A 144,179-nucleotide genomic window follows, 5' to 3' on the forward strand; every position below is an offset into this window, starting at 1 on the left:
TCATCAGGCTAATAGGACGATAGTTCCCGGGATCAGTGGTGGCTCCCCTTTGTGGAGTGGGATAACTGTTGCTATGCACCATTCAGTGGGCACAAAGCCTGATGTGAGGCTATGATTGAATATGGTGCTTAGGTGGGGAGCCAGTTCACTCTGAAGTTCATGTAAAATGCAGCCTGCGATGTTGTCCAGTCCCATGGAAGCTGTATTTTTGGCTTTAGAGAGTGCAACTTTTACCTGTGTAGTTGTGATTACAGGGACTCTGCATTCTTCCTGTATAGATATGGGCCCTTTAGAGTGTGAGAGGGTGGTAAAGATAGCACTGAACCTATCTGCCAGAATGTTGGCAATATCAGTTGGTTCTGTAATTTTTTGCCGTTGTGCTGTAACTCAGAGCAGATCTGTGTGTTGCCATTGAGATTCTTGACATAGCTATAGAATGCTTTGTGGTTGTCCTTAGAATCAGTGGCAATTTTATTTTCAGAGCTAGCTTTGGAGGCTCTTATAAGGGATCTCAGCGTCTTACTGAGGCTGAACAGGGAGCTCCACCACTCATGGGATTTTACTCTCTTTTGCAACAGTTTCTTCCTTCTGTTGTACAGTTTGTTTATGTCAGGGGACCACCAGATTGGCTTCCTTTTTTTGGAGGATAGCTTCTTGGTTCTGTTTGGCATAGCACGATCCATGCACTCATGTAAGTGCTTATAGAGTGCATTTGTGTAGGATTCAGCAGTTCTAACTGTATTGTCAATCTGCATGGGTGTCATGAAGTTCGCCACTTCTGTCTTAAGAAGCATGAAGTTGGCTTTGGAGACATTTTTTACCATGGTTTCCTTAATGGGGGTGGGGGCGGGATGTGGATATCTAGGGTGATTAGCTTATGGTTGGATCTGACCAACAAGGAGCTGACTTCGGGTGTGGAACACCGGTCATTTATGTTGGTAATGACTAGGTCTAGGATACTGTTGCCCTTGGTGGGGGTGTGCATAAGTTGATCCAGGGTACTGGAGTTTATGAATTCCAGAAAGCATTGAGTGAAGGAATTGGTACATGAGTAGTTTCCCCAGTTAATGGTAGGGTAGTTGAAATTGCCCATTATCAGGGTGTTTGAACCCTAATATTTTCCAGTATATCAAGAAAAGAAGAGTGGGAATGCTGGGGCATGATGGGGGATCTGTAGCAAGCTACAATTTTGATTGCAGTTTTCCCCAGAGTTAGTTGCACTTGGGTAACCTCGGATGCATTATGCTGAGCAACTAGCCTGGAGGTGTGGATATCCTTAATGAATATGGGCACACCTCCGCCTTTGATGTTCTGGTCCAGATTACGTGGCCGAAAACTGTGGTATGACCTATAGCCTGGTAGTGCAGGGGTTCTCTTTGGAGCCATGAACCAGATCTCAGTCGCTGCACAGGTATTGATGTTCTCCATTTTAAAGAGTGCCTTGAGTGAGTGCATTTTGAGATTTAGACGTCTAGCATTGAGTAGCATTACCCTCAGTTTTTGCTTGCCTGTTCCTGTTACATTTGAAACTTGTCTAAAAAAGGCACTATAGGGGCGGCAAGAGCCTTAGCCAGTATCCAGAATCCCATGGGCGATAGGTGCAGGCCATCTCTGGCAAAGCATCATGGTCTATCGACCATGTCGTCCCAGGCAGACAGATACTGGATCCGCTTAGAATGACACCAGAAGCTTAGCCAATTGTTGAAGTCAATCATTTTGTCCTTGTACTGCGGTATCATTCTGGGCAATGGCAGAATGCTACTCAGGGCTAGGGTCATACCTCCATGGGCTACAAGATCGGAGAGCTCTTCCATGTCTCTTTTCATGTAGTCCAGGGAGGCATGTCTAAGGTCATTCACACCAACAAGGACAATGACAGTCATATTTGTACTTGCTGTGGAGTGACCTGAGTGCATGGGTTATGTGGCAGATCCTGGCACCCGACAGGCAGCTGACAGTAACCTTCTCCTTGTTTAGCCTGGTGAGTGGGACATCAGTGTGCTTGACTATAGATTCACCTATGACTAGTGGGGTGGGTATGTTGTTTTGCCTAATATATATATGTTTGCCCATAATATCTGAATAAGTGAGTGGGATTTTCATGACAGCATCAAGGAAACATTTTCCTTCCTTCTGTGTTTTTTTTTTCTTAAGTTTTGGATTTTTCTTGGTATATTGATTGATTTTCTTAGTATATTTTATTTTTTATTTAATTTCCATTTGTTTACCAGGTTAGTCCGACTGGACACAAGATGACCTTTTTCAGCAGAGGCTGGGGGAGAAAAGCTCCAGGTACATAGTAAACAATTATAAAAAAAAAATAAAAATAAATTATACAAACATAGCTATTTTGTACAAAGAGCATAGAAAATATAAAAGGAGTAAAATCAGAGTTTTACAATTGATGCAGCATACACAGTGGTTAGAATATTGAGAAACAATTAAACAAGATAATATACAACAAATATACAACTGCATGAACATAAATTCAAAAAGAAGTTTCCATCGACAAACAGGGTCATAAACTAGAAAGCATAACTATATTGACATAATTTATATTGCATTTATCTTGTTTTAATGATGGTATGTGTGTATTATTGTACGTGTCATGTGCACAAATATTTGTATTACTCTATGTATTTACAGTATATTGACAAAGTACTGAGTTACATCAGAGGCTTGGGAGGTCATTGTTAAGAACTTGAGAGCTGTTGTAAAGCTTGGCATTGAATACCATAAGTTCAGGTTATGCTATAAGAGAATAACTATGTAAAGATATCCATGTCAGCAGCCAGAATGCAATATAAACTGAATGTTTTACTGTGCACATTAAGAAATGGATAGATTGGCCCAAACTATGGACTGATGTGTGCGCTTTTTTTTTTTTTTATTCCTGGGGAAATGCTATTCAGAAGTGACGAGACATATAAGGGAACAGTTTTAGTGGCACACCATGCTGAGATTTTTTTGATGTCTATTGTCATCAGGGTTGCCAGATTTCCAGGGACAAAAAAAAAAAAAAGGTCTTTAATGCGGAACACAGTTCCACATACATTAAAGAACTGAGCTCGCTCAGTAGCTCTGAACTAAACACGGAGCTTCTCATATTTAATGCATTGCAGTTCCGCATTCAACACAAGTAGCTCCGTGTTTAGCGATTTTTGATTGGCCCGTATGCCAGGTATACGGGACAATCAAAGAAAAACAAAAAAAACAAACAAAGCGGAAGCTGGCCGGGATTTAAACTGGCAGGGCGGAACTCGGGATCAGGCTGCTGATCTTGAGACAGTCCCGCCCAAATAGGGACGTCTGGCAACCCTGATTGTCATGCAAAGTTGACTAAATAGCTGAATCTAATAAAGCTGGAAATGTGAGACTGTAGCCCACTGAAGGAGGGGAGATGGGAGGAGTAACTTGGCCAGGAACTGAAACTTGCAAAACTGCTCCTTGTGAAAAGTCTTTTATCTCAGTAATTTGTTGACACTTTTGCAAGTTTCTTTCAGAGAATGTGTAGTACATCAGTAGGAACAACATTTGTAAAACTCAGCACATACCAGTCAATGACACATGAGCGGCAGACTCTCAAACTTGCCATTTTTTTCAGGTGGTCCATTCTAAGTGAATGGAAGTCTAGTCTGACAACAAATGGTAGGGCTATTTGTTCTCACAGTCTGTACATTGAGAATGATTTAGCTTTCCAAAGGAATCACAATGTCTGCCCCCATGAGGGCAGACAAGAGTAAAAAAAAAATAAAATTAGGAAAGAGCACTTATTTTGCTGCAGGCAGCTTTAGGAAGTGCAGTAAATCATGGCAAGATAAAAAATATATGTTTTTTCATTGTTTGCCTGTAGTGGTCCTTTAAGGGCAAAACAGGTAAATCTTAGAGAAAGGCTATGGGAACCCATCAAATCCTTCAGGTTTAATTTGAAGGATGTCTCTGTTTAACATGCAGGGGAAGTTTGTTCCACAGGTGGAGTAAGCACTGCCTAATACATTTGTATCTCCAGCTCATTTTGTCTGTTGGTGGAGATTTACATCCCAGCTCTGGTATTAGTGGAGTTATTTGACTTGTAAGGATACAGGAGATGGAGGAGGGAGTCCCTAAAAAGTGTAGAATGCAAGGCAAGGATTACAGCACAAAAACATAGAAGAAACAAAGTAAAAACACAACACTTCAAGACTTTCCTGACTGCTCAGGAACTGTAAACCAAAAATCATCGTAGTTAAATAACTCTGGGGACTTTCCAGTTGCTAAACTGGTCTAAAACTGTATATCCCAAATGTAACATTATGCTCAATAACTGATTTAATTAGGACTGAATTATAAGGGATAAAAACTCCCTTTGACCTGGGTGATATGCAGGTTAGATAACAGTTGTGCTAAGTATTTTCTCACTACTGCTGCATGGTGATCAAGAGAGAAGGAATCAACCCAGTTCCAACATCCCTGATTACATCATCATTACAGAGTGCGGCACTGGCTATCCAGCACACTTTGGCAGAGAGTTGTTTACCCAAATGTGACAATGCTACACTTTTTTTTTGCACTTAATTTTAGCCCATTTTGAGTGTAGCACTTGTTTATAAGGGTTAGTATCTGCTGTAATGAATAGCTATCAGAGAAAGATTAGGCAGCAATGCCTAGTTTGCAGTCATCTGCAAACTCAGATAACCAGAGGTCCTGATTCCTAGCCTGCAGATTACAGAAGTAGATGCTTTAAAAGAAGGGTCTCACAGCACTGAGCCCAGAGCTATTCCACTAGTTATCTTCATACCACCTGTCACGTTAACTATGTAGGTTTTACATTTCAGCCAGCTGGGAATCCACTTCACCATGTATAAATCTGCTTTTAAGGCACTTAGCTTGTTTACTATGCCAGCATGGGGTATACTGTTTTCTTCATAGTATTAAATGCTTTGGCTAGGCCAGATCTAAATAAGCTGTGTAGACAGAATGACCACCGTCTTCACCCTGTGACCTTTCAAAGAAGTTAACTAAATTGATTAGGTAGGATTTCCCTTTGAAAAAGGCAAACTGATGCAGGTTTAACCTGATAAGTTTTTTTGATATCACACTTTATGAAGTCAGATATACTATGCTATATGGCTTTGCAAATCAGACTAGTCAGGCTAATGAGTCTTTAGTTTCCGAGTCAGTGAAGGGCTACAATTCTGTATGGGTATCACCCCTGCAGTCTGCCATATTTTGGAGACAAATTCTGTAGCTACGTTCAGGTTAAAAAAATGTTAAGGAGGTGCTCCACAAGGGCATGTTAGGTTCTGTTTATTAGGCATCTAAGTAAATTATTAGGCCTCGTGGAAGTGTTTTGGCAAGCACCTTTGGTATGTGCTCCTTTGTGATACTAGGAGATACAAGGGATTCAAGAATTTATGGAACTAACTGTTTCAGGCTTTACGTTTGCACTAAATTTGTCTGCTAGTGCATCTGCTGTGTCTACGGGGGTCTGAATGGGTTAGACACTATTCTGGACAAGTTCAGAGCACTGCTGGGTGTCATTTCTCAGTTTATTAATGCAACTAAAGAAGGACTTATAATTAGCAATGATTGCAGACGTTCAGGGCTTGTCTTATTTGCACTGATACAGCTTTACTTCTTAATGGATTCTTGAAATATATACAATGCGGAATTTTAGAACTGCTAAATGATTTAACACATTCTTGTCTTATTATACAATTTATTTAAGCTGAACCATCAGGGTGGTTTGTTCTTTAACTTCCTATTATACTTTGCTCAGGTTTGGATGGTGAGAGCTTGGGAATTGTCTTTGTGGGAATAGAACTCTGTATAAATTGCAGTTGTGACGCTGTCAGGTCAGGTGTTATTACAAACTACAAAAACCAGCCAGAGAGACAAAAGACAAACCAGTCATCCAACAAAATGGTGAATGACCAGCAGAAAAAGCAGCAGCAAGTCCAGCATGGATAAAAAAGTTCCTTTAGAAGTCTTATTAACAAACTTGCACACAAACAATAAAAAAGTATTGTTAAATAAAATGAGATATTAGCGCTTTCATCCTGGTACCTTCCAGAACTTCCTCAGATAATTCTAAACAGGCTACACCCAACTTAGGCTTTTAAGTAATCCTACAAGTTAGCACTATTAAACCATAATCGAAGAAGTGGGTTGAACTGATCAAAAACAAACACCGGCTTGCTGGAATACGGCAATAAAGGTTCCACAGATCCTCTGATGTTCACCACCTGATATTTAATCCACAACAACACTGCACACAGGTCTACATATAACGTAATAACATAAAGCCAAAAAACAAAAACAAAAGTTTAGCGCTTTCATCTGCTTATAGTAGACTTCCTCAGAACAACTCTTGTATGCATATCCTCTGTATTTAAACAGTATTTGGCGCCAAAATCTGTTGTAAAATTTTGAAAATTTAAAGGCATATGCTTAATTATATTGCACTTCCTCCATACTCAAATTTATGCTTGTACTAGGGAATTAAAACTTATTATATTCTTCTTATGTTAAAAACTTCTATTATATAGAGTTCTTATATAAAAGCACAAATATATTTATAAAAAACTATATAAAATGTATAAAAATTATTTACAAAATATATGTATACATTATGAAATATCTCTCTACAAATACTTATACAATGTGATAATAAATACTTAATAAATAATTAATAAATAAATGAATAAATAATACATCAATAATACGTTGTATACAATATAAAATCAATACGTTACTGTATGCTATATAAATACAATATATACTGATGTACAAAATTGTGTACTATAGTTCTTGTCCTTTACATTAAATGTTGCCTATTGCCTGAATGATAATATGGCAGAAAACTAGTAGAACTTATTTCCTACATATCTATACATCATGTGGTTTTTGAATCATGTTTTTAAAAAAGGCTTGATGCTAATAAAATCATTTAATCCTGGTTTCTTGTTGCATCCGTAGCATCTGCCACCAACTCTCTTTACATGCTAAATTATTCTTCCAGTCTCCTCCTCTGGGGTTCAAGAATTCCTGATCTATGATAGAGAATAAAAGTGTATCCCCTGTTTCTTGGATGTGTCTATACAGGGCATTCTTCTGATCTTTAGTTTTTATTCTGTAATAGTGTTCATAAATCCGCTTGTTTAACTTTCTTTCTGTCTTCCCTATGTAGAAGGCTGGGCAGGATTTACATAGAGCTATGTATACTACTTGTTTGGTGTGACAACATCCTCCCTTACTCTTGATCTTATTAAAGTTGGCATTTTCTAATCTTATATGTGATGTTGTATAAATAAATTGACATTGAGAACAATTCCCACATTTTCTAGTGTGTGTGTCTATATTCCTATTGTTTTTTTCTTTTCCACCTGTCTTCTCTAATAGTTTCTTAATGTTGGGGGCTGTCCTATATACTATAGTAGGTGTGTTCCCTAACTTTTCTCTAATACCTTCATTCACAGTAAAACTTCAGGTCTACCTAATAGTGGGATAGTGGAATCAGAAATATATCCCACTATTAGGTAGACCTGAAGTTTTACTTCAAAAGGATGTTAATAATGTATACAAGGAAGGTAGAGTTTGTGTGTTGACCTATTCACCTTATGTGAATTATATCAAAGAAATTGTGGAAAGATGTTGGGACATAATTACAGTGAATGAAGGTATTAGAGAAAAGTTAGGGAACACACCTACTATAGTATATAGGACAGCCCCCAACATTAAGAAACTATTAGAGAAGACAGGTGGAAAAGAAAAAAAGAAAAAAACAATAGGAATATAGACACACACACTAGAAAATGTGGGAATTGTTCTCAATGTCAATTTATTTATACAACATCACATATAAGATTAGAAAATGCCAACTTTAATAAGATCAAGAGTAAGGGAGGATGTTGTCACACCAAACAAGTAGTATACATAGCTCTATGTAAATCCTGCCCAGCCTTCTACATAGGGAAGACAGAAAGAAAGTTAAACAAGCGGATTTATGAACACTATTACAGAATAAAAACTAAAGATCAGAAGAATGCCCTGTATAGACACATCCAAGAAACAGGGGATACACATTCCTTTTTATTCTCTATCATAGATCAGGAATTCTTGAACCCCAGAGGAGGAGACTGGAAGAATAATTTAGCATGTAAAGAGAGTTGGTGGCAGATGCTTACGGATGCAACAAGAAAACCAGGATTAAATGATTTTATTAGCATCAAGCCTTTTTTAAAAACATGATTCAAAAACCACATGATGTATAGATATGTAGGAAATAAGTTCTACTAGTTTTCTGCCATATTATCATTCAGGCAATAGGCAACATTTAATGTAAAGGACAAGAACTATAGTACACAATTTTTGTACATCAGTATATATTGTATTTATATAGCATACAGTAACGTATTGATTTTATATTGTATACAATGTATTATTGATGTATTATTTATTCATTTATTTATTAATTATTTATTAAGTATTTATTATCACATTGTATAAGTATTTGTAGAGAGATATTTCATAATGTATACATATATTTTGTAAATAATTTTTATACATTTTATATAGTTTTTTATAAATATATTTGTGCTTTTATATAAGAACTCTATATAATAGAAGTTTTTAACATAAGAAGAATATAATAAGTTTTAATTCCCTAGTACAAGCATAAATTTGAGTATGGAGGAAGTGCAATATAATTAAGCAGATGCCTTTAAATTTTCAAAATTTTACAACAGATTTTGGCGCCAAATACTGTTTAAATACAGAGGATATGCATACAAGAGTTGTTCTGAGGAAGTCTGCTATAAGCAGATGAAAGCGCTAAACTTTTGTTTTTGTTTTTTGGCTTTATGTTATTACGTTATATGTAGACCTGTGTGCAGTGTTGTTGTGGATTAAATATCAGGTGGTGAACATCAGAGGATCTGTGGAACCTTTATTGCCGTATTCCAGCAAGCCGGTGTTTGTTTTTGACTATTAAACCATAAGCACTACTTACTCTTATACTCTCTACGATCACCCTGTCCTCTATTGGTCCGTCTTAAATTCAGTTTCCCTATATTACTCTAGCATGTCCAAAGGTCAGTCAATGGTTTCCTCTCCAGTCCAGCTGGTGAATCTGGGAATTTTGAGGCAATGTTACAACTGTCTCATATACACGGACAACCCTCTCCTCCTCCAAACAGGTTCAAATATATGTGAGAGATACAACTATTTAGCCAAACTGGAGGCTGAGCTCTCATCTCAAAACTGGTGTAACCAGTCAGGAGGAGAAGGTAACCTCACACAACACAATTCCAGTATCACATAGTCCCACCACATCAGTGAATCAAACACAAATACACAAAAACATACTCGCAGGCTCTAAATAAAAATCTAACTAAGCAACAGAGACCTCCAAAGCAGACATCCAAGCAAACGCTACCTCAAAACAAAACACGCACAACACATAGCCCACAAAGTCAGTGTGCCAAGCAGCCACAGCCCTTAAGGCTGAATAACACACCTGATACACTTGTAATAGGTGACTCTACTGTCAGACACACTGATGTCCCGCTCACCAGGCTGAATAAAGAGAAGGTCACGGTGAGCTGCCTGTCGGGTGCTAGGATCCGCCACATAATGCAAGCACTCAGGTCACTCCAAAGCAAATACAAATATGACTCAGTCATTGTACACGCTGGTGTGAATGACCTGAGACGTACCTCCCTCGACTACATGAAAAGACGTAGAGGAACTCTCTGATCATGTAGCCCAGGCTGGTATGACCCTGACCTTGAGCAGCATCTTACCCTCACCTAGAATGATGCCATAGTACAAAGACAAAATGATCGATTTTAACAATTGGCTAAACTTTTGGTGTCATTCAAAGGGGATCCAGTGTCTGTCAGCCTGGGATGACATGCTCGACAAGCCACGTTGCTTCACTAGGGACAGCTTGCACCTGTCACCACTGGGCTTTCGGATATTGGCAAAGGCTCTTGCCACCCCCATAGTGCCTTTTTTAGGCAAGGCTCAAAAGTCAAACCCACCCCCATAGACAGCACAAGGAACAAGAAACTAAAGGTAATGCTGCTAAATGCCAGAAGTCTTAACCTCAAGATGCACGCACTCGAAGCTCTCCTCAGTATGGAGAAAGTACAGTTTTGTACCTACCATAAATGTAGATGTCCGATAGGTACGCATCTGCAGTCCTTACATATGGGTTGTCCTGCCTCAGGCAGCCCTTCGGTCGGCCGGATTCCAAAGTCTGTTCTGTCCTGATCTTCAGTAAGACCTTGGTCATTAACGGAAGAGGTGGAAATGCATATAATGTTAGAGCATTCCAGCTGAAAGAGAGAGCGTCCACTTTCCATGCTTGTGGGTGGTATGTCCTTGTGCAGAATTTCTTCAGTTGATGGTTGTGGTGGGAGGCAAAAAGATCTATGTCCGGCCTTCCCCATGATTGTGTTATTTGAAGAAAGGTGTCTGGGTGCAGCATCCATTCGTGTGGATCCATGATGTTTCTGCTTAGGCTGTCCGCCAGTACATTGTCTTTTCCTGGTACAAACTGGGATTACAGCTCTATATTGAGTTTTAGGGAAAGTTCCCAAAGATTCATTGCCAGCCTGCAAAGAGGGTAAGAATGGGTACCTCCTTGCTTGTTTATGTACCACATAACTGTGGTATTGTCTGTCTTTATTAGCAGGTGGCCTTGATGTAGGAAGTGCTTGAAGGCCTTGATTGAATGTATCACTGCCAGCATTTCCTCTTGGTTTATATGCAGGTGAAATTCTGTTTGTGTCCATTGTCCTTGAATGCATCTGCCCTCCATGTGCGCTCCCCATCCATGGTCTGAGGTGTCCGTTGTAATGGTTTGGCTGACATTTGGTTTGCTGAAAGGCAGACCCATGTTTGACTGGCTTGCTTGAGCCCACCACAGAAATTCCTTTTGAAGGCATGGAATGAGTGGGATCAAAGGTTCTAGGCTGTGACTGTGTTGAGACCATAGACTCCTTGGGTACCATTGTAGTTTCCTCATATGCAGCCTTGCTTGTGGAATCAGAAGAATGCAAGATGCCATGAAACCCAGGGTCTGCAGGATTTTCCTTGCAGTCAGTTGGGTTTGTTTTGTCAGGTTTCTGAAATAATCCGGTAGTTGTTCTTGTTTTTCTTCTGTGAGAAAAGCCATTTGGGTGGTTGTATCTAGTTTTGCACCCAGAAAAATTATTCTTTGGGATGGAACAAGTCTTGATTTCTGAATGTTGACTGTGTATCCCAAAGCCTGAAGTAGGCGGATGGAATAATTCAAGTGTTTTACCGATGTTTGTTGGCTGTCCGCTTGTATAAGGCAGTCATCCAGGTATGGGTATATTTGAATCCCCTGAAGTCTGCAATGTGCAATTACTGATGCCAGGCATTTCGTGAATACTCTGGGCGCAGTAGATAAGCCAAAGGGCAATGCTGAGAATTGATAATGCTCTGAACCTGCAAGAAATCTGAGGTGTCTTCTGCAACTTTGTCTGATAGGGACATGCAGGTATGCCTACTTGAGGTCTAGAGTTACCAGCCAGGACCCCTTGCCCAGCATGGGAAGGAGTTGCTGTAAGGTCAGCATTTTGAATTTTGGCACAATGAGGTAAGTATTTAGTGGACAAGTCCAGAATAGGCCTCCATTGCTTTTCTTTTCTTGGGACAAGAAATAGTCTGGAATAAAATCCTTGGCCTTGTTCTATGAGAGGAACCTTTTCTATTGCTTTCATTTGCAGTAGGTTGGAAATTTGCTTGAAAGCCTCTGTCCTTTGATTCGGTGGCAGATTTGGCATGCCTTGTCTTTTTGGTAATGTATGAAAATGGAATCTGTATCCTTTGTCTATTATTTGCAGTATCCATTTGTCCCTTGTAATAAGGTGCCAATTTTCTGAGAACAAAGATAGCTTTCCGCCCAAAGGTGCTTCCAATTGAGCCCTGTTGGTGGGGCCGCCCAAAGGTGCTTCCAATTGAGCCCTGTTGGCGGGGTCAGAGTCAAGTCATTGAGTTTGTCCTTGTGCAGCAGGTGTAGGTCCTGCACTACCTCTTTGGTTAGGAGGCTGCCACTGACGTCCTCTGTAGGAGCCTCTAGCTTGCCCTCTACCTCTGGCATGCCTATTTTTGCCTCTTTGAAATCTGACTGTGTCTGGAAAGGACCAATTCTTAGAAGGCCAATTTCTGCTGAATCTTGGTGGTTGGACCTGGAGAAAATCTTTGACTGTCTGTACTGACTTAGCCTTTTCCTCAAATTTCTTTAAGACCTCTTGAGCCGTGGAACCAAATAACTTTTGTTTTTCCAGGGGTGCATCCAGAAGCTTTGCTTTAACATGATCTTGCAGTGTTTGTTCCTTCAACCAAGCATGTCTACGTATGACTGCACCTGTCATTGCTGACCTACATGAGGCTTCCAATGCATCATAACCACACTGTAAAAAATGGTTGCTAACCTGCTGGGAGTTATGCACCAGATCCTGAAGTGCCTTGCGATCTAGGGGTTCAGGTGAGGTTAGTTTTTTATACAATTCATCTAACAGATATTCTTGATACTGTATCATATGAAATGCTCTCATAGAAAGAGTGGAAGAAGTGTACACTTTTTTACCCCATCTCTAAGGCCCTGGATTCCCTTTCAGAAGGAAGTGGGTTCTTAGTAGTGGAGGTTGCAACCCCTTTAGGCCCCTGGGAAATAGTTTCTGGGTCAGCTGAGTGGCCCTTGTAAAGGAATAGATGTGTGTCCGGGACCCTGTAGTACCTGTCGGGTTTGACAGGAGCCGGAGGGAGTCTGGGGAAATACTAGACTGAGTACACATCCTCTATGACATTTAAAACAGGAGGAATAGCCAAAGGTCTATGCTGAGGCAAATGCAAAAAAGTCCTTAACCTCTTCCAGGAATCAGAGAATTCCTGGCCTTGCCATTTAAAATGCTCTCTCATGGAGTGAAGGGTCTCCCCAAAGGACAACTCTTCAGGGGGGGAGGCCGAGGGAATAGATTCCTCCTGCATCAGAATCCTCGTAGGCCGGAAAGGCCTCCTCCTGGTAATCTGAAAGGGCAGAGTCATCTGAGGCCTCATCAGAGGACTGGGGATCTGTCTGCTCAACCCTGGGCCTTTTGCCTGGAGGAGGTTGAGAGCCCCTGTCTGGGTGTGGCTGAGAGCCCCTGATTAAGGCGATAAGGTCCTCAGCTAAGCTTAAAATTTGTGAACCTGTAGAGGATCCCTGAGGAATAGCCTTGGGAGGGAGAGATTTTGGCTGTTTAGCAGCTTTAGCACGAGTAAAAGCCTTAATGAACATGGATACAGGAGGCCTGGCTGCCCCACGTGCTGGGGTAGTTTTATCCACAGAAATGGTGTTGGATATCTCCGGAGCACCGGTTTCAGAAGGTAATTCTAAGACCGACCCAGTGGAAGCCTCCGGTATCGAAGGTACCGGCTGTGCGGTGTCGTCGGTCGGAATCGGTAGAGATTCGGTTTCAGCAGAGACCGAGACACTAGCGGTAGGCCTGGGCGTGGAGTAGGCCGGAACCACGGACCGCGTGTGTCAGTCCTTCTCCTTACGTTTTTTGGGTAAATGAGCTGTCAGAATCTCCGACGGCATTTTATAACAGTAAATTTGCCCAAAATATTCCTCTGCAAACTCTGCCCGACGCCTAAGAGTGCATCTATTGAAGGAAGCACAGGCTGTACAGGCCGAGACGTCGTGGTCTGGGCCTAGGCAAGGTAAGCAGTAAGAGTGGAAATCCTTATGAGGTATTTGTTTCCCACATTTTAAACAATTATTAACTTTAACCATTTGATCTGACATCGGCTGAGGCAAGAAAGAGTCCCCAACGGGGTACTTAGCTTTTTTGAAGACTTCGGTAGCTGAAATCACAGGAGCTGGCCGACCGGCACTTGCGAACTGCTTCTGCTTCGGGCACCGCGTGGCAAGAAAGACTGAGGAAGATGGCGTCGGCTGACGTTTTTATACCCCAGGCGCTCTGACGTCCGGGAAAAGGGCGACATCAGCTGACGCCGGACCCAGACTTTGGAATCCGGCCGACCGAAGGGCTGCCTGAGGCAGGACAACCCATATGTAAGGACTGCAGATGCATCCTTGAAGGACATCATTGATATCTGTGCAGTGACAGAAACCTGGTTCAAGGCTCCAGAGAGCACCCCAGGTTATACCTCATATCATGCTTTTCTGCCCCAAAACCCGGACCGAACCACAAAAGGAGGGGGAGTTTCCATATTTATCAAGGATATCCACACCTCCAGGTTAGTGGCATTGCACGAAGTATCGGAGACCATCCATGTGCAACTAACAGTTGGCAAGACTGCTTTTCAGTTTATAGCATCCTACAGACCACCCTATCAAAGTCAGGAATCCCACTCGGCTTTCCTGAAAACATTGGAGAACATAAAGATCTCTCCAAACACCATTATATTGGGCGACTTCAACTACCCAAGCATTGACTGGGAGCACTACTCAAGCCCCAGCATCTTAACCCAAAGGTTCCTGGAAATTATAAACTCAAATGCTATGGAACAACTAGTCACCACTCCCACATGAGGGGGCAACATACTGGACCTGATCATTACCAACATGGGGACTCTATGCTCCACACCAGAAGTATATCCCTCATTGGTAAGATCAGACCATAAATTAATTTCACTGGATGTCCACATCCCGACCCCACCCCCAGCCCAGCCCAGAAAACCACAGTGAAAAACTTCTCAAAAGCGAACTTCTCACTTCTCAAAACCGAAGTGGAATCCTTCAAGGCCCCAGGGCCAGTGGAAACTACGGCCCAAACTGCAGAATCCTATATAAACGCATTCTACGGACATCTCCAGGAATGCATGGATCATGCTATCCCAAACAAAACCAAGACCCAATCATCCAAAGGCAGGCGTCCAGTCTGGTGGACCCCTGCCATAAATAAACTGTACAACAGAAGGAGGAAGCTACTACATGATAGAGCAAAATCCCTAATAGGGAAGGCATCTCTGATCAGTACTAGCAAAAAATTACGATCCCTCATAAAATCCTCCAAGGCCAGCTTCGAGAGAAAAATTGCACAGGATACTAAAGACAATCATAAGGCTTTTTTCAGTTATGTTAGGAACCAGGGATGCAACTCCCAGACTTGTTCCGAGTTGATTCTAAACGACAAAAAATACACTGAACCCACAGACATCGCTAATATCCTGGCAGACAGGTTCAGTGCAAACTTCACCACCCCCTCCCCCCCAAAACAGCAAGTATCTATCCCGGCAGAGGGCTGCCTCTCAAACATCTCTGATGCTCAGGTGAAGGCTGCCCTCTCCAAAGCAAAAAGCACTGCTTCCATGGGACAAGATGGCGTCCCAGGTTGCGTCCTACATGAACTCCAAGAGGAACTAATCCCTCAAATAAAACAGCTATACAATCTCAGCCTCACTACAGGATATATGCCCACAGAATGACGTACAGCAACAGTGGTCCCACTCCACAAAGGTGGAGCCTCTACGGACCCTGAAAACTATTGCCCCATAAGCCTGACTAGCTTAGTCTGCAAGGCTATGGAGAGGATCATCATGGAGCTCATAAACAAAGACATTGGGGACCTACAGACACTAGATCCTATCTAGTTCGGCTTTGTCAAGGGCAGATCCTGCCTTTTGAACCTGGTTGACTTCTTCAAAACAGTCACCAAAGCCATAGATGAAGGGAAGGTAGTCCACACAGCCTATCTGGACCCTGCAAAGGCATCTGACACAATACCCCACTCGGGCATCATAGATAAGCTATCCAGCTTAAATATAAACCCCTCTGTCACAAGATGGGTCGCAAACTGGCTCAAAGACAGAACCCACAGAGTGAGAGTTGCTGGAGCCATGTCAGACTCGAAACTGGTCACAAGTGGCGTCCCACAGGGTTCTGTCCTGGGACCACTCTTGTTCGGTATATACTTTTCCGAGGTACAGGCAAACGTGGGAGGACTATGGCTCACCAAGTTCGCAGACGACTGCAAACTGGGCGCCATAATCAACTCTCCAGCTGACACAAACATCCTTCAAAAAGGTCTCACAGAGACAGATAACAGGTGCCAGTGCCATGGTTTAAAGCTAAATGCCAAAAAATGTATAGTCATACCCTTTGGCAAAAACTATGTGCCCACAAATTACCACATAGGCGGAAACCCATTAAGTACAGAGAAAGTTATTAGGGACCTGGGGACCCAAGTTGATGGCAATCTCTCCTTTGAAAACCACACTGCCAAAGTGGTTAGAAAGACCTTCTACATAGCCCACCTCATCACGAAGGGTTTCACATCTAGATCAAGAGAGATAATCGTGCCCCTTTATTCATCCCTCATCAGGCCCATCATAGAATACAATGCCCCTTTTGGGATGTACCTTACCCGACACCTGCAGCAATTAGAAAGACCCCAAAAGTATCTCACCAAGAGGATCAAGGGTCTCAAACAGATGCCATATGCTGCTTGGTTAAAAAAACTCCAGCTCTACTCAGTTGCATACCGCCTACTTCGAGGCGATCTATGCCTGACATACAAAGCTATGTCAAATCCAGAATTAATGGACATGCTCCACCTCAGTAAATCTAAATCCCTTAGAGCCACATGCTCAAGGTACTTGAACCTCAGCACAGAAATAAATAGAACTTGCTGGAGGGACAGGTTCATAACCCAGAGGCTCCCTTCGCTCTGGAACAGAATTCCAGTTCATGTGAGGCAGAGCACCTCACTGAATCTCTTCAAGAAGAATCTCAATAGGTGGATGGGGGATCGTAGGTTTGTCCCAGGGATTACTCCCGTGTCACTATTAGACAGAGGCACAGTAAACTAAACCTTAAAAAGGGCACAGTATACTCAAATCAAGGGGTGGCGTAAGCCATACAGAATCGGGCTCGGCTTATAATTGCCCCAGGGCAAATAGCCTAGTATGAACCTATGAACCCATAATAACCTCTGATGAAGCCACAGTATTGCCTCTTCTCCAGATTTAAAGGGACAGTGTTCAAAAACATTACATATTAAAACGTTAACTCCTAAAATCTAACAATCATAAAATTAACTTTTAGTTGCTTAAAAAACAAGTATGTAACAATAATTTATAAGTAAAACATTTGCAAATTAAATGGGCATCTATATAAAATGCACTATTACTAAAAAAAGATGAAAATTAGAAAAGCATATTTATAAATTCATTCATTTCCTACCACATCCTAATACGTTAAACAAGGTGTTGCAAGTATTATATGAGGATACACAATAAAAATTAAAAAATAAACATCAAAAAAACAAAAAACTGCACAACACCTCCACTGGGAACTTAACCCAGAACCTTCTGCATACAAGACAGTTGTAATAACCACTGCACTACAGTCACCTTTCAAGGGTTTGCATTCTCAACAGACAAGCTATATTACAGTTATCATTCCTGGGGGTTTCAAAGCATCGAAAAAGAGAGGCCAGTACAATTTCTTTATTTTTAACCATACTTGCCAAGCTCTGTCCCCCGTTTCTCTGTATCCACTTTTTCTAAAATAACAAATCTGAAGGATTGTTCAGGGTAAACTAAGGTGTGCTTTACCAGGGCACTTTCTTTTTAATATCGCATACATGTTCATTTATTCGAGACCTTAAAGCCCGTTCAGCTTTATCTGTATAAAATGAGCTACACTGTTGACATAAAGCTCAATACACCACCTCAGTTGTTCTGCAATTAAACTCTTCATTAAAATAGAATATTTTGTCCAAAACGGAACAGTTTTTCCCCCACACTAATCCACTTACACCAGTCACAGTGTTCACATTTCTTCATACCACACCTTACTGGGTACAGTTTCATCACCCTTCTCTCAAATATACCCTTCAAGTTGCTAATTTTTCTATATACCACAATAGCTTGTTCTCCCAATTTAGATACTATTTCACATCTTCCCTAATAAAATATTCCAATTCTTACTAAGAAACCACTGGACAACTGCACTATCCATACTAAAACTATAATAAATGCAGTTGTATATGTGCAGGGGGTACACACAGGGCCATTCACAAATATCTCCAGAGTTTCTTGCCCCTTAGCCAGGATAGGCACATACCATCCATCCCTTCTCTCTCTCTCTTTTTTTTTTTTTTTAATCACCTCCAATAATAATGCTTCAATCATTTTTTAGGGTACCCCCCAACTCTGTTACGATTCTAGCCGCCCTTACATAATGGCCTTTAACTATTGCTTTTTTTTTGGGTGGCTACTCAAATAGTGCAAAATAGTGTTAGAATAGGTGGGTTTATGATAAATCTTAGCAATATATCTTCTATCTTCACAATTTTTCTCTACGATATCAATATAAGAAGTTTTGTCCTTTTCTACTTGCATAGTAAACCTTAAAAAATAGGTGGTTGTATTGCATTTATGCATTCTCTATAACACTCCAGTCATTGTTTAGTGTCTTTCCAAATTACAAACAAGTCATCAAGGTATTAAATACAAAATCTGATAGAATAACTAATTTGCCCATTAAAAATTAACCTTTTCTCCCATTTGACCATAATGACGTTCGCAAATAATGCCCCTAAATTCGAACCCATAGCCACTCCTTCCAATTGCAAATAAATCTTTCCTTCAAAGTAAATATAATTATTTTCAAAATAATTTCAAGGATTTCCTTGTACAAATTAATTTTACTTTGTTCCACCCCTCTTTTTGCCAAATATTCACAAAACCACTTGATAACCTCAGAATGTGGGTCACAGAGTACAAATATTTCATGTCTACAGTGACAAAATCCTCAAAAAATTCTAGCCGGCTCATCTTTTAAAAATAAATAAATAAATATCCCAGCTTTTTTTTTTTTTTTTTTTTACATACTTGCTTCTCTTTCTCTAACATGTATTTCAGGGTTTGGTCCACGCACTAGTAAGGGACCCCCCTGCCATCTACTATGGGTCTCATAGGTAGATTAGTGGTAGACTTGTGTATTTTAGGTGTCCCACAAATTACTGGGGTAACAGGAGAGGGCATAACCATACAACTAAATTCATCTAGGGTAATCCTGTCCTAAAAAAACATGTAATTTAAGATATGCTCTTAGGAAAGTAAAGGGTCAGTTAATTTACCCTGAACACTCCTTCAAATTTATTTTAGAAAAAATGGATGCTGGAAAACGAGGGGGGGCTTGGCAAATACGATTTTTCAATGCCTTTAAACCCCCCAGGACTTAACTGTAATATAGCTTGTTTGCTGAGAATGAAAGCCCTGGAAATGTGACTATAGTGTAATGGTTATTACAACTGTGCCATATGTAGAAGTTCTGGGTTCATTTCTCAATGGAGTTGATATAGATTTGTTGGCATTTATGCTAGTTTCTAATTTTCAATTTTTTTTTGGTAGCAATGTATTTTATATAGATGTCCGTTTAAATTTTAACTATTTAATTTATTGTTGCATACTTGTTTAAGTAATTAAAAGTTAATTTTATGATTGTTAGATTTTAGGAGCTAAAGTTTTAATATGTAATGTTTTTGAACACTCTCTCTCTATCTGGAGAATTGGAAACATGATGGCTTCAGAGGTTATTTAAGGGCCAAGTTGGGTGTAGTCTGTTTAGATTTATCCGAGAAGTTCTGGAAGGTACCAGGGTGAAAGTGCTAGTATCTCACTTTATTTAATGATACTTAATAATCAGCCTTCTAAAGGAACAGTCTGAGATGGACTTGCTGCTGCTTTTTCTGCTAGTCGTTCACCATTTTGTTGGATTACTTATATATTACAAACTAACATGGATTGTACAATATGGAGTGTGAGGAGGTTTTTCCATTTTAAATCCTTCAGTTTTGAAGGCTCAACTGGAGGGGGTTTAGAAATTTTGAAAGACAACGTTAGAAGTTTATGGCCAGACTTAACCACTTAACCAGAAATGGATAAACCAGACAAATGGTACATGTAGTGGCTATATTAGCTAGTACCAGGTCAATAAAGTCCACAAGTTGGTTTGTTAGATAATAAAGAAATAAATCTCTGTAGCAGTTAAGTCTAAGAATTTCTGGACATATCCAACTTTAGAGAAATAGGTGCTCCAGTTTGAGGGATAGCTGAAATACCATTACAAAGGTATTTTGGTAAGAGGTAGTTCCTCAAATACACACAGGAATCTTACATGACCATCATAGGACACAAAAGGTGTCCTGTAGCAAACTACAAGCCAATATTCTCTCTTGTTTAGGGTAAGTTGAAATTCAATGAGTTCAGCTGTGGGTCTCCGGGAATTTGTCTAGAGGTGATGTGGTCTTTGAAAAATATGGAACCACCACTGCAGTCTTCATTAGGCCTGAATGCATGGTAAGTGCAAAATCAGGAGGGAGTTTATACCTCTCAACTGTCCAGATTTTCACAGAATCTACACATTTTTGCCTCATACATTTGGTCTGATCGTGTGATTTTCAAGCACATCACTGAAAATTAAAGCAACTAAATAATGGGATGCATCGGAATTTTAGAATTCATGTTATCTAGAAAATATATGCTAATGCAAAAGCGGTTTATCTAGCAACCTTCTAAGTTTATATCAGCACTATTTAAAACTTTTCCCGAATTTTGGGTCTTTTTCTCCCCATTACTTTGATTTCTTGCACTTAGAGGTTGGTGCTATCCTTACAATGAAATAAAGTCTCAGTAGTTACATAAATGTGTATGTGTTCAAGTTGCAGCACAGCTTCAAGATCAGCCAATTTGTTGCTAAGACTTCTGGTGCTGGGAAGAGCCACTTTGTTACTGTGTGATATAGTCACAAATGTCTACATTACCTGCCATGTTAGGATATCAATTATCTGGACTCTGCCAAAAAGGCACTATGAAGGCAAGGGTTTTAAACACTATGCGGAAGCCACGGAATAAGGGGGTGTACAGGTCAAGCAAACTGAACTGCCAATCATATCTGCCCTTGCTGATGCATACTGGACCCCCTTAGAATGACAAATTCTAAGCCAATTACTGAAGTCAATCATCTTTTCTTTGAACATAGGTATATAAAAAATAATGGAGGGAACAAAAGGAAAAAAATTCAGGAAGAAGTTTTCACTTTATATTGGCTCCCTTTAAAAGTTAACAGAAAGGCAGATCTTGCATCGAAATATGCATTTTCTGAACAAATATGAAACAAATATCTGGCAACAGTCAAGAGGGAGTCTTGCTTTACCAATATTCATTAAGTAATGCTATTCATAATTATTCATAAGAAACTCCAATTACTTCAAACAGGAGACTTGTCAATCAAGACTGATGCATTCATAGTGCAACGGATTTGCAAAACACCGTATCAGAAATACCCATAACTCTACACACTGAAGGTAAACAGTGTTCTACACTTACTCCTTGAATAATATATATGTTCATAGGAGATTAACAAGCTAACTGCCCAGGAGTTCTTTTTAAGCCTAGCCATGTTTTTCTAAAGTATCTGACACGCTTTGATACTCCAAGGTATTTTTTTAGCGTTGGATACAGGCTTGGACAAAGGGTGGTCAAGCATTTACTGGCTGCCATTGTCCAAAAGAGAAGATGCCAGAACAGGGGTACATTTCTGAGTCCCCATCCCCAAATCCAAGTTATGTCTAAATTTGGTAAGGAAAGAGCTGTACTTCACATGGATGGGAAGCATGTTCCAGAGGAGGGATACGTCTCTGAGACATATACATATACCTCAAATATGTCCTATTTATGTTGCAGGCAAGATTTAAGTCACTAGGCTGAGTATTTATGATACAGTTAGTTTTGTGGATATGCAGTAGGTTCATCAGAGTGAGATATGCTTTCTAGGCCAGGCACAGATTGCCTCACAGCAATCTGTAGGAGAACAAGTGCAGTGGCAAGGCTTTGAGGCATCTATGCAAGACATGTTGCTTATGTCGTGCATTCTTTTTTTGAGGAACCTTTGCGGATGCTACATTAGCTAAAAATGCCTGATCAGATACATACCGAAGGGTGCATAGTACTTAATGACTGGTCACAAGAAGGCAAGTAAAGAAGAACAATGACATCCTTGGACATAGATGCCATAACCTTGCATACAAGTTGTGCAACACAGAATGCGTTTCTCACCACTGTAGATACATGATGGTCAAAGGCCAGGTCGCTTTCTACACATATTCCCAAATACACGACAACAGATTCTACTCTTAGGGGTGTATTATCAAAGTAGTAATGTCAGTTTACTATCGTACAGTCGACTCTCAAATAATAGACCCACCTGAAATGTTGACTAAAAGTTGAACACAGAAAGTCGAGAAGGTCGGAATATCACAAACACACTTTCTGTTGTGAATTCGACCTCTCTCGACATCCATGATGTGCAGTCTGACACTGCACATCATGTGATGTGATGATTTTGCAGGGGGGCAAGCCCCCCTGCAACCCCCACACCCCCTGCACATAATATATTCCAACTCCAATATCACACTACACTGGGGAAAAGGGTAAATGTCCTGATCCTCACTGTACCGTGATCTCTAGTGACAAGATCGACTTCATCTGTGAGAATGCACTGTGCATTCACTGAACTGGGACTCACATAACTGAAGGTTCGGCAACACGGGTCAGCCAATAATAATTCGACAACCTATGGTCCGAACCTTCCTTTGAAATTTTAAATGTAAACCAGTAATTTCCAGGGCTGTTTGTCTTTTCAAAGGATGTTATTATACATTTCTCTGCACTGAGCTGTAGACCATGAATCAGACACAAGTTATTCGTCAGGATCAAGCAGCCTTTTACGTTTTTTGTGTCTTTATGAGATTCGATGACTGTGCCTAGTTTGCAGCTACAAGCCCTTGACATTGGTTTTGACTTCAGAAAAGTAAGTGCCAAAAAGGACAGGCTGCAGCACCAAGCCTGAGGAGCTCCGCTAGTGAACAGCCTCTTTGTGGACGTAGCGTCCTCTAGCCTAATTTCTTGGGTTATGCGAGTCAGCTACCTATCCATTGCAAGTTTCCCTACAATGTCTAGTGAAGTATTGTGTTGAGTGCCTTGGCCAGGTCAAGGTGAGCAGTGAGCACCATTCTGCCCTTGTGTATGACTTTAGTGACCTTAAAGAATTCCACCAGATTGAGTAAGCATGACATGCTAGCTGATCAAGGGTGTTTTCACAAGTGAAGCAATCTCAGGGCCTGCATGCTTGAGGTCATACAGGACTCCCAGTTTATAGTGGGGTAGTTAAAGTCACCCATGAATATGGTAGTGTGTTGAAAGAGGACGGTCTCCAGTTACAATTGTTATGAGCTTCTTGGGTTTAAGAGGGGGATCTGTAGCTTGCCAAGATATAGTGCGGGACTGTTGAACATGGAGAATCTCAAGCACATCATACTGTCTGACCAGTTTTTTTTAATTTCTCCAAGTCTTTTGGGTTTCTATTACCATGACAGGAATGGACCCCATTCCTAAGTCATTTGGGTTTCTATTACCATGACAGGAATGGACCCCATTCCTAAGTCATTTGGGTTTCTATTACCATGACAGGAATGGACCCCATTCCTAAGTCATTTGGGTTTCTATTACCATGACAGGAATGGACCCCATTCCTAAGTCATTTGGTTTCTATTACCATGACAGGAATGGACCCCATTCCTAAGTCATTTGGGTTTCTATTACCATGACAGGAATGGACCCCATTCCTAAGTTATTTGGGTTTCTATTACCATGACAGGAATGGACCCCATTCCTAAGTCAAAGGACAATTAAACTTCATGAAATTAGTATTTTTTCAATCCTTGATGTCAGCCAGAAGTGCTCTTTGCAGCACCCGCAGTGTGCCCAGTAAGGAGTCCTTCTGTAATTCATACAGAGTTACATGTATTGGTAACATATCTAAATACGACTGTACGTGCTTTTTTATAAGACCCGTTCCTCCTACTACTGCTGAACTGTCTGTGTATCTTTTTTCCACATTGCTCTCATTTTTGCCTGCAAATCCTGATATTTTACAACTGTCTCTCCCTGTACGCAAGACAATGTAGTCAGTGGGTGCAGCGATTTCAATAATCAATGCTACTTTTGTCTTTTCATGGAAGATTATATCTGGTTTTCTCGCCACTATCTTTTGAAATGTTGGTAATGGGTGATCCCATATGATGTAGACTTCATCATTTTCTATGACGCTTTGTGGCTCACAATCCCCAGTGCAACAGTCTTGCCACATTATGCCTTTCTGTATACAGTCCTGCCATTAGTATGTCACAACCAGCAACGATGTTCAATGGACTTAGTGGACTACGCACACAGTTTACAATCTTGGGCCGCCAGTATTAACTTTTTTTTTTTTTTTAATTCACCTCTCCTTAACCATTCCTGCATTCGATCCTAATCAACATGAGGTCCTTCCAGAAGTTTTCTATACTTGCAAATATATTTATGCATTTTCCACATTTCTTGCTTTCTCATCTGATCCTTCACCTTGTATTCTTTATTTTGTTTTTTGGCACATTCAGTTGCTGCCCGATTTATCTACTTCTAGTTTGATTTCCATTCCTGCTTGATGCCGATATACTTTGGGTAGACTAAGCAGAGACATCATCTAGATGTATTCTCCTCATGTTTCAAAACTTTCACTATGTTTGGGTATTGTGAGGTCAGCAGAGGTGTGCACAGTCTGATGATTGCAGATCTATACATGCAATCAATTTCAAGGAGGCCCATCCCTCCTTCAGAATGGGGAATATATAATCTTGCTATGCACGGATTTTTATAAATCATTTGGTAAGCATGAAGCAGCCTTCTTGTTTTCCTATCTAATCTATACAACACATTTTGGGGTCAGTCACTCCAAACCTGTAAGTTATGACAAGAGCAAATTGGTTTATAGCTTGAATTTTGTTCCTAGATGTCAATACTGTTTTCAGGATTAATTTAAGTCTTCTAAAATATTCCTAAGTCTTATTCACATTTGTTCATGTTTTATTGCTGATCCTTCATCAATTCCCAAGTATTTATACACTCCCTCTTGCTCAAGTTCTTTTACATCACATTCTTGTCCCAAACTGATGTTTTCATGGTGCTGCAGTTTCCTGCTTTAAAGGTTGCATCTGAAGTAGTTAACTTCTTTTTATCTGCAACCTGTGGGTATCCGAGCCGACAACTTTTGTTTCTACCATCTGCTCCAAACTCCGAGCTCCTCCCCTTACCCATAATGCCCTACATCTCCTATCTTCCCTCAGATTTGCCGTGCCAGTAGTGTGCATCGTGGTCTCCTTTGCTTTGAGCTCAGGGACAGTAAGTGTTATTTTTTTCTGGTATCTAGGTGTGTTTGAGTAAAATTTTTCCCTTCCTCCCCTTGTGTAGTATCTCGCTTGGTCGTCGGTGTTTAAAAAAAAAAAAAAGAAAGAAAAGTTTGCTATAGAGTAGTAGTTAGGCCTCCCCTTCCTGTGTGTATGTGGTTTTGCAGAGGCAGTTTGTACCTTTCAGTGCAGGACTATGGCTGACCAGTCGAAGCCTGTCTTTAAAAAATGTACAGAGTGTGGCCATAATCCCTCCCCGGCAATGGTCTCACTCTGTGTGTAATTTTCTTAGGAGTGGCACATCTGTCCACTCAATGTGCTGTCTGTTCAGGTTTTAACCCTAGGGCCCTTAGGGATCGTAAGGCCAGGCTAGTTGCCAAAGGCCTTCTCCCTGCTGCCATGCTGGAATCTGCCTAGGCCTTGGTCTCTAGTGTACCACCTCCCACCCAGACAGGGACTCAACCTCCCTCTTTGTCTGGTGATGGGTCTTTCAAGGACAAATCTTCAGTCAGCATGGCTGACAAAGAAAAAGAAAAAAAAAAGGATAAAGAAAGGTGCAGAGAGGAAAGGGAGAAAAACAAGGACAGGCATCGTAAGAGATCCACAGAAAGGGAGCTCTTTCTCAGCCCCCCATCTAAGACCATGAGGCCTGTTTCTCCACAGCTCCAGTCTCCTCATTTCTCACTGGAGCCGTTGGAACATTCGGACCTGAGGCCTTCCTCCCCACTGTGCAGACCAGCCAGATCCGAGTCGGAGGCCTCTTCGAGGTTGACTCGGAGCCTATCGGACATGGATATGGACAGGATGATGCGGAGATTTATTCAGACCCAAATTTAGATGAGAGTCTTGCCAGGCCCCTCTCCTTCTAGAGGGGGGACCTCCATGCCTCTTTTCCACCCCATCTCTCCTTCCCCGATCCGTGCTTTGGGGCTCCTGGATCCGAGGTTTTTCGGAGCTGGTAGTTTGGCGCCGACAGCTCCTCCAACCTCGACTCAGACTGTTACGTTGAGTTCCTCGGATCATACTTGTTTGGATAGAGTGACTCTCGGAGCTGCGGCCAGGGAGTCAGACCTGGAGCAATGGATTCTTAGGCTCTGACCTTTTTGGATCCGATCCATTCCCTCAGACCTCAGGCTAACTTGACTTCTGCTCCGGTCCCACTTTGGATCCGGGTAGGGCTTCTCTCTTTGCCTTCGAAGTGGTGGAGAGGGTTCTCTCCCAGGGATTGAGACCCCAGCCCATCCCCTCGGATACTACTCAGGCCCCACTGGATTTGGCAATGACTCCCTTTCATCCTTTCTCAGGGACAGCCCATGCCAGAGGATCCCCAGGTTAATTTCCCTGAGGAAACCCCTTCGGCTCACGGATCCACTTATGAAAGTCCCACTGAAGAGGGTCACCGTAAGCGCAAATGCAAAAAGAGGCACTTGGACTCCCCCCAGTCCTTCACTATGGACACAGACTTAGATGAAGGAGAAGGTTCCCCCAGGTCAGCTCCCGAAGACGTCTCCTTCGGAGAAATTATGGAGATCCTCCGCCAGAGGGGAGGTTGGTCAGCCCCAAAACCTTCTGGGGATGATTCAGTGTTCCTGGAGGCCTTTGGCACAGGCCCATCTACTTCCTGGGTGTCCCCACCAGTGGACCCCTTGGTGGACCTCATCACCACGAGGGCATTGAAGGAGCCTGACACAGTAGAGCCCATCCCCAAATGCCCTGACAAGGGTTTATCTCCCCCTTCTGATGACAGACAACCCTGGTCGAAAGGAGCTCCAGTTGATGCTATGTTGGTTGCAGCAGCCACAAAGAAGGAACTAGCTCAGGAGAGTTCCTCATTCCACCCTCCAGACAAGGAGTCTAGGTCTGTGGATAGGTTTGGGAAGTGTGTCTACTCCTCAGCGACCTTTTCTATCCATGCGCTGAATTATTTGGCACATGTGATTAAGCTTCATTGAGACCTTGCTTCGGAATTTGCTGAGTCGCCCCCAGTTGTTCTCGTTGAAAATGCCTACTCTGAAATCAGTCTTAAACACGTCAATGCGGCTCCTCTCCCATGCCATGGAAGGAGCAGCTAGGGTGGCTGGGACAGGCATTGCCATGAGGCGTCATGCCTGGCTCAGGTTGTGTCAGTTCACGAACCCTTTCAAGGCATTGTTTTATCAACACTCCCTTCGACGGCTCTTTCCTTTTTGGGAAGACAGAACGTGACACAATTGTCCAGAGCAAAAAAGACGGGAAGACTTTTGTCTGCCGTCAGAGTCCGCTTCTCTAACCCTCAGCTGTCCTTCTCTAGGAATAAGAGGGCAGAAGAAGATGTGGTCCCGAAAATCTCAGTTTTCCCGGGATTCTCAGGGCAACTATTCTCCCAGAGGCAGAGGGGGACAGGATCGATGCCGACCCAGAGGTAGAGGGAATCCCATGAATTTTGGGTCCAGGGAACCCTTTTCTGATAGACCCGGTCAGCAGCCCTGAGGGGTTGCCTGACTGTCCTACTCTGGAGGCAGTCAGGGGATGATTGTCCTTACACCCAGTGGCATGGGAGTCCATTACGACAGATCACTGGGTTTTACAGATAATATCCAGAGGTTACACTATCCCATTTGTTGCCCCTGCAAATATTACAAAACACCTCCCGGATGTTCCACAGGGAGGCCGCCACAGCTATAGAGGTTTCAAAGCTGCTTCTCAAACGAGCCATCGAACAGGTCCCCCTGATCAGTCTGGATTAGGCGTCTACTCAAGGTTCTTTTTGGTGCCAAAAAAGATGGGGGACCTCAGGCCCATTCTAGACATGTCAACATTAAACCTGTCGGTAGCCAAACAGAAATTCCGGATGGTCACCCTGCAGTCCATTCTACCTTATATCCGAGAGTGCGACTGGATGTGCTCATTAGACCTCCAGGATGCTTACTTTCACATCAAAATACAAAGAAGCTCCAGGAGGTTTCTGCACTTCTGGTTGGGAGCCAGTCATTTTCAGTTCAGAGCCCTACCCTTTGGTCTCACCACAGCCCCCAGGGTGTTCACCAAGGTAATGGCAGTTGTAGCAGCTCACCTGAGGCTTCAGGGTATTCAGGTGTTTTCATACCTGGATGACTGGCTCTTCGCTGCTCCCAACAAGCATCAATTGCATCTGGCCTGAGATTATTTTATTAGGTTGGTAGATCTACTGGGAATTACAGTCAATGTTCACAAATCCCATTTGTAACCAGTACAAGTCCTAGACTTCATTGGGGCATGGCTAGACACTTTGCAGATGAAGGTATTCTTAACTTCAGACATGATCCTACACCTCAGATGCCACATAGCTCAGATAGCAAACTCCAAGTCTTCAAAGGCGAGCGAGGTTCTCCAGGCTCTGGGCTCCATGGCTGCTGCCATATTGATTCTCCCTAGTGCGTGCCTTCACATGCGGGTTCTTCAATGGACTCTGGCTGTTCAATGGTCTTGGCTAGACCTGCCCATGGAATTACCGATAAAGATCAGTCACATCTGCAAGACATCTCTTCTTTGGTGGTTAAGTTCACCAGAGATATCAAAAGGATGCCCCTTCCTGTCATCTCCAGTCCATGCCACAGTGACCACGGATGCCGCCCAACTCGGGTGAGGGGGACACTGTTCGGGAAGGACAGTCCAAGGCACGTGGTCCCAGTCAGAGACCAAGTTGCACATAAATGTTCTAGAGATTAGGGCATTACTTTTAGTGTTGGAAGCCTTTTACACAGTCCAACCTCATGGATTGATTGCAATTCAGTCAGACAACATGTCGGTTGTCTGGTATATCAACAAGCAGGGGGGAACCAGTTCATACCCTCTATGTCGCAAGGCCATGAGAGTGTGGGAATGGGCAATCTCCACCGGTCGGTTTCTGATAGCAACGCACATTCCGGGGTGCTCCAACATTTTAGTGGACAGATTGAGTCGGGCCAGTTCTGATGCCTTACGAGTGGTCTCTGAAACAGTCAGTAGCGGAGGAGATCTTCCTTGCATGGGGTCAGCCTTGCTGCGATCTCTTCGCATCTCCTTCTAACGCGAAGTGGAGGGAGTTCTTTGCTCTGATTCCCTCACCAGGGGAAATCCCCAGAGATGCTCTAGTCCATGCTTGGCCCCCCGGGCTTCTGTATGCTTATCCACCATTTCCACTCATTTCAAAGTTTCTTCAGAAAGCTTGCCGACTGCGGTGCAAAGTTATCCTCATTGTCCGGTTCTGGCCTCGTCAGGTTTGGTTCCCATTCCTACGGTCTCCTTCTGGATCCCTGCCTGGATCTAATCTCCCATCCGTCGGGGGCACGTCTGCCCAATCTGGGCAGCCTCAAGCTGACAGCTTGGTTGCTCCAGTTCCATTAATTGCCAGGACTCCCGGTCTTTCATCCCCAGTAAAATCCATTCTGGTGGCTACTCTTAAAGACTCCAGTAGGACACTTTATAGCAGTAAATGGAAGCACTTTTCCATTTGGACTTCACAGAGAAAAATAGATCCCTTTACAGCCTCTGTTCCAGCGGTGTTGGACTTCCTGTCTGGTATCTTTCAGCAAGGAGCTAGTTCCTCCACAGTGAAAGTACAATTGGCAGCCATTTCTAGTTTTCACGTTGGCGAAGACAGCATGGCTTTAGCCTCCTCTAGGCTGTGTAAGGCTTTTCTTAAAGGTACTTTTCTGTTACGGCCGCCTGTCAAGGATTCAGTGCCTCCTTGGGACCTTACTTTTGTTTTACAGGCATTGTGGCTCCTCCGTTCGAACCTGCAGCTTCGGTGGATTTGAAATTTTTGTTCTGGAAGACTGCTTTCCTAGTCGCCATTACATCTGCCAGGAGGGTTTCTGAGCTTCAAGCTCTGTCTGCCGTGCCTCCGTATTTGGTCTTCTATAAGGATAGGGTCTCTGGTATTGTTAAGACTCACTTTACCAGGTCCATGGTGACTTCTGCTGCTTTTTGGTCTAGGGTGCTTTTGGATGATATTTGTGCAGCAGCGACCTGGGCCAATTCACATACCTTCATTTCCCATTACAAATTAGATCTGATTTTGAGGGGTAGAGCATCCTTTGGTTCTGCGGTGCTCAGGAATATCCTTCCATAAGGGCCTCCCAGAATCAGAGTAGCTGGGGACTTTGTCCCGTAGGTTGCAGATAAAATGATGTTAACTACTTCAGATACAGAAGTTATGTACTCACCATAACATTCCATCTGAGTAGTTATACTTCATTTTTCCTGCAACATTCCCTCCCTCCACCCCCCGGACCTTGCCTTGTCTTTTCAGGATTGGTTTATTGGGTTGAGTTGCTTATGTTTTCATTTGCAGCAAACTTGATCTGAGGGAAGATAGGAGATGTAGGGCATTGTGGGTAAGGGGAGGTGCTTGGAGCAGATTCTAGAAAAAAAATTTCTGGCTCGGATCTGATACGGATCCGTATACCCACAGGTTGCAGAAAAATGAAGTACAACTACTCAGATGGAACGTTATGGTGAGTACATAACTTCTATTTTTGCACACTTAAAGACCAAATGACATTCTTATATCATCTGAAAAAGTTTGGACAACTTGCAGTTGTACTTTAAACTCCTCATCTGATGAGCTATACAGTTTTAAATCATCGGCAAAGAGAAGATGAGAAGTCTTTATAGGAGCCTAATTACAGCCATGGCCTAATCTGTTAAGTAGCTAGATTAATGGGTTAAGGCAGAGATAAAAATAGCAGAGGTGACAAGGAGTCACCCTGGAATATCCCCTTTTGGAAGACCTGGAATAATAAATTTGCCCTTTATCATGGTTTAATTGCAAAGTGGTCTGCCAGTGTTTCATGGTCACTAACATAGTTGATCAGTGTAGGATGTATCTTGTACATTTTTAAGCACTCTTATCCATGAATGTGGGATACTATCAAATGCTTTTTTGTAGTCAATCCATGCCATACTTAAATTCTTCCCCTTTTTACAGTTTTCCACTATGACTTTATTTAACAACAAATGATCCTTTGTTCCATATGACTTTTTTTGCCCTTTTGTTCTATTGCCATGATTGAGTTTTCTTCTATATGACAAACTGTCAGCATCAATTCCAGTGTACAGTTTATACATCGGAAGGCAAGTTATTGGTCTATAATTTTTAGGGTAGTTTGTAGTTCACCTAAGTAGGAGCATTGTTTTTCCTGTTGTTAGCCAGGTTGGTGTCTGTTCAGCGTTCACACATAAAAATAGTTCATGCGAAGATGTTAATACTTTTAACCAGAAGTTAGGTACTGCATCTAGGCCTTGTGTTTTCCAATTAAAGGCTTTTCTTAACTTTGTTTCAATCTCTGTGTTACTTCATCCCATTTCATATCCTGCACCTTTAAACTTCTTATACTTTTACTTCTATCCATTTAGCCTCTTTATGTTCCACGGGATCTTCATAAATACTTCTCCAGAATGCATCAATTTCTTCTTTTTTGGGTGGTCTTTCAATTCTTTTTACCTTGTTTCCCAATTCTCCAGAAAACTTTTTGGGGTCATCAATAAATTACTTATTTTGTACTTTTCATTTATATTTATCTGTGTATCTTCTAAGTTTTTCTGCCTGTGCTGATATTTTTAGTTTATTATTTGCGATAGTGCAAGACCGATCCTGATCCGTTATAATATTATGCATTGCTTTTATGACAACTATTTGAGTATTTTTCTTGATCTATTCCCTCTTCTATACTCCTCTAACAGTGACACTTCTTGTCATAACTGCTTTATAGTTTTCTATATTCAGTACTTCCATGATGGCATTAATTGCTTTATAGTTCTCTATTCGATACTTCCATGATGGTATTCGATTTCTCCCGTTACTTTCCCTGACTACCATGTGTTCTTGTGGTAAACATTATCAGTTATTCATTTAGCTGCACAGTAATGTATCCTGTTTACTTCTGATATGTTGCATGGATCTCTATGGATAAAACAAATGAACACAGTAATTAGGACTATCAAACTTCTGACTTTTGGGTTTTATTGACCTTCTGCAGTCTATTTCTTTCATTGATCTTAACATGTCTATCTTTATTAAATCAAGCAGCTCATTTTCTTCTAAACTAAGGACACATTTTTTGTTTTTCATTTCCTGAAGGCATTCTACAGAAAGTTCTATAGCATCTTCCTGTGGCAAATTTTCAATTTCATCCCGAGTCATCCGTTGGTCTGTCATATGGGAAAACACTGGCCTATCATTCGACATTGACTGAGTCAGAGTTTCCACAGTTTCCTGTTCCTTCCCTTGCTGTCCAGCTTCAAGTGAACATTTATACTTGTTTCCTGTGGAAGGCTACAAATTATCTTCATATGGCACCTGACCAACTGCTTCCCATTCCACTGGCTTTCCCTTAATTTGGAAGTCCATTGGTCTTATCCTGTTGTGGTACTTTCTGAATTAGATTTTCTATACCACGTCCTTCACTTTGCAGGTACTCTAGAACCTCAGCTTGTATTTCTTTAACTTCTTCGTTACTAATCTCCTTTTCTACTTTTCCTCGGTCTTCTTAGTTTTCCATGTCCAGATTCCTTTGCCTGTATTTCTCTTTAAATATCTTTGGTGCTGCTCTTTTTGCACTGATTAGTTTTGCTTTCTCCTTTGCATAGATATTACACCATATTAAACCTCTTTCTTTCCCATGTCCATATTTGTTCTTCAGATGTCTCCTGATCTTCCTGTTTCTCCTTACTTTGGGGACCCATTCCCTCATGCTGTGACGTAACCTGTGTTAGGCCTTCTACACCAAATCCTTCACGTCGCAGGCACTTCAGGACTTCAACTTCTACTTTACTAATCTTTTCTACAGTCCCTCTTTGGGATTCTTTTTTATTTTGAAACATTCCATATCTGGATGCCTTTGCCTGTATTTTTCTTCAAATATCTTTGGGACTCCCTTCTTTAAATTGATTAATTTTGCTTTCATCTTTGCATAAATACTGCATCATATCAAATCTGTTTTTTCTTTCCCAAGTCCATATTTCTTTTTTATACCTTTTAAAAATCTCTAGGTTTTGTTTATATTTTTGCACTTCCTCAAATGCTTCTTTTTCCAAACAGATCAAAGTTTCTTGGTCTATAACGAACATGGATTTTTATTTGAGGCTTCTGACAGTTTTTCTTCTGGAAGTATTTTTCTTTGCTCTAATTTCTCTCAGTTGTTTTGTATATCTTGTGCCTGGAACGTCTGGACTTTTTGCATAGCAACAATACACAATTTCTTTCTTATCCTCAATAGTCCACTCTATCATCCTTAAGGCTCTTCTTTGGCCTATCAGTTTTTTGCAATGTTTTGTTGACTGCTACTTCCTTCTACAACAGGGGACCATCCTCCCCCTGGGCCAGGCCTGGCCCCATTATAGGAATGTATCCATACTTTGAGGATTCTACACTGTCATTTTTTCCAGTCCGGGCACCAGTGCGCCTACCAGGATTAGGCACTTTTATTCCGAGTCTTGTGCATCAAGCTATCTTTTTTAATTTTTGACCTAGTTCTGTCTGTGAAGTATGCTATATAAATACATATATATCAGTCTCATCTTGTTGAGATTTTGTGACAAACAGAGTCCACCTTGTGAAGGTACTCACCAAGACTTGAATAATTCAGTTTCAGCAATACTTTCCTTTGCTTGCTGACTTACCTCTCCATTCAGACCCTAATCATCTCTCCATTTGGACCCCTGACCAACCTTGAGGTGTGTTGGATGTAAACTGAGACTTCTCTACCCTTTACCCATTCCTGTGCAGCAGATGTTCTAAATGTGTGGAAAGTATTATAGCACTCCATGGCTTTAAACAATGTCTCAGTAACTGCACATATGTCTATACTCCCCAGGGTAAGGACAGCTTGGCTGGAGTGGAGTTTTCTGTATAGACTTCTGGCACTGAGCAGTAACATCTTTAGATTATCCTTAGTAGGTTTAGCTATGTTGGAAGGTTTATTAGGCTAGCAGTGGCTAAAAAAGGCACTATGAAGGTGGACAATGTTTCAGCCAATATTTGAAAACAGAGGGGCAGGGCAGACCATCACTGGCAAAGCAGAATAGCCTTTAAACCATATCCTCCCAGGCAAGGACATCAAAACCCAAGCCAATTACTGAAGCCATTTTTCTTTTGTACATACTTTAGCATCATCCTTAGACAAGGTAGATTGCTGTCTGGTGCTATGCTCATACCAGCCTGGCACACAAGTCAACCATTATGTCTCTCTTCATATAGTCCAAGGAGGTACTTTCCAAGCTGTTTATATCCACATGGGCTATGACAGAGTCTTACTAGTACCTGTTGTTGAACAACCTCAGTGCTTAAGTGATTTGGCAGCTCTTGGCCCCCGACATGCAAATAACTGATTCTCTCCTTACTCAGCCTGGTGAGTGGGGCAATCTGAGTTTCACAATGAAATCTCCTATGATCAAACTACTGGGTTGTGTGGTGGTATGCCATTTAGCTTAATGGTTAAGGTTTTTGCCTCCTATGCACAAGATGCAAGAATTGATCCTGACCTCCAACCAATGCCTCTATGGAGTTTGCATGTCTCCCTGTGTCTTGGTGGGCTTTCTCCCACCTCCCAAAAAATGTAGTGTTTCCACCACAAACTCACCCAAGAATGGAGTTGTAGGCAGCAGTACAGACTCTAGACAGTGCCCTAAAAGGGAAGAGTTGTATAGGCCAACTGCTTGTGACATTAACTGTGGTGTGCAGTACCCTCATGATAGGAGAACATAGATCAGACTGCACACTGTGCCAGGTCTAAACTCGATGGTGTAAAAATTGGCTTTAGGTGATTCAGTCGTGTTGGCTAAGGTCACCAAATGGGCATGGGCATTTGCTGGTAAATGGGTTGAGGACCCAGCCTACTCTGACCTACGCCAGGGATCCATTCTAATGGTGGGAGGTGTGTATGTGCCCTTACTGGCCAGTGTATGCCAATCATAAAGCCCAACAGCCCTTGATCAATACGCTATTGATGACCAGTGTCCAGTTGCCCAGCTTGGTTTACCTGGGATAGTTCTGTTTCATAAAAGCTGGACATAAAACAATCAACCTGCCAAACTTGAACTAAGAATTGCTACACTCATTGTAAGCTCACCAACAGGTTGCAGCCTGGAAAGAGGGTGACATGCTGGTAAGGACACGGCTGGACATGTTACTTATTCAGGACACAAGATGAATGGGCAATGCAGCAAAGCCACTTACCTCAAGTCCCAGAGTCTACTACTCATGAGGACAGACTAGAAATGGTGTGGAATTGCGGTAAGGGAGAGGTTTCAGAATACAGTGAGGGATATCATCAGAATTTGTGACAGACTCATGGCAATCAGACTTCACTGTAAGGATAGCACTGTATTCATAATCTCAGCATATGCCCCACAGCAGGGTTGTGATACTGAGGAAAACAGTATTCAGACAGTGGTTACAGGCCCTACACGATAAAGCAGGACAATATGAAATGGTGTTGATACTGGCCAATCTAAATGCACATATTGGGACAGACAGAACAGAACAGGATACGAGGATTGCCTGGGTCTACATTTCTGGGACCACAGGAATAAAGGAGAGTCATTCCAGACTTCTGTCTGATAAATGGCTTGAAGGTGGCCAACACATGGTTCAGCAAGAGAGAGAGAGAGTCATAAGATTACATACAAGATGCAAATCATATAGAAGGAAAGGGTATTTATTTATTTATTTATTTATTTATTTGCAGTTGGTTTACCAGGATAGTCCATTGGGCCTAAAATAACCCGTTTTCAATGGAATCCTGGGGAGAAAAGCTCCAAAAACAGACATACAGAATAGGTACACACAATTTAAAAAAACCCTTAAAGAAAGCCAGAGGACAGGAATAAACAATAGATAGCTTAGATACTTATACAAATGTAAAATAGGATACAGTCATTGATTTTGCATTTGAGGTACATTCATATAATGCAGTGTAATAAAAATAGGTAAAATAAATGTGAGATGTGTAATGACTTTTGAGAGGTAGAGTTGTTTTGTTATAAGTGTATTTAGTTATGAAGGGAATGATAAGTTATGTAGGCTTTGTTGAACAGCTTAAGAATGGATGAAGGATGAAGAGTTCCATATTTTTATGATGGATGAGAACAGGAACATTCCCATTGGGACTTGAGATGTGTGTGTAGAGATTTTTTGAATGTATAAAGATTAGAGGTGGTACGAATGGATGGTGGGAGTGAGTTCCAAAGACGGGCTAGGTTAGAGGATAGAAGGTTTTTGCCTGGGGGACGTGTTGGTTTATGTACTTCTAGTAGGTTTTGGTTGTTAGACCTTAAGACTCTGTCTGGTAGATGTAACTTAAAAGCAGAAGACAGGGAGGGACAAAGAGAGGGGTTATTTATGAGCTTATGGGCTAGGGTGAGCTGAATGTTGTTAAGCTGATGTGGAAGTTCAAGCCAGTTTAGTTTTTGGAGAGAGGAACAGTGGTGGGTTGACGACCTGTGGCTGCTAGCGAACTTGGCGATCTTATTGTAGCAAGAGGAAAGTTGTTTCTTTAGAGAGGACTGAAGATTTGTTAGAAGAGGTGAGCCATAGAGCAGGGAGGGAATAAGAAAGGAAGAGGAGAGAGCGATTTTAGAGGTCTTTGTGAGGTAATGATTTTGATGGTAGAGCATACCCAGCTTTTGGTGGGTTTTTTTAATATTTAGTTGAAGATGGGAGTTGAAATTAAGCTGGTTATCAATTTGGACACCAAGTAACTTAGTTTCGGACACTAGTTCTAGGATTGAGTTGTTTTGACTTGTAATCAAGAAATTGTTTGTATTGAAGGGAGTAGTTTTAGAGGGGGTAAATACCATGAGTTTGGTTTTGGAGGCGTTTAGAGCTAGGTGGTTTGTTTTCATCCAATGCTCAGTAATTGAGAAAGCTTCTTGTGTGAGCTTTAGAAGCTTAGGGATAGATGAGGCAGAGCAAATAATGGTAGAATCGTCAGCATATTGGATAATGTCAGAGAATGGGATAGATTTATGAAAATCATTTATAAATATGTTAAAGAGAAGAGGACCAAGTATGGAGCCTTGGGGAACTCCGGTGGGGGTATTGAGAAAACAGGAAGTGGCTTTTTTCCATTTTACAGCTTGGTGTCTGTTTGATAGGTAGCTGGAGAACCAGTTAATAGAGGAGGGAGAAAGGTTAAGGTTGGAAAGTTTAGTTAGGAGCAGACTGTGTGAGATAGTATCAAAGGCCTTAGAGAGGTCAAGTAGTAGGGTGGAGACAATTTTCCCGGAATCACGTGCTTTATTTACGATTTCAAGATAGGAGAGGAGGGCTGTCATGGTGCTATGGTTTGGCCTAAAGCCATGTTGTGTAGATGTAAGAAGGTTATTTTCTAAAAGATATGGTAGTAGTTGAAGTTGGACACATTTTTCTAGTAGCTTAGAAATGGGGGACAGGATAGCAATTGGGCGGAAGTTATTAACACTGCAGTTTTTTCCACCTTTATGGAGGGGGATGATGAAGGCTTGTTTCCAGAGTTGGGGCACTGTACATTCCAGGATTGAGCGGTTGATGAGAATGCTTATGGGATAGACAATTCCATCAGCAGCTATGCTTAGGAAGTATGAGGGGATGTTATCAGGTGCATTAGTGCCGGGCTTCAATTTTCGAAGGAGTTTCTTTAATGTAGAAATGGGTATAGGTCTTAATGAGAAGGGAAAGTATTTGATACTGGTAAGGATGATGAGGAAGTTAGAGTAGGTGAAGAGTTAGGGGATATAGAGTGAGTAGCTGGGAATGGGGAAGTAAGAGAAGTGCATGGTGGTTTTTTTGCAGGAGAGGGTGAGGGGGTATTGGATGGTAAGGTGGAAGTAGAAAAAGAGGAAGTTAGTTTGCTAATAGAGTCAATGAAGAAGGAGTTAAATTGAGTAGCCGAGTCTAAGTCTGGGGCATTTGGGTCAGGAGTGGGGGTGTGTGGTTTGCTAGGGTTAAGGAGGGTAGAGATTCCTTTCCAGAATCTCTGTGGATTTGTTTTATTACTGTTTTGAAGGGTAAAGAAATAATTTTGTCTGTCAGAGATAATAAGCTTGTTTACTTTGTTTCGCAGTGTTCTATATTCAATGTGGGATCTGGGGGTCTTAATTTTCTGGTAAAGTGCCCAGGCTTTATCTCTGAGGTGCATGGTTGCTAATGTATTTTTGGTAATCCAGGGGGCAGAATTATTTTTTATTCGCTTTGTCCTTAAGGGGGCTTGGGAATCTAGTATCTTTAAGAATGTAGAGTTAAAGTGGGAGACTGCATCTTCTAAGGATAGTGTCTTTAGATTGTTCCAATTAATTGCTTTTAGAGAATCTGAAAAGGTTGTTGGGTTGAAATTTTTGTGGTTGCGGGTAGTAATATAAGTGTGGGGGTATTGAGAGATGCAGGGGAGTCGATAAGTGAAGATGGGCATATGATCATTTAGAGCGTCGGGAAGAATACCGCTGTCAGAGTGATAGTGTGGGTGTGAGACAAGGATCCAGTCTAATATACTGCCACAGGAAAGGTTTTTAGATGGACGAGTTACTTTGTTGAATAGCTGGGAGAAGTTATATAGGTTAATGTTAAGGGGGTTGGTTGGAGATTGAATGGAGGTCCAGTTGATATTTACATCACCTAAAATTATGGTTTCATTACTAATGTTGTTGGAGAGCCAGGAGAGGATATCTTCTAATGTAGAGATATTGTCACCAGGGGGGATATAGAGAGATACAAGACATATGTGTTTATGCTTGTTGACTTGTAGGAGGGTGAGGAGTATTTCAGCATTGTTGAAGTGTGGAATAGGTTTGTCGTAGGGAGTAATTAACAAGGATGTTGAAAATAAGAGAGCTACGCCACCGCCTTTTTTATGGGACCTGTCTTTTCTAATGATAGAGTAGTTAGGTGGAATTATTTCGGAGTCTTTATAGAGGGTTTTAGCCATGTTTCTGAGATAGATAGGATGTCAGGTTTATTATATGTGAGCCAGGCATGGAGGGTTGCTATCTTGTTGACTATGCTTTGGGAGTTTAATGAAGTAAGTAATAGAGGCTTGTGTATGGTGGTAGGGGTAAAGGGGCCTGGGTTGGGATGAATATCGCCTGATAAGAGACAGGTAGCTAGGTGAAGGATATGGTTGGAGAGGTAATTAAGTAGTTTAGTAAAAGGGTTGGGTACTGTTGTGATGGTGAAGGGGTTTCTGGTAGTAGTGGGGATGGAGAGTTTGGGAGAAGTGAGTATTTTGTAGGAGAAGAATAAGTGTTGCTTTATAGGAAATAGATGGGGAGAGATAGGTGAGTGTGAGTGTGAGAGGGGGGAAATTTGATGGCCGGTTATGTGATAGAGACGTGAATGGTGGCAGGTTCTAGGTTGGGTGAGGTAGTGAAGATAGGAAAGATTTAGAAGTAATAGTAGTAAAATAGAGATAGATGAAGGTTTTAAAAGCATGGTGATTAAGGTTACTTAGTTAGTAGTAAGCTAAATTAATTAAGTATGTTTTAAAGGTAATTATGGGAGGATGTGGTGCTATAGGCGTAGATTGTAGTGGGGAGTGTAGAGTTAAGAAGGAGGTGGTAGAAATGGTAGAAGTTGGTGAAGGGGAAAGATAGGGTCAGTTATCAGAGTTAAAGTGTAGACCTGGAGTCTGATGGTGTAGTTAATTAGAGGGTGTGGTAACAAGGAGGTGAATAGAAGATACTGGGTGTGTCTAGGGTATTGGTGATGGATTGGTGTAGGGAGGAAGTGGGTGTGGTAAAAAGAGGAAATATAGTTAGGGGTGCTGGGGGCAGGTGGAAATTGGGGGCAGGGTAGGGGAGCGGAGTGAGCCCGTAGGGCGAACGGAGCGGGGAACACCAGGAGAAGGATGAGAGCCAATCAGTGGAGCTTAGATTGCAGGAAAATAAGCTGGAACAAAGTAAGGTTCTGTACTGGAGTAGAATCAGGGACTGCAAAGATATCCGCAGTGAAACAGTCGGCCCACAGCGTAAACCACTGGTTGCTGCAATCATTTGCAAGCAGTGGTCAGATAAAGCTCTAAGGTCAACTGACACTAGGCTAAAGACTTGGAAGTTGACTGGAGAGAAAGCACAAAAATTCACAGAATTACTCAGGGCTCTAACACCTCTGGAACAGGAGGAAATATTAAGAGTTGAAGAATGGTAGTGCCTTAAACAGCATGTGCTAGGACTATAGAAAGGATATGTGTCAGAGACAGATATAGAAGCTAGGTATACAAGGAAGGCTTGTAGTGGATTGCAAAAGTTCAGGAAGTCATCAAAAGAAAGGAGGAGTGCAAGAAAAAGTGGGAGATAGAAAGACAGACCAGGCTAGGAATAAATACTGGTTGGTTAACAAAGAGGCTAAAGAAAGGAGCTGCAATAGCAAAGAACAAGGCATCAGATGCACTCTACCAGCTTCTGAAAAATGACTCAGTAAATTAAAAAAGTAATGTTCTTACCATAAGGTTCCATCTGTGTTGTCTACCTTCATTCCTCATTAACCTGTGGGTCTTGGTTCTGGCCCTTTTAACAGACTCTGCCACTTCACAAGCTTGAGATTCAAAGCTTGAGCTCCACCTCCCTACCCATAATGCCCCCTTCCCCCTGAATGCCTCAGACTGAGTTTGCTGTAAGTACATTACCCAGTCTTCTACAAATAAGGTATCAAAGGTAAAGACAGGAAACAGCAGCAGATGAAAAAACACTAACAATGGCTCCATGGACATATCCATCAGGTCATTCGAAAAATAGGACGGGGGAAGGTGAATGAAGATAGACAACACAGATGGAATGTTATGGTTAGAACAAATCCTTTATGTTGTCATCTTCATTCATTCATTAAACCTGTGGGACAAAGTCCCCAGCTACAAGAACCCCAGGGTGGCCCTTATGGAAGGATATTCCAGAGCACAGAAGAGCCAAAAGAAGACCTTCTCCTGGAAATGATGTCCAGTTTATAATGAGTAATGAATGTATGAGGGTTAGACCATGTAGCCACTGCACAAATGTCATTAATAGAGACTGTTGACCAAAAGGCATGAGAGGTTGCCACAGACCTTGTACAGTGAGCTTTAATCTGGCCAGCTAAAACAAAGAAGATACAGTCTTTTAACCATCTAGTCAAGGAGGTCTTGGCAATTGCTTTATCTTTAGTGTCTGAAAAGGATATGAACAATTGCTCAGCTTTTCAGAAATTTTTAGCTCTAAGTAAAAACGTACTTGTCTATGCATGTCAAGTAAATGAAGATTGCACTTCCCTTTATTCTGGAAATCTGGAAACAGACAGGAAGGTTAATAGAGTGGTTGATACTGGCTTCTGTAGCAACTTTAGGCACAACTCTACTGTGGCTGCTGGTTCAAAAGGAGAGTGAACCAGGGCCTGTAACATGACAGTCAAATTCCAAGGGGGAGTAGGATCATTAATGGGAGGATGAAGTAAAAAGGTACCCCTAAGGAAAGCTTTACAAAGTTTTGATAAATCCAATGAAGAACAGTCCTCCCCCTAAGTGAAAATTGAAAACAGCAGTCAACTGAACCTTAACTGTGGAAAAACTAGCCAAGAAATCTAACACTGAAGGGATGGGGGATGTAAAGGCATCTGTTTCTGTTGGGCCCATAAGGAAAACCTTTTCCACTTACTCTTATAAATTTTGCTAGTGGAGGGTTTGTGGGCAGAAATCAAGATCTTCTGGAAAGGGGAGGAAAGCCTGTGATGTCTGGCCATCATCGGAATTAGAGAAACCATGTGGTTAGTTTCAGGCCTTATAGGTCCAGGTGAGGGTGCCCCAAGCGGTGAGATAAAATATCTGGAGCTGGATCCAGAGTCACCGGAGGGTAGATCATTGAGACCAAAGGAAGGTGAACCAGACTCATCAAGGCCAAAAGGGGCAATGAGGATGATTTTCCTCTTACATGGATGCCTTCTGCAAAAACATGGGAATTAGGGGTAACGGAGGAAATGCATAAAGTAAACCGGGAGGCCAAGCATGGACTAGAATATCCCTTGGAGACTGTCCCTGAGGAGGGATTAAGGCAAAGTACCTGTTGCATTTGTTGTTGAGATGGGAGGGAAAAGAGGTCACAGCAGGGTTGACCCCATTTCTGAAAGATCATGCTTGGTTCAGAGACCACTCCTGAGGCATCAGTAGGACTCATCTGAGCTTGTCCACTAGAATGTTGGACTCTCCTGGAATGTATGCTGCAACTAGAAAGTGGTTGCCAGAGATTGCCCATTGCCACACACACACAGCTTCTTGACAGAGGGGGTTAGACCTGTTTCTTCCCTGTTTGCTGATGAACCAGACTACTGACTTGTCATCCATCTGTATTGCAATAGTCCCTAGAGTGAGAAAGCTGTGTAGCTCTCAACTCCAAAAGAACTGCTCTCATCATTCGGACATTGATATGCAAACTGATCTCCAAGGGCACCCCCCTGCCTTAAACCATCCAACCCAGACAATGCCTCCCCATCCCATCTGGGAGGAGTCTGTGGTCACCGTGACATTTGGGGAAGGAAGAATGAAGGGTCGTCCTTGAGTAACATCTGCACAGTGAACCCACCACAACTGGGATTCTTTGCATACTCAGGAAAGTCTGATGGTAAGACTTAGAGGATTCATGCTCAAGGACCACTGTACTGCTATCATCAATTGTAAGATTCTCATGTGAAGATGTGCTGTGGGCAAAAGTGTTATTGTGGCCACCTTCAAGCTGAGATCTGAGAATCAAGCTCACTGGGGGGTTTGGTATGGCTAGAATTTGTTTGACATGTAGATTTGATACTCGATCCACTGTCAGATAGGCTCAAGAAATGGTGGTGTCAAGTTGTGCTCCTATGACTTGTACCACATGAACCAGATCCATCTGGTATTTCTCTAAATTGAGGGTTAATATCAAGGTGAGGGGCCAGGTATAATAGTTAACCCCTGGCCTGAATAAGGCGATGCCTGGTTGGAGTGGTCGAGAGACAGTCATCCGATATGGAAATACCTGCAGCCTGAGATGAGCTGCAACCACTGCAATTTGAACACCCTGGGGGCTGTGGTGAGACCAAATGAGAGTGATCTGAAATGAAAATGACTGGCTCCCAGCTTGAAACTAAGAAACCTTCTGGAGCACCTGTCCATCTTGATGTGGTAGTATGCCTCCATCAGGTCTGTTAAGCACATCCAGTCATCCATCCTCAGAAGAGGTAGGATGGACTGAACCATCATCATCCTGAACTTCATATTTTTTTTCCCAATTTGTTCAAGAGTGTCAGGTCCAGAATGGGCCTTAGGTCACCCGTCTTTTTGGGAACCAAAAAGAACCTTGAACCAAAAAGAACCTTGAGTAAACACCTGATCCAAGTTGATCGGAAGGACCTCCTGGAGGACTCTTTTACAGCAATTTTGCCAGTTCTGCAGCTGCACCCTCCCTCTGATTGGGTGTCATATCGGGGAGGACAGATTTTTGTCTTGGTGTCCCTAAAAAGGGAATGGAGTATCCTCAGGATACAATCCTTAGCGACCATCGATCATTTGTAATGGCTTCCCAGGCTTCAGGGTGCAAGGAAACGCACCCCCTGACTGTCTCCAGAGGACGCAGTCAGGCAACCATTCAGGAGTGCTGAAAGGGTCTGCCTGACAAGGACTCTCAGCACCCTTGGTTCTGCAGACCTCCTCATGCACATGGGTGGCATCTACCATTTTGGTTATTTCCCCTTCTGCCTCTGGGGGAAAATTCTCCATGAGAATCCTGGAAAGGACCCTGAGATTTTTTGAACCACATCTTTTTACTCCCATGCTAGTTCCTGGAGAAGGATCTTTGTGGGTTAGCTAGAGATGAGGAGATACTCCAACTGGGAATTCCTAGACTTGGAGAAAGCATATGACAAGGTCCCAAGAAAGCTGATCTGGGCAGTACTCTGGTGGTTTGAAGTACCAGAAACATTGGTAGAATTAGTTAGTGCAGACTATGTACAAGGACCCAATGACTCGAGTACGAACAGTGTTCGGCCTCGCAGAGAGGTTCCCAGTGGGAGTGGGTGTGCATCAGGGTTCAGCTCTGAGCCCACTGCTGTTCATACTGGTGATGGACTACATTAGCAAACAGGATGGAGGGGACAGACCAACAAAGCTGCTGTATGCAGACGATGTGGCAGTACAGGCAGACTGAGCTAGAACTTCAGCAAATGATAGGAGTATGGATGCAAATCTGAAGGCACATGGGATGAAACTAAGCACAGATAAGACGGTGGTAATGGCAGCAAATTGGGAAAATCTGAAGAAGCTGAGAACAGAGATGGAAGGGAAGATAGTGGAACAGGAAAACAGCTTCAAGTATCTGGGAGGGGTAGTCGAGGAGAAGGGTAGTCTGAATGAAGAGGTCAAAGTTAGAATCAGAGAGGCTGCTGCCAAATGGCATAGAGTATCAGGTGTAGTCTATGACAGAAGAATGCCAAAGAAGCTGAAAAATAAGGTGTACAAGATAGTGGTGCAACCAGTACTACCGTATGGTACAGAAACCTGGGCAGTAAAGGCAGAACAGTTGAAGAAGCTAGAGGTGATGGAAATGAAGTGTCTGAGAAAGGTGGTTGGATGCACACTGTGGGGCAGTGGGACAGAAAGAAATGAGGACATAAGAGCAGAAGCCAAAGTAGCTCTAATTGCAGGAAAGATCAAAGAGAACAGACTACGGTGGTTTGGGCACGTGTAGAAAAGCAGAAGACAATCTGTTGAGAAAGACTTGGGACAGACAAGAAGGTAAAAGGAGGCGATGATGTCCAGCAAAGAGGTGGATAGATTGTGTGAAAAAAGATCTGCGACAGTCAGGCAGGAGTGTTGAAGAAGGCAGGAGTGTGGCACTGAAATCGAGAGAGTTGGCAACAGTTAACCTCGACCCCATGTAGAAAAATGGGAAAAAGGGGGCTGATGATCTTTGTGGGTTAGAAAAATGGATCAGATGGCAGACAGGGTTTTCCCATCTTTCTCACTGCGGGAAAGTGCATCTTGAACAGTGGGCCCAAACAAGGTTGATTCAGCAAAAGGCATACTGATGAAGGACGGCTTGAAAGGTTTCACAAAAGTCACAACTGCATCCAGGCAGGATGCCTTATGGCAATGCAGGAATGGGCTGCCCTTGAGGTACCCTCTGCTGCATGGGATAACCCCCCGGATGCATTGGATAGGGACTGGAGTGCAGCCCTTCTGGAGGAGAAGGGCTTCTACTCCTTTGCAGACATGAACCCCAGGGGAGGAGTTTCTTGACCAAGACTGAGGTGTAAACTCTTGCCAAATCTGTCCAAAGCCCTAGACTCCCTGTTAGGGGGATGGACAGAGGAGCTCTCTTGGGCCAGCTCCTTTTTCGTGGCTGCCTCAACCATGGCATCAACCAGAATACCCTTTATCCAAGAAGATTTGTCCTAGGGAGCACTCAAGATTTTTTCTGCATGTTTGGGGATGGGATGTACCATGGCCAGTTCCTTCCATACCCTAGAAAACACCATCTCAATGAGTGGGTCTGCCGGGGCACATGCCCAGGATGTAGACGGGCTGGACCCAAAAGCTTCCAACAGAACAGATTCCTCCAGAGAAGGATTTTGGGAAGACCATACACCTCTTTGGTGGTGGATTTCTAGGATGTCTCCAAAGGAAACATCATTTGGTGGAGATCTTGGGGACCCCCCCCTTCCTTGAAATCAGCATCAGTGGTAATGGATTCCTCTGGGAAATTGAAGTGCCTCTTCTTGCACAGTCTCTTCTGAAGAACCTCCTTGGTGGGATGCTCAGAGGAGGTGTTGGAAGATATGTAGTGTTCCACAGATGAGAGTCTGGAGGCTTCCTGGGGCCAGCTGTCCACATGGTAGGCAAGAGGCCTTGGTGACAGATCCAGTTGTCTCCACTAAAAGTTCCTCAGGGGTGAGAACAAAGCATCTCCCAGAGTGTGATGGGGTCCTCTCCATCACTTTGAAGGCAAAAGGACTCCAGATGACAGACAGTAGTGTCCGCGGTACTGAGGCCACCACAGCAGCCAACCCTCAGGAACCCCAAGCCTCCCGCTCTGAAGGGGGAGTGGGAGCAAAGCTGCCAAATGCTGACACTCCAAGGGGAAGCGACAATGCTGAAAACTTTGGAATTGAAGTCATCCCCCAGGAACAGACATTGAGGCAACAGCTCTAAGACTCACTTGGAACTGACACTGATCGCATCAGGGAGGTATCTGGAAGTGAAGATGTGATGACTATCGGCTCCAACACATTGGTGTCTCAGGACCAATGGAACTGATGATTCTCAAACCACAAGTCAAATCAGGGAAGGAACTAAGGGGTGGAATGAGGACTGAAAGATAGATCCAGAGGGAGATGGAGCAAACAATATCCTCTTCTGAATCTTCATCATCTGAATAAGAGCTTTGAGAAATTGCCTCATCAACCTATCAACATCCTTATCCGCAAGGCTCACAGAAGACCTGATGGAGGAAGAAGTGGAAGTAGGTCTGGATGTCCTTTTAGGGTAGGTGTCCCGGAGTGGAGATCTCTGAATCAAGATGCTCGGCTCCAAGGTGGGAACCAAGGTCCATGGTGGAGTGGCAACAGACTGAACAGAGGACGATGGATCCAAACTCTTTGGTTCCCAGGATTTAGGTGCCTTTTTAGCAGGCTCCAATACTGAGAAAGGCAACTGGTCAGGAAACCAGCTTGGGTTCCCAGGCCTTTTTTTGCTTCCTGGAGGGGGTTTGAGCCCCTGATGGAGGAACTGAAGGGGATGGAGGAGGATTAACCCCTTAAGAATCAGTTTGTTGCAGCAATCCACAAAAGCGTGCGGGTGAAAACCTGTGCAAATGCAACAGCCACTATTCAAATGGGTAGGCCTCTTAGATAATAGATGCATTCTCTGTGGGATAACAAGGGATCTTATGCCCACAGAAAGTACACTTCTTAAATCCTGGGGGCTTGTCAGCCCTGTCCGATTTAAAACTGGACATCATGAAAGATTTTTTTTTTTTTTTTTTTTTTTAAAGGAAAAGATAGAAAGGGAAGAAAAGAGTGAAAGGGCTATGGTGAATCGAAACCTGACTACAACTATGAGGCAGATTAGAGAAAGAAGGCTAGAACTTGAGAAAAAAAAGAACACTTACTGCGAAATTCATAATAAAAGAGGAGCTGAACAGCACCAACAAACTCACTGCTTGGACAATGAGCAGCAAATGAGATATGAGGCATTCTGGGGGAAGGGGCATTATGGGCAGGGGAGGAGCTTGGGCTTCAAATCTCAAGCTTTTTGAAGTGACCGAGTCAGTTCAAGGGTCAGAACGGAGACCCATAGATTAATGAACGAATGAAGATAACAGAGGAACTATCAGGCTGCAAGGCAATGACAGAAAAATAAAGATAACTATAGTCAGACAAACATCATAAGGGATGTTAGCAACAACCTGTTCACCAGTCCACAGGGCATCAAAGGCAGATGGATGGAGTGCTTCCAACAGTTTCTAAATGAAGAAAACCACAGCTACTTCCCCAGATATAGCCTATGATGAAACAGGAGCCTACCCTAGAAATAAATAAGGGCAGCACCAAGGAAAATGAAGTCAGGGAAAGCAGCAGGCTCAGATGAAGTCATGACAGATATGGTAAAGATGTTGGGTGAGATATGGGAGAAATGGCTGCTGAGGGCACTCATAGCAGTATGGAGAGAAAGGCAAATTCCAGATGATTGTATGTACTAGCGCCAGTGTACAGGAACAAAGGGGACATCCACAACTGTGGAAAATACAGAAGTATCAAACTCCTATCAAGCTGCATGGAAGTCCTGGATAGGGTGACTGAAATACACACAGCAGTAGAAAGTAAGATGAGAGATGAGCAGTTCAGATTCAGATCGGGAAGCAGCACAACTGACCAGATGTCTGCAGTCAGAAAGACAGTTGAGAAGAAGTTGGAGATGAGGAAAGTGTCCAACTGGGCATTCCTAGACTTGGAAAAGGCATATGACAAGGTCCAAAGAAAGCTGATATAGGCAGTCCTACTGTGGTGGTTTGATGCCCCAGAAACATTGGTAGAATTAGTTCAGGCTACATAAAAGGACCCAAGGAATCAAATATGAACCGTGTTTGGTCTCGGAGGGGTTCCCACTAGGATTTGGTGTACGTCAGGGTACAGCTCTGAACCCACTACTGTTCGTACTGTCGATGGACTAGATTAGCGAACAGGTTCAAGGGGACATGTCAACAAAGATGATGTATGTAGACAACATGGCATTACATGCTGACTGTGAGCAAGAACTTCAGCAAAGGATAGGGGAATGGAATACAAAACTGAAAGCACATGGGATGAAACTGACTAAAGATAAGACAGTTGTAATGGCAGCAAACGGGGGAGATCAGAAGCAGCTGAGAAATGAGACAGAAGGAAAAGCAGTAGAACAGGTTAACAGCTTCAAGTATTTCGGAGGGATGGTTGGAGGAAAGGAAGTCTGAATCAGGAAGTCAACGCCAGAATCAGAGGAGCTGCAGCCAACTGGCACAGAGTGTCAGGGTAGTGTATGACAAAAGAATGCCAAAACAAAGTGCCCACAAATTACCACATAGGTGGTAATCCATTAAGTACGAAGTAGTAATTTGGGACCTGGAGACCCAAGTTGATAGCAATCTCTCATTTGACAACCACGTGGCCAAAGTGGTTAGAAAAACCTTTTATATAGCCCACCTCATCATGAAGGGATTCACATCTAGATCAAGGGAGGTCATTGTGCCTCTTTACTCATCCCTCATCAGGCCCATAATTGAATACAATGCCCCATTTGGGATGTACCTTACCCGACACCTGCAGCAACTAGAAAGACCCCAAAAGTACCTCACCAAGAGGATCAAGGGGCTCAAACAGATGCCATATGCTGCTCGGTTAAAGAAACTCCAGCTCTACTCAGTTGCATACCGCCTACTTAGAGGCGATCTGTGCCTGATGTATAAAGCCATGTCCAACCCGGAATTAATGGACATGCTTCACCTCAGAAAATCCAAATCCCTTTGAGCCACGCGCTCGAGGGACTTGAACCTCAGCACAGAAATAAATAGGACTTGCTGGAGGGACAGATTCATAACCCAGAGGCTCCCTTCACTCTGGAATAGAATCCCAGTCCAAGTTAGGCAGAGTCCCTCACTGACTCTCTTCAAGAGGAATCTTGACGAGTGGATGGGAGATCGTAGGTTTACCCCGGGTATCACTTCTGTGTCACTGTTAGACAGAGGCACAGTAAACTAACCTCGAAAAAGAGCATAGCAAAATTAATTTAAAATGGGTGGCGAAAGCCAAACACATTCTGGCTAGGCTTATAAATGCCCTAGGGCAGATAGCCTAGTATGAACCTATGAACCTATAATCATTAGTAATGTCCCAAGATGCCCCCATACTTGTCTAAACAGGGTGTGTCTAACTGGCAAAGTGCACTGAAATCAGCAAATTCTGTATCTCAAATGTTAAAAGACAATTCAAATAATGAAAACATACTTCCTTAGCATTTAAAAGGAATGATGAAAAGATTCAAATCCAGTTAACAATATTCAGTTATGACGATAAATTCAGCTTTTTTTCTGCAAATAATAGGCTTCTGAAGTCCAAACAGTAATCCCAAACAGAAAAGGAGTGATAGCAGCCCTGATGTTCTGAGCAATGGTTAGAGTTGTTTCCAAAACAAACAAACATAATTTGTTCTTTCAAACCAAGCTAGTAGAGTACATAAGAATGCTCTATTATAAGATGTAGTACAGCTTCTGATACGAAGCAGTGAAACGGCTCTGTTCTGCTAGAAAAAACAGTTATAAATTCTGCACATACAATGAAACATTCATCTCCTAACAATTTATTAAAATATAAAGCTTCTAACAGTAACTACTTTTTCACAATGGTGCAAATATTCTGCTTTTTTTTTCCTTAGACTGCTGTCATACACAGCCTAAAGGAGTTGTGTACACTTTCAGCATTAGCATGTTTTGTATATTGCATATAGCAGACCTGGTAGCAGCAACCACATAATACTCCTGTCACGTGCTGACTGAAGGATTTGAGAATGCTTATCATCACATTTATATTTCAGCTTCCAATCGGAAGAATGTAAAACATACCAACGTAAAATAGTTCTCACATTCTGACCTATACACCTTAACTGCTGTTTCAAACCCATGCAAATTACAAAACTGTAATACAGGGAATTATGAACAGGCCTTTGATCATAACCAGTTTATTGTGTTGGGAGACCTAAATGTGAAGAAATTCACCTATGTTGAATACGTCAAGATTCTGCTGTCACAGGGCTGGTACAGTTTCACCCTATTCACATTAAATTCTTGCTGCTCTTAGGCTTGAAATTTTGATCCCCAAACTTTTAACAGGAACCTGCTTCAGATTACTGGATACTTCTATCACCCAGCTTTAACACTTTTTACAGGTCTCAAAAACAATGAAACTTAATATCATGAGAACTCCCAAACGTTTTAACATTTTTGGCTACTGCAATCTTTTGATTCTTAGATTTTTTTTTTTTGTATCTCTCACATGGCTTTTGTATAGTGTAACTCCAACTGGGATTTAAATATTCCTGCCCTTGTTGTTGCCTGCCGCCCTTTTTAAAGCTGCATTGCCTACTCCCCAGGCATATCTAGATCAACCTAGCTAATTTATCCTGCGTATATTTGTACCTAGTACCTGATGCTGTCTACTATCATTGTCTCTTAGTATGGATTTACAGAATTGTATTTAACTGTTTTACATTTGCCAGTCTGCTTCTAAGACAAGAGAACTAACATACCTGCTGTCCTAATGTGCTGTCTAGTTTCCTGTATTTAGATTGATTAATATTTGCTACAATGATATCCATGTTATTTATTTACTGTTTTTATGCCATTTACTGAATATATATGCTAATTTCTGTCCCTCATTTTTCACTTTTCCTTACCCTGCCTCTCTTCTTTTTCCCCAAAGTTCTAAACATCTAGCTCTACTGACTCCTGCCCTAAGCTACTGCTATCTGGTGTCTAACGAACCTGGCCTATCCTACAGTCAAACACAGGCTACACCGCCTGCTTCTCATCATACTATTCAACTGGGAATAGAAAGTACATCTGGGGTTGCAGTATTTTTGATTTTGTTTGGCTCCTATTAGGACTCCCTACAAGGGATTAAGGTTGCCTATGCTCTAGCCTCCAACAGCCAGCTACCTCTAATTTTTTGCCCCCCCCCCCATATTTTTTTCAGCATTCTCTCCTTATTCACTGCCTCTACTCTCCTTAACTTGTACACTCAGCCTCCTCTTTGCCCTGCCTCAGTCACAACCTGCTGTCCATATCTCTCTACCTGCACTACATAGTAGGACACCCCTCTCTACTAGTGACCTCCTTGCAGCTACTCTTGGCTCTAAACCTAGCCCTTCTCTGGCTGTAAAGTTCCTACGTGCCCTCATCCACTGCTGTGTACTCTTCTCCTTACCTTATTGTTTATTTCTGTTCCCCCCTCTACTCCATACTCTTATCTTATCCTTTTTCCTCCCTTTCACTTCCATACCTACCTCACTCCTGCTTCCTTACTCTACATGCTTTACACTGACTCTATATTAACTTCTGCTATTTTAACTAGTGTTTCTGATTTTGGTCTTACCCTTTCCTGCTAGACTCTCACCTTTCCTTTGCTACTTTCCTGCTATTTCTGATTGTCTCCTTTCTCTTCCGACCTTCTGTGGTGTCTACCTGCTCCGTTCCTCTAAGTGGCTCACTCCGCTCCCCTCCCTACCCCCAATTCCCACCCACCCCCAGGGGTCCTAGTCTTATAGCTCCACAACCACACCCCTATCCCTCCTAGCCTATCCCTCTCCTTCCTGCCAATTTGTTCAAAGACTTAACACACCCCTTCCCCTCCCCCCTTCTCTCTCTTTCCCTATTACCTTAATCCTTATATTACCTTTCCCCTTTTCTTATACTTCTCTCCTTACCCCTCCTCTTTCTTCTCCAGTCATAAAATTCTTTATTCCCTATAGTATCCAATTCTTATTTCACCTACACTTTTTAAATAGATATACTACCCCCTCTCTTACTTACCACACTCATTCTCTCTCATTTGTACTTTCCTCTTTCCACCTCACTTCTCAAATCACTAAACAATGAATCCCTACCTACCAACTTTACCTATTCTCTCAATCTTACTCTTAACCACCCTTCTCTCAACATACCACCTCACCTTCTTTGAATTCCCACTTAACAACTATCATAACTCCTCACAAAAACACACATCTACTATATTTACTTTCACATCATACTCTAATGTTAACTCCACCCCTAGCTATCATCTATCTAAATTCCACAGGCTACATCACCTTACCTACCTCCCACAATCAGACAAAAAAACAAAACCTCTAACTTTTCTAAAGAGCAACTATTTAACTAAACTAGTTAATCCTACCCTACAAGATGGTGATATCCACCCCAACCCTGGCCCTATCTCCCCTCCTCCCCAAAACTGCTCACCTAACCTAAAAAATAACTTCCTCATAGGTCACCTCAACATTCAAAGCATAAATAAGAAAACACCCTTCATCCATGCCCTCTTAGATATCCACTCCTTTGACATTCTTTGCCTCTCTGAAACCTGGCTAAACCCAGGCACAAAAGACTCAGAGATTATACCCCTAGGTTATAATATAGTAAGACAAGACCGCTTAAAACGTAAGGGTGGTGGAGTAGCAATATTTTTCAAAAATCACCTTAACATCTCTACTCAACCAGCATGTCCCAACCAAGATAGCAAAATAGAAGCCATCATTATTAAACTCCAACTTAATGCCAAAAAAGCCCTTTACATTATATGCTTGTATCTTCCTCCAGGTAATAACATTCCAATATTAGAAGATTTTCTTAGCTGGGTTTCTACCACCTACCCCCAAGAAACCATAATTCTAGGCGACGTTAACATAGATTGGAACACTATTAATACTGACAATCCCTCCTCTCATATTAACCTACATGGTTTCACCCAAACTATTACCTCAACTACAAGAGTCAATAAACCCAGTAAGAGAGAGAGTATACTAGACTGGATACTTACAAATAAAGTCAACAAACAGTATAAAGTAGGTACTATGCCAGACAATATCAGTGACCACTCCCTAACCTTCATTACCAGAGAAAAGTCAGAATGTGTTAACATCCCAAATGCAAGGCTAATTCGTTCTACCAAGCATTTTAACATAGACCTTTTTCAAGCTGAACTGAGAGCATGCAATTGGAATTGTTTAAAATCACTTCCCCTGGAGGAGGCCATCTTATTCTTTAATACTACCTTCTTATCCATACTTGATACACATGCTCCTGAATGTTCTATCAGAGTAAAGACCAAAACAGCCCCATGGCTTACCAACGATACTAAAAAACTCATTCATAATAGAAACAAAGCATGGACAAAATGGAGATGCCATAGACAAAACCCTGATTTAGTTCATTTCCGCCAGCTTAGAAATCTGGCTAAGAAATCAATAATCTCTGATAAGAAAAAATTCTACTGTGAACTTCAGGAAACTCATCTTAACAATTCTAAACAATTCTGGTCATCAGTAAATAGACTTCTTTCCCCAGGAATTGCTAAAACTCCTTCCCCACTTAATGCTGACCCAGAAACCCCTCTCCAGACAGCTAATGCATTCAACTCTTTTTTCTCTGAAACTATACAATCCCTAGCCAAACAAATGAACACCAACAACTCTTGTATTCCAACTAATATAGCTAACCCCTCCTACAACTTCTCTCTGAAACCTATATCTACTTCTTTCATCTTCAGACTCATTCAGAAACTAAACTCTGAAACCTATATCTACTTCTTTCATCTTCAGACTCATTCAGAAACTAAAACCGTGCACCCCTTCTGCAGACAAGCTCCCTTCTCTTTTCCTTCAGAAAGCTGCCAAAGAAATTGCATACCCTATATCCCTACTTATAAACAGAACTATCCAAGAGGGAACCATCCCTGACATCTGGAAAATCTCCTATATTATCCCACTACATAAAGGTGGTAACTCCCTTGACCTTTCCAACTTCAGACCAATAGCCCTTCTCTCACCCCTAGAAAAATCATGGAAAAATGTATTCATCAGCAACTTGTTCACTATCTCTCTCATCACAACATAATAGCAAACTGTCAGCATGGCTTTAGACCTCACCACAGTACCACCACTGCCCTTCTCTCCTTTGTAGATACTATCAACAAAAATCGAAACAACAATACTCTCTCTTCCGCTCTCTTCATTGATCTCTCTAAAGCTTTCGACATGGTCAACCACTCTCTATTAATAAATATTCTTGAATCCCTCTCTTGTGATAAATTCGCCATAAATTGGTTTAGATCTTATCTTAATAACAGACAACAAGCAGTAATATGGGATAACCATATCTCATCACTCTTGCCCATTTCCATTGGAGTTCCCCAGGGCTCCATTCTCGGTCCACTTCTGTTCTCCCTCTTTATTAACGATCTTCAAACTGCAATCCCACAAGCAACCTGTATACAATACGCAGACGATTCTACCCTTATCTGCTCAGCACCATCCTCTACAGAACTGATCTCACTGACCCAAAATACCTTTAATACTGTAGAAACTTGGTTTTCAAGATGGTTTCTCCTACTAAATGCCAAAAAAACAAAACTCCTCCTCTTCTCCCCCACCACTCGGTCCCCCACTTTAAACTTTACCATTTCCTCTAATAATGGTACTATCATCTCTCCTGATCCTACTACAAAACTTTTAGGAATAACCATTGACAACAATCTCTCCTTCGATCAGCACATTAACAACACCATCATATTAGTTAACAGAAAAATAGGATCCTTATATCGCATCAAACCCTTCCTAACCCCTGCAACCAGAACCAAGATTGCAAAATCTCATCTTTTATCAACTCTCCTATATGCTTCTCCTATATATACAAACCTTAGGAAAATTAATCTTAACAAACTTGCAACTTGCTATAACAACATAGCTCGCTTTGCCACTAGTAACCCCTTTAGGACCCATCATTGTAGAAACCTAAAACAACTAGGATGGCTTGAATTTCAAAACTTCCTTATAATTCCTCAACTCACTATTGCCCACAACATATTATACCTACCAGACAACACCCCAATACTCTCTCCACTTCTAATCCCTTACAACAATCTTAACTCACTTCGCTCCTCAAGTAAACTCATGACAAGATCTATAAGGGCAAACAATACAGCAGGTGATTCTCTATTCACTAACACAATAGGTAGAAGTTGGAATCTCTTACCTAGTGACATAACTCTGACTACATCCCTGCCACTTTTCAAACAGAAAATTAAACTATACTTCCAAAATCATTGGCTTTGTTCTTGCAATACACCTGACTAACCATCCTCTCTCACTCTGTTTCTCCTCCACTCTTTTCATCTCTATCCTATTTTCAGTTGTGTTCCTTTTACTTTTTGAGATTTAAGTATGTACATTTTTGTACAATCGTTGATATTTAATGAACTGCATATTGTAAACTTGTTTTCTCTTTGAAATTATCTTTCATTCTTTTTGTTTTTGTAATTTCTGATTTAGCTTTATCTTAGAGTAGTCAATTTTTTATGTAATGTACTTAGTATATAGTGGAGCTTTTATCCTCGGGCCTCTGCTGAAAATGGACATTGTATCCAGCCAGACTAGCCCGGTCAACAAATGTAAAATAAAATAAAATAAAATAAAAATGTTCCATTATGCAGTTTCTGAATGAACACAGAATCTTAACTAGACATGAAAATTAAGGTGTATTTAATTTTTTTATGTTAGAAATACTGGTATGATGCATTTGTTTCTTAGGCTGCTGAAGTGCTTGGAACCTCAAATCTTCCTCTTGAATTTTACTACATAAATTATTTTCATTTTTTTACAGATCTGGTGCTTTTTTAAATTTACAAGGGTTAACAGAGATGATTTTCCATAAAAAAATATAAAATAGTACATTTTGGTTAATGAATGCTGGGAACCAACACAAAGCCAGTGTGGCAGCAATAACAAATGAACAGATGGAAGACAGGGAGTTTTATTGGGGAAGTACAGGCTGACCATTAAGGAGTGGTCTGTGTAGCTAAAAACAGACTGAAGAGTGCACAAATTGAGAGGCATGAACAAACAGTGAATGCATAATGAAGAAAAGCTTCTGTACATTAATACTAACAAGCAGCCTACAGATGTAAACAATACATGCTATACTACCACATTAAAAACAGAATGCAGCAGACGTTATCAGGAAGTGCATTCTTGTTGCACAACACAATTGTTTCAGACCCAACAAAAATGCTGAAAAAAAAAAAAAATGAAAAAGTTAAACATACTTTGCCTCAGCCCTTTATTTTTTCAAGGATAGCCCAGGGTAACCCAGAAAGACAGCAGCTTTTAATAAAATTTTGTGAATATGTTACACAACAGACAGAAGCATTCTCTGAAAGTGCGTTAAAAATATAGCAAATGCCTGCATAAATTAAACAGGGCACACACTGCTTGTAGAGTTCAGACATTGTGAAAACAGAATGAATTACACAAGCAGTGAAAGAAGTACAGAAATGCTATCCAAACAGATTGGTGGTTACTAAATGAAATAGATCAGACATTAAGCAATAGGATAAAGACAATAACACCGCATGCAAGACTAGGGCACTTAACATTAATTCATTTAATGAGGCAAATTTCACTGATGTACTACAGACATTAGAGCAAGTGTGCACATTTGGAGGCAACAAGCATGGGTATGAACTACGGGTGTCATTACAGATTTTTTTTTTATTCGCTGACTTACCTTTAGTTTAAAAGCAACGGTGATTCACTTTCAAAAAAAATTTTCTTCCATTGGATACATGCACATTGAAGAGTAATCTGCCTAAAAGACGGACATAAACAAACAGAACTAATACGATAACTGCATTTCTCCAATCACTCAGCAACAATGTTTTTAGCTTCAGAATAATGCAGACTGCATATGCACGGTGTCATACAATTCCAATGTTATACAGTATTATAAAATCCTTCATTATAGTAACACAGGTAAACAGTGACCACCCAGCACAGCCCCACACTGTGAAAAGTAACATGAAAATGTTCCATGACATTACAGTGCTATGAGGTTTACTAAAAATTGTTCCAACATAGTACCATGTAATGAGGTTCAATGAAATTGTCTCACAGTGTATACTGTAAGGTGCTACAAAATGTATGACAGCACCTGTTGTAAGCTACTCTAAAATGTCTCATTCCAACTCCAAACTGTGAAGTAAAGATAAAAGTCTCATTACAGTACCTCAATGTACAACTCCATGAGACGTGCTAAGCTCAAAAGCTTATCCCATCACACTACCGCACTATGAGGTACCATAAATGTCCCTCACAGAACCATGCTTTGAGGTACCATAAATGTCTCCTCACAGAACCATGCTTTGAGGTACAATGTTGCATCAAACTATCATGATGCAAGGTTTCATGAAATGTCATGTCAGTAACAATGCTGTAAGATGAAATGTGTTACCAGAAAACCTCATTGTGGGATGTCATGAAATGCCCTACCACATTACCATAATCTGAGGAAAGTACAGTTGTGGCTACAACTTACCATAATTGTATATAAATGTATATAAAAGTAAATCAATGCTGCATTACTGATTTTTGGTGTCTTCCTGTCATGCAGAAGCTTGGGGCCAGCCTGAATACCAGAGTCTTTTTCCCTGTGGGCATACATCTAGATGTCAGGATGTAAAATAGGCGTCTGCCAGCACCATCTTCAAAGTCTTTCTTGTCATGAGTACAGAGTCCAATGGTCCTAAGGAATAGCATGACCTTACCAGATGTCCTGAGCATTGCTCAAGGACCCTGACCTTTTAAAGAGAAGGAGGACTGGCAGTGGATGATTAGAAGTGCCACCTACCAACCCAAGGAAAGGGATTAAGGAAGAAGACAGGGGGAGGAAAGTGGGAAACAGTACTGCAACACTGATCTACTTGAAGATCTATAATCATGTTAAGTGGAGACACAACTTCACTATGTCCATTGGAGTCAATGTTGCAGTACTGACTCTTGGGAAAACTCCAACAGTTTTCAAGAGAGTAGTTGGACAAATGCCTTAGCAGGGGACAAGAGGTTCTGCAAAATGATCAAGGCAAACCTAGCACTAGCTCTCAAAACCGAGCCAAGGTGGTAATGTTTAGTGTAGGTACGGACAGCTACAGGGGGCAGCCTCTAGAATGGCACTGCTTTTAGAAAAGCAGTTGTGGTAGAATTATGCCCAGTGAAACAAGCTCTGACTTTACAAGGATGTTGATTGCCATGGTGGGTAGAACAAAATGTATTCAACTAGCAATCCTTTTGAGATAAAACTTATTTTGTCATAATTTTACCTTCTTTACTCTCATCAAATGCTACTAACAGTCGATCTGGTCTGTTAGAGAAATTAGTCCTGTGTAACTCAACTGCCGGTGCACATGTAAGGAATGCAAAACATGAACTCCTTTGTTTTGTAGATTTGGAAATAAAACAGGGAGATGAATGGCTTAATTTAATTATATTTTTGAAACCTCCTTAGGCAAAAATGAGGGAATGGTTTTAAAGGTGACCATATCCCTGTGAAAGATATGGAATGATTCCTTGCATACAAGGGTTTGGAAATCAGAGACATGCCTGGCAGAAGTGATGGCCAGAATAAGAATGTAATGCAAAAATCAACTTCCAAGGAGAACGGGCTCCCTACTAGATGATTTGAGTCAAGTCATACCCTTGAGAAATTGTTTTAAGCGTGGATGAGAGTAAACAGGAGGGAACTTGGGAGGAAGGCTGAAATGGACGATGCATGAACCTTGATAACATGAGCCTTGTTTGAATACACAGGTGAGTTACTATGCTAGATAATGAAGACTCAATACCTTTGGACTCGCACCAGAGAACAAACTTTTTCCATTTAGTTAAATAGGACTTTCTAGTGTTTGGTTTTCTGGCCTCTTACAGAATGGCAAAAAAACATCCTACAAGTAAGTTAGAGGATGGAGTCAAAATATAATCCTGCTTCTGGCAGAATGGTATAAGCCTCTGGCTAGTGCAGTTTCCTCCATCATAAGATAATGGTGATAGGGAGATCATGGTTTTAGAGGCTAGAAATTGTGTGCCTAAGTGTCCTTTAGGGACCACTGCAACTTCCTTTACCAGGCGGATCATGACAATGCATGAAGTCTCTAATAAGTTTCACTTCACTAATACAATAAACCAACTCAAAAATGGACAACTTGTTTCCTTCATCTTTCTAGATATGTCCAAGGCATTTAACAATTTCTCTACCAAATACTGCTCAATGAGCTCATGTCCTTAAAACCGAACCCAAACAGCCCTCTTGTGGTTTCACAACTACCTACCTATCAGACCATCAACAAGCTGCTAAGTGGCCACATGCTCTCTCTACCCTATTACCAGTCACAGCTGATGTGCCACAAGGTTAAATTCTAGGTACACCTCTCTTTACTATCTTTACTAACTCACCCTCACTCTCAAGTCCAAGAAATAACCCAAAATTCCCTCACAGCCATTGAATCCTCTCACTCCAGCTATCAACGTATTCTCAACCCAAACAAAACAAAAATAATCCTCTTCTCCAATAACAAATCTGACAAAAGTCCTCATTTTCTCATCTACTCATCCACAAAAAACAAAACTGAACCAGTCTTGCATACCAACCTACTTGGAGTCACCACTGATAACAGCTTGAGATTTGATAAACATTTAGCACTTGTGACTAAAAATGCCCACATAAAACTAGGCTTACTCTACAGAGCCAAGACATTCCTAACACCAAGACACACCTGCTATCCACCCTACTTTATGCCCCCACAATCTTCATAAATCTGAAAAAAAAAAACAGAACTAAGATAGAGGCCTGCTACAAGAAAAATTGCCAGATTCTCTACAAACTCTCCATACAGATCCCACCACTGTGCTGCTCTCCACCGACTGAAATGTCTAGACCTAATCAATCTGTTCTCTCTCAAACTGCCCATGCCATCATAAACCAACCCAAGTGCCCAGCACTCCAAAATCTTGTACAACCATACCCTAAGATCTTCTAATAAATTCCAATTAAAAGTCACTAAATCAAACAATAGTTGCAGAGACTCGCTTTACTCTAGCCATATATCCAGGATATGGAACACTCTTCCTAAACGCATCCTAAATACCACAAAAACCCATCCAAGTTTAGACATCTTCTTGAAAAACTGGCTCAGCTCATGCACAATTCTATGCTGACTGTACCAGCTACTGTTTTCACTCTTAGTGCAGGCTTTATAGAATCAAGCCCTAATGTAAGTGTACATCATTCGGAGTGAACAGACAACACAGACATAAATCTCACCTTCTTCCTCCTAATTTTAGTTTTTCTACTGATTCTTGCAGCTTTAAATACTGACGGGCATTCATATATAGGTTAGCACAAAGTGTAGATTACACGTACACTTAGTGTAATCTTTCTGAGTGACTAGAAAGCGCAAAAAGTGTGAAAAATGTTCTTGAATACATATCATGTACACTTAATATAGGCTTTATTGAATCTGGCCTTATTATACCTTTTTCTCCTTAATTCCCTCCACCCCCTCTACAGCGTTCCTTTTATTCATGGCACTCTATGCTAATGCATAATTATTTTTTCTGGATACAACAAAAAAGTTGCTTACTTTACTATTATGCGCATTTGTCAGAATTATTTCTGCCATAGGTCATTATTCTTCAATAGTACAATAGGTATAGGTATGATCTGATAGAATCAGAAACAGTCACAAAATGGTACCAGTAGGAGGTGCCAAAATAACCATGAAGCAAATGTGTAGCAGCCACAAATGGTTTTAATACATAAACGTCAACAAACTCCACAGCGTTTTCATCCACTGACTTCATCAGATGTAACAACAAACCCACAAATTGAGGCAGTTTTTATACCCTCCCCCTGACATTTAATTGAATAATTTATTAACATATCTAATTAATTCCATTCAACATCCACCATAAAAATATCAAATATTGGCTGAATAACATACCAAAATACTTATACACAAATAGACAAATATATAAACAGTACATTTTTAAAAAAACAAATGAGAGACTTCATGTTAAATGAATCAAAATCCATGTTAATAAGTGACCCTTTAAAAAATTACTTATAATAATCTAAAAAGTAAATGCTTACTAAAAAAAATTTAAAATATGTATTTAAAAATATGCATTTAAAAAAGTGTGAAAGCAACTGCAATTTATATGCTTAAACAATAATAATGTGCAAGGACAATAATAAAAATGTATTACATCACAGAATAAAAACTAGTAATCCACTTGGACATGTTTACAATTTAGCAGCTCTCATTCTCAAAATAGGGGTTTCTTGGTTTAAGGTACCTGACCTGTTTGGTTTTTTTGATGATCCGATAGAATATTACTCTATTATATTGATATTTTTCAGTTTCTTTGTAATCAATGCTCCCTTGCAATTGTTACTTCTTTACTTGTACTTGGAGCTTTTCTCCCCAGGCCTCTGCTGAAAATGGGACTTCCAGTCTGGTTGCACCTTCCCGGTAAACAAATGTCAAATAAAAATAAAATAAAACAGAATAAAAGTCATGTAACCTACAGCTCTGAGAAATTATCTTGCTGAAATGGCTTATCTGGCTTGAAGGTCTGTGACTTGATAAAGGACATTGTCCTAAGGAAGGAAAGAAGGCTTTCTGCAGGACAGAATCCCTGACTGCCACCAGGAAAGTAATGTGCTTGGTTAGAGTTATGGCTTGGAGATTGAGGGTTAGACCCACCATCTGAAAAACAGTTCATGAGAAATTGCGTGGCTGTCTGAAGTTCTAGGAGAGACTGATTGACAGCTGTCCATTTAAAGGTGTATATGAACTAGAGTCCTGCAGAAAGCAACGACAGGTGCTAGAAATCTTGTGAAAACACAGAGCAGTAGATAAGCCAAATGGGAGAGAGTAAAATTTGTAATGCAATTTCCCCTGCCTGAAAATTTAGGTACTGCTTTTATTCCTAGGCTACTGGAATGTGAAGATAGGCATCATTCATCAGTCACCATCCAAGTTCCTTAACAGATCTAGGGAAGTAGCTTTTTCAAGGTTAGCATCTTGAATTTTTGAATATAAAGAAATCAATTTAACCTTGAAAGCTCCAGAATAGGCCTCAAAGTCCCTTTTTCTGGTGACTACGAAAGTCTTCAGTAGAACCCTGTACACACTTCTTTTCAGTGGGACCCTTTGGATGCAACTATCAGCAGGACCTTTAAAACAGAAGGCTACACTTTTTCCTGGTCCTTTGGCAGATGTGGGATCCCTATGTAGGGAGATTTCCCCCATTATTAAATGGCATAGCCTTCCTTTATTATGTTTAATACCCATTTGTCCTGGGTATTAAATCCTAATGATGCTAAAAAGCTCATAGTCTTCATGCTTGGTGTTGGGATTGGGCTGGGTTAGGATGGGATTTAGGGAAGGGGAAAGTAGGTGCTAGAGATAGGTAACATTGCTATTGCTTCTGGGGTGGGGCAGGATCCATGAATCCCTCAGGTCTTGTGTGTTGCTTGGCTTGCCACTTTCTTTGCAGTCATGGTCTTTTCCCCTTAGGCTGTCTGGTCTTCTCATATTTAGGTGGAAAGGGTCAAGATTTGAATGGGTTGTTCCTACTGCATATCTTGCAGTGGAAGACATGTAAAATTATTTGACACATTCAACCTATTTCCCTTTCTTACCCAGTTTATCAAAGACTTGCTATGCAGTGGGTCCAAAAAGGGACTCCTTATCCAAAGTGGCATCAAGCGGCTTAGCTTTTACCTGGTCAGAGAGGCTGGGTTTTCTGCCATGTTCACAAGTGATAAACCACATAGCAGCCATTCTGCATTATGCATCAAGAGCATAATAGCCACATGTGAGTGTCTGCACACCTAGAGGGGGGCATTACACAATTCCTAGATGTCCATCTGAAGGCTCTTGACCTGGATCCCCTCTGTCGTTGCTTTAATCTGTTTCGATAATGACTCAAGGTATCTGAGCATGTGTAACTGGTAAACGAGAGCCCTTATGACCAGGATGGCCAAAGTCCAAGTCTTCATAGGTTCATTCTTACTACATAGGTCCAAGTAGCCAGCTATCTCTGTCATTTGGTAAGAGGCTCCTAGATGCACACCCATGAGCTCCCTTAGTGGCTTCTGGTGACACCATTGCTAGATCTGTAACTCTGTTTTATTCCAGCACCCTATAGAAGCAGTCTGTCTTTCTAGGAGCTAGGGAAGGGAGTCAAGGTGCAAAGACATGTCCTCAAACGGTTCCCTATCAGAAGCCTGAAACACTATAAGCTTGAAAATCAAAATCCTGAAACCAAAAGCCTGAAAATTCAAAATCCCGAAAACCCAAAATCCTGAAAACACAAAATGGACATACTGACGTCATTGTGGCTTTGCTGTTGTTAGCCCTGTGGTGTTAGGTCATGCGTTGGGTTCAGGTAAGTGTGCGGTTGGTTTTATGTTAGGGTTAGGGGCGGTTTAAGTGAGTTAGGGTTAGGGCGCAGGTTAGGCATGTATGCAACAGTGACAAATATTGGGGTTAGGGGTGGTTTAAGTGAGTTAGGGTTAGGGCGCGGGTCAGGTGAGTGTGCGATAGTGACGGACCTTAGGGTTAGGGTTAGGGTCAGGGTCAGTTGGTAGGTATTAGTGTCTTTATAGTGACATATTAGCATTATTTGTGTTTTCAGGATTTTGAGTTTCAGGATTTTGGGTTTTCGGGATTTTGAATTTTCAGGCTTTTGGTTTCAGGATTTTGATTTTCAAGCTTATAGTGTTTCAGGCTTCTGTTAGGGAACCCCTCAAACACATCATCCAAGACTATGTGACTGGAACAACTGCCAAAGGTCTTGGAGTAAGAAGATTCCAAAGCCCTCTATGACGAGTATGAGCCCTAAGAGAATTACCTGGACTTCCAAATCTCCTTCAACCTGTTAAGGGTGTCACCAAAAGATAAATCCTTGGCAAGTGAAACTCAGAATAAGGTGCCATCTGAATCAGAATATTTTGAAGTCTGAGGGTGAAGATGTTCCACATAAGCCAATTCTACCTCATCCTCAATTCTGAAGAATTTGAGTCTCCCCAGGTGTGGGGGTCCTTTTTCCAAGGAAAATTCCTGCTACTATATCCATTTGCAGAGAAGGCTACCTGGTATTCATGAAATTCATGAAGTCCTGGGCCAGCCTGACCAAGACCTGTGAAAAGACCAGGGGAAAAAGAGGTAGTGAGATGTGACAGCTGTGGCTGGGCCACATCTGAAGGCCTCCTGGGTTTGGATGCCTCTGGCACTGGGAAAGTGAGGGCCTCAGGTCACGGGCATGCCGCTTCAACCTCTGTCTTGTTTCTGGGGATCTTCCCCCTTACAATAAACAGAAGTTATGTAGTTACTATAATGCTAGAGCCCTGTTGACCTCTTCTGTCCATCTCAACTTGTTGGTATACTAGCTCCAATTGGATCCAACAGTGCCAACTTTTAAACTCTGATCCAGGACTTGGGCTCCTTCCCTCTACCTATAATTCTCTATTCTTCAGGTCAAATTTGCTTACATATATCACAGATATATCTCTACTCCCAAAGAAAAAAGGAAAAGAGACCAGAGGAAAAAACATGGCACAGTAGAAACTGTAGTTACGAGAAGGCTACGGACAGGTTCAGTACAGCCAAACAAGTAATAATTTGTTAAGGGGGGGGCAGAGTGAGGGGAAGGCTGAAATGGACAGAAAAAAAGCAGACAATTTTATGCAAGTACATAACTTTCTTAACCAATGTCTTTTCTGTCCACCTCAACTTGTGGGACAGAGTCCTCAGCTACCATGAACCCCTGGTGAGTCTCATGGAAGTATATTTTGGTGGATGGTAAAGCCAAAGGAAGCACATGATCTAAACTGTAGGTCTAGCCTGTTACAGGAAACAAAGGTATGAAGAGTAGACTAAGTAACCACAGCACAAATATCTATTGGTACTTTGGAAAAGAAGGCTGCAAATGATGTCTGCTGTAGTACAGTGGGATATATGTTTATGAGGTAGTGACAGTCCCTTTGCTTTGTATGCAAAGTAAAACACCATCTCCCAATTTGGTCCTGGAAAAAGAGACAAAGAGCTGATCAATTTTCCTAAAAGTTTTTGTACCCTGCAAGTAAAACCTCAACTGGTGATGGAAGTCCAGTAAACATAATGTGCATTTGTTTGAAAAACTTGGGAGAAATACTGGCAAGTTAATGGTCTACTTCAGGGCAGCTTCTGAAGCCACTTTAGGAAGAAAATTAGGGTTGGTTCGAAAAGAACCCTATCATTATGGAAAATCATACAAGGTTGCTTACACGATAAAGTTTGCAGTTAAGTCTTCCAGGACAAAATTTCTGAGTTCCACTGAAGCTACTGGCTCAAAAAGGGGGTCTAGTCAGGAACTGGATCAAAAAGTAATGCCCCAAGGAGGGAGAGTCTCGCAATGGAGGTCAAAGAAAATTTACTCATAAAAAGGCCTTGGACAATTTAAGCAAAGCAACAAGGTCTCGTTTCTCCCCACAAGAAAGTTGCTGCCTAACCTGTATCTTGATGGTAGAAAAACTTGCTCCTGCAAAAACCCAAAATGGAGGTTAAAGGGTCTGAAAAAGGATCTAGAGCTTTGGTGGAAGTCCAGATTGTGAACCTTTTCCATTTACTTCTCTAGACTTTTCTAGCGGCTGGTTTCTGTGAAGACAGAATATGAAGTACAGAGGAGGAAAACCTGGTATTTCTTGACATCAATGGAACTCAAAAAAAAAAAAAAAAAAAAACAAGCGATAACATTCAGGGCTTTAATGTCCAGATGAGGCTGGATAGGTGAGAAAGAGGAGGTTCTAGAACCCAGTGAGGGGATTTCAGAGGACAAAGGAAGGGGACCCATATCAAATGATGCCAAAACAGGGGGAGATGAGAATCACTCTTGACTTGCACCAAATCAAATTTTATGGGGGAAGGTAGTAAGGCATATAGGCAACCTGGGGACAAAGTGTGGGCCACAGCATCCCTTGATGACTCTCCTTAAGGTATCAGAGCAAAGTAGCTGCTGGATTTGGTGTTGAGAGGGGGTCATGAAAAGATCACAGCAAGACTGGCTCTGGCTGATGAAAACCTCAGTAGCCACCAAATGATTGAGACATCACATGTGAGGCAGGAGAATGGACCTGTTTAGACTGCCCATTAATACACTGATCTCCCGGGGATATGCATTGCCTCTAGAAAGCCATCACCTACTGCCACACACTCAATGCTTATCAACATAAGGGATATGACTGGGTTCCCTCTTGCTTGATGTACAAGACTACTGACATGTCTGGATAAAGATCACATCTCTGGGAAGGGAGTCCTGAAAGGCCTGCAAGAGTAACAGGTCTGCCCTCATCTGTAGGCCTCTGAAGATGTCAACTTGCCCTCAAAATGCCTCTACCTCAGTAAGGAACCATCCATAGTTACCATAAAGGGGTGGGGGGTAAATGAAGTGACAACATAAAACAGCCAGCCAGAGGGGAAGACAACCACCAGTGAATATGAAGTCTGCATATTCTCATTAGACTGACCAGAAAATGCATCAGTTGATACAGCATGGATTATTGGACCTAGAAAGACAACTGCAACAACCTCATGTTGAATCTCAAATGAGGCACCAATTATTGAAACAGTCATCAACCCCAGTAAATGAAGAATCTGTCTTTCAGGGGACTGAGTCAGATATAACTTTGGAAGTCTGTTGAAGTAGGGAAAAGGACTCTGGAATCCAGAAGTTTGGCAATTGGCAATTTGAAAAGAAGTATCCCAATGGCACCATATGAATTCTATTACCTGCAGAGGGATAAACTAGAACCTTTCCATGTCGATAGGGATTCCTAGTTAGGGACACAGCTGGAGCAAGGAGGCAAGGAGTCCCTGGTCTGAACAAGTAGATCCTTCATGGAAGTGGTTAACACCCAGTCATTTACGGAGGGGAACAGTCAGAATCCCTGTCTCCTTAGAAATGTTGCAATCATTGGCATACACTTGAACACCTTGGGTGTTGTAGTGAGACCAAAGGGCAGGGCCCTGAACTGAAAGTGACTGGATTCCAACAGAAAGTGGAGGAACCTCCTGGACTGCCTCAATATCTTGGTGTGATAGGAGGCAATTTGCAGGGTCCACCAAGTGCATCCAGTCATTGTTTTTCTCTTGAGAAACAGACTGAACAGTGACCATCCGGAATTTAATTTGTTTTACAGATCAACTTAGATGACAGTGATCCATAATGGGCCTGATACTCCCATTTTTCTTTGGAAACAAAATGAGCTTTTAATAGACTCCGGATCCCAGCTGGTTTGGTGGAATCTCCTGGATGACTCACTTTTCTAGCAGTTTTGAAACTGCTTTGATTGCTGCTTACCTCTAACTGGGTGAAATGTTGGGAAGTTTTCTTTGTTTGTTTAGGGGTTTGGTAACAAAAGGAATAAAACGGCCTTTAGTTATGAATTCCTGCACCCAAGAATTTTGCGTGATGGCAGACCAGGCTTGTGGATACAGACATAAGAGCCCCCCAGCTGCCTCCAGAGAGTTACAGTGAGAGACAGCTGCTCAGGAATGCAGGAAGGAATTGTTGGTAAAGGGACATTAAACCTCCTGATGCTGCAGATCACCTCTGCCACAGGAGTGATGGCCATTAGAGTGGTTTCCTCCAGTGCCCTGGGGGTGTCAGTCTCCTGAAGTGCCTTGAGCAAAGCCCTGGGACTTCCAGAACCACAACCTCTTTCCACCCTTTTGGTTCAAAGAGAAAGTCATTAGGGGAGTGGAAAAATGGATGTCCATGGCAGTGTTTTGCTCTCTTGTTCAATTCTGGTGAGCATTTCTTTGTCAAGGCCAAACAGGTTAGACCCACTGGAAGGGGCATTCAAAAAGGATGCCTTGAAGCCCTCCAAAAATATTACAGTGGCACATCCAGGAGTGTCAGTGTAAAGCAATGCTGGTGCTTGCTGCTCTGGAAGTGTCATCAGCTGCATTCAATAGTAGGTGCATGGACACATTGGATATACAGTGTTGGGTAGTCAGCTGTGAATCCACAGTCTTTAGGATGTCTGCAGGCAAAGGTATCTGGGGAAGACAGAGCTCCTTGGTCAAGTCTTTCTGGAATCTTGTTAGGTGCGCTAAATTTAAGCACATGTAAAGCAAACGCAGCTGAAGTCTAAGTCCATTTTTCAAATTGTCCAAAGGTCTCGACTGCTTGTTAAGGAGATGGACAGTCAAACTTGCATCTGATAGCTAGTTATCTTTGTGGTTGCCATAACCACAATGGCATCTATGGTGGGACTCTTACTCCAGTGAAACCTGTTTTTATGGGTAACCTGAATCTTATTGGGCTTGCACGATATCATCTCCACCATGCTTGGTTCCTTCCATGCTGGCTGCGAGACCAAATCAGTGAGCTCAAGGAAGTAGAAGAGCCAGCCCCAAAAACCTCAAGGAATACAGACTCCTCCTCGAAGGGAACACTGGTGGACCAACACCCATGTATCTTTGGTTCTAGGACATTTCTAAAGGAGATTTCTTCCAAAAGAGGTATCTTGGGGCTTCCTCAGAGTCAGTACCTTCAGTGAGACACTCCTGAGGAAGTGTAGATGACTCTTACCGCTTCCTATGTTCCTCTATATTGGGAGGCTGCGGAGAATGCACAGAAGTGGAAGGGGAACTTGCAGCCTCCCAATATAGAGGAACATAGGAACTGGGAGGCTGCAGGGAATGCGCAGAAGTGGAAGGAGAACTTGCTTGGTAAGTGTTCCTGAGACTTTAGGAAGTTGACTGTCCCTGTCGAACAGGATGATGTGAAGCAGCAGATAGAGGGGATCAGGATGGGCTGAAGTGCAAATGAGAGACCTCTTTTTAGATCTTGAGAGAACCCTTTCAAAGGCCTTGAACAACAAAGTTGAAACATGCCCCAAGGAAGGCCCTCTGGTATCTGAAAGTCCCAAACGAAGGACATCACAAGATCTGATCCAAGTAGACTCCAAAGCAGCGACTGGAGCCAAGCTGTCCAGAGCTGAAGCATCCACAGGGAGGGACAGTTCTAACAGCCGTGGAGTTAACCCTAACCCTCAGACTCCATTTTCTCGGCACCAAGACCCCTTGAGATCAGACAGTCAGATTTGAGTGGGTAAGAGACACTATCTGAGTTGAACCAAACTATGCAACTGCAAATACTTTGATCCCTAACCACCAGATCCAAAGATCAGACCTGAGAATGAGAAAAAAGGGGCGGGGTCATCAGGGCTGAGCCCAATACCTCCAGAGCAGGAGGTGTCTGGAAGAGCCCCATCTAGATTTGGGTCCCCTCAAACTTCCATTGCATCTTGTCGACATCTGCTTTAGGCAGGCTCCTCAAAGGCTGAATGAACCTTAAGTAAGATGCTACCCAAAAGGGGCCTGGAGGATTGATGCAATGATATCAGTTGGAAGACCACAGACCAGATGCAATGGGTTGGTTGGCTCTAGAGAGAACCTTGGAATCAGAGTTGGGGATTGGATCCATATAGGTTCCAAATAATGACTGGATCCAATAACTTTGGAACCTTATCAGTTGGATGCGAAAGCCCTGAAGCCCAAGGAGATATTTTCCTAGCCCTTTCCTTATCTTTTTCCTTTTGTCTTTATCCTTTTGTCTTCATTTTTCTTCTAGATTACTTAGGCTTGTCCTCATATTTCTTACTTAAAACTCTACTTTCTTAGAAGGGGAGCCAAAAGCCAAAGTAGAGGGGATGATTCTTCCCTTGTGTCAAGGAGAAGACCCTCTAACACCAATTAATTGCACCTACTTGAAAGGGCTTTTACCCCAGAAGAGGCATAAGAAAAATTCACATCAAGATGAGCCACCCATAGACAATAAACAGACAGAATGGAGATCCTGTGTGGGCTGGGATCTTGTCTTCCCAAGTGGTGCACTTTTTAAATCCCCAAAACCTGCTCATTTATGGTGTGATACACAAGACTAAGATCATAAGACTATACCCAAAAACAACCCACTGGAGAGCAGGAATGCAAGGATTACCAGTAACAACAAAAACACACACAAAAACCTTAATTGTTGCTAACAATTTCACACACACAAACACACACACAAACACACACACACACAAGCACACACACACACACACACACACACACACACACACACACACACACACACACACACACACACACACACACAAACACACAAGCACACAAACACACACTCACAAACACACACAGCAGCGAACATGATCTTGGGTACTGTAAGAGAGAGGAGAATTATGGGTAGAGGGGTGCAAGAGTCTAAAACTTGCCAATGTCAGATCAGATATACCCAAGAGTTGAGGAGGATGGATATGGCATCGGATCCAAAGGTATACAACCCTCATCCTCTGTCACTAAAATGTGGCAAGGCTAGTGTCAGACTGTGAAATAAGGGCCTTCGGAGGAGTTGCACCTGAGGACTCTGACCAAAAAGGCATCAGACTAGGGGCTACAACGGCACCTCACCTGGATACACCCCATCATTCTTGATCAAAAGCCTGGACAAAGAAATACCCTCAGAATCCCAAACATTCTTCTTCAGATACTTATCACTTCGCTTTTCTGGAATGAGAGCCAAGAAACTGACGGATGCTGAGGCATGTGACAGACCTGCCTTTTACTCCTTACTAGACTCCAAATTCAACTGAAGGGACTTGGCCCCTATGCTTAATTGTCTTAGAATAGAACCCTGCACAATACTGACAGAAAAACTGGGTTGATGGCCTAGACAAAATAGCCAACCCAAATAAAAAATTTTGTGGAGTATCTGCTTCCTGCAAGAAAGACATTTATTTTCTTGACCATTAACAAGAAAAAAAGGTCCCCAACAGGGTGCTTAACTGAAGGCATCTGGAACTCTGGTGACTGAAGCTAAATGACTGACTACACAAAATAAACATTGTTGAGCATTGGACTACACTGCTAGAAAAATGGCAACTGGCTGATGCCCATTTTATACCCTGACGTCTGGACATCTGTCAGCTGGAGAAATGGTGAAAAAGCTGTGGTAGGATGGCCATGGACTTCTGCATGGAGGAATACCTAAGAATCAGTACTGCAAAGTTGACTACAATGAACATCTAAATTGTCCCATCACAGTACTGTATTGTGAGGTACCATGAAATGTCCACTTACAGTAATACATTGAAAGCTTCCAAGAAATGTCTAATTTATAGTATCATGCTAAGAGAGTTCAAAGAAATTATCAGCAACATTCTATAAGATTCCAGTATATCAGCCAAAGTACCAAGCTATGACATGCCATTAAATGATCCACAGAATAATGTTCAGAGATTCTGAGAAACGTCCAACCATGTCATTGTGTTGTGAGATACCATGAAATGTTGCATCAATGGACTGTTGTAACAAAAGGTGAAAATATTTCAGTTTAGAAGTGACTAAACCCCAAACCTCATAGGACACTACAACACATCTGTGAATATGGCTCAATCTCTTTGCCCCCTTCCAGGTTTCATAAGTTGAAATTAAAAACAGCCAACATGCACTGTTTCTTCCTTCTTGTATAAAAATAGAATTTATCAAACTATTAACAGTTCTTCAGTTGGCAGATCTAAGAGACTCTCTAAGATACCCTCTCTGTGGGAGGAACAGACACCTTACTGAAGTTTCCAGTAGTTTATTCAGTTAAGTAGGTAGATGGATAAGTGTTCTTGTTGTAATATTAAACAGTTCTTCATATATTTCCCATTGGAATAAAATATCAGTGCACCTATTCAGAAAAAAAACACTGCTATACACATTTCACAAAAATAACCAGAGCTTTATATTGAAACTTTTCAGAGAAAATACTCCCCTTCTTGCTGCATCTGAGTCTAAAACAGAAATTAGGGTCCAAAAGTTAAAGATGTTTCTGATGTTTCGCCATAGTGGAAATTTGCTCTCAGAAAGGGACAGATTATAGCTAATAAATTATTTTTTTAAACAGCTCATAGGAAGTTACTAGGCTATTGGCCCTGAGGCCCTTATAAGCCTAGCCAAGAGTTTAGCCCATGTTTAGACCAATCAGCACCCGATGCCCCTGTCCAGCAGGGAAAACCAGTCAATATATCTTTGCCAAAGGGTTTTATTTTGGTCATAAACTGCAAGGTAGCAGTCCATGTGGACACTGTATGGTTTGTAAAATGGTTCTCAAAACCAAGAGTTTTATTTTAAACAGATAAAATACATGAAATGTATTATTTCATTACTTGTGATACAGAATGGATTATGCATCTTGCTACATATACTTGTTCTGCTTTTTATGTTGGAAAGATACTATGCCACTTTAAGATGCCTATTTTTGAACATTTATGTGATATTAAATATAATGCGTCAAAATGCTCTATATAAACATTTGTTACAGTATTCAGGAGCTTTGTTTGAATGTATTGTGACTGACAAGATTTGTAATTCCTAATAAATTTGTATGACATGACTATGACTATTTTTCAAATCATGAAAAGTTTTGGATTACTAAATTGGGAGTTTTATTTAAGCCAGGATCAAATAAAGGTTTTCATTAAATGAGAAACTTTTTGAAATGCATTGTATAGCTTTTACTACATGAGGACTTGTGAGCATCAGTACATGCCAAATGTGTACGTCTAGTATCCACCTATCCCATGGGACCATTGTTAGAACAGGCTTGACATAAATATAGGATTAGAAATGCAGCCATATTAAAGCATTATATGTTTTACATGCAGTTTAAGTTAAGTGCAGTTTCAACAGAAAGGAATGCTTATGCGTCAGTGAAGGATACAAATGAACTCAGAGAACCTTCAGGCCAAAGTACTGATAGGAATGAAACATGCTAACAGAACACGCATAACATTTGGTACTAACAGATCTTTAAATGATACAAGGACTGGAAACCATTTATCCTTGACATATGGGTTCAGTTCCGATATTGGAGCATACTTGGCCATTACTACAGCTTGCGCTAACCAAAATCTCTCGAGCTTCACCTCTATCCATAATCCCTCTCTCCCAATTACCTCAGATCAAATTTGCAGATTAGACATAAAGTGATAGACAAAGCCTCAATGAAAGCCATATCTGCTAAGCCTTAAAGATTACCATAAGAGCCAAGTACATTATCCATTCCACCAAAAAGAGTCTTCAAAGTCCAGGGGTTGGAGGGAGGGAGGGGAGTCCAGGATAAATGAAGATGGACAACACAGATGGAATGCTATGGTAAGTACATAAATTCTGTATCTTTTGTTGTCAATTTTCATTTTATCCTTGACATATGGGGAAGAGTCCTCAGCTATCTTAGACCTTGGTAGGACTCATGGAGGGATATTCCTGAGCACTACTGAACTGAAAGATGCTCTTTCCATAGAGACCCAATTCAATTTGTAATGAGTAAAAAAGGTATGGGAAGAAGCCCAAGTAGCTGCTGCACATACGTCATCCACTGAAGCGCTAGGTTAGAATGCTGCTGAAGTGCTAACAAATCTTGTAGAATGTGCCTTCACAGGTTTAGGCAAAGCAATTTTCTTTTTGTCATACATAAAGGAAATGCAATCCTTGAGCCATACGGCTAAGATCAACTTGCAGACTTGAAAAGGAGACAGTTGGTCAGATTTTCTGATGGCCTTAGTCCTATGAAGATAAAATCATAATGGTCATTCACCTCTGTTTGAAAAGTTTGAAAACAATACAAGCAAATGAATAATCTGATTGATGTTAGACTGACACTACTTTAGGTAGAAAGGTTGGATTTGTTCATAAGAAAACAATATCTTTGTGAAAAATCAGATAAGGTGGTTTACATAAGGCTTGAATTTCTGAAATTCTTCTAACAGAGGTTACTGCCATCAAAAATAACATTTTCCATGGCAAGTACTTTAGATCACAGTCTGCAGATGGTTCAAAAGGGAGAATGTACAATGGTTTGCAACCCTAGGTTTAGGTCCCAAAGTGGAGAAGGGTCTTTTGAAAGGCGGTTTCAGAAAAAGTGTCCATGCCCCTTTTAAAAATTACGTACAAATTCTGAGAAGCCAAGGAATGTTCTTCCAAACCATCATGGAAATTTGAAATTGCTGCTAGTTGTATTCTTATGGTACAAGAGGAAGCCCCTGCATTGAATGGAGAGGCTAAGAAACCTAAAATATTATCAGTAGAAGTGGAAAATGTGTTGATATCCCTTTCAAGAGCCTAGTAATTCTTTTCCATTTAGTAGTATACAGTTTCTGGGTGGAAGGCTTATGAGAAGCTATGAGAATTTGGCATACTGGGGAAGAAAGTTAAGATGCCTGGCAACTAGTGGAACTGGAGAAACCATGTTGTCAGCTTGAGGTTCAGAATGTCTGAATTAACTAATCTGTCTGGAGCTAGGTCCAGATTCTAAGATCATTGAATTAGACAAGACCAAAGAAAGGGGAATCAGATCTGTCAAGGCCAAAATGGAGCAATAAGGATTACTTTGCTCTACAAACAGAGTGCTTTCTGTACAAATTTTAGAATTAGAGGTATCGGGGGAAAGGCATATAGGAGTCCAGAGGGCCAAGTGTGGATAAGAGCATCTCTTGGTGACTTCTCCAGAGAGGGAAATCAGGGCAAAGTAGTTACTGCACTTGTGACCTATTTGCCTCTCCCCTAAACAAGGCTGGCCCCACTGATGGAAATTTTTTCCATCACTTTTGGATTCGGACCACTCATGCTCAGACTCATTTGACCGCTACTCTTTTATATGCTTCGCCTGTATTTATTAACCTCAGGAAAACTAAGCTGGTAAAACTAGAAGCCTGCTAAAATAAAATAGCTAGATATGCAACAAACTCTGCAATGAGATCACACCATTGCTCTGCTCTAAGGAAACTAAACTGGTTAGAACTTCCTCATCTCCTACACTTGTCTCAGCTTAACATGGCTTACAAAATCTTCTACCTTTCTGCAAAAACTCCATCATTCCATGACTTGCTAGAGCCCTATTCCTGTGGCAGAATGTTGCGGTCAAACAATAAGCCCCTCATACAAATTTCAACAGCACACAATTGTGCTGGAGAGTCCACCTACTCTAATTATATTGCTAATATTTGGAATTCTCTACCTAGTAATATCCATTAACTAAATTTAAACAAACACTAAAAACCCACCTTACCACTAAATGGCTCTGTTCTTGCTCTGCCCCAGACTAAAAAAACCCTTCAGACTCTTTACTTTACTTAACAGCAGTTTTATTTACATTTTTTTGTTCTATGTGGAGCTTTTGTCCCCGGGCCTCTGCTGAAAATGGACATTTCATCCAGTCAGACTTTCCCGGTAATCAAATGTAAAAATAAAATAAAAATAAAAATAAATGATGCTGGAGAATACATCTGCTCAGTTTATCTGCTATCACACTGGAACTCCACAGAATGTGCATTGCTATCAGAAAGTGGTTGGAAGAGATTGTACACTGCCACACTGAGTGCTTCTCGACAAAGGAGGTAAGATTTGGTTCCTCCCTGTTTGTTGATGTACCAAACTACTGACATTGTCCGTTTGAACTGCAATTGTTCACAAAGGAAGAGATGCTTGAAAGGCTTGCAATGATAAAAGCACCACTCTTAGTTCCAAAACAATGATGTGCAAGTTGGCCTCTAAGGGGGGACCAAGTGCCTTGGACAGTCTTGCCCAGAAAATGCCCCCCACTCCACCTCGGAGGCATCCGTGGTCACTAAGGCCTTGGATTCTGGGAGGACGAAGAGGCAGCCCAGGAGAATTTTTTTGGAGTGAACCCACCAAGTAGATCCTTCCTGCAATGACTAGTGATCCGAATCTGGTCCGACATGGGTTGGTATAGCATAGACCATTGAGATGCCAGTAGCCACTGTAGAATTTTCATTTGATTCCTAGCTAGGAGAACTAGTTACTGTCACTGCCATAGAACCTAGAACTTATAAAATTAGTCATGCAGGTATCTTCTTGCTGTGGATTATTTTCTGAACCTGAGTTATGATTTTTTGAAGTCTTACTGGAGGAAGGGATGCTATGGTTGTTGCATTTGGTACTGCCCCTATAAACTCTAAATTCTGGGTTGGAACTGGTTGAGATTTTTTGTGATTTACAGTTACTCCTAGGTACGCACAGGTCTTGAGAATGTAATCCCTTGCCTCTATCAACTGATGCCTTGTCAAAACGGTAATAAGCCAGTCATCCAAGTAAGGAAGCACTCTGAATCCTTGCAGTCTCAAGTGAGCTGCTACTGCCCCATACATTTGGTGAATACCCTGGGGGCTGTGGTGAGACCAAAGGACAGCTCCCTGAACTAGTAATGACTGGCTCCCAGCCAGAAACGGAAGAACTTTCTGGACTGCTTGTCCATTTTTCTGGAGTAATACGCATCCTGAAGCTCTGTCGAGCACATCCAGTTATCTATTTAAAAAAATGGAAGAATGGACTGTACTGTGACCATCTGGGATTCTGTTTGTCAAACTGATTGGTTCAACACACTGGGACTTCTTGGATGACCCTTTTGTCTAGCAGTTTTTGAATTTCAAAAACTGCTGGTTACCTCTGACTGTGTGGAACATCAGGGATTTGTTTGCATATGGGAAAGATGGGAAAAAGGTATGGTATAAACTCTGGATATGATCTGTTGCACCCAAGAATCTGTTATATTCAGCCAGGCATTTTGGTGAAAGGATAAGCATCCCCTGACTGCCTCCAGAGGAAGACAATTGGGCCTCCTTTCAGGAACGCTGAAAGGGTTTACCTGGGAAGGAGTCCCTGAAGCCCTGGTTCTGCGGATCACCTCTGCCTCGTGGACAGCAGCTTCCATTGCAGTCCCCCCCCCCCCCCCTGCTCCTGGCAGAACTGGTAACATGTGCGTCTTTGAAAGGCATTTTGGATATTTTGAAACATCTTTGGGGTGTGGAAAAATGTATACCCACAGCAGAAAGGACCTTACCATCCTTCTTACACCTGGATAATAATGTCTCTTTAACTTTTGGGCCAGAGATAATCTGTCAAAAGGTACACCGATTAAAAAAGACTTAAATGGTTTCACAAAGTCACATAGGAGCATCCAGGTGAGTTTCCTTATGGCTACACCTGAACCCGTCACTCTGGTGGTCCCTTTGACTGCATGCAAAATGAGCCTCATGGACGAGTTTGACACAGACTCCAGGGTGGCCAACTGGGAAGCAACCTTCTCTTGGACTCCCTCAGTAACAGGTCCTGCCAGGGTATCCGATAACTCCTTGATCAGATCCCTTTTGAAGTCTGCTAAAATATGCCAGGAAATCTGAAGACCTTAAGGTGGAGGTCAATGAAGCATAAACTCGCTTCCCAAATGTATCCATCACCTGTGACACTGTTGGGTAGATGGATAGATGAACTCTCCCCTCAGTGAGTTCCTTTTTTGTGGCTTCAGGTGTAAAATTTGCCTGTGCTCTTGGGGATGGGTTCAATGGTGTCCAGAGCCTTCCATGCTTGTTGAAAAATCAACTGAATGAATTTCAGTGGGCAGAGTCACCCAAGAAGTAGACAGGTGAGTACCGAAAGCCTGCAATTAAACAGATTCCTCCAAGGAAGGGTTTTGGGACTTCCAGTCAACCCTCTGTTTCAAACTTTCTAGGACATCTCCAAAGGAGACATCAGGAAGTGACCTAGGGGACCCTTCCCCTTTATCAGAATCAGTGTCTTCTGTGATAGATTCATGTACAGAATCCAAGTGGTTCCTCTTGCATTTCTTCTGAGGAACCTCCTTAGGGGGATAGTCTGGAGAGGTATCAGAAGATGACAGAATCTGTGTCTGAGATTCCTGTGGTTTTGGCAATGGCTGCCCTAATGGAAAGACAGGTTGAATAGCTGGGTGTGAGAAAGGTATCTGCTCCAAGGAGGAAGGGCCTGACTGAGTCACTGTAAGAGACAAGGTCCTGTCCCCATTGCCTTGAAGGCTGGCCCCCCTGAAGAAGGAAGGAAACCTAGAAGAGAGAGATTGCATCGGAACCGTGGTCACTACCCGCTCAGAAGAAACAGCCCCCTGAGACAGAATCTGGAGCCAAACTGAACTGTGCTAATGCTCCAAGGTGCAGGGACAGCTCCCAAAAAGTTGGATTGAAATCCTGCTCCTCTGAGCCAGGGTGGGGAAGATATGGCCCCAGGAGGTCTCCAGTGCCGAAGTAACCAAAGAACTCAGGGCAATACCTGGTTCGGAAGACAGAGAGATTTCCAGAATTGATACAATTAATGCTGGATGACTCGGGGCTGTAAACTGTGAAGCCTCGGAGGTGGTCAAAGGAGAAGTGGTTAAAGGGATGAATAACAGTTCAGCTCTTGAGCCCATAGGGGCCAAAGCCAAAGGGGGCTCTGTAAAACCTCACCCACAAAATGTTATTCACCAGTCTCTCCACATCATTTTATTCACCAGTCTCTCCATACTTTAAGGCTTTACAAACGCATTCTATGGACACCTACAGGAATGCATGGATCGTGCTATCCCAAATAAAACCAAGACTCACTCCTCCAAAGGCAGGAGACCTGTCTGGTGGACCCCAGCCATAAATAAGCTATACAACAGAAGGAGGAAGCTACTACATGATAGAGCAAAATCCCAAAAAGGGAAGGCATCTCTGATCAGTACTAGCAAGAAACTACGATCCCTCATAAAATCATCTAAGGCCAACTTCGAAAGAAAAATTGCACAAGACGCTAAAGATAATCACAAGGCCTTCTTTAGTTATGTCAGGAACCTGGGTGGCAACTCCCAGGTATGCTCTGAGTTAGTACAAAATGACAAAACATACATTGAACCCACAGACATTGCCAACATCCTGACAGACAGGTTCAGTGCAAATACCCCCCCCTTCCCCCCCAAAAGAGCAAATGTCTATCCCAACAGAGTGTAGCCTCCCTGACATCACAGATGCACAGGTGAGAGCTGCCCTCTCCAAAGCAAAAAACACAGCATCAATGGGACCAGACGGTGTCCCAGGCTGCGTCTTACACAAGCTCCAAGAAGAACTGAACCCTCACATAAAGTCACTGTTCAATCTCAGCCTTACTACAGGATATGTACCCAAGGAATGGCGTACAGCAACAGTGGTCCCACTCCACAAAGGTGGTGCCACAACGGACCCCGGAAACTATTGCCCTATAAGCCTGACTAGCCTGGTCTGCAAAACTATAGAGTGTATCATCATGGAACTCATAAACAAAGACATTGAGAACCTCCAAACACTGGTTCCTACCCAATTCGGCTTTTTTAAGGGCAGATCTTGCCTCTTGAACCTGGTCGACTTCTTTGTAACAGTCACCAAGGCCACAGATGAAGGGAAGGTAGTCCACACAGCCTACCTGGACCTCGAAAAGCCTTCGACACAATACCCCACTCGGGCATCATAAATAAGCTCACCAGCTTAAATATCAACCCCTATGTCACAAGATGGGTTGCAAACTGGCTCAGGTATAGAACCCACATGGTCAGAATTGCAGGTGCTATGTCAGACTCTAAACCAGTTACATGTGGCATCCCACAAGGCTCAGTCCTGGGACCTCTCTTGTTCGGTATATATTTCTCTGAGGTACAGGCTAACACGGGAGGACAATGGCTGATCAAGTTCGCAGATGACTGCAAACTGGGTGCCATAATCAACTAGCCATGGCCTAAAGCTAAATGCCAAAAAGTGCATAGTCATCCCCTTTGGGAAAAACAAAGTGCCCACAAATTACCACATAGGTGGTAATCCATTAAGTACGGAAGAAGTAATTAGAAATTTGGGGACCCAAGTAGATACCAATCTCTCCTTTGACAATCACGTTGCCAAAGTGGTTACAAAGACCTTCTATATAGCCCACCTTATCACAAAAGGGTTCACATCCAGATCAAGAGAGGTCATTGTGCCCCTCTACTCATCACTCATCAGGCCCATAATTGAATACAATGCCCCATTTGGGATGTACCTTACCAGACACCTGCAGCAACTGGAAAGACCCCAAAAGTACCTCACCAAGAGGATCAAGGGACTCAAACAGATGCCCTATGCAGTTAGGCTAAAGAAACTCCAGCTCTACTCAGTTGCTTACTGCCTACTCAGAGGCAATCTGTGCCTGACGTATAAAGCCATGTCCAACCCAGAATTAATGGACATGCTCCAACTCAGAAAATCCAAATCCCTCAGAGCTACATGCTCCAGGGACTTAAACCTCAGCACAGAAATAAATAGGACATGCTGGAGGGACAGATTCATATCTCAGAGGCTTCCCTCACTCTGGAACAAAATCCCAATCCATGTTAGGCAGAGCCCCTCAATGACCCTCTTCAAGAGAAATCTTGACAAGTGGATGGGAGATCGTAGGTTTGCCCCTGGGATCTCTTCTGTGTCCCTACTAGACAGAGGCACAATAAACTAACCTTAAAAGGGCTATCTTCTGTGACCTACTATACAGAGGCACAGTCAACTAATCTAAAAGGGTGGCGAAAGCCAAACACACTCTGGCTAGGCTTATAAATGCCCTATGGCAGATAGCCTAGTATCAACCTATGAACCTATGGAATGGACTGATGACAGGGAGGGTGATTTTGGTCTTTGAATAAAAACTTTGGGTACCTCACCCACAAAGGGTTCGATAGATGGGTAGTAAGTTGCTCTGGGTAAAATTTCATGTTGCCTATATCCAATGTAGTCGGAATCGATAAAAAAACTGAAAGGCAAATTTTCTTGTGCCAAAGCCTTCTGCAGCAAGGGTTTTGACCACCAAATGGTGGATTGGTGCCAGTAAGTTTCCTAGTATTGAAGTCTTACAGCCACAGTCCATCAGTTCCGAGGAACATTTAGGAGCAGTGGATTTATTGCTTCTTAGATGTCAGTACTGATGAAGACGTTGGTACCAACAAACTCCTCTTTTTGCCTTTCTCCAAACAATACTATAAATATATGAAAGGGAAGAAATATCTGTTTTACTTTTGTCTACAGCAGATATGGCCTCTACAAAGGTGTAAGGGATTAAGACTTTCAAAATCAATTTGTTTCTCCTTTCAACAAGTGCTCTATGTCCAAAACCATTGCAAATACTGCAGTCCTCCTGTAAAATGTACAGTACCCAAATAATAGACACATAACAGATGTAAATTGGAAAGAGGTATCTTATGGCCACACTTCTAGCATTTTTTGAAGCCAGAAGGGGCCTTAGTTTTCCATTCATAAAACAAAAGGGCGGGAAAGCACACACACTGCACTCATGTGAAAGGGGGATAGAAAAGTATACTCAAGACAAACTAGAAAAGAAATCAGATTTTTTTTTAAACTGGAAAGGGGAGAAAGGAGAGATGGAAAGAAATATCAACAATGATAGTTAAAGAGTACACCAAAGTGTACAGAAGAGGGCTAACAATGATAGCAGAGAATACACCAAAGTGTATGGAAAGGGGACAGTGATCACTAGTTAAAGGGTAGTGGGAATGACCACAGAAAAAAATAAACTTGAAGAAAACTATCCAAGAAAGGCAAACTAAGAGCTCTGGTGAACGCATCTGTCTCGAAAAGTGGCAAACGAGATCTGGGGTAATTGGGAGATAAGGACTATGGGTAGATGTGAAGCTCAAGAGCTTTTGGTCAGTGAGAGCTGTAGTAACGGCAGAGTCAGATTCGATATCAGAAATGAACCCATATATCAAGGATAAAATGAAAACTGACATCAGATTAAATCACTATCAACAAATCTACAATGTGTACAGACTTTTACTCTAAAAGTTGCAAGATGGTTTGACACAAACCTATTTCACACTTGTTCAGCACAGCTCTGGATAATTAAAAGATAAATACATTCATTCCAGTTCTTACAACTATTCTCTAAGCCATAGTGGACTTTCAGAAAGTTTTTTCTCATAGGCAGTCACAGACCATCTTAAGGGCTACTCTGGCTTGTCAAGGGACTCAACAACCTGTATGACTTCTTTGGCACTGGAGGGAGCAAAACTCTGCGATATAAACTAGGCCTCCTTTTCTTTTCAGGTTGGCAAGTTTATTAATAGAAGGGTCAGAAGTGGCTGGGGAGGAGGAGGATCACACAAGCCCTCCACAGACAGTTTGCTTCAGGACATTGTCATGTATAAAATATACAATTTGGGGTCTTTTCTCCTCAGGCCTCCAATGAAAAGGGGGTTCTGTGCCCAGCCAGACCTTCCCAGTCAACAAATTCAATCAATAGATAATCAACCAACCAGGTCATAAGCAGAATGACCAAACAGCATATCCCACAAGCAACTGCCATCCAGAATTATGTTTCTGAACTCTTCTTAAAGTAGTACAGTCCCAGTTATTCCCTCTTACACAAGCAGACACCTAAACCTGTGACATAGCCAAGGTGTCAGCAGAGTCAAGATTATATCAGGACATATAGCATCCCACTGTGAAAGCTGTGGTCAGGGACTCACATATATACTCCTTGAGCCCAAACTCTAGGACACCTTCTATCTTCTCCAGCACATTCCTAGCCAGGTTCACTTGAAAATGATACAGGCAAAAAAGAACAGCTGAGCAACCTAATTCAAGATGGCAGAAAACTAAAACCTTTCCTCAGACCTGTCTAGAAGGTCTGCTCTGACTTCTTATCTGGTAGCAAAGTGGTAAAATGAAGTGGTCTCTGGGGTTCTATGCTGCGAAGAAAGCATCATAATGAAATTAGCAATGGGTTGCCTGCTGAGGTGCTCTGTCTACTTCCTAAAAGGTGCCAGCTTTTGGGGATGAAGTCTAGAGTATCTGGGTGTCACTGGGCATCCCTACTGACAAACTCCAGGGACAGCATGCTCCACAGCTCCTCAGGCTTCTTTTCCAAAAACTTCACTTTGTGATTTTGGGAATAGGACAAAGCGATAAGAGGCAAGACTGTACTGCACCTCATCAGCTTGATGGCATCTCCAAAGAAGAAAGGTCAACCAAACAGGAAGGGGACTCTTACCTGTCCATTTCAAAGACAATGGCTTTGAGATGGATACTGCTGGTGAGGGGGAAAAACAAACAAAAAAAAGACTCCCTACTATCTCTGGGTAGGATTTCATGCAAGGGCAAATATAAGATTGAGCTGCGCCAGGTGTCAAGGGAATCAGGAACCAATACTGGCTCAAGTACTACACAAAAACAGCATGGTGTAAGGAAAGGTCTGCCCCAGCACTATAACAGGCTTTATACCTACATCCCAAACAGTGTAATCCCATATGCACATCTCAAGTAACCAAAAAAAAACAAAAAGCTGCTTGGCATCCAGCCCTAAAGCTGCAAGTCCTAGTATGGGATGAACAGGTAGCTTTCCCCTGCTAGGCCTTGCTGACCTTTACTATTTCCCTGAGTAAACTTGTCAGCCATGTGCTTCTGCAAATCATCTGGAGATAAGACGATGCAAAATCCTTGGAATGCATCTCCCAAGCCAAAGAACTCAGTCTGCACCTTCTACTACTTGGTGTCCATGAACAGGCTCAGTTACCAGTTTAGGCCTCAAATCCTCACTAGCTGAGGGTTAAAATTCACCACCTGAAGGGCTGGATACAAAACTTAACTCAAGGAGATTCAAGCCTACATCTATCATGTCTTTATGTTGATGCTCCAACATATGCCTAGGTTTATGAGGAGGCCATCTTTCTGCTCTCTTTGTGAAAGGGTGTGTGTAATTCTTAGAGGATTTACTTGGATGTACATTAGGCCTGCACAACCACTGCAAACTGAGCAAGCTACTCTTTTTACGTTTAGGACTGAAAAGCTAGGTTGAGTTTATGCACTCAGGATAATTCTCAGCACTGCTATTTTTTGAGAAATTGCAGGCAATAACAGTGCCGGTCTTGAATGTTAACTTGAAGGATACATGATGTGGTGCTTAGGCATGCAGATGCAGGATTTTACAAATGACAGCAAATACCACAAACTGAACTGTGTGAGCAGCCAAAAAAGAAAGTGACATGTTTAGGGGCTAAACACATGCAGGTAATCAACACATTATGCTGTGGAGTGCACTAGTTGGGACCATGATGCATCTGAGTGAGGGATCTTGCTGAAAAAAGATACCAGACTCCAAATTGTGAAGTAGTACCCACCTGAGGGCTTGTCAAAAAGGACTTTAATGATGAAATATAGACAAACTCAGTGAAAGGAAACCTGGGAATTTGAAGAAATTGTAATTACCTTCATGAAAAATAGGATATCATGCTGGAAAAAAAAATGAATTACAAAAGTCTGAATATCATTAAAGCATAGAAAAGTACAGTTGTGTACACTTACCATAAATGTAGATGTTAGAGTGTATTCACTTTTGCAGTCATTACATTTGGGTAATCTGCTGGCAGGTTGCCCTCAGTCGGCCTGAATAACAAAGTCTTGGGTCCTGCATCGGTTGCTGTCTCCTCGTCCATGATATCAGATCGTCAGGGGTATAAAACATGCAGCCGACACCATTTTATTCAGTTTTTCTTGCCCCAGATGTCAGGTGCCCCCCAAATGGGGAGCATAAATATATCTATATATGTAAATATAAATAAACAGAATTATATGTAAATGCACTTTTAGCAACATATACTTTACCTTCATCTAAAAGCAAGTATACCACAAAGGCTTTAGAATATAGTGAAGGAAAGAAAAGGTATAGAAAAAGGGGGATAGCAGGTGGGTAACCCAGACTGCAACAGTGAATACACTCGAACATCTACATTTATGGAAAGTGTACACAACTGTACTATGTTCTTCGTGTTTCACTGTTGCAGTCATTACATTTGGGTAAGGCCAGTCTGGATCATTTTTGTTTTTTCCTGTCTGACTTTTAGTAAGACCTTGGAGAGAAGAGGCAGAGGGGGAAAGGCATAGACTGATAGATTTTTCCAACTGAAGGATAGGGCATCCATTTTCCATGCTCTCCTGTGATAGGTTCTTGTGCAGAATTTGTCGAGCTGATAATTCTGGGGAGAGGCAAACAGATCTATGTCTGGGATCCCCCATTTCTGTGTTAACATGAAAATTTTTGGATCCAGTTTCCATTCGTGTGGGTCCATAAGATTTCTGCTTAGGTCGTCTGCCAGAGTATTCTGTTTTCCTGGAAGGAATTGAGCTTGAAGATGTATTTGTAAGTCAAAGCTGTGTTCCACAATGCCATGGCTAGTCTGCAAAGGGGGTAGGAATGTGTACCCCCCTGCTTGTTTATGTACCACATAACCGTAGTGTTGTCAGTCTTTATCAGTAGCTGTCCTGGGTGAAGTAAGTCCTTGAAGGCTGTCAGAGCATTCTGAACAGCTAGCATCTTCTTCCGGTTGACATGCAGATGCATTTGATTTGGGCTCCATTTGCCCTGAATGCATCTCCCCACCAGGTGGGCCCCCCCAAGCATAGTCTGATGCGTCTGTAGTTAGGGTTTGGGTGGCAGGGGGTAGAGAGAATAATAGCCCCTTGTTTTGGTGACATGTCTTTGCCCACCAAAGAAACTCCTGTTGTAGGCAAGGAATGAGAGGAATAACTGTTTCCAGACTGTGACAATGTTGTCTCCATAAACCTTTTAAGTAGCATTGTAATTTCCTCATATGCAGTCTCGCATATGGAATTAGTAGAATGCAGGATACCATGAACCCCAAAGCCGGCAGAAGTTGTCTTGCAGATAACTGGGTTTTTGTTGTCATTTGTTTGAAGTATGTTGTCAGTTGCCTTTGTTTGTCTGGCGTGAGGTGAGCCATCTGGGAAGTTGTATTCAAGCTTGCACCCAGGAATGTAATTATTTGAGAGGGTACCAGTTGGGATTTCTTTTCGTTTATTGTGTACCCTAGGCATGTTAGAAGTCTTTTTACAAATGCCAGATGTTGAAGAAGAGTGTCCTTGTCCTCTGCTTGAATGAGACAGTCGTCCAGATAAGGATAAATTTGTATGCTTCCTTGTCTGCAGAATGCAATTACTGGTGCCAGGCACTTTGTAAAGACTCTGGGCACAGTAGATAAGCCAAAGGGCAGTGCAGAGAATTGGTAATGCAAAAAACCTGCCTTGAAGCTGAGGTATCTTCTGCATGATTCCCTTATTGGGATATGCAGGTATGCTTCTTAAGTCTAGAGTCACTAACCAAGCATTCCTGTCCAGCATAGGCAGTAGCTGTTGTAAAGTCAGCAATTTGAATTTTGGAATGTCCAGGAACATGTTCAAAATCGATAAGTCCAGTATTGGATGCCAGGTATTGTCTTTTCTGGGTACCAGGAAAAGTCTTGAATAAAAACCTTGTCCTTTTTATTTTTCTGGCACTGGTTGAATAGCCCCCATATCCATGAGGGACATAACTTGTTTCTGAGCCTCTGCCCACTGATTTTGTGGCAGATCTGGGCAACTGTTTGGAATTGGCAAAGCATGGAAATGAAATATGTACCCCTGGGATACTATGTTTAATACCCACTTGTCCTGGATAATTAACTGCCAATTTTGAGCAGGAAGTGCTAGTTTTCCCTCCAAGGGGGCTGCCAAAAGATAAGTGCTTGGTGCAGGTAGAGGGATGTCATTGAGACTGCTTACTGTAGGGTTGTGCTTTGTTTCCTCCAGATTTGGAGGTGGAGGCACCCCATTGCTTTGATCTGTAAGAACCCTGTGATTGTTATCTGGAGCCTTTTGAGTGCCTGGATTTGCCTTGAGTGGCTCTGTTGGACACAGGAAAGGACCAATTTTTAGTAGGCCAGTGTCTACTGAACCTGGGTGGCTGCACTTATAAGAAATATTTTACAGTTTGCATAGATTTAGCTTTGTCTTCCATTTTCTTTAAAACTTCTTCTGCCTTATTACCAAACAGAGTATCATGCTGCAAGGGGGGCATCCAACAATTTAGCTTTAACATGATCAGGTAGATTTTGCTTCTTGAGCCAGGCATGTCTTCTAATCACAGATCCAGTAACTACGGCCTTGCAAGAGGCCTCCAAAGATCAAAACCACATTGCAAAGTATGCTTTCCAATCTGTTCTGCTGAATGTAATAATTCCTGTAATTCTTTATTTTCCATACAATCAGAAATCAACATCATTTTCTGTCTCAGTAAGCCCATAACATGCTGTTGATATTTAAGCATATGAAACTGGTAGTTTAAGGCCCTAATTGCCAAGGTTGCAGACGTATAAACCTTCTTTCCCCATCTATCCAGCGCCCTGGAATCTCTATCAGAGTGGGTAGGATTTTTGGCTGTAGAGGCCCTTGCACCCTTGGGACCCTGTGAAATAGTTTCAGGATCAGCAGCAGGATTTTTGAATAGAAATTTGTGGGAGTCAGGAACCCTGTAATGTCTGTCTGACTTACTAGGAGCCGGAGGTAGGGAATCAGGAGACATGCTAGATTCCGAAAACACAATGTCTAATACAGGAGGTATTGCCAAAGGCCTATGCTGAGGAAAAAGAAGGAAATCCCCAAGTCTCTTTTTTGATTCAGAGAAGTCCTGACTCTCCCAGTAAAAATGTTCCCTTAAAGTATGCAAAGTTTCTCCAAATAGTAATCCTCAGGAGGAGATGCAGACGGGATGGATTCTTCTGCATCAGAATCCTCATAGGGTGTAATAGAGAATTCCCGATCAGAAGAAATGGAAACCTGATCTGAAGATTCATAACCAGCGCCTTGCCTAGGCCTCTTAGCAGGGGGGGAGGGTTGGGAACCCCTGATCAAGGTAATTAAGTCCTCAGCCATTTTGATAATCTGTTTTTTAGGCATAGGTGCCTGAACACGTGGCTCATGCGTCAGATTTTAGACATAGAAGATGTTTTCGATCTTGTTTTTGAGGCGGACGTCAGTTTAATGTAAAAATGTTGAGGCCTGAAAACACCCTCAAAAGCCAGTGCTTGCTCAGTGGCTCCGGACCCATTCAAGGGACAGACATGCACGGGTTCAATACTCCGAGAAGCTCGCAGCATACCGGACTCTGAATGGATCTCGGTAGAGGCCTTCAACTCAAAACTAGCAGGTATCAGGGGCTGCGTAAGCGCCTCACTGAGTACCGGCGAACAGGCGACTGGCTTAGGAGAAGCTTCGTTGTCAGTTTTGGACCTCGACGGTCTGTCTTGTCTTTTTCTTTGCATTTTTTGTGAACTCCAGTAGTCGGATTGCTAACTGACGACATTTCAGGATAATTAATCTTGATCCAAAATATTTAGAAGCAAAAATATACAGACGCTTAATTGTGCATTGGTTAAGACAGCAAGGCACGTTATGGTCTGGGCCTAGGCAAGGAATACAGTACAAATGAAAATCCTTACGAGGTATTTGCTTTCCATAAGTAATGCAATTATTAACTTTTACTGACATCGGTAAGGAGCAAGAAAATGTTTCCCCAATGGGGTACTTAGCTTTAGATTGAAGACTTCGGTTCTGAAACTTGAATTCGAAAATTTCAGGAGTTGGCCGACCGGCACTTGTGAACCGCTTCTGCTTCGGGCACCGTGTGGCAAGAAAGACTGAATAAAATGGGGTCGGCTGCATGTTTTATACCCCCTGACGACCTGACGTCATGGACGAGGAGACAGCAACTGATGCAGGACCCAAGACTTTGTTATTCAGGACGACTGAGGGCAACCTGCCAGCAGATTACCCAAATGTAATGACTGCAACAGTGAAACACGAAGAACATTGTGTTCTTTGGTCAGTTTTGCATTACATAAAACTAACAAAAAATTTAACGGAGACTATAAGCATATATATATATATATATATATATATATATATATATATATATATGTATATATATATATATCAGTGTACTGCAACCACAAAGAAATAATGTCCTGATTACTGAACAGTAATACTTAACTTTAATATTCTGTAGGTAAGGCAGTTATCAAACATAACTGTATGTTTGGTAAGAGGGCACTAGTGGTGCAACAGATAAAAAAAAGAGCATCATGGTTTTATCATCATTTTTACAACTCCAGAAGTAGACTCTTACAGTCTCATAAAAGCAAAGTCCTTAATTTCAGTAAAATAAAGTATTCCTGCACAAACCTTGCATAATCAAACAGAAGAGTACCTTGATGGGCAAAACTCTGGACATCCAAACTACTAAAGCATTTACTGGGGGCCCCAATAATACACAGGGGGCAGTAAAATTGATAAGACTGACACGAACTCCATGATATACACTTGGACTGGGCCTGAAAGCAAGGATCCAGTCGTATAGGTGAAGGACATTCTATACAACTAAAACCAAAGCCCTGCGAAATATCTAGCAATTTGTAGCTGTTGGATTTATCAGTCCAAATTTAATTGGCAAAAAAAAAAAAAAAAAATCAATGAATTCTAACCTCATAAGATAATGATTCAATTAAAGAATGTGATTTGTCAAGGAACAAAGGGCAACTGGGCAACTATTGTTCTGCCTGCCAAACCCATGCTGATGTATGAAAAGTATGTCATACTTTAGATTGTCTTTGTACCAGTGTTTCAAGAACTCTCTTGTAGGGCTGGGCAAATGGAGGACATGATGATTTACAGTTAATGGGGAAGATGCAGTGAGTGATGAAAACACTAAATGAAAGCTCTAAAAGATGTGTACTGTACAGTTTCATAAACCATGGGTAAAGTGACTAATAATGGGGCAGGGTGTATAAACTGGACTTTGCTCAAGAAGCCTTGTCAGTTTTTCATAGTGTGATTTAGTGTAGGAGGACATCTGCCTCAAAAAAAGAGTTGAACAAAGCATTGAAATGTCTCAGTACACATTTGATTAATTGTTTATTACATTTTGAAAAATGGATAGGTAGCATGGTCATCACATCCTTTTGAACTACGACCTGGATCCATTAGGGCAACAGCTGATGGAATACTTAAGATTCAATCACAGACATAGCATGTTTACAATAGAGCTGAAAAATCAGTTTAGAACAAAGCGTTATGATCTGGTCTTCAAGAGTAACTATACTGTGTTTGAGACAAGGGTGCCAAAAAAATTAACCTTGAGAGTGAAGCTTGATAGGTGAATTTGGCATCCATGTCACAAGCACATAATAGTAGGTCAAGACTGGATATTCAGTCAATCTTTGTAGTGCACATGTCACAAGCACATAATAGTAGGTCAAGACTGGATATTCAGTCAATCTTTGTAGTGCACATGCCACAAGCACATAATAGTAGGTCAAGACCGGATATTCAGTCAATCTTTGTAGTGCACATGTCACAAGCACATAATAGTAGGTCAAGACTGGATATTCAGTCAATCTTTGTAGTGCACATGTTACAAGCACATAATAGTAGTTCAAGACTGGATATTCAGTCAATCTTTGTAGTGCACATGTCACAAGCACATAATAGTAGGTCAAGACTGGATATACAGTCAATCTTTGTAGTGCACATGTCACAAGCACATAATAGTAGGTCAAGACTGGATATTCAGTCAATCTTTGTAGTGCACATGTCACAAGCACATAATAGTAGGTCAAGACTGGATATTCAGTCAATCTTTGTAGTGCACATGTCACAAGCACATAATAGTAGGTCAAGACTGGATATTCAGTCAATCTTTGTAGTGCACATGCCTTCATCTGCTTCATGTACTACAAATTACAGAAGACAAAAAGAAAAAGAGCAAAGTGTTTTATCAACGTTCAAAACCGTAAAGTCAAACAGACAGCAGCACATGCCTTACATCAGGGAATGAAAGAAAAATCGGGGACAGACTACTGGCATAAGCAGTAGGCAGAAATTAAACTTCTTTAAATTCTGCCACTGTCATTTGCCAGACAGTCCTGGCAGGTCTTAGTGCCTACCGCGAGAGCTGATCTTAAGCACCCCTTAAGTGATGTTAGGATCAGATCTTGCACTACAGAGGAGCTTAACTTGTTTGTCTTCCCTGACATTGCAGTGTATTCACTGTGCTTCATGTATTACAAGTACATTTGAACTTTAAGAGTAAGAACACAATGGGATAGTATTACACAAGGGAGTATTTACAGGGAATGTAACAGCACTATGATATACAATATATACATTGTGTTTTAGTAGGAACTTGATTCAGGATTGATTGCAAATATCACCAAATATCACTTCTATGGAGTATTTATCAGTATTTTTAATACCTTTACGAACAACACACATTACAAAATCACATCCAGAACATAGACAGTTACATGAGAGAAATAAAGCATTGAAAGAATTTTCCTTTCATGCATTATACAGATTTTTTAACAATTATTCAGTTTAATATTACACAGATCCTGCCTTCCCTGAAATTTTTATCTTCCTCTTTAACATTACTTTGCATGTATTGTTCCCACAGATTCCGTTTACTATGTAGTTTGCTCCTTCTATTTTTATATTCTACCTCCGATTCGTTTTATCTCCTTTATAATATCCAACAAGTATGTTACAGTTGGTTAAGATTTAAATTTCTGTTTTCTGGTAATTGCTTTTTTTGGCAGGATTAAACTTAATAAGGCCCTAGTTACAATAATTTGCTTCGCCAACATTTCTGACAAAGTACCATGTGGGGAATTTTTAGGATCAACCAGCTCATTGCATTACCAAGACACATGTTCCCAAGTTCCCCCTCTCTTTTTCATCTGTCAGTTTCTTACCATGGTACTGAATGATAAACCACAATACAGATGGAAGAATGGGACAAGACACCAAGCTGCAGCTAAAAGCAGTTTAATCCAAAAATCTGTTACTTACAAAAATCATCAGCTTAAACATCCTGTACACCAGGAGACTTTCTTTTCCTGTTACAGTTGGAGGTCTGCTTGGCCAAGGCAATCTTTAATCAACCAGTTAAATCAAATCAGGATCAAGTGAGCAACTTAAATCCTGGTGAATAAATCAGTTGATCAAACTATCAATCTGAATCCTGACACACAAAACGAACTCTGGCTCTTATCAAACTTGAGTATGGACACAAAGAAGGAAGAAGGGAAGGTCATCAGCAAACCAAGCAACCGCCCTGGATTATATATACAACGGTACTTTCTAGAAACTTACAACTGTTGAACTGACAACTTTGGAAATTTGTAATATTGATTAAAAACAGCATTTACTTTCCTGGGTGTCTGCAACATTTAAAAAGAACAGATTTTTTTCTGATTTCTTTTTATACATCATTAGCTTTCCCAATGTCAGACATTTTTTAAATAGGTCCCTGTGAAGCAAGGCAACTTTTCATTCTTAAGCATGATATCTTGATACAAGCCATTGAGTTTAAAAAGTCACAGCATTAGTCATATATTTTACAACTTGAACACAAAACTCTGATCAATCAATTCAGAATTATTAAAGGCATGTTTACTGCTAATTTTAAGGAAGTCTCACCACTGCTGGGACGAAAAGTGGTTTGTTTTACTGTGTTTATTGTTTTATCATATTTTGCAGTATTTCATTTCAATAAAGGACGTATTTATTCAACCTTGGAGTTATCTCACATCCTTCTGGAGGCATACTGGTTGGAATTGTTTTATTTTTTCCTGGTTTGTGTTATGGAAAGATTTTCAACAACTGCACTATGTCCTTCCATTTCACTGTTGCAGTATACTTAACTAATGCAAAGTATAAAAGCTATGAAGAAGGCCAAAAAGAGGAAGGCAAAAAAAAACCCTCCACAAACCCACGTGTGATAGCCCTGGCAAAACCTGCCCTGGCCCTGGAAATGACATCCAACTTATAATGTTTAAGTAAAGGTGTGGACAGAGGATCAAGTAGCAGCTTCAAGTATGGAATTGGTATACAAACCTTGAAAAAATCTCCAGAAGAGGCTTCAGCACTAGTAGAATGAGGTCTGACAAAAGAAGAAAGCTGTTTGCCAAGAAAAGAACACAATTAAGTGGGTTTAGAAATACAGGATGAGATGGTTTGCTTTGAAACAGCTAAACACAAAGTCTTGGAGTGATAAAAAAATGCTGCCCAGACTTGTGGGCAGCCTTTGTCTTATCCAAATAGAACCTGCGCTGTCTATGTAGGTCCAACATGTGAAGAACCTTCTCACTAGCAGATTGTACAGAAGGAAAGAGGAGGGAAGCTGAATAGACTGTTTAAGGGATAGCTCATTGAGCACCATTGCATAACAGGATTGGTACGCAGACACATGCTGTTTCTATGAAAAATTTAAAAAGGAACAGCCATGACAGCCTGGAGTTCAAACACTCTCTTGGCAGAGTGAGGGGCAAGCAAACAGTCTTCCAAGTACAATCTGCAAGGAAGTAGAAGCAGCAGCTTCAAAGGGGGTCGGATTCTGTTTCCAAATGCAAAATTAAAGGTCCCAAGAAGGTATATACTTTCTTGGAGGCCTGATACGAAGGACACCTTTAAACGATTGTTTGACTTCAAAATTAGAAATTGAACAATGATTCAATGGCAGACAGGCAGAATTTGCCAACAGATGCGCTTTAACTGAATATAACAATCAAAATGGCACTCCTGCGCAAAAGGCAAATGCACGGCTCAAAAATGCAATATAAAGTCCCAGTAAAGAAAGAGCCAGCATACTGTGTACAGAATCACTTTAATTAAAACAAAATCATCAGACCGGTTTCGGCCGGAATAATGTCACAGCCTTCCTCAGTGCAATAAGAAAAAAATGAAATTTAGTTAAACAATAAATACATTCATCTCAAGGCTGATTGGTCCATCTTAGAATTGTTCATTCAAACCAGGAGGGAACAACCCACCTAGTTTCACAATCCACTTTTTCTCTTTATTATTTAAGATGGAATGCCATCCAATTTTGTTAGATTTATTGCCCTTTACAATATCAATAATCAAAAATGAAAACCTAGCAGTAGGATGTATCAAATGGTGTTTATAAAGTGCATTGGAAGGTTTTTTTTATTTTTAATATTGCTAATGTGTTCTGAAATTCTTATTCTGAATGGGCGGGAAGTCTTACCAATGTAGAAAGAACCACAGGTACATGTAAGCTTGATATACTAACCAATCAGTACTACAATTGGCAAAAAAATTAATTTCATAGACTGAAGAACTGTTATGACTTGAGAACTGTTTGGATTTTACCACCTTGTCACAGTGGATACAATGTCCACATGGATGACAGCCAACTAATGGATCCCCCATAATGGTAGTTTGTATGTATTGGGAAGGTTGATAGATGGACCCATGTTTGTAATGACTGCCTTCTGCGCAGGAGTGCCATTTTGATTGTTACACTTTGTTCCTGTTCCTGCTGTGGGCCTGTGTACTTGGTACTGATTGCACGTTATCCGGGCAATCTCATTTTTTGTTTTACTAATACATCTTCTTTGTGGCATTTGGTCGTTTCTTTAGTGGAATCCCAGTAAAGAATATTTACTGCTAGGTTTTCATTTTTGATTATTGATATTGTAAAGGGCAATAAATCTAACAAAATTGGATAGCACTCCATCTTAAATAATAAAGAGAAAAAGTGGATTGTGAAACTAGGTGGGTTGTTCCCTCCTGGTTTGAATGAACAATTCTAAGATGGACCAATCAGCCTTGAGATGAATGTATTTATTGTTTAACTAAATTTCATTTTTTTCTTATTGCACTGAGGAAGGCTGTGACATTATTCCGGCCGAAACCGGTCTGATGATTTTGTTTTAATTAAAGTGATTTTGTACACAGTATGCTGGCTCTTTCTTTACTGGGACTTTAACTGAATATGCCAAGACAGCATGGAGCAATTCACACAAATAAGACATAATCAAAGGGACCACCAAACAGAAAATATCTTTCATTTGGCCATATATGATTTTCTGCTATTGGTTTTTCTGGCCTCCTGCAGCATCTGAAGGATGCCCTCAGAAAAAAGTTACCTGAAGGACATCCAAATGCTATTACCCACAGTGTCAGTTGAAGAGTGGACAAGTCGGGATGGATGAGAAAACCCTTGTCTTGTGTTAGAAGATCCATCTGATGGGATAACTTGTACAGATTACCCCTAGCCAGATGAATAAGGAGGGGGGACCAAAGTTATCTGGGCCAAAATGGAGTCACCAACAAAAATTTTGGTGAGTCCTTTCTGATCTTGGGCAGGACTCTGGGAGGCAGATGAAGGGGAGAAAAGGCATAGAGAACATTCATTTCCAAGAAAAATATATGGTATCCACCTTCCAAGTCAGAGGACTTGAAACTGTGAAACAAGTGAGGAAGGTGCCTATTTAGAGTGGAGGCAAACAGATCTACTTGAGGAATACCCCAGAAATAGACTATGTCCAGAAATGCATCTCTGTGAAGCACCCATTCATGAGGCTAAGTTCTGGACCTGCTCAGGGAGTCTGCCACAAGACTGTGCTTTGAAGGAAAGTAAACCACCTGAAAGGTCAACTGATAGCAGATAGCTAGGTCCTAGGCCTGAAGAGCTAGTCTGCAAAGATAAGACCTTGGGCCTCCCTGCTTGTTGATACACCACATAACTGTGGTGTTGTCTGTGAAGATTTTCAGGGGCCCTGGGCAAAAAGTGTGTGAAAGGTCTGCAGAGCAAGAATCGGAGCCCTCATGTCCTTTACGTTGATGTGGTCTAACCTCTGGTGTGGAGATCCTGAACCTTGAGACTGCAACAAGAGGCTCCCCACCAAAGAACTGAGGCATCTGTAAACAGCTCTTGGGAGGAAGCTGGAGCACAAAGACAGCCCCTGATTTACATAAGCTTGCTGAATCCACCAATAAAGCTTGAGTTTCATAGACAGCCCCTGATTTACATAAACTTGCTGAATCCACCAAATAAAGCTTGAGTTTCATACAAGGAAGGAGAGGAACAAGGAACTCCAGGGGTGACCGTGCTGAGGTCACACCAGTTCCAGATACCACTACAATGTTCACTATATGGAGCTTGGCAAATGGAAGCATGGAAATAGTGGATACCATATATCCCAGAATCCTGAGGACTTCTCTAGCAGGAAGAAAAGACTGGAAGAAGGTTGCCAGAGAAAGACTCTTGGGAGCAGGAAGGGGGCCAACATAGGAATGGTCTGAATTCTGCCGCTGAGAAAAATGTGGTCTTGGGATAGTGTGAACAGACTTTTTGAGACTGTCAAATCCGGACTGTTTAAGAACACCAGTGAAGTGTACATCCAGCAAGAGGCTGCTTGTAGCAGTAGCAGGAGAATATCAGGAAGTCCTGAAGCCTGCAAAAGGATATGAAAGGAGCCAGGCATTTGGTGAATACCCTTGGGACTGTAGAAAGACCAAAGGGCAAAACACAGAATTGAAAATAAGAGTAAGAAACAGAGAAACAAATTTCCTGAATAAAGGCTAAAGGGGGGAATATGAAGATAAGCACCCTTGAAGGTCTAGAGAGACCAAAAAGGCCTGAGGGAGAAAGATAAACAGAATATGGAGAGAGAGTGCATCAAGAAAGGAGGACCCTTCCAGAATAGGTCTGCAGGTCCTTTCCTTCTGGGGATCCAAAACCATCCTGGAATAAAAACCTATTCCTTTTTGGGCATTTAGAACTGGCTGAATGATGCCCTGGTCCAAAAGAGTCTGCAGCACTTCTGGAAAATGAGCAATTTGGTCTGGAGGAGGTCAAGGAATACCAAAAAAGAAAGGAAGGCACTTCCAAACCATAAAATACTCCTGATAAATGATAAACAGAAGCAAAAAATCTGAGGTAATATGTTACCAATTTTGGAGATGCAGAGAAAGTCTGAGAGACAAGGGAACCTGGCCAAGAGGAAGGTACAGCAAAATGTCAGAAACATATTTGTCCTGAAAGGAAGGTTTCAAAGGCCTAGGAGTGTGAGTAGGTTTGTCAGAAAGAACACACCTTGGCTCCTTTCTACCTTTGGATAGATGATGAGGTTGCCTGTGGGCAAAGGCAGATTTAACTCCTCAAACTTGGGAATAGGGGAGACAAATGTATTTGAGGTCCTGCATAACCTTATCCTTAAGGGTCTTGGAACAGGGCAGCCACAGCAGAACCAAGAAGATTCTGGTTAACCAAAGGTGCAGCCAGGAATTTGGCTTTGATGTCACCAGGCAAAGCCTGAAGGTGAAGTCAAGAATACCTCATGACAAACAAAAAGTCAGTAAACCTAGAGGAAGCATCATCAGCATCATATCTGCACTTGATTCAGTGATAAGCAACCTGCGATGTAGGCTCCAGAAAGGAAAGTGCTGAAGTCCTCCCTTCAGACTCAGGAAAGTCAGACAGCACTTTACCCACTTAAGAGTCGATACATATCTAGTCATGTGGGTTTGATAATTAATGGCCCTAAATGCCAGAGTGGCAGCAGTGTACACCTTGTCCAGCCTCTCCATGGTCCTACTACTCTTATCTGATGGAAGGAGTTTAGAAGAAGGCAACAGCTTTGAAGGCTTTTCTGTACAAACAGCGACAATTAGAGGTTCAGCAGAAGGACATTTGTAAAAGAAACTTGAAAGCCTCAGGCACCTTATAGAACTGCTTAGGTTTCTTAGGGGCAAGAGGCTAAGAATCCAGAGCCAAGGAATCAGCAGAAAGGTGTCTACAAAGCTGCTAAAACAGAAGGAGCTACAGAAGGCTTGGGTGACTCCATCTCTTTTGAATGATACCTGGGAGCCATCCCACTTAAAATAGTCATGTGAGCGATAGTATCCCCAAAGGACAATTCCTCAAAAATGAAAATCAGGTCTCAAGGAATCTTTCTCAGACATCTATTCCAGAGAAGGGATTAAAAAGAATAAATCAGGGATTCCTCCCCAGAATCCAAATCCCCATCAGAAGAATCAGGCTCCCTACCCCAGGTGGAGTCAACACTCCTTGAGGGGCTTCAAAGCAATCAAGGCATTAAACAAGCCTTGAGCAAACTCCTGCCATTCTCTGAGGATCTTCAGCAATAAGAGAAATATGCTTAGCTTTTTATCTTTTCTTAAAAGAGATGTCGGCCCTAACAAACCTCGGAGGTTCTCAGCCCTACCTTGACTCAATAATGGTACTAGGAACCTCTTTCTGGACTAAGATTTGAGGAATCCCTCTAGGCCCTTGGGAGATTACCAGCTGTGATTTCCCATCAACATCCAGTATGGACATTTACATAGCCTCAGAGGGCATGCGAGAAGCTGGTTCCATGCTGGCCTCCAATAGGGTGGCACAAGAAGGATCCAATGCTGGCATTGGGCAGTTTTCAGGGATGTCATCTGCCTCTACAGAGATGTCTGGTGACAGCTGGAAATCAGCAAGATTAGGCCAAGAGCACAGCGAAGCATGTTCAGACTGACGTTCAACAATGGCATTCAGACTGATGGCAAAGAAATTCTGGGTAATATAGAGTCCATAAGTCATCTTAAGCCATACATCCTGTGCAGGAATCCTACATGTGATATACAGTGACAAAAATGTTTAAAAGGCTTTGGCATGCTGACCAGACTTTGAGCTACCCTTGGCAGTATTCTTAACTTATTGGAAGGACACAATACTACAGCATAAACAATTTCACTGAAAGCTGAATTCTATATCATTTTTAGTTGTTCTAAAATCCTAGAGAAATGTATTCAACAACTCCTTGATCACCATACTACTAACAATCTACTATCCTACACCTAGCACGGTTTTAGACCTAAACATAGTACTAACACAGCCTTAATATGCTTTACCGATACTACTCATCACCTTAAAAACTATGGAGAACTAGTCTCAGCAGTTTTCTTGGACATGTCAAAAGCATTTGACACTGTTCCCCACCAACTCCTACTTAAACTTTCCACTTATCTCAGTTCATCATCCCTAACATGGTTTCACAGCTACCTATCAAACCGTCAACATGCTACCAAATGGGAGAACAATCTCTCTCCACTACTGCCAGTATCCACTGGAGTCCCCACGAGGATCCATACGTGGCCCCCTCCTCTATCATATTTACTAGCAACCTAAATTCAGCAACCCAACTTGCTACAATCATATAATACCCAGACAATACATTCTTATCTTCTCTGCCCCCCCCCCCCGCCAAGAACTTCAAGATAAGACTCAAAAATCATTTCAGGAAATTGAAACTTACTTAACTAACCACCAACTCATTCTAAACCCAAATAAGACTAAGTTAATGACTTTCACAAACAAAACCTCCAAGCCCTGCTCTCCACCTCTCTTTATTCAATCCACCAATTGAACCAAAATTGAGCCTACTAATCACACTAAACCCCTAGGTGTAACAATAGACTAAAATTTGATATACATACTTCCCCAACAATCAAAAAAGTCCATGCCAAACTCAGATCTCTCTACAGGGCCAAACCTTACCTAACACACCAAGTCAGACTAGCCCACAGCTAGATCTCAACTTTTATCTACCCTTCCCTACTGCGCACACATTTTCACCAACTTACGCAAGACTGACCTTAATAACTTAGAATCCTGCTATAACAAAATAGCAAAGTTTGCCAGCAATCATCCCCATAAAGCTCATCATTGTTTCTGTTCTTCAACTTAACTGGCTAGAACTTCCCAACCAGTTAACATTAAACCAGCTTACCTTCACCCACAAAATCATTAACTGCCCTGTACTTTAACCCCTGGTCCAACCACATGTCAACAGCAGGTCCCTTAGGTCTTCCGATAAGCTACTGTTAAAAATAACCCAGTCTCTTGACCATCATGGTGGCTCCCTCTATTCAAATAAAATAGCCAAGATCTGGAATGCTCTCCCTCAATGCATACAAAATATTGCCAGCTATTCTTCTTTTAAAGCAGAAACAAAACATCTCAAAAACAACTGGCTCTGCCCCTGTAGTTCTCCCAGATAATTTCTCTCTCCTAGTACTTCACAACTCTCTTCATCACCTTTAAACAGCTCAACCTATTTCTCCAATAAACTGAAACATCTGGTATAATCCCTAACAGGTTTTTAAGTATTTCAATGATCAAACATCTCTATTAACCTATGATCTATGTGGCTATGCAAATTTCATTGTTAGTCAATTTTGTTTACATATGTTTCTTTGATTGGTTTGGTCTCGGATAGTTTTAAAATACTCAGTTATCACTATATATGTATGCGATATGCTCTATGTTTTGCTATCAAAATAATTTACTTAGTAAGATTTAAATTATATATTAATAGTCATATGTTAAAGTAACCAATTGTATTCTGTTTATGGAGCTGTTCTCGCTGGGTCTCCGCTGAAAACGGGCTACTGGCCCAGTCGGATGCTACCCGGTTAACAAATGTAAATAAATTAATAAATTATTCCTTTTTTTAAAGCACAAGAATTTTAATTCCTTAGAGGGCATCCTTCAGTCTGTTTCTGAACAATCTGATAGTTTTCTTGTCATGTTTCTGTACTCACAAAGTTGGTGGGCTACAATATGGACTTTGGTAAAGTAATGTATTTTCTATGCTATGACTTTTTGCTACTGTTGAATAGATGGGGCAAGCTGATCATAATCAGTGGTAGCCAGCAACTTCAAAGCAAAGGAAGGAGGCTGCAGGATACAATTGATATGGTAAAGCTCTACCACTGCAGGACAATGACCAAAAAAAAAAGATGGAGTCCATCACTTTCATCAACAGACTGCCGCAGTTCCAGCTTATTCAATCCCATTTAGCTCCAGCTTATTCAATCCCATTTACCAATGAACTGACAAGACAAATGCAGGCAAATTTGCCTCTATAGCCCTCTAAATGCAGCAAACTTGGATTCTCTTTTAGTATTGTTTTGTAGTTTGCCTAAAGCACTAGTTTAAACACATTCAGTAAAATATACAGGGACTAACCAGTTTAAAATTATGCCACAGCAACTGGTCAAGACAAGTTAAAAAGACTTGGGTACCAAACAGTGAATCAGAGCTTACAAATAACACAGCAACTACTAATTACTAGTTTCTATCTAGCAAGCAAACACAAGGATAGGTAAGGGGAGAGAACATTAAATTAATACAGTGTGTTCCCATAAAGGCTTATATTTAGTGTCGGCTATATCCACATAGGGGATGGATACACAAATTTATGGGTATGAAATAAAACTGTGGTTATTGTTAGTGTGTTAGATTCACAGGCATTACAGAAAGTGCACTGCTCACCTTTCAAGGAGTAGATGCGTAGTGCTTGGGCATAGGCTTAGTTATAAAACATTAAGAAGTACCATCAATTGGCTTAAAATGTCGTCACTTGTTTGCGTACATTTACATTTTATGAGTTGGAGCAGGGCAAGATCTAACTTCTGAGTATGTACCATATTACTGTGATATTCGAGTAAAACAAAGCCACTACACTGCAAACAATGGACCTCAACTCTGTTTAAGTTTTTAACAAACACTGAACTTTATCAGATATAGGTAGAACCATTTAATAAATCGCTAATAAACCACAAGTCACCTTGACAAATAACTACTTGCAATATAGTTCAGTAAACGGGTCTGTATCAGCAAATCGAAATGGCATAAAGCCAAACACAGTTTCACTGACACGTGTCCAACTCCCAGTTAACCGAATGGCCAGATCATGGATTTTTTTTCATAGTGGAAAAAAACTCTTAACTGTCACTGTGAATTTGCCCTTTTCCCCACTGTAGTGCGGTCTCGGAGTTAGTATGTTTAGTTTGGGGGGGTGTGTCATGTGTAGTTGGCCTACCAATTTTTTTCCTTAGGGAAAAAAACATTGATGATCTGGCCATTCGGTTAACTGGGAGTTCAACACATGTGTGAAAGAAATGGTGTTCGGCTTTATGCCATTTCGATTTGCTGACAGACCCCAGTAAACACTTTCAGAAGAAGCTGATTACCGCAAACTCAACAAAAATAAATAAAAGCTATTTCTTCTTTGCAAAATTCGGCTACTTTTCAATCTATGTATCATGCTCAAAATGTGTCAACAGTGGTGTCGCAGGGGGGTGGCAAATGGGGGCACATGCCCCCCATGAAATTGTGCCCCCCCGAGTGCCCTGCTGGATTTATGCCTTGCAACTTGTTGGCTGCATTACATGAGTGGGAAAGGAAATGTCTGGGTATGCTGGTGATACCATAAAAAGTTAACATTTCCTTTCCTGCCCACAGTTCATGTAGGAAAAATTAAGTTTTACATTTTTGTTTTGCCGGCAGCCTGGCACTGAAGCAGTTGCTTTTGCAGTCTTTTTTTTTTTTTTTTAAATATAAAAAATATAAAAATAATATTCAATCTCCCAGCTGGACCTTGCTAACAATTGCTGGTTTGCTGTGTAGTTTCAACTGGGTTTAGTGTTGTAATGCATCACACTGATACGTTGAATTGCAGTGGGGGTGCAACCACCACAGCAGTCTCAGTTCAGTTGAGACGATGGTTAAATAAGTGACCGCTGTGACAGGTTTGGACTTATGAGATGTACTGAAAACCTAGTGTACGCGTTCTTATTCCAGTAACACTCTGCAAACGGTTAGATACAGGACTTTCTTGCTGCTCTGCTGTAGTGAGTGTAATGCATTATGGCTGCTGTTAGTCTAGTCTGGCACCAATGACCAAGTCAAGCCAAGTCTGATTGGTACTGGCAAAATCATTTATGTAGGAGTGCCTTTTGCAAGGCATAATAAATTAAATTTCAAAGATGACAGAGCGACTCAGTTACTATACTAGAAGACCTACTTCTCAACTTCTTTGTTAATGAATTCTGGACAAAACCAGAAGTAGAGTACAAAAGACAAAAGTCAGGGACAAATTTTTAAATGCCGTTCTTATAAATTTAGAAAAGTCACTAGAATACAGGTTTTATACTAGTATGCATTTTCTGAGGGATGTGAAGTCTGAAACTTAAATGCTTATCAATATTTACTGACTGAAATCCTCAGTGACTTGCCAGAAAACCACACATTTTAAGACACTAAAAAACTGGGGGCAAAAATGTGCACAGTTGGCAAAATTCTTCACAGTTGAAGGGTATGACTAGCAATGATGCCAACTATTACATGTACTACTGGACATACTTATTTTAGTGCCTACAAACTGTTTTGTCTGTTGACATCCTTTTGTTATGCTATTACTTCTATCACAAATCTCTAACACAGTGGCACTTTAAAGATACTGCATAGTTACTCTGAAGTTAAGCTCTATGGTAGGTTAATATGGCAGCTGTGAGCCACACTACGTATCCACTTGTCTGCATCAAATCAAAAATCAGTGCATCTGTCTGAAGTAAATGTTATATAGGTGCACAGCTCACACCTGTACTACTTTGTGCTTGTTTGTAGTCCTACCGAGTTCTTGCGTGCTGGTTTAAGTTTTCTGTAGTTATAATCTATGCTTTGTCATACTGATTATTAAAAATTTGGTAGGGTGACCTATACATTGCCATGACACTTTCTGAGGGTACCACACCATGTCTAGTAATGATACAGCAGAATCTGTTTAAGCATAAATTGTGTTTAGCATTTACTTAACTCAGTGTCCATTTCAGATGGTCCTAGACAAATGCACACAGGAGAAGAGAGATGTAGAGTCATAACTTTATTCAACAATCAATGTAAAAATAACTAAGGACAATGTTTAAGAGGAGGGTCAACCAATGCTGTCTGGGCCATCGAGTCCTTTTTGATCTTGTGCAGGACCCTGGAAAGCAGTGGAAGGTGAGGAAAGGAATGGAGGAACATCTCCTTCCACGAAAAGGACAGTGTCCACTTTCATGTCCACTTTCCAAGCCTGAGGACTTGAAGCTCTGGAAAAGAATGTGAAAGTTGCATGTTCAGAGGGGAGGCAAACAGTATTATACCCAGAAACATGCCTCTGTGAAGCATCCATTCATGACGTTGTGTTCTAGGCCTGCTCAGGAAGTCTGCTACAAGACTGTGCCCTGAAGTAATGTAAACTGCCTGAAGAGTCAACTGAAGGCAGATAGCCAGGTCCCTAGCCTAAAGGGATAGTCTGCAAAGATAGGACCTTGTGATCACCCATATCTCTTGATATACCAACATAACTGTGGTGTTGTCTGTGAAAATTCTCAAAGGGTCTGGGCAAAACAGTGTGTGGATGGCCTGCAGACCAAGAATTAGAGCCCTCATTTCCTTTATGTTGAAGTGGTCCGACCTCTGATTAGGGGCCAAAGACCCTGGACTTTGAAAATGCAACAGGAGGCTCCACACCTCAGATCTGAAGTTGGAAGTAAGAGGCACAGCCGAAGAGGACTCGGGCCTATGTTTGCTAACCTTCCTCTTCAAAGACGGCTCAGCCGAAGGACCCCCAGAACCCTCTTTAGCCAGACATTTAATATGCTGATTGTCTAGAGATTTAAAGCTGAAAGTCAGCTGCGCAAAGTTTTAGGAACAAAGGCCTGTCAAATAGAACAGTTGAGGTGGTCATGATTAGGGCCTAGGCAAAAAAGGCAAAGGTCGTGGCCATCTTTATGTGGAATCTGCCTTCCATACCTACACCTGCCCTTCCTGGACAACATGAACGAATTACAAGAGACAGTAGCAAAGAAACAAATCCCAATGGGGGATTTATCTGAAAGCTGGCAGCAACAAACAGAATCAGGAAGCAGACAGACATACGAGTCAAGCATTCCGAATGGCAGCAGAAAAGTTCAGAGGATTGTATGTGCGGACATCCTTTTATGGCTGATGTCTGAGTATACGTGCGACATCTCACGTACTTGCAGTAGCTTAAAGCTGTTGTATACTGGCTGGACATCGGGTCATTGGGCAGAGAACTTCCTGGATGTAAAGAATGCTGTAACATTGAATAGGACATCTAAAGTACCTGTGGACAGTTCTCAGGAGGAAGCAGGGCCCTGAAAGAGTAACCCAGGATTTAGGGAAACCTGCTGGCTTCATCAATGAAGGTAGGGTTTGAGACAAGAAGAGGAACAGGAAACAGGATGGCAATGTAAAAGCCATATTTTTTCAGGAACCACTGCAGTTTTTACACACAGAACTTGGCAAAAGGAAACATGGGAATGGTAGACGCCATGAATCCTAGGACCCTGAGAAACTCCCTGGCAGGGAGAAGAGAGATTAGGGACTGAAAGAAGGCTGTCAGAGAAAGAACCTTGGGAGCAGAAACAGAAGTCAGCATGAGAACTGTCTGGATCCTGCAAGCCAGAAAAATGCAGCCCTGTTAGTGGGGACAGGATTGATTTTTTTGAGACTTATATTAAACCCCAAACTGTGCAAGAGAAGACTGGTGAAGTGTAGATCCTGTAGGCATCTGCTTGGAGATGGAGCTTAAAAAAAGAGTTTATCTGAATAAGGAAAATTCTGAATGCCTAAAGCCTGAAAAAGGCTACGACAGGAGCCAGACATTTGGTGAATACCCTTGGGGCTGTGAAAAGACCAAAGGGCAAAGCAAAAAACTGAAAAGGAGAGGATGAAACAGAAAAATGTAAAAACTTCCTGAAGAGAGAATGAATTGGAATATGGTGACAGTTGTCCTTTAGGTACAGAAAGACCAAGAAACTGAGGGAGCAAGACAGGAAACAGTCGGATGGACAGCATTCTGAATGAAGGAACCTTGAGGAAGGTGTTTAGAATAGGTCTCTAGAGCCCTTTTTTCCTGGGAACCAAAAACATCCTGGAATACAACCCTCTTCCCCTTTGGTCTGGAACTGGCTGAATGGTGCCCTGGGTCCAGAAGATCCTGCAACACCTCCAGGAAATGAGAAAGCTTGGAGGGTTTGTTAGAGAGGTTAGGTATCTTAGGGGCTGGGGGCTGGGAATCGGGAGCCAGTCAGCTGAAAACCTATCTAGAATAGCAGTTAAAACAGGAGAAACTGCAGAAAGCTTAGGAGACTCCATCTACAAAAGTTCATAATACTACTACTGAATATCAGAAACCTAGGAAAAATCTTACTTGAAATATTCCATTATGCAAACTATAGTATCCCCAAAAGGACAATTCCACAAAAAGAGGAATCAAGACTCAGTGTCCTCCTCGGAGCCACAGTCTAAAGGAGAAAGGATTTGAGAGAAATAAGTCAAGGATTTCTCCCCAGGATCCAAATCTTCAGAGGAATCAGGTTCCCTACCCCCTCTTAATAGAAGTAGTAGACAAAGGGAGGGGTAGGAACAGATACTCCTTGAGGGGGCTTCAAGGCCATCAGGGCTTTAAACAATCCCAGAGTAACATCTTGCAATGGATCTTGGGATCCTTAGCAATATAAGGAATGGGTTTAAGTCTTCTGCTTTTTCTTGCCAAGAATGTCTGCTTTAACGAACCTGAGAGGATCGGAACCCTGCCTCGATTCAATAAGGGTACAGGGAACCTCTTCCCTGACTAAGATTTGGGGAATCCCCCTAGGCCCCTTGGAAATACCCAGCCATGGGGCCCTCAACATTAGGTATGGACATCTACAAAGCCTCAGGAGATATTAGAGAAGCCAATTCCATGCCAGCCTCTGATAGGGATATGGCAGAAGAAATTACACCAGCAATGGGCATTCTTCAGGGCTTTCATCCATCATGAGAGATATGTCCAGTGAAGGCTGGAATGCTGCAGGATCAGCCTGAGACTTCCAAGTCCTTTCCTTGGATGATGGCTATATCTCTGGGCAGATGGACATAGCCATTGCATCCTGACTTAACAACTTAAGGCACTAATTATCAAGGTAAATAGAAGAGGGAAGACAGACTGCTACCAAGTATCTTTGGAATAAAAGCCTGGCAAATAAAGCACTGGGTAAGGTTCTGGGAAGCACCTAAGCAGAACAAATTACTGGCCCTGATGGTCTTCATGGGGAATCTTCCTCCCACACTGACATTTTCTCTTCTAGGATGAACTTTCAACAAGAAAAAATTAAAAAGAAGGTGGTACCCCAATGGGACACTCGTCTGAAACTGGCTCTATAAATCAGCATGGCGAAGATTGTTCAGACTGACGTTCAACAATAGTGTTTGGACTGCTGGCAAAGTAGTTCTAGATAAGCAGCGTACCCATGTCAGCTTTATGCCCTGCATCCTGTGTGAGGAGATTACGTGTGACATATGACACTAAGGTTTTAGAAACTTTGGTAGACTGGCTGGAGTTTGGTCTATTCTTGGCAGGAGATCCCATCAGTTACGACTTCTGATACAGTGATATGAAAGACATCTACAATATATTTTTGAAGTTAAAGTAAGCCACATTCTATTTGGACTCTGATAAGTTTAATTTTTGAGACTAGTAGATATACCAAGTTGGTTCACTTTTAACTACTGTTATGCAATTTTTTTCTTGCTTCAGTATTTTGTTTTTGCTGGTACAGCTCTTTAAGGGTTGATAAGTGCAACTGTTGCCTTGTGTATGAAAAATGTGTAACCATTTGAAATGAAGGGACCCACAACAGCAAGTGCAAAATAAGGAGACAGAATGGCGGAAAAATAGACTTGCATATACTAAGTTCAAGATGGCCATTTCCCAAAATATTCCCTTTTCTCTGAGGCCTGATAATCTCAAAGTTGGTATATATTAGTTTAGGGTTGTGGGGGACTTGCCCCTCCTTATACATGGCCTCTTTGTCCATCTGAACTGTCTTAGAAGTGAGATGTACTGTACGTCTTGGTGTGAAATTAGGAGGCTGGGTGTGTTAATCTGCTTCAGCATACTACTGTGCTGTATTTCAGGTATATAAAAAAAATCAGCTGTGATGAAGTGGCGACGGCCTTCCCTAAAAGGCAGAGTGCAGCATGATGTATGGGGGCTTCATGTCAACCTCACTTGGTGTCTGGCACCCAGCTGTTTGTGTAGAATGTTAGAAGTTTAGCTTTTGTCTGAATCAGGAACCTCTTGATTTAAGAGGGGGTGATTTGAAGAACAGATTAGAGTCTAAAGAAACTATCTGGCAATTTAGACTGCAGGACAGATACAAGAGGTATGTATTATATCACTGAATGATCATATAATTGGAACTGCCATTCATTAAACCCCCTCATGTGTGTGTGTGTATCCCCAGTAATTACATATATCAACTCCGAAATTGCACTAGTGGGAAAAGGCCAAATTTCCTAATCCCTACCATATTGCGATCACAGTCAGTATGGTTCAACGAATGGCATTTTCGATGCAATGTCATACAAAATGCTGCTGATTAATGTGATCATTCAATGTAATGACAGGGACCCAGATACAAGTCCAGGTTTAATGGATTTACTGAAACTATAAATATTAAGTGTAGCAAAACTGATTATACATACATGAAGGTTTTTATGTGTTATTTATATAATTTTAATAACTGCTACTGTGTTATTTTTACAGTAATGATGTAATAATAGTCATGTTATATATAGTGTGGTTTATAAAGATGTTTATTCTGATGAAGTAAATATTAAAAGACTAGAGCACTAAATCTGCATTACTTTTCCATATGATCCAGTCTGCTTGGGGTTTGGTTTATTTTAGTGTATATAATTAAAACGGTTTACAGTAAAAAAAAAAAAAACGTATCATGCAAATGTTATGAGTGGTTGAAATGGTTCATTTAGTATCCTTCACTTACTAGAAGGCAAATTGGAAAAGCATGGAGGACACCAAATGTGGAGAGAGATGTTTAGACTGAGAATAACAACAACCAGGAGGTAGAGCAAAAACAGAGGCGAGTATACAGGAAATGAGAGTTAGGAAATGGAGATCCAGTCTCTTTCTTCCTGTCCTCTGCATCTTGCTCTGTCACACCAACCACCTGCATGTCCTTTCTCACCATATCCGTAAACCTTATCTTAGGCCTTCCTCTTTTCCTCTTACCTGGTAGCTCCATCCTTAGCATCTTTCTCCCAACATACCCAGCATCCCTCTTCAGCACATGTCCAAACCAATGCAATCTCGTCTCTCTGGCTTTGTCTCCAAACTGTCAAACCTGAGCTGACCTTCTAATATACTCATTTGTAAACCCGTCCATCCTTATCATACCCAATGCAACATCTTTAAGTCTGCCACCTCCAGTTCAGACAACTATCTTTTCGGCAGTGCCACAGTCTCCAACGCATATAAAAAAGCTGGTCTCACTACCATCTTGTAGACCTTCCTTTTCACTCTTACTTGTAACAGTCTGTCACAAATTACTCCTGACACTCTTCTTCACCCACTCCACCCTGCTTACACTCGCTTTTTGACTAATGGGTAATTGTTCTGATGAAGTCCATTTACCAGAGGACAAAAGCACTTAACCTCTATTGTTTTAGGAGTTTTTTTAAGTAAGTAATGAATTTATGTTTTGAGCAGCACTTGACTCTGAGGTCTTTTCTCACCAGTGTGACTGTTCTTGGTTTCCGGATTGATTTTGTTGTTCATGTTGCATTCTGTATAATATGATCATGCGATGGCCTGGTAGTGAAGCGACCCATGCTTTCACTGCAGCTCCCAGTTCCAGTCCTACTATGACTAATGGTGACCAGCTGGTAGCAGTAGTGAGGGACACATGTGACAAGCTCATGTATGGCAGATCATTGTGCAGGTAATGAGGCAGTGTCCAGTCCAGAACTATGGACTGGGATATTCAAGTCAGAGTTTCCTTTCTTGGAAGGAATACAGAGTATAAAGGATTCTTCTAGTGGTATCTGTTGGCTATGCTGTGTGGTACATGGTCTACTGTCACTGCTCATCTGACATTCCTTCTCATCTTTCAATATTTTTTTTTCATTTCAGAACAAGTAATTACATTATTATTTCTAAAAGTCATGCTTGAATGTTCACGGATTGATGTCGTAAGGCATCATATAACTACTACTAATATTAATTATTTTGTACAATAAATTCTAGTCAGGTGATGTACCTAACTATGCACATACCAACTGTCATGAAGTAGTACAATTAGTAAAAAGTAGTAAGTCAGTATTTAACAAGTTCATACTTTGCAAATTAAAGAAAATGTATACAATTTTTTAAATCATGCAATGGTTTCTCAGTTTGAACTATGTTGTCTGTTGATGTACTGCACATCAGATTATTTTGTCAAATAGAATAATTTGTGACCTCAGAGACATATCATCCTTTGTGCACTGGTGAGGTTGAAGTAGCAGCAGTGTTTGTTTACATGGCACGATACTCATTTTAACCTATAATTTTCTTATTAGGCATTTCCCTCAAAACATGCATATTACTACTTATCTGCCAGTTGTAGCAATGTCAATGTATACAGCATTAATGGAGTTAATCTTTATTTTATGACCTACAGCTTTCTTTTTATAGCAGTACTACTACAGGAAAAAAATGCATATAGTTACAAAAGTGTCCCAAGTCCCCCCCCCCTTTTAAATAACTTACTCCCCTTCGAGTTAAACTTGTTTTTGAATGTCAAACTGTAAGAAACAGAAATGTTACGCCTGAGGGCCAATTGTGTCACACATGTCTCCTAAAGGTAGGCTAGGTGATGTTGCAAGTGATTTTGAAGACAGGCTGTCATGAAAGCTGGATGGAGAGTTAGTCAGATGTTGTAACTACTTGATGCAGGTGATCCTGCAGACATTGATCTGGCAGTGTTGTGGGACCAAGACCTCAAATAGAATGTTCTGCCAGGTAGAGAGGAATGGTGATGTGACCTGTACGAACTATGTTGTGGTCTGCATAAAATCAGCTGCGCTTGCCCCTGACTACAGTACTTTCTTGAGAAGGATGTGTACTCATGTGATCAGTCCCCACGCATCAGGACAATACAACTGTCCCCTTCCCCTTCCAACAAAGACTTCTACTCAAGTCTGGTCTACTCAAGTCTGGTAAGGCCCAACTTGTATACGAATGCAGGCCACTACAGATACTTGATGTGCCACCATACTACTCATGACTATGAGTTTGGAATTATCCCGTTTCTCTGCGATTTATAGTAAGTGCTGGAAATCCTCATGTATGTCCTGAAGGATTCTGACTCTCTCTCTCTCTATGGCAGTGCTTTCAGTCCAAAGAATGTCCTGGCACATTTGCTACTAGCAGCTAATGGTTCCAGGTTTCCTGTGAGAGTAGTGACACATTTCTGTGCCTGGATCCCCTTTGTAAAGGTGTCACTGTGGACAGTGTTACCTCAGAATGTCTGCCATCATCCTAAATGTGTTTGCCTGGGTGTGGAAATGCTGGTGTAGAAATGTGTGTTTTTTCCCAGTGCATGACAAAGTCTGGCACATGCTATCACTTCGCAGAGTTACTAACATGTTGGGGTGTGAGATCCTACTATTAAACTTGCAAACTGCATGCCACTTTCCTCAGGCTGTCTTACAAATATAACTATGTTACCATCATTAAACAGCCATTCTGCTGCTGATATCATCCAAATTAGCTGGTATAGTGGAACTCTTTTCTGCTGCTGATCCTTTAAAAATGACTGAGAAATGACACTAATAAATTAATAGCATAAGCTATGAGTGCCTACTAAGGAGGCGTGGGGGAGACTTATGCACACTGCCTTCACTGTCATTCTGTGTAGATGTGGACGGTTCATCTGTTAATATTAACAGTCATGTGTTTAATGCAAGCAGTTCATGCCAGCATTCGCTCCTGTACATAAATATATGTTGCTGTTCTTAAACCAACCTTCCTGAGTAGATGTGTGTTGCTAGACATGTTGGTAATAGCCATTGTCCCCCCACCTCTAATTACTCCAGTGCCATCATCTTGTGTCATAGTCATCCCCATGAACTGACAGGAGGGATTTCTCATTTGGTGTTAAAGGGATAATTGAAGGAGGCAATCCCCACCCAGTACTGGTATGGGCAATTGCATTCTGCCTCACCTTCTTCTAGCACATCTACCATATCATTTGCCCTCTTCTTGCACTGTGTTAATGGGACGTTTCTATCACCAACTGCATTAATGTTCCTTGCAACTTGATTCTAGGCTTTTGCCCTCCAAGCTTGTTTGGGACCACTTTAACAAACAGACATACAATATTGTCCTAAAGGCTCCATGACTATGCAGTATTTCATGGCTGAAGTTGTCCTTTCTCTGCCTTGATTCCTTCTGAATCATTACTGCACATAAATATGCCACAGTCATGCACAAACTTTTGGGTGTAATCATGAAACACAGCAATGAAAGCATACCGGTCATCCTCCTAAAAAACGTAGGTGATAAACTCCTTAATTATATAAACATGCAGATACCAGTCCAGACAAGAATAGTTGTGCTATAGTAATGTCTTCAGTATGTTCTACAACCCTACTCTAACATTCATATTCTTCAATTTAACAAAGACTTACTCCAAGTAACCAAATTATCCAATACTGCAGGTAACTCTAACTTTGTTGCAAAGAACCAGAATACCCTTCCACAACATATTAGATACATAAGCAATCTTAATCAATTCAAAACATCGTTCAAAAGACACTTATATGAATCTTGGCTTTGTACATGAAATGCCCCCGGTTAAACGCTACCTTAAGAATCACTTGTACAATTTGACTGTATGTACTAACTCTATTAGCCTCTCTCTTTTAACACTACTCCCATATTAGTAATCGCATTCTTAACTGGAAGTCTAATCATTAAATACTAATAACTATGCATTTCGTATGTCATGCTTTTCCACAAATCCAAGTTGAACCATATATTTTTTCAAGTGTTTAATACCTTGTTCTACTTGACTAATGTGCACAATTGTTACATTTTTGTATTTCTGTTTACACTCATTTTGTCAATTGTGTCTATTATACTACAATTTTTTTGTGACAATTTATGTAAGCTTGTACCAGAACTTTTCTCCCTGGGCCTCCGCTGAGAATGGGCACCATCCCAGTCGGACAATCCCAGTAAACAAATGTAAAATAAATAAATAAATCAAACTAATTGCTTTATTGTTGCCTAACTCAAGTAACCATAAGTTAATATGACTGTGTTAAACTTTTTTTTTCATGTAAATTCAGGATCATTTATGCATTTTGTATGCAAATTATGCCTTTTTACTTTCATCTCTATTAACTGCAGTAATACGCAAATGTGTACGGCCACTTATGCATGTAAGAAGCACTTGGCTACTCATGAATACAGTCTCGGATTCATCTGAATGTGCTGTGGACAGTGTCGGCGTTCGGATCAGTCCTCATCACGCCGCAGGAACATGCCAATAGCTTCAGTTATGCTCAAAACTGGACATGTTTAGAAAAAGGAAAATGGACTCAAGCATACAAGTTTGCACAACCATGAAGTATAATCCCTGACCATCCAACATCTGGCACGACTTACCACCATAATGCACTAAACATTCACGAAAAGTTGTCACACGTACACAAAGTAACATTTATTTCTGCAAAAAGACCCTTCTCCCAAAAAATAACATTAACACTGCTGCCATACTGCATGAGGCATGTACAAATGACATTCAGGTGTAATATTCCAAAAATGTAGCCAAGGCAATGCACAGCAGTGGTACCAAATGTAAACAATATAAAAATGATAACTGCATAACAACTTTTATGCACTATAGAAATTAAATGTGAATGTATCCTATATCTTCATCCCAAGTACACATAACTACTTCTTATACCATTCTTCCCAGGTATACTTAAGCAGTTCCCATATCAGTGCTCCCATTTATTTTTTATTTTACATTTGTTAACCGGGAAAGTCCGACTGGATACAGGTCCATTTTCAGCAGAGGCCCGGGGAGAAAAGCTTCAAGTGTACATAACTAGTGTAATTGCAGTGAAATTACAGTGAATTATCACAAAAATTGAAATTTGTTTAACAATATATACAGACTGGTACATGTTTTACTCTCATCCACACAGGATGGGTTGGAAGTTAGTATTTGAGAAAGAGACAGTGATTTTATCTTAAGAGGGAAATTTAAACATAAGATGGTTAACATACATGTGTATGTATGCAAAAGCAGTTCCTGTACATTAGGTTTTACTTAAAGATTTATAAAAATAAAATTGCTTTAAATTAAGAAATTGAATGATGTGTAATATGTGAATTTATTTCTCTTAATTATGTATTCCTTTGTCCTTTTATTTTTCTCTCTCACATTTATGTTGATTTTGTATCCGTTTAAAAAAAATGATCAGGAGCAGCCAGCTGCACATCTCCCCGATTAGGGATCACTTACCCTCTTGCCTATCCAGGAATATCCTCACAGGGTTGGGGCAGTGGCACAGGTCCTGTAGACACCTTGCCATGTAGCAGCCTGGCAAGCCTCACTAAACAAGTGCTTCATGACTTGATTGAAGATTTGGTGGAGTAGTTCATTGACAGACAGTTTTAACCAGTCGAGGCATCTCTTCAGTGGGATGAAAACTCACTGCCCAGTTGGCACTGAACACCATTCCAGCACAGGCCCCTGCCCCTCAACATCGAGGTTTTCACCATCTGGCACTGGATATGTTTGAGGCTTTGTAAACTGGGGACTCTTGCTGGGCACCACTCTATTATACCTTTTATTATCCTCTCTCTTACACCTTCTTCCCTACTTCCAACCCACAATACCGTTCTATAAAAAAATCTTTAAAAGCATAAGGGGGATCTGTCTCCTGCCAAATACATAATGCCTCTTCTCTACCACCTCCTCCAGCACAACCTTCTTGATGTGCTCCTGATTCAACCCCCTCTTTGTAATGTCTCCACTTTTCAAACTTTCTTCTCTCTCTCTTTCTCTGTTCTTTAAAGCAAACAGATGTCCACATAAGGATACCTGTATACAAATAATAAAAGCTGTCAGTCTGCTGCCATCTGCAATGTCCAAATACAAAGTCATACGAAGCCTATGATCATCATGTAGTCCTTTGTATGTACTTAACACTTAAAAAATTTGTGCTTTTCCATAAGTAGGTGCAACACCTTCATTTTTCCTTAGAGTGAATAACCTGCTCTTAGCTTTTCTGCATATGTGTTTAGCAGTGCTCTTTGCAGATAACTTCTATGGACTATGAATACCACTCAGAATTGCTTAGGGCTCTAAGATGTGACTTCATATTTCTGAGTTTATTTAAATAGACGAAGGAAAGGTAGAAAATTGTTCTTCAGCCACAATCTGGGCAAAATGCACAAATAGCAATACATAAAGGTAAATAAACCAAGTGAACAACTTAACACAAAATATATAACTACATCACATTGAAATATTCATCTGACAAATTAAGAGCTAACATAAGCACAAATAGCAAACAGATACCGAAGGTAAAAAAAAATCTGAGAATTTGACAATGTGTTTCCAAACAAACTGCTAAACTAAACAGCAGCAAATCACACTGCATCCTTGCACTTGTTACAGTGAGTTATCAGTTTGATCTGCAAGATGTTAAAACAATTCATTCTTATTTATGATTTATGATTTTTGCAGAAAGTTAATTCTTAACTAAGATTTAAATATCATGTTTAAAGGCGTGAAATGGAATACGGTACCCACATTTTGTTTCTGCCTTTTGGGGTCAGTCACTGATGTGCAGTGGCTGTTTGGCTCTTATTTTCACATAAAATAATTTTATGTGAAAATAAAACTTTTGAAAAGGTTCTGCACCTCACTTCATGTTTATGCCCTTAAAGGCTAATATCTATGAAGGGAATAAAATGTCGATGCTTTCTGGGGTGCAGAACACTTCCCATCTTGCTTTTTCAACATAACAGTAAGTCAACAGTGACGTTCGGAACAGTAGCAAAAAATTAAAGGCACACAAGGATCTCTCTTGACAAGAGGAATATTTAATGAATAATTGCATTATTCAATAAATATTACCTTTGTTGGGGAATAAAAGCAAAGCCAGAATTTTTTTGTTCTCCATATCACTGTCAGCTTACTTTCAACTACAACTGGCCACAGAATCATGCTGCTAGGTGTGATGTCACAGACTGATTGCATGAGAGTTGCACACATCATGTACTCAAAAAAGCCTCTTATATTTTATTAACTTTTGTGTTTGCTTTTAAAAAAGAAAAACAAATTTGCAGACAAGTGCTTCCCGGCTAGCTCAATCCCTACTGGATTGATTGGGTAACTCATAGTTTTGAACTTATCAACATCTAAAGATGAAAGAACTTTGTACGCAAGCGTTGGGTCATGGTCAGGATGAGCATTCTAATAATTAGAGCACTTAGGTTTTTTGTGAAATTAAAAAAATGTGCCGTCTAGAATCTGGATGACAAGTCATGCTAATAGTGTTCACTAAGATTCAAGAGTGGAATAAAACAACATTTTGATGGAAGACAGTGTTTACTATTTGGATTACAGGAGGAACATGCAAAGATTAGCAGCATCAGAACAGGTTTGCCAAAAGGATTTCTTTACTCTGAGATAAGTAATCTGCTTATTCTGTAAGATGGCTTTAACTGGGATGATACCCTGCTAACGATCAACTCAGCTTAATGAATAAAATGAGAGACAACTTCAAATTCAAATTTGAAATGCAATTTAAACTTATTAATCTGCCTAAACACTACACACAATGCATTAGTGTACAAACATTGAAATACGAAAGGCATCAATGTATAAGACAGAGACAGTAACCATTTTTAATGTCAGGATCCACTACAGCAAGTCCCACAATGCTGAGACTGAACAGCAAAAAGATGGGAATTACATATACTAAGTCCAAGATGTCATTTCTTGAAATGCTCCCTTTTCTTAGGGGTATGGCAATGATCTAGCTGATATATACAAGTTTGTGGGGTGTGGGCTGCTTCCCCTCATATGGCAAGGTGAAGGGGAAGCTTGCCCCCTGCAAAAAGAAGTTTTAAGGGGAAGACTGGTTTTCAAGATTAACTCTTTTCCTGGCTCAGTCTTTTTTTCAGCTTCTCAGCACTGGGCATTCCAAATGCCGACATTTCAACAGAGATCAAAACAATAGGTGAATTCTGGCAATGCTGAAGAGACACGTGTACATTTGTTTAGCATTCCTCTAAAGACTAGTGGAGGACAGTAATTTGATGAGGGGAATCAGAATCTTACTTTTTTTCTGACAAAATGCCATGCAAAATGTATCAGATGTATTAACAATTAATTTCCTTAGGTGAAACTGAGCCCCAGGCAAAGGACTCCAGGGGGGCATGCTGCTGCCCGCCTTCCCCTGGATGACTTCTAGTGACTCCTGATTGCACCATTTTAAGGCACACAACGCACACAATACATAGAAAACCATGTAAAACCAGCACACTGAGCAAGTCCAAAACCAGTAATTAACACAAAACGCCCAGATGAGGGGAGTCGAAAGACTTCACTTTTATTTACAGGCAACAAAATCCACGTAAAAGCATAAAACGCTATGCAAACCTCTGAAGCGTTTTTCGTCACTCAACACGTAACTTCATCAGATACAAAGGCAAAAAGTTCCATTCCTTGTTTATATACTCTAATTCTAATTGGTTAATTAACTAATTGTATAATTAAGATACATACATTACGTAGAACTTGTCATCTTGACACTAAATGTTAAAAAATATTTAGAGCTTTAAAAACATTTAAAAACATCAAGTACATTGAGTACCTTAAAAATGTGGGTTAATAAGATTTTTTTACAATCCAATGTTTTTACTAACGTATGTATAAAATGTGCATATAAAATAAATGCATCAATTTTATTTATACATTTATATACTTTAGAACAGTACAAATGCTCCCTCTAGTGGTGAAAGATGACTAATTTCATCCTGTATGAAATTATCAGTATTCATTTATAAATAATTTTATGTATGTATAAAAAATAAATACATAAATAAAAATTAACAAAAGTTTGTAAAAGTTCAGAAAGGACCGGTGATGATCCTTATATATTCTGTTTATGACAGTGTATCTTACAATTTAGCAGCTCTCATTTTTAGTAAGGATTTAATAGAAATACTATAATTTAATCCGGGGGGGGGGGTGCTTCCAAGGTCAGCTGCCACCCCAATTCCTTGTAGTCTATCTTTTCCTCCCAAAGGCCACCTCAAAAAAAAAAAAAAAAAAAAAAAAAAAAAAAAAAAAGAGTACTTAGCTTCAGGGAAATATAAACTTTGCCTATATAAAGCATTAGTCTCTTTTGGACATCGTACAAATGCTCAAATTCTTCTCTTGAGCTTTCGCTCTGTTTTGCCTATGTAGAAAGATCCGCAGATTCCACATATAACTAGGTAAATTAACCCATAAGACTCACAGTTAAAATAACCTTTAGTGACTATTTTTTTTGTTATTTCTACAAAGCAACACTATTTCTTTTTTATTAGTAATGTATTTACATCGACTACAACGTCCACATTTATAAGTCCCCACCTTCATTCTTTTTGTATTATTTTCTCCTTTTTCCAACAAACTCTTTAAGTTTGTGGAATTTCTATAAACAAATTTCAGGTCCTGGGGGGCAGGCCTTTAAGGTCAGAGAGTCCTACAAACCTCTTCCATTCTTTTTCAATGATTGTCATAGTAAATTTGACACTTGCATTAAATTCGAAAATCATTGCCTTATTAAAATAATTTGTGTCTCTAGGGTCTCCACTGTCTCTATCAATGTTATTATTATTTGTCAAATTGTCTCCTTTAATAGGTTTAAATTTCCCTTTCCTGCCTATAATAATCTCAGTCCTTAATTCTCTTAAGATTTCTGGTGGATAACTCCTATTAATAAACATCCTTGCCAGGGAATCTAACTCAAGTTCAAACTCCGTCTCCTCTGATGTCATACGGCTGGCCCTAATAAATTGCCCCTTAACTATATTTCTCTTATAATGAAAGGGGTGGGCACTGTTAAAATGTAAAAAGGAGTTAGAATAGGTGGTTTTTCTGAAAATCTTAGAATGAAAGCCCCCATCCTTCTTGTATATTCCTATATCCAACTATTGTAATGTAGCATCACTACTATTCCACGTAAAATCTAAGAAAGTTGTGGAGTTTTTTAAAAAATCAACAAATTCACCAATTTACTCTGTTTCCCCCACCCAAAAGATACAAATGTCATCTAAAAAACTTTTATATGAATACCAAGATTCTTTGTAACGGGAATTTAAAACATATTTCTCCTCCCATCTGGCTAGGACGAGATTGGCGTAGGTGGGGGCACAAATAGCCCCCATCGCTACTCCCTTAGTCTGATGGTAAAATTCTCCTTTAAATAATAAATAATTATGTTTTAAAACCAATTCCATCAGCGTTAAATATAACTGGCTTAATTTCATTATCTTCAAATAAAATCTCTTCTAACAACTGTTGTCCTTCCGAGTGGGGAATACTTGTGAATAGATCAATTATGTCAATGGTAATGAATGTAGTATTATCTTTGTAAGTTTCTTTACCGATTTCTTTAAGGTCCCAGGAGTCTCTTAGGACATTTTCCCTTTTAAGCCAAAGTTTTTTTAACTTGGTGTCCACATATTTAGCAAGAGGTTGTGTTTTGGAACCCTCTGCAGATACAAGTCAACCTTAAAGGTGGGTCTACTTCATTTTTATGAGTTTTCAGAATACCAAAAACTGAGTGTATTCTAGGTTTATCTATTGTCAAGTATTTATACTCATTTTGATCAATCAAACCCTCCAACAGAAGGTCGTTAAGGGAAACATCAATTTTACTGTACCCGATATTAATCTCATTTCTTGACACTATTGCATATTTAGTAGCATCTTTTAACATATCATTAATTTTTCCCTCATATGATACATTTTCCATTAAAACCATTCCCCCACCTTTGTTGGGCTTCATTAATCTAATATATCATTTCTTAATTCAAAAATAACACTTTTTTCTCTTTCTCTGTTAAGTTACCCCTAAAATATATATGTTCAAAACATTCTCTAATTTCTTTCTCCATAATCCTCTGAAATTTTTTAATTGAGCATGCAATGGCGGATTTATTATACTTCACCTAATAATTGGGTTAGGGGTGTAATTTTGATCTTGGGGTACAAGTAGGCCTAAATTAAATTTTCTCAAAAACATTTTTACATTCAATAATATTTTAGCTATGTCACCTTTCTTCAGAGGAATGTATTTAAGCCACTTAGTTAGTAGGCTGAAATGTTCCTCTTCTAATTCCACACCACTATAATTATAGATAGTAATCTTACAATCATTGTTAACATCCTTAACAATTTTTGAGGTAGGGAGGGTATTATTTCCAGCTATCATTTGGTTCAATATCTCTCCTTCCTCTCTCCCCCTCCACTGGAAATTTTGGTTTTGATTGTAATTCTGGTTATTCCCTCTATTTCTGATTCTGTCAGACCTACGCAGGGATAGTTGTTCCTCAACTCATCAAGATCGCCCACCCTTTCCTCCACACGTGTAATCTCCCTATCTTTTCTATTGTTATTATCGTAATGGTTCTCATCCCTATTTTGTGTAGTAAACCTGTTATTTTTCGGTCTGGGGTAACAAATTGTTCCAATACTCATTTAAATCCCTCTCCAACTTTCTTAGTTTTCTATTAACTAAATCGTCACATTTTACATCTATACTGTCCCTAATCTGATATTTTTCCTTCTCAGTTTCTATGGTAAAAATTAAATCATTTTTAATACAATCATTCAGTGTTTCAATTTCCTTACTAATGTCTTCTTTCACCCTATCGTTCTCTTTAATCATCACATTAAGACCAGCTAACCCACATTTATTAAAAATTTCTATCAATTCTTTGTGGTAGATACTAGCCTCTACCACATTATTCGGAAATTTAAAGACTCGTAAGCCTTTAGGCACAATATCTAAATTAATACCTCGTCTTAAGTAAGCGTTTTCGATTTCCAAAGTTCTAAATTTTAACATTAATCTTAATAATAATTCTAATTTAGTACTGTATAATTCAGTCACAGGTGTTTTGTCAGTTTTATCAATAAACTTATTTGAAAAGCTGACCTGCAGCCAATCACACAGTTCAGGTTCATTACCACCAGTTACACCAGCATATGAATGAGTACCTTGTCCGGGTGGCAACCCAGATCCAGAATTGTTCTCCTCTTGTTGACAAGTGTCTCTATTTCGAAAGGCAGCTGGCGTGTTAAAAAATTCTTGTTCTCTCTGCCAGTTAGTAGCATTAAGTCTACAAAAGCCGGTCGTTTGCTTTCCACCATTACATTGTGGTAAGGCCCGATCAGGGTTATAAACTCCTCCTCCATTGTCGCGCCCTTGATGGGCCTTACCCATAAAATCCACCATTGAGATCAGCTGCGAAAGTTGCCAAATACATTTCCTCATTTGTCCTGCCTCATCTCTACTGTTCATTCCAGTGGAGCAGTTCAGAGTCCCCCTCCATACTGTAAAGTCACAAAAAACATGAAAAAACCAGCACACTGAGCAAGTCCAAAACCAGTAATTAAAACAAAACGACCAGATGAGGGGATTTGAAAGACTTCACTTTTATTTACAGGCAAAAAAATCGACGCAAAAGCATGAAACGCTATGCAAACCTCTTAAGCGTTTTTCGTCACTCAACACGTAACTTCATCAGATGTAATTGGTTAATCAACTAATTGTACAATTAAGATGGTGCTGTGGTAGTGTTGTCACCTCACAGTCAGACGCTGTCTGGTTCGATTCTCAGCTAGAGCGTCTTCTGCGTGGAGACATTCATGAATGGGCATACCTTCATTGAAGGCTGTGCATCAGGGCTGGTAACTCGGTACGTAAAAATCAACTACCAATCATTAGCGGACCGGAGTTCCGCTGTGGCGACCCCTAACCGGGAAAAGCCAAAAGACAACACACGCACACACATTATGTAGAACTTATCATCGACACTCAATATCTAAAGGATGAAATTAGTCATCTTTCACCACTAGAGGGAGCATTTGTACTGTTCTAAAGTATACAAATAAAATTGATGCATTTAATTTTTATGCACATTTTATACATATATTAGTAAAAACATTGGCTTGTAAAAAATATTTTTATTAACCCACATTTTTTAAGGTACTCAAGGTACTTGATGTTTTTTAAATGCTTCTAAATGATTTTAAAGCTCTAAATAATTTTTAACATTTAGAGTGTCAAGATAAGTTCTACGTAATGTACGTATCTTAATTGTACAATTACTTAATTAACCAATTAAAATTAGAGTATATAAACAAGGAATGGAACTTTTTGCCTGATGAAGTTACGTGTTGAGTGATGAAAAATGCTTAAGAGGTTTGCATAGCGTTTTATGCTTTTACGTTGATTTTGTTGCCTGTAAATAAAAGTGAAGTCTTTTGAATCCACTCATCTGGGCATTTTTTTAATTACACACTATACCTATATATATATATATATATATATATATATATATATATATATATATATATATATACACACACACACATACATATGGAACCACTATTAAATCCCAAATGATCAAACTACCGACGTCCATAATCCCGAGACCAAACACCAGAAACACAAGCTACCAAAAGACCAAAACTGTGAAATTCAAACTACCAAACACTGCACTCAACATGCACTTCACACAAAAACATACACACACCTTCCCCCAGAACACAAACCTAACCTACAAACAAATATATATATGTATTTGTGTTATAAAAAAAATGAGACCACAATAAATCATTTTAAAACTTTTGCACCTTTAATGTGACCTATAACCTGTACAATTCAATTGAAAAACAAACTGTTAGGGGAAAAAAATTAAAAAAAAAAGTGGGCAATAAGCTGGTTGCATAAATGTGCACACCCTTAAACTAATACTTCATTGAATCACTTTTTGATTTAATTACAACATTCAGTCTACTTGGGTAGGAGTCCATCAGCATGGCACATCTTGACTTGGCAATATTTGCCCACTCTTCCTTGCAAAAGCACTCCAAATCTGTCAGACTGCAAGGGCATCTCTTGTGCACAGTCATCTTCTAGTCACCCCACAGATTTTCTACTGGATTTAGGATTGGAGTCTGGCTGGGGTATTCCAAAACTTTAATTTTCTCCTGGTGAAGCCATTCTTTTGTTGATTTGGATGTATGCTTGGGGTCATTGTTGTGCTGAAAGGTGAAATTCCTCTTCATCTTCAGCTTTCTAGCGGATGCCTGAAGGTTTTGGGCCAAAAGTGACTGGTGTTTGGAATTGTTCATAATTCCCTCCACCTTGACTAAAGCCCCAGTTCCAGCTAAAGAAAAGCAACCCCAAAGCATGATACTGCCACCACCATGCTTCATTGTGGGTATAGTGTTCTTTTGGTAATGTGAAGTGTTGTTTTTGCATCAAACATACCATTTGGAATTGTGGCCAAAAAGTTCAACCTTGGTCTCATCGGACCATAACACATTTTCCCACATGCTTTTGGGATACTTGATGTGCTGTTTTTTTTTTTAATTTTAACCTTGCAATCCTACCCCATAGTCCAGACATATGAAGAATACAGGAGATTGATGTCACATGTAGTACACAACCACACATCAATTTTAGAGGGATGGCCCGTTCTTTGCAACATCACTGTTGTCCCATATTTTCTCCACCTTTTGATGACTGTCTTCACTGTGTTCCACAGTATATCCAATGCTTTGAGAATTTTTTTGTAACCTTCTCCTGAATGATACTGAGATCCGTTTGATGCTTTGTAAGCTCTCTGTGAACCATGGTTTTTGCTGTAGCAGGCAACTGAGTAAGTGTCAGGAAAATCCTATTAGGACAGCTGAACTTTATTTGAGGTTAATCAGAGTATCTTTAATTGATGGCAGGTGTGTACCCAAAGAAGACTGAATGCTGTAATTAAATTAAAAAGTGCTTCAACAAAGTATTAGTTTCAGGGTGTGCACACTTATGCAACCAGCTTATTGACATTTTTTATATTTTCCCCCAACATATTTGTTTTTTTTTATTTCAATCGAATTGTAAAGGTTATAGGTCACATTAAAGGTGGAAAAAAGTTTTGAAATGATTTAATACGGTCTCATTTTTTATATCACAAAAACCTGGCATTTTAACAGGAGTGTGTAAAGTTTTTATATCCACTGTGTGTGTGTGTGTGTGTGTGTGTGTGTGTGTGTGTGTGTGTGTATATAATATATTATAAATATATAATATACAAATATATATATATATATATATATATATATATATATATATATATACACACACATATATATATATATACACATATATACACACACAATGAATGTTATGTACATATATGTATATAATGTGTGTCTATATCACACCCACCACCCAAACACACCCACCATCCAAACACACCCACCACCCACACACACCCCCATTAGTCTGACGAGCCTGGTCTGCAGGGCCATGGAACGTATCATCATGGAACTCAAACAAAGACATTGGTAACCTCCAAACCTTGGATCCCACCCAGTTTGAGTTTGTGAAAGGGAGATCATGCCTCCTGAACCTAATCGACTTCTTTGAGGCAGTCACCAAAGCCATAGATGAGGGTAAGTTGGTTCACACAGCCTATCTTGACCTCGACAAGGCTTTCGATACCATCCCCCGTTCTGGAATTATAGCTAAACTCTATAAACTAGGTATAAATCCCAACATCACAAGATGGGTTGCCAACTGGCTCACTGACAGAACCCACACTGTAAAAGTTGCACACTCCAAATCTGACCTCAAACCAGTGACAAGTGGAGTACCACAGGGTTCAGTCCTGGGACCTCTCCTATTTGGTATCTACTTCTCTGAAGTACAGGCTAAAACAGAAGGCCTCTGGCTAACAAAGTTCACAGATGACTGCAAACTAGGAACCATAGTAGAGTCCCCAAATGATGTGGAAATCCTACAGAAGGGCCTCGCTGAGACAGATGCCTGGTGTCAGAGCCATGGCCTGAAGCTCAATGCCAAAAAGTGCATTGTCATCCCCTTTGGTAAAAACTCTGTACCCATGAACTACTACATAGACAGCAGTCTACTTAACACCGAATGTGTGATAAGAGACCTTGGGATCCAGGTGGACAGTAGTCTGTCCTTTGATAGTCACATCTCCTCAGTAGTCAGGAAGTCCTTCTACATGGCACACCTCATCATAAAAGGGTACTCATCCAGGAAAAAAGAGGTCATTGTTCCCCTCTACTTGACACTCATTAGACCCATTATAGAGTACAACAACCCTTTTGGAATGTACCTCACAAGATATCTGCAGCAGCTAGAAAGGCTACAGAAGTACCTCATAAAGAAGATTACTGGCCTCAAACAGATGCCCTACACTGACCGTCTCAAAAAACTCCAGCTTTACTCCGCAGCATATCGCCTACTCCGAGGTGATCTCTGCCTAACATATAAAGCTATGTCAAACACAGAGCTGTTGGACATGCTACACCTAAAGAAATTTCAATCCCTCCAAGCTACACGATCTAGGGACCTAAACCTTGTCACCACAATAAACAGGACATGCTGGAGGGATAGATTCCTGTCCAAGAGACTTTCCATACTCTGGAACAGGCTATCCATCTATGTCAAGCAAAGTTCTTCATTAGCACTCTTCAAGAAAAATCTTGAGTGGATGGGAAATAGGAAATACACCCAGAGGATCACTTCTGTGTCTCTGCTCGGCAGTGGCACAGGAAAATAACTTTCTTGGGTGGCATAAGCCAGGGAACCTTGTTGGCTAGGCTTATGTAGGCCCTTGGGCCAATAGCCTAGTACACACGCTCTACACCGCACACACACGCACTCCACACCACACACGCACACTACTCCACACACACGCTCCACTCCACACACACGCACACGCACTCCACACACACACGCACACACACTCCACGCACACACACTCCACACACACACACTCCACACACACACACACTCCACTCACACACACACACACTCCACACACTCCACACACACTCCACACACACACACACACACTCCACACACACACACACACACACACACACACACTCCACACACACACACACACACACTCCACACACACACACACACACACACACACACACACACACACACACACACACTCACTCCACACACACACACACACACACACACACACACACACACACACACACACCACACACACACACTCACACACACACACACACCCCATGACACACACACACACACACACACACACACACACACACACACACACACACACACACACACACACTCTACCCCCCACACACACACACACTCTACCCCCCACACACACACACACACACACACACACACACTCTACCCCACACACACACACACACACACACACACACACTCTACCCCACACACACACACTCTACCCCCACACACACTCTACCCCACACACATTACACACACAGTTTACTCTTCAACTTCGCCCTCCTTGCTTTTATTACACCCTAAATGGTGAAGACTATACTGTAATACTAATAACTGTGAAGTAAACTTAAGCATAGGGAGTTCAGAAATTCTGAAATTTATTTTAGTGCCTTTTTCCCCAAAATTTTGTGCCAGTGATAGCCTGAACAAGAAATACGAGTCAGGAAAGAAATGTAGTTTATTTTTTTTTTCTTTCAAGAAAGAATTGAGCTGTATCCAAGGCTTACTGCACAAGGCTGAAAAAATGGTTATTCTCAACAAACTACAGCTAAAGCTTGTTATGATACACTAAACATATCTGAAAATAGTGGCTGCCTCCATATAAAAAAGAGGGTTACGTTCTGTCACATCCCTGGTGTTAGACGGAAATGAAAGTAAAAATAAAAATAAATAGTCAATCACAAATTGTAAAGTATTGGTGTAATATAGACAGCATGCCTACTCAGCCTTACAGTCAAAAGACGGTCATCTTCTGTGTAGTTCTAATGTTAGGACTTGGAAAAAGGTGAAATAATGAAGGACCTCATTAACATATTTCAACATGTTACAGTCAGACATATACACACAGCATGTCTCCTTATACTATCCTCAAAATACAGACACCTGTATACATGTTTAATGTTTGACAGGGAGGAAAGTAAAAAATAATCATAGGTTCATAGGTGTGTACTACGGTAATGGCCCTGGAGCCCTTATAAGCCTAGTCTGAAAAACAATTTGCCCAGGTACCATGCCACCCGATGTTACTTCACAGTACCTGTATCCAGTAGTGCAATTGAAATGATCCCTGGAGTGAACTATGTTACCCATCCACTCAAGATTTCTTTTGAAGAGGGCCAGCGAGGTGCTCTGCTTGACATGAATGGGAAGCTTATTCCACAGTATGGGCAGTCTTTGGGAGATGAACCTGTCCCTCCAGCATGTTGTTAATTGTGGATCCACCTATGAGGGCACTGATAGATGGTAGGCTTTCCCTCACCTACCCTTGTTCAAAATTCGTGGATACTTTACTGAACCAGTATGTTGACAGTGTACCTACTATTTGTAAAGACTCATGGTCTTTTCTTTCTGACCTAAATGGGCTGGAGTTGGATATGGATGTTAACTTTTTGACCATAGATGTGGTCGATCTTTATACATCCATACCACACCAGGAGGCCATCGAGTGGATTGACTTGCTTTTGCGTGAGCTTCAGGCTCCTATCAATGTCATTAATAATGTCACTGAGTTGCTTAACATTATTCTGTCATCAAATTTTTTCCTGTTTGAAAAGGACATTTACATTCAAAAGAGGTCGCCATGGGCTCCCCATGTGGGGCAACCGTAGCCAACCTTTTTATGTCCTATTGGGAAAGAAATTTTGTTTTAAACAACTCAGAGTGGAATGGTAAACTTTTCTACTATACTCGTTACCTTGATGACATTTTTTTCTTTTTAGGGGTGATCATTTAACAGCACAGAGTTTTGTCGATTACATCAATAGTACAACACCGTTTCTTAAATTCACTTTCCAGTTTGATGGTGTTAGTATGAATTACCTTGATGTAAAACTGACTAGGGACGGTATTACAGGAAGGTTAATTTCCACAATTTACAGGAAAGATACATACATGAATTCCTTCCTTCATTATACCAGTTCTCACCCCTTTAAACTTAGAAAAGCAATAGTCAAAGGGCAGCTTGTGAGGGCTGTGAGAATTTGTAGTCAATTGTCAGACTTTAATGTTGAATGTCAATTTTTAACAAATCTTTTTGTCAACCGTGGCTACCCAGCTACTCTTGTGTCTGAACTAATAGAAGAGGTCTTGAATAAAAGAAATAGTGGGTTTTACAGACCTCTCTTGCTTCAAGAAGAGTTGCCTTGCACTGTGGCGGTTCGTAGATCTAGTGCCTCTGGCAACTTTTCCGGTGCCACGTCTCCTATTGAACCTGCCTCTCATAGGGCCTCTACTTGTAGTTTCATTTCCACATTTGGGGTGAACTCGTATGCAATACAGAACATTTTGTTTAAAAACTGTTTTTTTATCACCAGTAATGCACCTGTAGGTGAGAAGTTAGGTGATAGACCTGTTGTAGTGTTTAGAAGAGGTAGAAACATCAAAGAATTGTTACAGACTCCTTATGGCACCTGTAGTGCTAGAATTAATGGTTCTTTTGCCTGCGGCTTCTGTAACTTCTGCTCACATATTAAAACAGGTAGTAGTTTTTGTATTGAAGGAAGGAAATATTTTATACATCATCGTATTTCCTGTGATACGAAAACAGTAGTTTATATTGCTTTTTGCACATGCTGTCCAGCATTCTACGTCGGAAAGACGGACAGAAGGCTTAAAGACAGATTGTATCAGCACTTATATGCCATCAGGAATAAGAGACTTGATAATGCCCTTGCCAAGCATATCTGTTCTTTTCCTGGGCATGCTTTCTCTTTCATGGGGATTGACCACCTCCCTGTTCATCCTCGTGGTGGACCTAGTGCCCTTATACTTGAGACAAATGAATTGCTTTGGCAACTTAAGCTTAACACTTTCTACCCTCCGGGGTTGAATGAAAGCTGTAATATTGCACCTTATCTCAAATTAAAATCGTATATGAGATAGTTGTTCCCTTCTTATTTTAAGAATCATACTTGCCTTGACACTTTTGACTTAGTCCTTTTTGCATTAGCCCACTATTTGTGGGTACAGTGTCAAGCCACTTGGTGGCACTGTTTCCTACCTTTTTGTTGGTATTTGACCTAGCAAGGTTTGGCTTAGGTTGTCATATTCACACTTAGTACTTTTACTTAATTTTAAGGTCACATTTTAGATGTGGGTTGTCTACATCTTTGGAATTTATATCAATTCTTAGTAAAAAGTCACTCATTTGTTTTATTATGTCGTTCCCCCTTCTAAAATAATGTAGACTTGGGAATGACTATTTAGCATCTTGCTTTTTAAATGTACATATGATTTTGTGACACTTTTTTCTTGTGTATTTTTATTTCTTAGGAAATACACTGAATTTTACTTGGGTTTGACTGTGTCAAAATATTGTGTTCTTTGTATTGTCACAGTCTTTTAACTACATTAACACTTTAGCATGTATTTAAACTATGCCTGAGGCTTTTTGCATTTTACTTCTTCAGTTTAATGCAGGCATCTTGTTGCATAATTTGTGGTTAATTGATAGCAGTTGACTTCAATTAACTTTTAGTATTTAACTGCTTGTGTTTGGTTGCCTTTGTATCCTCTGAAGAAGCCACCATATGTGTGGCACGCTGTGATTTTCTGTTTTAATAAATTGCGTTTAGGACTGTGAGGGCTTCTGCCTTGTTCTTTGGTTTCCTTGCTTTTAGATGTTGTTAATTGTGGTAATGAGGTAGTAATCTCTGGGGCGTGTGGCGCAGGGGGACTGGAATTTCTTTAGGTGTAGCATTTCAAGTAGGGCTGGGTCGGACATGGCTTTGTAAGTCAAGCAGAGATCACCTCTAAGTAGATGATAAGAGACTGAGAACAGCTGAAGTTTCTCGAGTTTGTCCATGTAGGAGATGTGTTTAAGGCCTGTCAGGTAGGACATGTGTTTACAGCCTGGGATTCTTTTTTGTGAGGTACTTTTGTGGCCTCTCCAGCTGTTAAAGGTGTCTGGTCAGGTACATGCCAAACGGGGCGTTATAGTCAATGATTGGTCTAATGAGGGATGAGTAGAGAAGGATGATGACCTTTTTCTTCATGGATGTGAAACCTTTGGTTATAAGATGTGCCACGTAGAAGGACTTTCTGACCACAGTGGCAATGTGGTGGTCGAAGGTGAGGTGGATGTCGAGCTGGGTACCCAGATCTCTTATGGCCCCTTCAGCGTTCAGTGGGCTCTCATCAATGTGGCAATTCCTGGGAACTGAGTTTTTTCCAAAGGGGATGATGACCCATTTTTTTGGCATTAAGCTTCAGGCCATGGTTCTGACACCAAGTCACTGGTCTCAGAGAGGCCCATTTGTAGATGTCTGCATCACTTGGGGAGTTGAGTATGACTCCTAACTTGCAATAATCGTTGAACTTGGTCAGCCAGAGTCCTTCTGTGTTGGCCTGGACTTCTGAGAAGTCAGTTTTTGGCCTGGACTTCTGAGAAGTAAATTTCAAATGGGAGAGGGCCCAGGACTGAGCCCTGTGGGACTCGACTCATGACTGATCGACAGTCTGACTTAGAAACCACAACTTTCACTCTGTGGGTCCTGTCTGTGAGCCAATTTGCAACCCACCTAGTGATGCAAGGATTGATGCATAGTTTGGTGAGTTTATCAATGATACCAGAGTGGGGAATGGTATCAAAGGCCTTGGCCAGGTCGAGGTAGGCTGTATGCACTGCCTTAACCTCTTCCACAGCCTTGATGGCTGCCTCGAAGAAGTCAACCAGGATCAGCAGGCAGGATCTCCCCTTGACAAAGCCAAACTGTGTGGGGTCAAATGTTTGGAGATTGCTTATATCTTTGTTAAGCAGGTCCACGATGATGCACTTCACAGCTTTGCATACCAGGCTTGTCAGGCTAATAGAGTGATAGCTCCCAGATTCTGTAGTTTTTCCACCTTTATGGAGCAGGATGACTGTAGCAGTGCGCTATTCATTAGGGACACAGCCTGAGGTAAGGCTGTGATTGAATAGGGCACACAGATGTGGTACCAGTTCATTTTGTAGCTCATGTAGGATGCAGCCAAGGATATTATCAGGTCCCATGGATACTGTATTCTTGGCTTTGGAAAATGTAGCTTTTATCTGTGCCACAGAAATGGTGGGTATCAGGCTTTCATCTGGTATTGTGATAAGGGTCCTGGGGGGGGGGGTAAAGTTGGCACTGAATCTATCGGCCAGTATGTTGGCTATATCTGTTGGCTCAGTACAGGAGGTGCCATTATGCAATAACACAGAGCAAATCTGGGTATTGCCTTTGAGGTTTTTGATACACGACAGAAAAGGCTTTGTGGTTTTTTGGTGTCGGACGCAATTCTGCCTTCATAGCTGGCTTTAGAGGATTTGACAAGGGATCTCAGCTTTTTGTTGAGACTGATAAGGGAGGTTTTCCAGTCTTGTGACTTCATTTTTTTCTGCAACAGTTTCTTCCTTCTGTTGTAGAGTTTGATGGCTGGGGACCACCAGATTGGCTTCCTTTTTTTGGAGGAGAGCATCTTAGTTCTATTTGGTATGGCAAGGTCCATGCATTTGTGTACATTCTCGTACAGTGCATTGGTGTAAGATTTGGCAGTCATGCAACTATTTTCCATTGCCATGGGTGCCGAGAAGTTAACCACCTCTGTTTTTAGGAGCCCAAAGTCGGCTTTAGAAAAGTATTTCAGGGTGGTCACCTTAGCAGGGGGGTGTAGGTGAGATGGAGATTTCCATGGTGATTAGTCTGTGGTCAGACTTAACCAGGGAGGAACTTACTATAGGTGTGGAGCAATGGTCTCCCATGTTGGTGATAACCAGGTCGAGGATGTTGCTTCCTCTAGTGGGGGTCAGAATGAACTGGTCCAGGGCATTGGAACTGATAAATTCCAGAAAGCGGTGGGCCTGTACATTAGTACTTGGAATAGTTTTCCCAGTTGATTGAAGTCACCCAGTATGACAGTATTGGGTTTGACCTTAATAGATTCCAGGGTGCTTAGCATACCTCTCAACATGGAAATATCAAAAATCTGGACAAGACCTATGGAAAATAGGTACAAATCTGTATGATGATTAACAACATCTGCATACATAATTATGTAACCCCACCCACTCCAATGGAATTGTGGGATACCAGCCTTCAAACAGAACAGATGACCAAAATATGGCACCAGAGTCCCCCTGCAGCCATTCCAATGTCCCGTTACCTGGCTATTTCGCCCCATTTATCCTAAACACTAATATGCATACTGCTTTACTTCTATAATGATTACTTGGATTTTATTTTTACATTTTATAGCACAATGCACAAACACTACTAGACATCTGCTAAACAAAGCAATACTGTCTCACAATGAAAACAGACTTAGCACTTCTCTGCCCTTGAAACTCACATTCATTGAAACATCATTGAAACCCACATCACATCCAAAGAAAATACATCTGGCCATTGGTGGATAAAGATTACCTTTGGGCTGTTTTCAAATCATAGGCCCTTTGCACACAAAACAAGAAACATACAGGTGTTCTTTGACACACTTTCCCGACTTTATTAAATTATATTCCTTGTTAAATATAGCACACTCGTTAGACTTCGAACGCATTTTAAATTTACTGTTTGAACATATTTCCAGTAGGCAATGAAACAAAATGCATAAACCAATAGTAACGAAACTTCCCAATTCAGAACATTTCCTTCAGAAAAAGTCTACTTCCACGCATGCGTACACACACACACACACACACACACACACACACACACACACACACACACACTACCTCTCTGCCATCAAAAGTAAATCTTCAAGGAAGTCTTCTGCAAAATACCTCTCTGCCATGTCACACACACACTGAGCTGCATAATAAAAATACCTCACACGCTGAGCTGCATACTAAAACACTTCTCTGCCATCAGAAGTAAATCTGCAAGGAAGTCTTCTGCAAAATACCTCTCTGCCATCAAAAGTAAATCTGCGAGGAAGTCTTCTGTTTCTGCCTCCAGCCTCCATTCAAGCTGCGACATAATAAATAAATCCAAATATCCACGAGGAAGTCTTCTGCTTGCTCCTGCAGCCTCTGTTCAAGCCACGACATAATAAATCCAAACAGCCGCTACTGCATAATAAAAACTCATGGCTACACATCGCCTTCCGGCTTGCTGGAGCAGCAGGAAATACATGCACGTGAGCCTATTGCTCAGTTCCAACAGGCTAGCTGGACGTTTCATGAAGCTGACATCACAGCGAACATGATGCCTTCAGCTCTAAACACTGAACTAAATTTTTTTAAATTAAAAAAAGCCGGGAAATTGGAAATTAAGGGGTGCCATTCGGGAATCGTGGCACCCCATTATTTGGACCCCAAAACTCGGTATAAACCAAGTAATTCAGTACAGTGCATAGCAAGTTGGTGTGTGAGTCTAGGGACATGTTTGGGGTTCTGTAGCAGGCTATGACTGTATCGCCATCTTACCCACTGTTAGTTGTATCTGAAGCATCTCTGATGCATTATGCTGGGCTACCAGTCTAGAGATGTGCTTATCCCTTAAGAATATGGAGACACCACCACCTTTGGAGCTTCTGGCCACATTCTGGGGATGAAAGGTATAGAATGAGTTGTAGCCTGGGAGTGCAGGGGTGCTTTCTGCCTCTTTAAACCAAGTCTCCATTACAGCACAGATGTCAACATTCTCCATTTTGAGGAGAGCTTTGAGTGAGTGCATCTTGAAATTTAGACTTCCAGCACTGAGCAGCATGACCCTCACATTGCATTTGTTTGTAGCTGTTATGGTGGAATTTTGGTCTTTGGAACACTGATTAAAAAAGGCACTATAGGGGTTGGCAAGAGCCTTAGCCAGTACCTGGAACCCCAGGGGTGACAGATGCAGGCAGTCTCTGGCAAAGCATTGAGGTCTGTCGATCATGTCGTCTCAGGAAGACGAATACTGGATCCCTTTAGAATGACACCAAAAACTTAGACAATTGTTGAAGTTAATCATTTTCCGCTCGTACTGTGGTATTCTTTGTGACAGTAGAATACTGCTCACGGCTAGGGTCATACCTGCCTGGGCCACATAATCTGAGAGTTCCATCACATCTCTTTTCATGTAGTCCAGGGAGTTACATCTCAGGTCACTCACACCCACATGGACAATAACAGAGTCATTTGTACTTGTTGTGGAGAGACCCGAGTGCATGTGTTATGTGGCAGATCCTGGCACCAGATAGACAACTGGTATTTTCTCTTTCTTCAACCTAGTGAGTGGGACATCAGTGTACCTCACAATTGAGTCTCCTATGATTAGTACATTGGGCAAAGTGTTTTGCCTTAAGGGCTTGGTTTGAGGGGTACACTGGTGGTGAGCTGTGTGTTCTGGGGATGGTGTTGTGGTGGTCGAGTGCATTTCTGTCTCAGGGGTCTCTGGGTACATTTTTAATGAGAGCCTCCGCGAAGGTGGGTGGATGGTTTGTGTTTCTGTGTGTGGGTTGTAATATTTGGTGTTTTGGAGGGCTGTGTGTTCTTATGTAGTGAGTTGCAGGTGTTGACCTTCTCCTCTTGACCAACTAGTCCGGTCTTGGTTGGAGCGTGCACTGCTTCCAGTTTGGTGATGTAAATGCATCTCTCACAGGTTATGAGTGTTGGGAGGTAAGAGGAGAGGGTTGTCTGTATACATTAGACAGTTGCCACATTGTCTCAGAATGCCCAAGTGCACCAGGTTACAGGAGAAATCACAGGAAATTGCCCTACAATCATACCAGGAGGGTGGTCATAACTAAGTACTGGTGCTGTTAATGTGTAGGAACAGCTAGTGCTGATAGCACCTAAGTGTGCTACAATAAATGCTACAAAAGCCTGTTAATGTGCTAGCTGATTAAGTTAATTGAAGTGCAAGAAGTAAAAGAACAAGCTCGGTCTAAGTGGAAAATTGAAGAGCAAACTCTCGGGCACTGGTAATAGTTTACCTCAGCTGAGCACTACTGCACAGTGTGCAAACATGGGCTTTTAATCCAGAAAGTTGAAAGGGATGGAAAAAATGCCCAAATGGCCAATAAACTACAATTTCTGGACCAGAAACCACTCCTCTTGTGGTAGACTACCTAGTACTTACCACTCCCACTGATAAGCTAGAAGGCTTCCCTCCAACACAGAAAGGTCAGGGGGGCTCAAACTTACAAAACAGTCCTGGATACAGCAAATCTGTATCTGGACTAGACTAGTTACAGAAAGGCAGGAAACAAGCTTAGAACAATTTTTTTTTGCAGAAAAGCAGTTAGAACAGTAGCAAAAACACTAAATGCAGTACAAGCTAGCACACAGGTGTGTAACAATATTAAGGCAATTACATTTTAAACAAATGCAGATAAACTAAAAAAATGACAAAAAAAAAACAAGTGCAGAGAGCAGTAAATTATGAAAAAATCAAAATGGAGGCCCTTAGTATATCTTTTCTCCTTCTTGTTGCTCTTGTAGTCTGCAGGATCACAGTAATACACTCCAACTTACTGCTCCTAGCCAGTACAGTATACCTAGACAATCTATAGCAGTCTTCTCTGCATAGTTTTGAAGCTTGACTAGGAGAAAAAAAGTTAAAGTTATGCAATATCTCTCCAGTCGCCACACAGCTAAAGTGATTAGCTGTGCATACAACTGAATAGGGACATTTTACACTAGGTGGGGGCTGAGGGCAGATGTAGAGGATGGGGCCCCTTAGAAAGCCTGTGTTAAAATCAAGTTGGGTGGTCAGATGACTGCCAGTCTCACAGATGCTCTGAATGCCAAGAGGTCCTGTAATGCATTCTATGCCTTACTTTTGAATGACAACCATCCTTGGATAGTCAGAAGAGTTGTGCATTTTCCTCAATACTGTGCGCACCCCAAGATAAAAACTGGTGACACAGACACAGGCACAGGCACAGGCACACACACACACACACACACACACACACACACACACACACACACACACACACACACACACACTGCACTTAAACTTTAGGCCAGTCTTGGGTGTACTGGAAGAAGCGTACAGTAGGAGTGCTACATACTGCTAATGAAATGCTGCTTAAATAAGCATGCCACCAAGTTCTGTTCCAGGTGCAATAACTCAGTCTCATGGTGAGGAATTTCTTTGTAAAGGAAACAAATCATAAGGATATGAGGAGATAAAGGCATGAACTACCAAAGAAAGGCCCTCAGATGACACTAGGTACTTACTTAGATAATATTCCACGGTAGTAGTAAAAGGACATCATTAAAGCTGACCTGGTCCCAAACTGTTAGACAAGCACTACTGACCATACATTCTTTGTACCCAGGATAAACTTGTTACCACCACAGATAAAGGAAGCAGCAATGATGGAGCTGTAGGATTCCTTAATGTGGCATGACCAGTAAATGTTCCAGTCTTGGAAATTTTAAGTTGCAGTATTACAAGGTAACCTGCAACAGCAACATTCAAATGGTCAACAAGGGAATTCACTCTCCGTATATTCTTGAGATAAGAATAAATACAGTGGATTACCTCAGCATAATGCTAACAAACTCTTTAAATGACAATACACAAAAGTTATGCATTCACTATAATGATGCATCTGTGTTGTCCATTTTCATTCTTCAACTGATGTGTCTCACAACCGATATGAGATCTGGCTCGGTCACATTTACCAGGATTTATGGAATGGGCTCTCTAGCTCTTACATTTACCCAAAATTCCCCATCAACCTAGCATACCTCAGATTGGGTTTGCTGCCCCTAACACATGCTGTTCATGACAATAATATAAAAAAGAGAGGCGGGGGGGGGGGTTAGAAAGAGAGGGAGATGCACAGTTATGGAGAGTACAAAACTTTTGTATCTGATCATGTCATTTTCATAATTCATTCCTCAACTGATGGGAAAGAGTCCCCAGCTAGATAAATCTTGGGTGGTACTCATGGGATATTTTGGAGTACTGTGGAGCCAAATGCTGCCCTGTTCCTGGAAATCATATTTAATTTGTAATCAGCAATAAAGGTATGAACACTGGACAAAGCAGCAGCACAAGTGTCATCTACAGACGTTGACCAGAAAACACAGATGAAGTGGCTGTAGACATAGTAGAATGTCTGGGGGGCCTAGGCAAAGATAATTCTCTTTCATTATAAAGAGGGGATATACTAATCAGTCAACTATCTAGCTAGAGTCACTTTAGAGATGGCTTTACCCAAATTAGTCAATGAGACAGATACAAATAAATTGGACTTCCTTAGATCTTTGATTCTGTGAAGATAAAGTCTAAGCTGTCGGTGCATGTCCAGAAGATGTAGCATGTACTTACCTTTGTTTAAAAATTTTAGAAAGAATATAGGTAGATTAATGACCTGATTAATGTTGAATTCAGAAGCCACCATTAGGTAAAAAGAGGGCTTACTACATAAGGAAACCCTATCCTTACAAAAAATCAAGTAGCAAAATCTGAAGGAAAAGGCCTGGAGTTTGGATACTCAACTAGCAGACATAACCAGAAAAATTGTCTTCCAGGACAAGAATTTAAGATCTCCCTTGGCCGATGGTTCAAATGGGGGTTGAGTCAGAGCTTGTAGCAAGATAGTCAAATCCCACGGAGTGGTAGGGTCCTTGACTGGAGGCCCATATAAGAAGGTAACTTTATGGAATGATCTTTGCAACTTTGAAGAAGCCAAAGAGGAGTGATCTTCACCTGAATGAAAATTAGAAATGGCTGCCAACTGTACCATGATAGTTGAGAACCTTGACCCCTCATTAAAAAAAGAAGGCCATCGGTGAAAAGGTAAAATCCTCTCAATCATCCAGGATGAGGGAAGGAGGGAGGGATGCAAGAAGGAAGGCGAGATAAAGGACAACAAACAGGAAACGTTATGGTAAGAACATAATTTCTTTATGTTATGTTGTCCATCTCACCTTCCTTCTTTCTGGTTGGGACAGCGTCCCTAGCACCTAAATCCTGGGTGGCTTACTGGAAGAGAGACTTCAGAACCGTGGAACCAAAGAATGCCCTGTTCAGAGAAGCCATGTCCACTCTGTAATGAGTAATGAAGGTATGGGGAGTAGCACATGTGGCTGCGGCACAAATAGTATCTAAAGGAAGCTTAGCTTGAAAGGCTATGGAGGTAGCCAAGGACCTAGTGGAATGTCCCCTGACTTTCTCTGGGACTGACATATTCCGAGACTCATAAGCGTAAGTAAAAGTACTGGACAACCATTTTTGAAAGAGTTGCTTTGGAAACTGATGAGCCTTGTTTGCTCTGAGAAAAAGATACAAACAGCTGGTCTGATTTTCTAGTGTCCTTGGTACTTTGAAAATAAAATCGTAATTGCCTGTGGATATCCAATTGATGTAACTTGTACTCTGCCTTGTTGCCATAATTTGGAAAGAAAACAGGAAGTTCAATTGACTGATTCAAATTATAGTCTGAGGAGACTTTAGGTAAAAAGGAAGGATTAGTTCCAAAAGATGCTCTATCCTTGTGAAAAATCATATAAGGTGTGCGGATGGAAAGTGCCTGTAACTCGGAGACCCATCTAGCTGATGTAATCGCTACCAAGAAGAGAATCTTCTTTAAGAACTTCAGAGGACAAGAAGCAGATGGTTCAAAGGGAGGAAGGATCAGAGCAGCTAGTATTAGGTTTAAATCCCAAGGATGGAGAGGTTCTCTGATAGGCTGTAATAGCACAGCACCTCTCAAAAAGGCCTTGCATAACTTATGAGACATGAGATTAGAACCTAGGAGTCCCACAATAAAGTTAGAAATAGCAGCCAGTTGAACACGAATCGTAGCAGCAGCTGCTCCTTTTTTGAAAGTTTCAGCCAGAAAATCCAAAATTTTTGCAAATGGAGCTGTAAAAGGGTCAATGTCATTATGTCCGGCACAGAGTGAGAACCTCTTCCATTTACTAGCATAAAGCTTCCTAGTAGTTGGTTTATGGGAAGAGACTAAAATATGTTGAACCATCAGAGAGATATTAGGGAGCCTGGCTAGGATCGGAAGTGGAGAAACCAAGCTGTCAGTTGAGAGTTCGAATGGAAGGGTGAACAGCACCAGACTGATGTGTCAGAAGGTCCGGAACCGGGTCCAGAATCCAAGGCTCCTCTTTCAGGTAATGTGATAGGAATGGGAACCATATCTGACGAGGCCAGTATGGAGCAATGAGGATCAGCTTGCAACTCAGCAACTTTGCTTTCTGAAGAACATTTGGAATTAAAGGAAGGGGGGAAAAGCATAAAGGATCCCAGGGAGGACAATTGTGGACAAGGACATCTCTGGGTGACTGTCCCAGAGGGGGAACTAGGGCAAAATAATTGCTGCATTTGTTGTTTAGAAGAGAGGCAAAGAGATCGCAGCGTGGCTGGCCCCATCTGCGGAAGATCATATCCGCCATATCTTGTTTCAGAGACCACTCATTAGAATTTCCTTGCTGAGCTTGTCTGCTATCACGTTGGACTTCCCCGGAATGTGCATTGCAACCAGAAAATGCTGACAGGAGATCGCCTCCAGACATAAGAGATAGGATTTGCTTCCGCCCTGCTTGTTGATATACCACACCACTGACATGTTGTCCGTCTGAATTGCTATATGGCTCAAAGGGAGAGAGTCGTGAAGTGCTTGCAATGCTAGCAACACCGCTCTCATCTCCAGGACATTGGCACTCGTGAGGTTGCAAATTTCCTTGGAGCGTCTGCCCCAGAAAATGTCCCCCCCCCAATCTGGAAGTGTCCAGAGTCACTGTGGCTACTGGAAAAGGGGCTACTAAGGGTCTGCTCAGAGTGACTAGGTGAGAGTGGAGCCACCACTGTAGATCTTTCTTGCAAGTATCCATGATTAAGATCATGTGTGACATTGGCAAGTCCTGATACGACCACTAAGTTAAGAGGAGCCATTGCAGGATCCTCATGTGATAACAGGCTAGCGGAACTAGAGTAATGGCAGCTGCCATTAACCCCAAGACTTTCCGGACAAAATTGAGCCTGAACCTTTGATTTTGACAAAAGAAGAGACACCTGACCTCGAATAGCAAGCACCCTTTCTTGTGGAAGCTTGGCTATCATGTCTGTTGTATTTAGCTGAGCGCCTATGAAAGTAATACACAGAGGGCAACAAGACAGATTTTTCATAATTTATTGCGATTCCTAGGCATGCACAAGTGTGAATCATGTGGTTCCTGGCCCTGAGGAGATGATGCTTGGTGGTGGTGGTGAGGAGTCTGTTGTCTAGATAAGGAAACACCTGGAATCCCAAATGTCTCAGGTGACCCGTGACTAGGGCCATGCATTTGAACACCCTGGGGGCTGTGGTGAGGCCAAAGGGCAGAGCTCTGAACTGATGACTGGCTCGAAGCCCGAAGTGAAAAATGGACAGGCAGTCCAGGAGACATTTAATGAGATAGAGCACATCCAATCGTCCTGACCCAAAATGGGTAGAATGGACTGCAGTGTTACAATGCAGAACTTGGCCTTCTTTACTGACCTGTTTAACTTGCTGAGATCCAAGACAGGTCTCCAGTCCACTGTCTTCTCTGGAACTAAAAAGAACCTTCAGTAAGTTCCAGATTCTATCTGGTCTGCCAGGACTTCCTGAATGGCTCTTTTTTGCAGCAAAGTTTTTACTTCTACGGCTGCGCCTATCCCTGTCACCCTGTTGTGGACCCCCCCACCATGAGGTCAGCATCTCCAGTTATTTCCCCCTCTGCCTCTGGGGCAATTATCTCCACGAGTGTCTAGCAAAGTTCCCAGGGATTTACGGAACCACATTTTCCCACTCTTTTGGCCTTTGGGATGATAAGGCTAGGATGGAGTGGAAAAACAGACTCCTACGGCAGTGAGTTTTGCCATTATGTTCACTCCTGGTATGAGCCTCTCAAATGTGCGGCCTGAACAAGGCCGAGCTATCAAAGGGGGCATTCGTAAAGGACTTGAAGGGCTCCGCAAATTGACAAAGGTGCATCCAGGAGTGTCTGCGAAGAGCCACTCCTGTGCCTGCAGCCCTGCTCGGTCCATCTGCTGCATAAAAAATCAAGCACATGGAGGAGTTTACAATGGAGGTTAGGGTTGCTAGCTGGTTAGTGGACTTGGAAGCCGCTCCCTCAGCTGAAGGATCCTGGAGGGTATCTGGCAACTCTTTAAGGAGATCCCTCTGAAGCCTTGAAAAATGTGTCAAGTAATTCAGTGAATGAAGAGTAAAGGCCACTGAAAAGAAAACACACTTCCCATACTTATCCATGGCTCTAGACTCCTTGTTTGGTGGATGGATAGAAGAGGAAGTCTCCGCAAGTTCCTTCTTGGTGGCTGCTGCCACCACCATAGCATCAACTGGCACGCCTTTGGAGAGGAAGGACTTGTCATCTGGTGCAGTCATGAATTTGTTTGGCCTTCTCGGAACAAGCTCCATGGACTCTGGAGCACTCCAGGCCTTTCGACTCACGACAGACAAAAGTGGGTCAAAAGGCAGAGACACCCAGGAGGTGGAAGGTCAGGAACCAAATGCATCCAGGTATACAGATATCCTCAGAAGGGGCAAGGGACTTGCAGTTCGCCCTCTGTTTAAGGATCTCCAGAATGTCTGAGAATGAGACATCTTCAGAGGGGGACCGTTGGGTCCCTTCTGAGTCATCCAAGTCCGTGTCAGAGGTGATGAACTCAGGGGAGTCCACATGTTTCCTCTTAAATTTTTTTCTTCCTGGGAACCTCTTCTGAGACATGCTCAGGAGAGACCTCAGAAGAAGAGGGGTCACACAGTGGGGAGTCCTGAGGTATAGGCTCCCTACGCTTGGGACAGAGAGAAGGATCCGAGGCAGACAGACCGACAGGGATGGAGCCAATGGAGCAGAGGGTGGGGCCATCTCAGTGGACAGCACACTCATCACTATGAAGGCACCATGGTCCAGAACGGGAGGCTTTGGCAAGCCTGGAGACCTTCTCCGCACCAAAGGCGATGGCTCAGGGGCAGATGTGGGAGCCGAACTCACCTGTGCTGAAGCTCCGAGAGAGAGACTGGGGTCAGACAAGGGTCCAATGCCACTTCCCCCTTGGAGCCAACAAAGGAGTCTCTGTGCCCAGACCTCTCAATAGAGTAGACCGTGGAGGTCAGAGCAAATGGCAGAACCGACAGAGCAAGGGTAGTCAGAACAGAAGGTTTCACTGCTACTACCTCCATGCACTCCGGCTGCGGACTGGACACAGTCGGAGGAGGAACAGAGATAGGGGCTGGACCGGACAAATGAGCCACTTCCTTCTGGGCTGACCCCGACAACAACTGAGCAAGTACCAATGTCTTAAGTAACCTCTTCACCACTCTCTCCACATCATCATCTGATAAACTCCTGGATGATAGAGAGGAGTGGGCCGACGACCGGTGACTACCTGCTTCTGATTGTAACAGTGGTGACTGAGGCACAGATCTCACTGGGTCCAAGGAAGGGGATCTCGACCTCTTATGAGTCCGGGACAGCTCCAAAGGCACAGATGGAGCCGCCGGAACAGAAGAATCCTCGGAGCCAACCATCCGCTCCGAAGGATCCAAAGATGTAGATTTTGTCTTTGTCGGCACCAAAGGTGGAGCAGACAGAGAAACTTGTTTGTCATAAGATTTTGAAAGCTGAGTAACCAAAGCAATCTCAACCTGAGGTTTTAACAAGCCTCTCAAGATAAATGTATTGCGCCTTTCCTGCAACATTCGCTCACTAAAAGCATGGCACACAGAGCATGAATCTTGAAGGTGGACCGCACCTAAACAGTAAACGCAACTTGTGTGCCCATCCGCAAGGGACATTTTTTGTCAATGAGTCACATTTTTTAAAGCCTGACTGCTTTGTAGACTCTTGACATAATTACACACAAATAGAAAGTACAAATGAAAGATTCTTTTTTTTTTTTTTTTTTAAAGAGGGAAGACGGTAAGGAGGAGTAGCCTCTAAATTAAACAGCTAAACTCCCAAGGGGGAAAGCCTCTAACTTAAATGTCTTTTTCCCTAAGAAAGGAGGGAAAGGGAAATGCAACCCTGAAGAAAAAACGGGCCGCCGACAAAACACAGACAAAACAAGCCTGAAAGGAAATGACGGCCTACAAGCACAAACAACTGTAACGAGTATAGGGGTAATAAGACAGTTAAACTAGTAATACAAGTTGGACCTGAACAAACAGCAATTTTTATAGAAAAATGAGACTACTTAGCCTGAGCCAGCAGAACACAATCTCGACGCTACAAGCGGCAAACGAGATCTGGGTAGCTACCGCTATGCATGCTGGGATAAGGGGTTAGCCTCTAGCCAGTAAGGACTCTTCAAGCTTTAGAAGTGGCAGAGTCAGAGCAGAGATCGTCTCCAAACCCAACCAGAAAGAAGGAAGGCGAGATGGACAACATAACATCATACTTCAACTGTCCAAATTTTTGCTTCATGTTTTTGGCCTGTTCCTCAAAATTTGTGGTTTTCTAGTAAATCATTGAGGATTGAAGTCACTCAGTAGTGACAAACATTTAAGCTTCAAACTTCATATCATTCAGAAAATGCATGTTAATACAAAACCTGTTATTCTAGCTACTTAAGTTTATAAGAGCAATATTCAAAATCTGTCCCTACTTTTAGGCCTTTGCCCCCCCATTATTTGCAGCTTTGTCCAGATGTCTTGCACTAGAAGGTTGAGAGGTATGAAAAGCAAAAAATGTAAAGCATCTGTACTTGTTTTTTCACAGTTTAAGTTTTCAGATCTTTTCTAGTGTAATTCTAAATCAAGTTTTGTTACCATAACACTTGCTGTACAGAATTTATGGGCTTTCATTGATGGGGTGGCTTCATTTTTTTTCTTTCAAGTTACAAGGTTTTAACTAATCAAAGCCAAAGAGCAGGGATTAACTTAATTACATATGCAGATATCATGAAATACCTGGACAAGTCTAAACCAAAACAGTCCCTCCCAGGTAAATGGTTAAATGCAAGTCCTCTTCCCCTCTTACTTTCCGTACATGTATCCTCTGTAGCAGTAAATCTTCCAATCATCTACAGGGGGTCAAAAGGATGTGAACATATTCTGAACTCTTCTCTCAACCCCTGCCATCTCATTAAAAATAAAATCCTTAAATGCTAACCCTACAGACCTCAGAAATTGTACAGCAACTAACCTTACATGTTTTGCCTGTAAAGCTATGGAGTGCACAACTGCTGACATGATAAATGACACAGAAAGGCAACAAACACTGGATCCAAACCTGTCTGTACTTTTAAAAGGTAGGTTGTGCCTACTAAACTGGCTGATGTCTTTTCAAAAGTCAATGAAGCCCTAGATGAAGGTTTAACAGTCTAACATTCTTACTGTGGCCTTGCCAAACCATAGGTGCCATCACA

Source organism: Protopterus annectens, chromosome 10.part0, assembly GCF_019279795.1.
Source record: "Protopterus annectens isolate FY-2018-M chromosome 10.part0, PAN1.0, whole genome shotgun sequence".
Taxonomy (NCBI): domain Eukaryota; kingdom Metazoa; phylum Chordata; order Ceratodontiformes; family Protopteridae; genus Protopterus; species Protopterus annectens.